General features: G+C 47.9%; 49 protein-coding genes across 49 annotated transcripts in view; 22 read left to right on the top strand and 27 right to left on the bottom strand.

Annotated features, from left to right (window-relative positions):
* The first annotated feature begins 1,902 nt into the window (after window positions 1–1,902).
* Window positions 1,903–3,582, top strand: EDB93DRAFT_1167292 (fatty acid desaturase-domain-containing protein). Its single transcript, XM_041450232.1, has 5 exons — window positions 1,903–2,056; window positions 2,103–2,581; window positions 2,640–2,752; window positions 2,803–3,082; window positions 3,131–3,582. The coding sequence occupies exons 1-5, from the start codon at window positions 2,014–2,016 to the stop codon at window positions 3,365–3,367; spliced, it is 1,152 nt and encodes a 383-aa protein (XP_041304320.1). The 5' UTR covers window positions 1,903–2,013; the 3' UTR covers window positions 3,368–3,582.
* A 1,640-nt stretch (window positions 3,583–5,222) lies between these two features.
* Window positions 5,223–5,662, top strand: EDB93DRAFT_1106599 (uncharacterized protein; the record flags this gene model as incomplete). The annotated part of the gene is made up of 2 exons (XM_041447632.1): window positions 5,223–5,447; window positions 5,507–5,662. 2 exons carry the CDS (start codon window positions 5,223–5,225, stop codon window positions 5,660–5,662), a joined length of 381 nt encoding a protein of 126 aa, XP_041304321.1.
* Window positions 5,663–6,745: 1,083 nt separating this feature from the next.
* Window positions 6,746–7,097, bottom strand: EDB93DRAFT_1253652 (uncharacterized protein; the record flags this gene model as incomplete). Its single annotated transcript, XM_041453488.1, has 2 exons — window positions 6,746–6,995; window positions 7,045–7,097. The coding sequence occupies 2 exons, from the start codon at window positions 7,095–7,097 to the stop codon at window positions 6,746–6,748; spliced, it is 303 nt and encodes a 100-aa protein (XP_041304322.1).
* A 1,700-nt stretch (window positions 7,098–8,797) lies between these two features.
* Window positions 8,798–9,369, top strand: EDB93DRAFT_763478 (uncharacterized protein). Its single transcript, XM_041457376.1, has 2 exons — window positions 8,798–9,118; window positions 9,178–9,369. The coding sequence occupies exons 1-2, from the start codon at window positions 8,894–8,896 to the stop codon at window positions 9,328–9,330; spliced, it is 378 nt and encodes a 125-aa protein (XP_041304323.1). The 5' UTR covers window positions 8,798–8,893; the 3' UTR covers window positions 9,331–9,369.
* A 1,558-nt stretch (window positions 9,370–10,927) lies between these two features.
* Window positions 10,928–11,784, top strand: EDB93DRAFT_1106601 (uncharacterized protein; the record flags this gene model as incomplete). The annotated part of the gene is made up of 6 exons (XM_041447633.1): window positions 10,928–11,036; window positions 11,099–11,233; window positions 11,312–11,415; window positions 11,441–11,488; window positions 11,603–11,658; window positions 11,700–11,784. 6 exons carry the CDS (start codon window positions 10,928–10,930, stop codon window positions 11,782–11,784), a joined length of 537 nt encoding a protein of 178 aa, XP_041304324.1.
* Window positions 11,785–11,994: 210 nt separating this feature from the next.
* Window positions 11,995–15,268, bottom strand: EDB93DRAFT_1167305 (uncharacterized protein). Its single transcript, XM_041450233.1, has 10 exons — window positions 14,794–15,268; window positions 14,456–14,716; window positions 14,364–14,405; window positions 14,035–14,311; window positions 13,351–13,981; window positions 13,215–13,300; window positions 13,016–13,148; window positions 12,593–12,987; window positions 12,435–12,543; window positions 11,995–12,384 (listed from the first exon to the last, which is right to left on the bottom strand). The coding sequence occupies exons 1-10, from the start codon at window positions 15,170–15,172 to the stop codon at window positions 12,253–12,255; spliced, it is 2,445 nt and encodes an 814-aa protein (XP_041304325.1). The 5' UTR covers window positions 15,173–15,268; the 3' UTR covers window positions 11,995–12,252.
* Window positions 15,269–16,228: 960 nt separating this feature from the next.
* On the top strand, window positions 16,229–17,344 carry EDB93DRAFT_763702 (uncharacterized protein). Its single transcript, XM_041457377.1, has 2 exons — window positions 16,229–16,844; window positions 16,894–17,344. Exons 1-2 carry the CDS (start codon window positions 16,359–16,361, stop codon window positions 17,188–17,190), a joined length of 783 nt encoding a protein of 260 aa, XP_041304326.1. The 5' UTR covers window positions 16,229–16,358; the 3' UTR covers window positions 17,191–17,344.
* Window positions 17,345–17,593: 249 nt separating this feature from the next.
* EDB93DRAFT_1253655 (allantoate permease) lies at window positions 17,594–20,281 on the bottom strand (the record flags this gene model as incomplete). Its single annotated transcript, XM_041453489.1, has 19 exons — window positions 17,594–17,665; window positions 17,719–17,849; window positions 17,911–17,972; window positions 18,022–18,089; window positions 18,141–18,159; window positions 18,229–18,257; window positions 18,311–18,506; window positions 18,560–18,628; window positions 18,678–18,763; window positions 18,818–18,971; window positions 19,026–19,043; window positions 19,093–19,228; window positions 19,279–19,310; window positions 19,362–19,376; window positions 19,429–19,498; window positions 19,549–19,591; window positions 19,643–19,727; window positions 19,766–19,905; window positions 19,955–20,281. The coding sequence occupies 19 exons, from the start codon at window positions 20,279–20,281 to the stop codon at window positions 17,594–17,596; spliced, it is 1,752 nt and encodes a 583-aa protein (XP_041304327.1).
* Window positions 20,282–21,381: 1,100 nt separating this feature from the next.
* EDB93DRAFT_1041438 (uncharacterized protein) lies at window positions 21,382–21,692 on the top strand (the record flags this gene model as incomplete). The annotated part of the gene is made up of 3 exons (XM_041444562.1): window positions 21,382–21,440; window positions 21,509–21,594; window positions 21,646–21,692. Coding segments are annotated over 3 exons (192 nt in total), but the record flags the coding sequence as incomplete, so codon positions are not given.
* A 199-nt stretch (window positions 21,693–21,891) lies between these two features.
* Window positions 21,892–25,889, bottom strand: EDB93DRAFT_1302273 (tRNA synthetases class I-domain-containing protein; the record flags this gene model as incomplete). Its single annotated transcript, XM_041454701.1, has 18 exons — window positions 21,892–22,047; window positions 22,109–22,219; window positions 22,272–22,366; window positions 22,419–22,519; window positions 22,575–22,706; window positions 22,756–22,886; window positions 22,935–23,016; window positions 23,070–23,288; window positions 23,343–23,902; window positions 23,955–24,043; window positions 24,097–24,650; window positions 24,703–24,938; window positions 24,997–25,050; window positions 25,107–25,251; window positions 25,305–25,368; window positions 25,417–25,486; window positions 25,538–25,610; window positions 25,662–25,889. 18 exons carry the CDS (start codon window positions 25,887–25,889, stop codon window positions 21,914–21,916), a joined length of 3,078 nt encoding a protein of 1,025 aa, XP_041304329.1. The 3' UTR covers window positions 21,892–21,913.
* Window positions 25,890–27,090: 1,201 nt separating this feature from the next.
* On the bottom strand, window positions 27,091–29,784 carry EDB93DRAFT_1106606 (allantoate permease; the record flags this gene model as incomplete). The annotated part of the gene is made up of 16 exons (XM_041447634.1): window positions 27,091–27,162; window positions 27,226–27,293; window positions 27,419–27,446; window positions 27,471–27,480; window positions 27,729–27,757; window positions 27,811–27,963; window positions 28,062–28,265; window positions 28,320–28,473; window positions 28,595–28,730; window positions 28,781–28,812; window positions 28,864–28,887; window positions 29,054–29,096; window positions 29,146–29,174; window positions 29,195–29,222; window positions 29,273–29,411; window positions 29,458–29,784. 16 exons carry the CDS (start codon window positions 29,782–29,784, stop codon window positions 27,091–27,093), a joined length of 1,476 nt encoding a protein of 491 aa, XP_041304330.1.
* Window positions 29,785–30,392: 608 nt separating this feature from the next.
* On the top strand, window positions 30,393–33,887 carry EDB93DRAFT_1091219 (histone transcription regulator 1; the record flags this gene model as incomplete). Its single annotated transcript, XM_041446334.1, has 13 exons — window positions 30,393–30,429; window positions 30,484–30,769; window positions 30,838–30,923; window positions 30,975–31,067; window positions 31,216–31,408; window positions 31,461–31,602; window positions 31,652–31,830; window positions 31,887–32,728; window positions 32,777–32,927; window positions 32,977–33,075; window positions 33,122–33,616; window positions 33,669–33,757; window positions 33,808–33,887. 13 exons carry the CDS (start codon window positions 30,393–30,395, stop codon window positions 33,885–33,887), a joined length of 2,772 nt encoding a protein of 923 aa, XP_041304331.1.
* A 209-nt stretch (window positions 33,888–34,096) lies between these two features.
* Window positions 34,097–35,619, top strand: EDB93DRAFT_764147 (uncharacterized protein). Its single transcript, XM_041457378.1, has 11 exons — window positions 34,097–34,270; window positions 34,328–34,356; window positions 34,414–34,554; window positions 34,605–34,645; window positions 34,709–34,801; window positions 34,851–34,897; window positions 34,959–34,969; window positions 35,017–35,119; window positions 35,170–35,261; window positions 35,309–35,375; window positions 35,428–35,619. The coding sequence occupies exons 1-11, from the start codon at window positions 34,247–34,249 to the stop codon at window positions 35,488–35,490; spliced, it is 711 nt and encodes a 236-aa protein (XP_041304332.1). The 5' UTR covers window positions 34,097–34,246; the 3' UTR covers window positions 35,491–35,619.
* Window positions 35,620–37,265: 1,646 nt separating this feature from the next.
* EDB93DRAFT_764757 (uncharacterized protein) lies at window positions 37,266–40,520 on the top strand. Its single transcript, XM_041457379.1, has 9 exons — window positions 37,266–37,462; window positions 37,525–38,358; window positions 38,417–38,833; window positions 38,893–39,052; window positions 39,111–39,253; window positions 39,304–40,055; window positions 40,105–40,225; window positions 40,276–40,451; window positions 40,499–40,520. Exons 1-8 carry the CDS (start codon window positions 37,394–37,396, stop codon window positions 40,309–40,311), a joined length of 2,532 nt encoding a protein of 843 aa, XP_041304333.1. The 5' UTR covers window positions 37,266–37,393; the 3' UTR covers window positions 40,312–40,451; window positions 40,499–40,520.
* Window positions 40,521–41,134: 614 nt separating this feature from the next.
* On the top strand, window positions 41,135–43,058 carry EDB93DRAFT_765025 (uncharacterized protein). Its single transcript, XM_041457380.1, has 4 exons — window positions 41,135–41,395; window positions 41,457–42,649; window positions 42,715–42,834; window positions 42,884–43,058. Exons 1-3 carry the CDS (start codon window positions 41,339–41,341, stop codon window positions 42,803–42,805), a joined length of 1,341 nt encoding a protein of 446 aa, XP_041304334.1. The 5' UTR covers window positions 41,135–41,338; the 3' UTR covers window positions 42,806–42,834; window positions 42,884–43,058.
* On the top strand, window positions 42,849–44,218 carry EDB93DRAFT_765057 (uncharacterized protein). Its single transcript, XM_041457381.1, has 3 exons — window positions 42,849–43,599; window positions 43,655–43,871; window positions 43,927–44,218. Exons 1-2 carry the CDS (start codon window positions 42,932–42,934, stop codon window positions 43,743–43,745), a joined length of 759 nt encoding a protein of 252 aa, XP_041304335.1. The 5' UTR covers window positions 42,849–42,931; the 3' UTR covers window positions 43,746–43,871; window positions 43,927–44,218.
* A 1,498-nt stretch (window positions 44,219–45,716) lies between these two features.
* Window positions 45,717–47,682, bottom strand: EDB93DRAFT_1167391 (iron permease FTR1). Its single transcript, XM_041450234.1, has 7 exons — window positions 47,260–47,682; window positions 47,095–47,212; window positions 46,907–47,023; window positions 46,786–46,857; window positions 46,579–46,713; window positions 46,195–46,526; window positions 45,717–46,144 (listed from the first exon to the last, which is right to left on the bottom strand). The coding sequence occupies exons 1-7, from the start codon at window positions 47,515–47,517 to the stop codon at window positions 45,986–45,988; spliced, it is 1,191 nt and encodes a 396-aa protein (XP_041304336.1). The 5' UTR covers window positions 47,518–47,682; the 3' UTR covers window positions 45,717–45,985.
* A 153-nt stretch (window positions 47,683–47,835) lies between these two features.
* EDB93DRAFT_765135 (Fet3 ferroxidase) lies at window positions 47,836–50,805 on the top strand. The gene is made up of 10 exons (XM_041457382.1): window positions 47,836–48,092; window positions 48,240–48,383; window positions 48,456–48,546; window positions 48,631–48,811; window positions 48,892–49,112; window positions 49,166–49,325; window positions 49,394–49,751; window positions 49,807–49,997; window positions 50,055–50,298; window positions 50,348–50,805. The coding sequence occupies exons 1-10, from the start codon at window positions 47,941–47,943 to the stop codon at window positions 50,505–50,507; spliced, it is 1,902 nt and encodes a 633-aa protein (XP_041304337.1). The 5' UTR covers window positions 47,836–47,940; the 3' UTR covers window positions 50,508–50,805.
* A 292-nt stretch (window positions 50,806–51,097) lies between these two features.
* Window positions 51,098–53,344, bottom strand: EDB93DRAFT_1091214 (uncharacterized protein; the record flags this gene model as incomplete). The annotated part of the gene is made up of 6 exons (XM_041446332.1): window positions 51,098–51,906; window positions 51,963–52,045; window positions 52,094–52,521; window positions 52,578–52,799; window positions 52,861–53,154; window positions 53,210–53,344. 6 exons carry the CDS (start codon window positions 53,342–53,344, stop codon window positions 51,098–51,100), a joined length of 1,971 nt encoding a protein of 656 aa, XP_041304338.1.
* A 146-nt stretch (window positions 53,345–53,490) lies between these two features.
* EDB93DRAFT_1231308 (uncharacterized protein) lies at window positions 53,491–55,290 on the bottom strand. The gene is made up of 2 exons (XM_041451288.1): window positions 54,848–55,290; window positions 53,491–54,788 (listed from the first exon to the last, which is right to left on the bottom strand). Exons 1-2 carry the CDS (start codon window positions 55,029–55,031, stop codon window positions 53,680–53,682), a joined length of 1,293 nt encoding a protein of 430 aa, XP_041304339.1. The 5' UTR covers window positions 55,032–55,290; the 3' UTR covers window positions 53,491–53,679.
* A 140-nt stretch (window positions 55,291–55,430) lies between these two features.
* EDB93DRAFT_1167398 (serine hydroxymethyltransferase-domain-containing protein) lies at window positions 55,431–57,677 on the top strand. Its single transcript, XM_041450235.1, has 9 exons — window positions 55,431–55,568; window positions 55,630–55,737; window positions 55,794–55,994; window positions 56,056–56,063; window positions 56,117–56,207; window positions 56,265–56,566; window positions 56,617–56,746; window positions 56,803–57,037; window positions 57,095–57,677. The coding sequence occupies exons 1-9, from the start codon at window positions 55,449–55,451 to the stop codon at window positions 57,427–57,429; spliced, it is 1,530 nt and encodes a 509-aa protein (XP_041304340.1). The 5' UTR covers window positions 55,431–55,448; the 3' UTR covers window positions 57,430–57,677.
* A 476-nt stretch (window positions 57,678–58,153) lies between these two features.
* Window positions 58,154–58,807, bottom strand: EDB93DRAFT_1106614 (uncharacterized protein; the record flags this gene model as incomplete). Its single annotated transcript, XM_041447635.1, has 4 exons — window positions 58,154–58,215; window positions 58,379–58,417; window positions 58,457–58,520; window positions 58,583–58,807. The coding sequence occupies 4 exons, from the start codon at window positions 58,805–58,807 to the stop codon at window positions 58,154–58,156; spliced, it is 390 nt and encodes a 129-aa protein (XP_041304341.1).
* Window positions 58,808–60,102: 1,295 nt separating this feature from the next.
* Window positions 60,103–60,888, bottom strand: EDB93DRAFT_1339266 (uncharacterized protein; the record flags this gene model as incomplete). The annotated part of the gene is made up of 2 exons (XM_041455416.1): window positions 60,321–60,888; window positions 60,103–60,261 (listed from the first exon to the last, which is right to left on the bottom strand). The coding sequence occupies exons 1-2, from the start codon at window positions 60,543–60,545 to the stop codon at window positions 60,103–60,105; spliced, it is 384 nt and encodes a 127-aa protein (XP_041304342.1). The 5' UTR covers window positions 60,546–60,888.
* A 147-nt stretch (window positions 60,889–61,035) lies between these two features.
* EDB93DRAFT_765375 (uncharacterized protein) lies at window positions 61,036–61,807 on the bottom strand. Its single transcript, XM_041457383.1, has 3 exons — window positions 61,577–61,807; window positions 61,294–61,522; window positions 61,036–61,234 (listed from the first exon to the last, which is right to left on the bottom strand). Exons 2-3 carry the CDS (start codon window positions 61,513–61,515, stop codon window positions 61,082–61,084), a joined length of 375 nt encoding a protein of 124 aa, XP_041304343.1. The 5' UTR covers window positions 61,516–61,522; window positions 61,577–61,807; the 3' UTR covers window positions 61,036–61,081.
* Window positions 61,808–65,320: 3,513 nt separating this feature from the next.
* Window positions 65,321–66,024, bottom strand: EDB93DRAFT_1339268 (uncharacterized protein; the record flags this gene model as incomplete). Its single annotated transcript, XM_041455417.1, has 2 exons — window positions 65,321–65,942; window positions 65,969–66,024. 2 exons carry the CDS (start codon window positions 66,022–66,024, stop codon window positions 65,591–65,593), a joined length of 408 nt encoding a protein of 135 aa, XP_041304344.1. The 3' UTR covers window positions 65,321–65,590.
* Window positions 66,025–66,452: 428 nt separating this feature from the next.
* Window positions 66,453–66,791, top strand: EDB93DRAFT_1167423 (uncharacterized protein; the record flags this gene model as incomplete). Its single annotated transcript, XM_041450236.1, has 2 exons — window positions 66,453–66,610; window positions 66,665–66,791. Coding segments are annotated over 2 exons (245 nt in total), but the record flags the coding sequence as incomplete, so codon positions are not given.
* Window positions 66,792–67,464: 673 nt separating this feature from the next.
* On the bottom strand, window positions 67,465–68,508 carry EDB93DRAFT_1167427 (uncharacterized protein; the record flags this gene model as incomplete). Its single annotated transcript, XM_041450237.1, has 1 exon — window positions 67,465–68,508. The coding sequence occupies one exon, from the start codon at window positions 68,506–68,508 to the stop codon at window positions 67,465–67,467; it is 1,044 nt and encodes a 347-aa protein (XP_041304346.1).
* Window positions 68,509–68,726: 218 nt separating this feature from the next.
* Window positions 68,727–70,113, bottom strand: EDB93DRAFT_1167433 (uncharacterized protein; the record flags this gene model as incomplete). Its single annotated transcript, XM_041450238.1, has 4 exons — window positions 69,901–70,113; window positions 69,642–69,707; window positions 68,973–69,586; window positions 68,727–68,942 (listed from the first exon to the last, which is right to left on the bottom strand). Exons 1-4 carry the CDS (start codon window positions 69,941–69,943, stop codon window positions 68,727–68,729), a joined length of 939 nt encoding a protein of 312 aa, XP_041304347.1. The 5' UTR covers window positions 69,944–70,113.
* Window positions 69,956–70,642, bottom strand: EDB93DRAFT_1210851 (uncharacterized protein; the record flags this gene model as incomplete). Its single annotated transcript, XM_041451039.1, is given in 3 exon segments — window positions 69,956–70,314; window positions 70,334–70,466; window positions 70,519–70,642. Coding segments are annotated over 3 exon segments (513 nt in total), but the record flags the coding sequence as incomplete, so codon positions are not given.
* Window positions 70,643–71,506: 864 nt separating this feature from the next.
* On the bottom strand, window positions 71,507–72,248 carry EDB93DRAFT_1253669 (uncharacterized protein; the record flags this gene model as incomplete). Its single annotated transcript, XM_041453490.1, has 5 exons — window positions 71,507–71,658; window positions 71,716–71,795; window positions 71,842–71,966; window positions 72,011–72,043; window positions 72,099–72,248. 5 exons carry the CDS (start codon window positions 72,246–72,248, stop codon window positions 71,507–71,509), a joined length of 540 nt encoding a protein of 179 aa, XP_041304349.1.
* Window positions 72,249–72,872: 624 nt separating this feature from the next.
* EDB93DRAFT_1253670 (uncharacterized protein) lies at window positions 72,873–74,371 on the bottom strand (the record flags this gene model as incomplete). Its single annotated transcript, XM_041453491.1, has 5 exons — window positions 72,873–73,214; window positions 73,272–73,417; window positions 73,481–73,648; window positions 74,257–74,292; window positions 74,332–74,371. 5 exons carry the CDS (start codon window positions 74,369–74,371, stop codon window positions 72,873–72,875), a joined length of 732 nt encoding a protein of 243 aa, XP_041304350.1.
* Window positions 74,372–74,793: 422 nt separating this feature from the next.
* Window positions 74,794–75,948, bottom strand: EDB93DRAFT_1330694 (Pex19-domain-containing protein; the record flags this gene model as incomplete). Its single annotated transcript, XM_041455175.1, has 5 exons — window positions 75,813–75,948; window positions 75,373–75,759; window positions 75,154–75,287; window positions 74,927–75,094; window positions 74,794–74,865 (listed from the first exon to the last, which is right to left on the bottom strand). The coding sequence occupies exons 1-5, from the start codon at window positions 75,868–75,870 to the stop codon at window positions 74,794–74,796; spliced, it is 819 nt and encodes a 272-aa protein (XP_041304351.1). The 5' UTR covers window positions 75,871–75,948.
* Window positions 75,949–77,110: 1,162 nt separating this feature from the next.
* EDB93DRAFT_1167447 (Alpha/Beta hydrolase protein) lies at window positions 77,111–79,513 on the bottom strand. The gene is made up of 4 exons (XM_041450239.1): window positions 79,259–79,513; window positions 79,123–79,208; window positions 78,962–79,075; window positions 77,111–78,909 (listed from the first exon to the last, which is right to left on the bottom strand). Exons 1-4 carry the CDS (start codon window positions 79,504–79,506, stop codon window positions 77,570–77,572), a joined length of 1,788 nt encoding a protein of 595 aa, XP_041304352.1. The 5' UTR covers window positions 79,507–79,513; the 3' UTR covers window positions 77,111–77,569.
* Window positions 79,514–81,623: 2,110 nt separating this feature from the next.
* On the top strand, window positions 81,624–82,783 carry EDB93DRAFT_1091222 (uncharacterized protein; the record flags this gene model as incomplete). Its single annotated transcript, XM_041446336.1, has 4 exons — window positions 81,624–81,802; window positions 81,937–82,203; window positions 82,252–82,459; window positions 82,511–82,783. Coding segments are annotated over 4 exons (927 nt in total), but the record flags the coding sequence as incomplete, so codon positions are not given.
* A 985-nt stretch (window positions 82,784–83,768) lies between these two features.
* On the top strand, window positions 83,769–84,958 carry EDB93DRAFT_1106622 (uncharacterized protein; the record flags this gene model as incomplete). The annotated part of the gene is made up of 2 exons (XM_041447636.1): window positions 83,769–83,837; window positions 83,900–84,958. 2 exons carry the CDS (start codon window positions 83,769–83,771, stop codon window positions 84,956–84,958), a joined length of 1,128 nt encoding a protein of 375 aa, XP_041304354.1.
* A 209-nt stretch (window positions 84,959–85,167) lies between these two features.
* Window positions 85,168–88,799, bottom strand: EDB93DRAFT_1339273 (uncharacterized protein). Its single transcript, XM_041455418.1, has 11 exons — window positions 88,778–88,799; window positions 88,535–88,726; window positions 88,305–88,481; window positions 88,089–88,244; window positions 87,933–88,040; window positions 87,734–87,877; window positions 87,523–87,682; window positions 87,268–87,464; window positions 87,072–87,216; window positions 86,635–87,019; window positions 85,168–86,592 (listed from the first exon to the last, which is right to left on the bottom strand). The coding sequence occupies exons 2-11, from the start codon at window positions 88,595–88,597 to the stop codon at window positions 85,353–85,355; spliced, it is 2,775 nt and encodes a 924-aa protein (XP_041304355.1). The 5' UTR covers window positions 88,598–88,726; window positions 88,778–88,799; the 3' UTR covers window positions 85,168–85,352.
* Window positions 88,800–90,365: 1,566 nt separating this feature from the next.
* On the bottom strand, window positions 90,366–93,671 carry EDB93DRAFT_1210855 (CHAT domain-containing protein). The gene is made up of 2 exons (XM_041451040.1): window positions 90,498–93,671; window positions 90,366–90,445 (listed from the first exon to the last, which is right to left on the bottom strand). Exon 1 carries the CDS (start codon window positions 93,656–93,658, stop codon window positions 90,506–90,508), a length of 3,153 nt encoding a protein of 1,050 aa, XP_041304356.1. The 5' UTR covers window positions 93,659–93,671; the 3' UTR covers window positions 90,366–90,445; window positions 90,498–90,505.
* Window positions 93,672–93,943: 272 nt separating this feature from the next.
* EDB93DRAFT_1322481 (uncharacterized protein) lies at window positions 93,944–95,521 on the bottom strand (the record flags this gene model as incomplete). The annotated part of the gene is made up of 8 exons (XM_041454957.1): window positions 95,442–95,521; window positions 95,160–95,391; window positions 95,093–95,107; window positions 94,958–95,037; window positions 94,761–94,911; window positions 94,570–94,709; window positions 94,398–94,516; window positions 93,944–94,345 (listed from the first exon to the last, which is right to left on the bottom strand). Coding segments are annotated over exons 2-8 (1,113 nt in total), but the record flags the coding sequence as incomplete, so codon positions are not given.
* Window positions 95,522–95,855: 334 nt separating this feature from the next.
* Window positions 95,856–97,990, bottom strand: EDB93DRAFT_1231321 (glycoside hydrolase family 18 protein). Its single transcript, XM_041451289.1, has 7 exons — window positions 97,492–97,990; window positions 97,345–97,438; window positions 97,151–97,296; window positions 96,887–97,095; window positions 96,409–96,836; window positions 96,294–96,354; window positions 95,856–96,244 (listed from the first exon to the last, which is right to left on the bottom strand). Exons 1-7 carry the CDS (start codon window positions 97,761–97,763, stop codon window positions 96,123–96,125), a joined length of 1,332 nt encoding a protein of 443 aa, XP_041304358.1. The 5' UTR covers window positions 97,764–97,990; the 3' UTR covers window positions 95,856–96,122.
* A 1,314-nt stretch (window positions 97,991–99,304) lies between these two features.
* Window positions 99,305–99,960, bottom strand: EDB93DRAFT_765929 (uncharacterized protein). The gene is made up of 3 exons (XM_041457384.1): window positions 99,889–99,960; window positions 99,718–99,835; window positions 99,305–99,665 (listed from the first exon to the last, which is right to left on the bottom strand). The coding sequence occupies exons 1-3, from the start codon at window positions 99,930–99,932 to the stop codon at window positions 99,351–99,353; spliced, it is 477 nt and encodes a 158-aa protein (XP_041304359.1). The 5' UTR covers window positions 99,933–99,960; the 3' UTR covers window positions 99,305–99,350.
* Window positions 99,961–100,071: 111 nt separating this feature from the next.
* Window positions 100,072–101,074, top strand: EDB93DRAFT_1091220 (signal recognition particle, SRP19 subunit; the record flags this gene model as incomplete). The annotated part of the gene is made up of 3 exons (XM_041446335.1): window positions 100,072–100,337; window positions 100,384–100,631; window positions 100,680–101,074. 3 exons carry the CDS (start codon window positions 100,072–100,074, stop codon window positions 101,072–101,074), a joined length of 909 nt encoding a protein of 302 aa, XP_041304360.1.
* A 3,370-nt stretch (window positions 101,075–104,444) lies between these two features.
* EDB93DRAFT_1091189 (uncharacterized protein) lies at window positions 104,445–105,580 on the top strand (the record flags this gene model as incomplete). Its single annotated transcript, XM_041446329.1, has 3 exons — window positions 104,445–104,525; window positions 104,582–104,766; window positions 104,815–105,580. The coding sequence occupies 3 exons, from the start codon at window positions 104,445–104,447 to the stop codon at window positions 105,578–105,580; spliced, it is 1,032 nt and encodes a 343-aa protein (XP_041304361.1).
* A 251-nt stretch (window positions 105,581–105,831) lies between these two features.
* EDB93DRAFT_766234 (bucentaur or craniofacial development-domain-containing protein) lies at window positions 105,832–107,257 on the top strand. Its single transcript, XM_041457385.1, has 5 exons — window positions 105,832–106,212; window positions 106,278–106,371; window positions 106,426–106,557; window positions 106,611–107,062; window positions 107,120–107,257. Exons 1-4 carry the CDS (start codon window positions 106,137–106,139, stop codon window positions 107,047–107,049), a joined length of 741 nt encoding a protein of 246 aa, XP_041304362.1. The 5' UTR covers window positions 105,832–106,136; the 3' UTR covers window positions 107,050–107,062; window positions 107,120–107,257.
* Window positions 107,066–110,000, bottom strand: EDB93DRAFT_766241 (uncharacterized protein). The gene is made up of 6 exons (XM_041457386.1): window positions 109,461–110,000; window positions 109,230–109,406; window positions 108,437–109,177; window positions 107,843–108,378; window positions 107,413–107,789; window positions 107,066–107,357 (listed from the first exon to the last, which is right to left on the bottom strand). The coding sequence occupies exons 1-6, from the start codon at window positions 109,630–109,632 to the stop codon at window positions 107,294–107,296; spliced, it is 2,067 nt and encodes a 688-aa protein (XP_041304363.1). The 5' UTR covers window positions 109,633–110,000; the 3' UTR covers window positions 107,066–107,293.
* Window positions 110,001–112,238: 2,238 nt separating this feature from the next.
* EDB93DRAFT_1253686 (Bicoid-interacting protein 3-domain-containing protein) lies at window positions 112,239–113,284 on the top strand (the record flags this gene model as incomplete). The annotated part of the gene is made up of 5 exons (XM_041453492.1): window positions 112,239–112,288; window positions 112,345–112,466; window positions 112,511–112,874; window positions 112,931–113,196; window positions 113,244–113,284. 5 exons carry the CDS (start codon window positions 112,239–112,241, stop codon window positions 113,282–113,284), a joined length of 843 nt encoding a protein of 280 aa, XP_041304364.1.
* Window positions 113,285–114,237: 953 nt separating this feature from the next.
* Window positions 114,238–115,103, top strand: EDB93DRAFT_766267 (uncharacterized protein). The gene is made up of 3 exons (XM_041457387.1): window positions 114,238–114,562; window positions 114,620–114,757; window positions 114,806–115,103. Exons 1-3 carry the CDS (start codon window positions 114,352–114,354, stop codon window positions 114,991–114,993), a joined length of 537 nt encoding a protein of 178 aa, XP_041304365.1. The 5' UTR covers window positions 114,238–114,351; the 3' UTR covers window positions 114,994–115,103.
* A 3,229-nt stretch (window positions 115,104–118,332) lies between these two features.
* EDB93DRAFT_1167543 (uncharacterized protein) lies at window positions 118,333–118,841 on the top strand (the record flags this gene model as incomplete). Its single annotated transcript, XM_041450240.1, has 2 exons — window positions 118,333–118,487; window positions 118,541–118,841. Coding segments are annotated over 2 exons (352 nt in total), but the record flags the coding sequence as incomplete, so codon positions are not given.
* Window positions 118,842–122,439: 3,598 nt separating this feature from the next.
* Window positions 122,440–124,438, bottom strand: EDB93DRAFT_766693 (uncharacterized protein). Its single transcript, XM_041457388.1, has 8 exons — window positions 124,422–124,438; window positions 124,098–124,335; window positions 123,919–124,041; window positions 123,818–123,859; window positions 123,723–123,765; window positions 123,475–123,671; window positions 123,213–123,415; window positions 122,440–123,160 (listed from the first exon to the last, which is right to left on the bottom strand). The coding sequence occupies exons 2-8, from the start codon at window positions 124,129–124,131 to the stop codon at window positions 122,876–122,878; spliced, it is 927 nt and encodes a 308-aa protein (XP_041304367.1). The 5' UTR covers window positions 124,132–124,335; window positions 124,422–124,438; the 3' UTR covers window positions 122,440–122,875.
* A 623-nt stretch (window positions 124,439–125,061) lies between these two features.
* The window catches only part of EDB93DRAFT_1091233 (peptidase C19, ubiquitin carboxyl-terminal hydrolase 2), a gene marked incomplete at both ends in the record, with an annotated part of 3,401 nt that continues 1,958 nt past the window's right edge, over window positions 125,062–126,504 (bottom strand). The window contains 2 exons of the mRNA XM_041446338.1: window positions 125,062–125,274; window positions 125,337–126,504. The exon at window positions 125,337–126,504 is cut by the window's right edge and continues 242 nt beyond it. Of these exons, the coding sequence (XP_041304368.1) occupies window positions 125,062–125,274; window positions 125,337–126,504 (1,381 nt within the window). The remainder of the gene's footprint in view (window positions 125,275–125,336) is intronic.

Consider the following 126,504-nt stretch of genomic DNA (forward strand, 5'->3'; position numbering starts at 1 on the left):
CGTCTCAGATAACCGCCAACTAAGGAAGGGGCCGAAGCCAAACGACCTGCTTAGGTTAGTGAGATTGACATTTTAGACTGAAATCATACAAAGCTTCTGTCTTACCACGGGATTTCGGATGCCCGGCTAGTAGGAGGTGAAGTCAAACTAATAATAGGGAGAGCTGACTATCCAAGTCAACACAGTCATCCATCGATACATTATGCATCAAATGACTGTGCTCCAATCTTCTGACCTTGTAAATAGGTTCCGAGGGAAGTGCTTTGAGCTCATGTCTTCGGCTCAAAAAGGCCGAATCGGTCACCACGACTTTCGAAGTATAACAGTCCTGCGATCAAGAGGAAAATGAGAATGTTGATGGTAGTAGGCACAACCAGCTACACCGAAATGAAAACAATGTATAAGCTTACTTGTTACATGTCCCCAAGTCCCTCAGTACTCAGCACTCAGTATCTAGTTGTTCCGTTAACACGTTCGCTTGATGGGCATTGGTGAACAAGTTAGCCGCGATGTTGACCCAGGAAAGAAAGTACACTAGCTTACGTAATAAACCGGAACATGCTCTGGCTTGACTGAATCAACCTTCATGGAGTCTATATTTAAAATTATCAGTTTATCATAGTAGCACGCATGCTTCCTGCAATGTGAACTGCGGCAAGCCCTGTTCTGCATTGTCAGTCCGCAAATATTCATGTATGATGAACTTGAAAGTGGGAGTAAAGTAATATGGCAGACTATTAATAGTCTACTTATTCACTGGTATCGCTGTAGTTCTGTGTCAATGTCTAGAATCTAATCCTTAGCGTGTTCTTTGTGCAGTCTTTGTCGAATTGTAAGAAAGAAGACTCGTGACTGTTCTGTATCATGTACATTTTTGAGAGGTGAGGAATTTCGTGGTTATCACTGTGATATAAGCTGGGCTGATCTCTAGCCCAGTAGCAAGAGAGCTAATCTTGATCGAGCCGTCCCCTCAACGCCTGAGAAAAAGTGTTTGTAAGGGGAGTAGTCACGCTGAGTCTAGGAGAGCGCTTACAAGGCAGAATCTCGAAGTAGCGTCAGGTCACTATATACCCTGACATTACCTGCAGATTCTGCCTAATGGAGCTTGGATGGGTACGAACTGCAAGGGAAATCCAAGACCAACTTGAAACCTCTATAGCGGGAGGCTACGGCTCCATCTACGCCAGACTGACGACAACACAGCGCAGGGTTACGGACTACGAATGATGACGCCTAGCACTTCCGAGCATGAAAAGCAGGGTAAAGTTGCAATGCGCATAATGATGGTATATTACGGCGTCGCATAATACATTCGGCCGGCATAAGATAGATGGATCTCACTGAAGACTGAATCGTGCGCCATGGAATTCTGAACCGTCGGCTTCTTTGAGAATGCGCATGTACTAGTTCCCTGATTAGCATGAACAGGATTTCAAGCCAATAGAATTGCTTACAAGAAATGCTCAACGTGCTCCTCGGAAGAGATTCAGGCCTAAAAAACGAATATTAATGAAAGTGTGAGATAAATATCGTCCCGGGGAGCCGCAACGTCCTCGATATTTGACTCATCAGGCCACGACCCATGGGCCAATAATAGTGAGCGCAGCTCTAAGCTTCTGCTCACCGTCTGTGAGATGGTTTCACACAGCACTTCTTGTGTTCGTGGCTGAGATGACCGTGCCGTATTGGTCCTTGATAATGAACCAGGGCCAACATCGATAAAAATCGCTCGTCCGAGATATAAGATAATTCATTGGCCAAGATGGTGAGCCCGGCTCTGCCAAACTACGCGGTGGTCACTGGTCAAGTCGCTGAGGTACCTGTCACCGTGTCGTGTGACTGCACCATTGCTACCGATCAGAACCGGCGGATGATGCCGAGCCAACTTCATGCAAATTCCAAATTTGTGGTCGAGAAGCTTCAGTTGCTCTCACTAGGTTAGGTATTCGCTAGGGCACTGACTGCCTTACGCCACGTTCGTTCGCAGTAGACACCGAAGCCTGGAGAGGCACCATGGCAGCACAATCAGTTTGCAAAGGAACGGGGTCAGAGATCGGTAATTTAAATTTTAAGTTGCCTTGGACCAGCTGATTTTTCACTAGACTTCAGCTACTTCGGTGGTGCTGAATCTTTTACGGAAGGGAAACGTTCTCCACGTCGGACAACTGTTGTTTCCCCTTCTGAACAAGATGATGGTGTATCCTACCCAGGTCCTCCGCAAGACCCCACAGATTTTCTGTGGATAATGACAGAGGAACCTCACCGCTCGCGACGTATGGCAATCATGAAAGCGCACCCTGAAGTTACGAAGCTTATGGGCTACGAACCTCTCACAAAATACGTCGTACTGGCTGTCGTGTCACTGCAGCTCTACCTTGCCATATCTCTCCGACACACCCATCCACTCTCTCTCCGCTTCTTGTTTCTCGCGTATGCTATAGGCGGCACCACGAACCAGAATCTTTTCCTCGCTATTCATGAGATCACGCATAACTTAGCATTCAAGGGCATCAATGCAAACAAGGCCCTGGCTGTTTTCGCGAACTTACCCATCGGTGTACCCTATTTTGCCGCATTTAAGGTGTGTAACGCATGTGTGAGAGCAAACGTTGGTTGACAGGTACTGCGAATGTGCCCAGAAATATCACATAGAGCATCACAAACATCTTGGAGAGGATGGGATAGACACTGATCTGCCAACAAATTTCGAACTGCTTTGTCTCAATAACGTTCTTGGAAAGACATTTTTCGCGTGAGTTCAGTGTCGCATTTAGCATGTAACTTAACTCACCTATATATTAGGACGTTCCAGATATTCTTTTATGCTCTGAGACCTGGCTTTGTCAGGATGCAGAAGCCCACTCGATGGCATTTGTACAATGTGATTGTGCAGCTTCTCTTCAATTACATCCTGGTGCACACCTTCGGCATACGCCCCCTGCTATACATGCTCTTCTCGAGCTTCTTTGCCGGAAGTCTACATCCATGCGCAGGCCACTTCATTGCCGAGCATTATGTATGGGATGGCCTCAACCAGGAGACCTATAGCTATTATGGTCCCCTGAACATCCTGGCTTACAACGTACGTCTTTCTACAAATGATTTCGCCTACATTAATTATGGCGCGTAGGTTGGCTACCACAACGAGCATCATGACTTTCCTTCTATACCGTGGACGCGTCTTCCAGCATTGCGAGCACTGGCACCAGAGTTTTATGACACTCTTCCATCACATCCTAGCTGGCCGATGGTCATCGTGAACTTTATTCGGGATAAGGAAGTTGGCATCTTCGCACGCGCCAAGAGGATGGCCAAGAACAGCAAACAAAGGCATGAGAGTTCAAGCTCAAGCAGTGATCGGGAGTGAAGGGGTCGAAGGACATTTAGGTGTTTTCTTAATGGACGCTGTATATACATCGCCATACGATAATTAATTGACTTTGCAGAAAGGAATGCAATTTGGTATTCGCCTTCGATGGGTATCTCTAGAGTGATATATACCTAGTGCTCTTCTCTCCTTTCTCGTGATAATTCACTTCTCTGGCCTCGTGGAAATACTGAACTTCTTTTTTTTTGTGTAAACCTTGACGTTCCCAGTCAACGTCATTTCATCACTGAGGAAAAGAAACACCAGAAAAGATTCGGCAACCTACGCATTAAAGATCCAGTAAACGCTGTATAAGATTCATAGTACTATCTTACCAGCAAAGGACGTGAGAAAAAGTGGATGATGCACTTGAGTCAAATTGTAAAGTTTCCTGTTTGTCGATTTCCTATATCATCATGTACGATATAGCCTAGCACGCCAGCTTTAACTGCTGAGGCCTGAGCGGTGCAGACTAATGTTTCCTTGCTTCTGACGCTCTTCCTGATGCTATATACTTTCAACTCCAAAGAGATCTCTATACAGCTCTATACCAAGTCCAGATTGTTGCTGAGCCTACTCAGGCTGATGTCGAACCTTCACCGTGCATGACAGATTTTGCAATCAGAGGTCCTAGCACTCAAATGCTACCATTCATCTCCTTTCGCTCTTATTTTATTGTTTGCTCATACCACGAGTCGTGCTCTGACGCGGTCCAGCGTGAGCAAACACGATCACCGTCCACTGCGGCCTGCCATGTTCACCCGCGTCATCGCAACTACCTGCCGTCTACATCAGCTACCACCACGGATCTCGCCATCTATTTTAACCACCGTCAGGTCAATCTCTCCGTTCTAGTCCTTTGAAGGGAGGACATTGCAGCCGTAAATTGGGACTGGAGACAAGATGGTGTTAGCATGCGAGTAGGAAATAGGCAACGGGGGGAATAGTGAACAGAGAGGCAAGCGTGAGAGACTTGCGGGGATCAGAGGGATGGAGCCCCAGGCCTGAGACTCGGTGGAATGCAATATTGACATCGCGCGGCGGCCTTAACAAACTTCCCAGCACCTTCTGAATCCCAGCAACCCACTAGCGGGATAGAAGTCTGCATCCAGTTTGCATAGACCTCACGCAGACCGGCCAAATTTCTGAGATGATCGAAGTCTCGGACTCCAAATTGGGGTTTAAGGGCCGTTCATTTGACGAGGGCGAGCAGGCGACGTTCACTTCCTGGAAAAGAAGACTTAGTCACAGTCTGACCACACTTGTGAGCAAACGACTGTTCCGGTGATTTGACTTGCAACTACTGGTACACGTGAGTATTTCTAAATTACAGGTCATGTTCAAGTTTGCAGCCACCAGTGGGTTGGTCTTGGCGGTTGTGTAGCTGTTGGATATCTGCTATGTGGTCAGTGGAAATGTGTGTGAAAGGGTGCGACAAAACTTGTGGGTGCCATCGTTCAAGCTCAAGTTGGCGGCCACCGGTTGGCTGATCTTGTCAGTTGTGTAGTTGCCAGACTCATCTGCTTTGTGGACATCATAAATGCATGTGAAACGGTGTAATAAAACTTTGTCTGTGAGCAAGTATGGGTAATAAGCATCGTTTTGGAAGTAATCACACTGATGTCATTCGAACAGACCCACACCGCAGATCATATGACACCAGACGCGAGATTTATGGGATCTCACCGCATTCCCAATCGTGCCTGAAGGCCTGAAGCAGCTTGCATATAAGAGCGATTGTCAAGTCAAAGGCGTGCTGGGCAATTGAAACAAGTTTCAAACAACTACATCGTGTACGTTTTCATTGTGCGATCCCTTTGTTGATATATCTGACGGTGAACACTCCAGTGCAACCATGGTTCGTTTTGTATTGGCTGCTGTTTCATTGCTCCTTGCACTCGGCACGGGAGTTAGTGCAGAATGCGAGGCCTGTCCTAATTGCGATTATGAGCGAATCAGTATTGAGCAAGGGGATGCATGTCTTAACCACTGGACATGCTCAGGCGATACTATTACATGCTATTACCCCTCTGTTGCAAATCCGGGAACGTGGAATGCCTGTGCGTATGCTCCAGCGAATGTAAGTAATTTTCTCTCGCATCGTGCCCACACACTCACGGATTTTTTGGGAAATACCAGGATTGGGCACTCGTATCTGGCCCCAGTGGAATCTGTTTCCCGTATGCGGGACTCAACTCGAAATGTCAACCTGGGAATGACCCGTACAACCTTGGCATCCCAGGTTGCACCGCTTCGTATGGGTTTGTGAATGAGACCAACAGTCAGCTGCTATGAAGTAAATGGATCAAGGAGACAAGGAGCCTAGTATAGCACAGGCTACCTTTACCTTATCACAGATGCATAAACTACGATTTTTGATTGTTTATTGTCTGTTGGGGCGGGGCCCTGTAGTAGACAATACCCACAGATGTACCATGTCCATTGTCTACTAGGACTGATCGCGGTGAAATTGACGGTGCGGGAAGGGTTTGTCACATAGAATGGAGCCCGTCTCAGTTGTCAAAAAGTTTGTTTTATTTCCTTAATCATGTACTCATTCAATTATTCTTTCTTGCATGTATTTTCACGAAATGATTTTGTAGTAACTAGTTTCTGAGATTTGAACTCGGATCCGGTTTTGAACGGAGCCTGATCAATTTTCTGGAAGACAGGCTTATGGAGCCGCCGGTTGTTCTTTAAGGTTACCCGCGTGTAGTTCGGCATCTGTCTTGCCTTCATCATTAGGGTAGATCGAAAGACCATCGGGAGGACGAGGACATGCAGGAAATGGCTAGTCTGTATCAAACTTAAGTCTGCACAGACTCCACGCAAAACTCTGGGGGACATGTCTAAAGTTCGGGGCGCTGAGAGGTCTGTCTGTTTGGTCTGTTGTCTCAGTGCTGCATCATCGCAACGACTCTGCCTTCTACATCAGCCACCATCCCCCATCCCGTCATCTATATCAACCACTGTCATGTCAATCTCATCATCCTTGTCAGCTTGCCGTCGCGGTTCTAGTCCCTTGGAAGGAGGACATGGCAGCTGCAGACTAGGAGCTGCAGACGACGACATGGTGACAGTTGTTGGCAGGCGAGTAGGAAATAGGCAAACATGAAGGAAGTAGTGGAAAGACAGGTAAGTGTGAGATACTCACAGGGATTAGAAGGGACGGAGGTAAAGACCTTGATGGCAGGCGGGCGGGATGGGGCTTGAGACGGTGCCAGTTGGGCGGGATGCAATAATGACATCGTGCGGCGGCCTTGACTGACTTTATGAATCCCAGCAACCCACTGACAGGACACAAATCTGCATCCCGTTTGGCATAGACCTCACTAATATTGCTTTGATCGAATCTACCATCTCTTCTGATATTTGATATTAATGTGAAGTTGTCCGTGATCCGCGTCGGCTTTGCTCCCAATCACTCATGACTTGTGATATCCGACAGTCTTTGACAGAGGGCTGCTCGTACATCTCTAGTTGCCTTCTACCACGACGGAGAAGGTGCTCTATAGCTGCAACTTCGCGAGGTGATACAGAAGATGCTTGTGTGTGAAAGTTGTAGCGCACGAAGAGGAGGAATTTTGCCTGGGTCAAAGCTGGTTTGGTACGGACCATACGTAATGCACTAGAGAATTCATCAAAAAGGTTTGCATTCTATCCCGACTGTCACCTACCGTCTATAGAGTGCTAAGACCTCTTTTTGAAGTCCTGACTTTCTCAATGACATCGCGGCCAGTTGTACTACTGCCAGTGTGGAAGCAGATGATAACTCTGTCGAGTCCGGTAACTCATGAAATGTTGAAGTTTAGTTGCCGGATCACTCTACATTTTGTCACCTCGGAGCCGTGACCATATTACCACTGTCACTTCGTTCTCATTGTCTGCAGAGATTAAGTTCTTGCCGCTGGCTTCATACAGGTTCAGCTTTGCATTCTGAGGCTGGTGCTTCCAATCCAACCGAATACTGCAAAGACTTGGTACGAAAACATGACTATGAAGGTCATTTGACCTCCCAGCTATATCCTAAACGATTTCAAGGTGGGTATTCAGCACTGAGAGCATTCTATGTACGTGTGACGCTTTGTCGGTGTTTAATTGTCTTTGACTCTCTTTAGATTGAGCTTGCCACGATGCGGGAAGCGGTATCCCAGACTACCTTGGGTCAGGTACGCCTAATGTTCTGGAGAGATGCTATGAAAGACATTTACAATGTGGGAGGCACTTTTTTGGATACCCTAAACATCTCATGGTCCCCGTTAATGATAGGATAAGCCTCCGCGTCATCCGATTGCCCTTGCGATCCATGAAGCAGCACGGGATAACTATTTGTCTCTGTATCACTTTAATAGGATAATCGAAGCAAGAGTAAGCGAGTCGTTCATGCGTTCACATATGGCCCTTATTGTCGTCTAACTTGAAGGAACAAGAACTTCATAAACAGACACACCTTACTCTAGAGTCCATGACATCATATGCGGAGTCTACTTCATCGACCGTTTCCTCTATCTTCTGTTGGAAATGTTGAAACTCCCCTCCTCCACACTTGCGCACGCAGCTTCGCATCTTGGGGTAGCCCAATCATTGACGACCCTTTTACGAGCTTTGCCTTTTCATGCTAGCAAAGGGCGTCATGATCATACCTGCGGAGATCACTGCCAAGCATAACGTCAATCAGCAAGAAATTTTCACCAAGGGACAATCGTCCCACGGGCTAGAGAATGCAATGTTTGAACGCGGTGTTTGAACTCGCAACTGTTGCGAATGATCATTTGCTCACCGCACGCGACATGTTCAAGGAGTCCGGGGGCAGGGTCCCACCAGACGCCATGCCTTGTTTTCCGCCACTGTACGTCGGATTTTTCGGATTAGTGTGGTTTTTTGCCCAAATTTTTCCAGATACCAGTGGTATATATTCTATCAACAGACCGGGCAAATCCTGCGCTTGAGTCACTTCTGATATCATCGAACTCTCAGGCTCTAAGGGCCGTTCACTTGACAAGGACGAGCAGGACGACGTTTACTTATTACTTCCTGGGAAACATAGTCACAGTTTGATCACACTTGTGAGCAAACGACTATTCCGGTGACTTGACTTGCAACTACTAGTAGTACACGTGAGTATTTTTAAATTATGTTCCGTTTTCAAGTTAGCCGCCACCAGTGGGCCGGTCTTGATAATTGTATAGTTGTTGGATATCTGCTATGTGAAAACTGGAAATGCATGTCAAACGGCCGCACAAAGCTTCGTGGGTGAGCAAGTATGGGTAATAGACATTACTTTGGAAGTAATCACACTAATATCATTCGAACAGACCCACACCACGGATCATATGACACCAAACGCGAGATTTATGGGATCTCACCGCATCCCCAATCGTGTCTGAAGCAACTGTATATAAGAGCGATTGTTTAGCCAAAGACTTGCTGTGCAGTTGAAACAAGTTTCAAACAACTACATCGTGTACATTTTTGTCACGCGATCCCCTTGTTACTAGATCTAACAGTCAACACTCCAGTGCAGCTATGGTTGGTTTTGTACTGTCTGCCGTTTTGTTGCTTCTTGCGCTTGGCAAGGGAGTTAGTGCAGCTTGCGAGGCCTGTCCTAATTGCGATACGGAGCGGATCAGTATTGAGCAAGGAAATGCATGTCTCAATTACTGGACGTGCTCAGGCGATACTATCACCTGCTATTACCCTTCTGTTGCAAATCCGGGAACGTTCAATGGCTGCTCATACAGTGAATCGGCTGTAAGTAACTGTCTCTCCCAACGGTGTATGCACACTCACATATTTTTCGGAAATGCCAGAGTTGGGCACTCGTATCTGGCCCCAGTGATATCTGTCTCTCGGAAGCGGGACTCAACTCGAAATGTGAACCTGGGAATGACCCTTACAACGATAACACAGGCTGCACCGCTTCATATGGGCTTGTCAATGGAACCAACGGTCAACTGCTATAAAGTAAATGGATCGAGTTAAAGAGCCTGGTGCAGCACAGGCTGCCTCTACCTTATTACGGTCGCAGCGGTATGGTGATTCAGAGTAGCAAAGCGTAGACCTTAGACCACGATGCGAGTTTTCGGCGTGTAGTTTGGATGCGGTTAAAACGTAGACATGGAATGGAAGAGTTCATAGTAGACCCTGTAAGGAGCTCGAGCAAACAAAGAACCCAGCTCAGGTCATTCACCACGAAAAGATCAGACTCTGCTCAACACCTTAACGTTAAGCTTCAGCTTAATCAATTTATCCGAATCGTACACTATGTACATTGTACATAGTAACCAGTGTTGTAGGGCTAGTTAAAAGGGTCGTGCAACGATATAGGGCATGTTCGGATGGACTGGACCATGCCTTGGGAGAATTTTTATGATATTGATATTGGCTTCAGTTAATGCATATAAAGTGACCGGGCTTCCAAACTTACCATCTGCCATGCCCGCAGGAGATTTCTTCAGGCAGAACCACTTTGATCAAAATAGTTCTGCCCATAACACTAACTCCGCCGTCGTGTATTGACAATTACTTTTCAAATATGCAGTTTGGTCATCGAATCTAGGCTAAGGAATGAGGCTGAGGATGAACAGGACCTCATCTGTATTGGCTGATGCATGAGGCATGAGGATTAACAGGAATTCCGTGGAATCTATGAGGAAGTTGCCCGCTGTCTGTGTATAAAAGTGAAGTGGTCACTGTTCATAGAGAACATCATCTAACCCTCTCCTTCGAACACGAAGCAACAATCATGAAGTTCATCTCACTCACCATTATGATGATGTCTGCTGCAATGCCAGTACTGTCGGGCACAATGACAGCACAACAAAACCCCAACGGCATGGCATGCGACAAGGCTGGTGAATACCTTCAGCATACGTGTCTTGACCTCACACCGCGTACTAAGTACGGGCGCTTACAGAACAGTTCGAGTGCTCAACTCTCGCGGGTTATAACAGCGGCAATGCGTTTGTGATTTACTGTGATAAAGAAAACACAGCAGGTGTCATTGTGAATTGCAAATGTCTGCATTGCTGTGACTCCAAGAAAGCAAATGAAGACGGCGGGGCCATGGGCTGCACAACCTCATAGCAAGAGAAAAATGTTTAACTTCAGCTTAATCAATTCATCCGAATCGCATACTATGTACAAAGTGTCGTGCAATGATATAGGGCATGTTCGGATGAACTGGACCATACCTTGGAAGAATTTTTATGATAATGGCTGGAGTTCATGCATATAAAGTGACCGGGCTTCCATACTTACCATCTGTCATGCTCGTAGAACATTCCTTCAGGCAGAACCACTTTGATCATAATAGTTCTGCCCATAACACTAACTCCGCCGTCGCGTGTCGACAATTACTTTTGTTATCGAATCTAGGCTAAGGAATGAGGCTGAGGATGAACAGGACCTCATCTGTATTGGCTAATGCATGAGGCATGAGGATTAACAGGAATTCCGTGGAACCTATGAAGAATTTGCCCGCTGTCTGTGTATAAAAGCGAAGTGATCACTGATAGAGAACATCATCTAACACTCTCCTTCGAACACGAAGCAACAATCATGAAGTTCATCTCACTCACCATTATGATGATGTCTGCTGCAATGCCAGTACTGTCGGGCACAATGACAGCACAAGAAGACCCCAACAGAATGTCATGCGGCAGGCCTGGTAAGTACCTTCACCATACGTGTTTTGACCTCAGACCGCGTACTAAGTACGGGTGCTTGCAGGACAGTACGAGTGCGGATATTTCTCGAGTTATAACAACGGCAATTCGTTTGTGTTTTTCTGTTCTGAAGACAAGAAAACAAGTGTCGTTGTGAAATGTGACAAGTGTCCGCAGTGCTGTGACGTCGGTAAAGCAAGTAAAGACGCCATGAACTGCACAGCCTCATAGAGAGAAAATTATTGTTTGCACCTGTGACTCCCACGTTACTAAATAGGTGATGGTAGATGGCACCGCAAGGCAGATCTGACAAAATGTTTGAGTGCGTGCGTCAGCGCTGCACAGCACGACGGGTTGGACATGATTGACGCCGAGCCGACGGTATCTCGTGCTTATGTATATGTAGATGTACCAAGTGCAATTTTTGATCGTTCCTTTTGTGTTCAGCGATGTTGTCCGTTGGGGCGGGGCCCGTGCCGTATATTGATTTCTGCCTTGTACGTGGTGGCGGGTGACTGTTCTGATGGTAGGTATCTATGATTTAAGCAAATGTATGCTGATGCGGTAGGGACAAATGGTTTACGGCTCTTCAGACTTTGAGTTAGCTGTCGTGGAGCGGACTTGGTTAGCAGTAACGAGAATGAAAGGAAATTTGAAGCTGATAGTTTTTCGGCTGGAGGCTCCGATGGCGGCCCCCAACCTGTGCGAGAGAGAGCCGAGGTGGGCTGCGAGGGCGGGTGGCAGGTCTAGGTACCAGCCACCCGGCGGGCCCCAGGAAGAGGTATGTCGTACTAGTATGTGGTTAAAGTTGACTACTTTTAGGTGCCGGTTTCAATGTGGGCTGCGAGGATAAGGGAGTGGTGGGTGGGGAAAAGAAAATCAGAATGCAGCAGGCAGGTTTGAGCCTGCTAGCTAAGCGTGGTGCGGAGACAAGAGAGGTCACGTGCTGCACTGCCGCTGCCACAAAGTCCTAATTCTAACCCCACGCTTGTACCTTGCTTCGGGGTATAATCTGGTATAATATCAATCCAATTTATTACAGAGCCCATCTGCACCAGCCCCTGTCTAGCGTCATTTCTGTGTTACGGTGAACCTTTTACATGACGCGCAGTACTGTTCCTTTCTCGCCTTTTCCTTTGCCGTCCTCCAGCGGTTGAGGCCACATCGATCGATCGGGTTGAAGGAATCAGATTTTTAAAGGTATCGTGTATCCAGATATTATACAGGCGCGACTTCAGTCTGGGTTGCATGGTTATCATCATACCAGTGTCTCTTTCCTGTCAACCTTCGATAATGACGCAAGAGTACCACGACATCCGAAGTCATCAGAAAATTATTGATGCTGAGAACCTATCGACTGCCGTCAGACATGCAACATTTTCAAATTTATTTGCACGTACGAGGAGCCATGTCCTTAAAGCAGCGACCCCAGCAGCTCGGTCTATCATCTTCCAATTGTCGTTGATGAACGTCTCCGTTCCTTTGAAAAAATCCGCGACGAATTTGTTCCTGCCACCCAGTTGACATATGTCAGATCTTCGCGTTAAGTTAAACGTACCGATTGAGAAATATCCAGCGGAACCAAAGCGCCTGCATGACCTTGTCTTCATCTCTCACGTTGTCCATCTCGAAGATCTCTTCTTCTCTATCGAGGATAACCCATGCGAGGACACCAAACTCATCCAGTGGTAGTGTGCTTAGAAGATCGTATAGTCGGGGACCGCCCACGCGACATGAATGGATGCCATCAGACTCAAGTAGGTATGGATACTGCGCTGCAGGCCCTAGGGGGTCAGATCGGGGAGGGGGTGTTGGCCTTCCAGAGGCGTGACTGGAGGGTGCACGAGATAGCGTGCGAGATGATACAGAACTACTGCGCGTACTAGTCGACAATGCCAATGAACTTGTACGAAGTATTGGATTATGCCACTTTGGTTTGACTGTCAAGTTTATCTGTGTCAATAAAAGCTTGAGATGCAACAGAGGTATTTCGTGATGGAGGCTGTGTAGTCGCTGGAGTGGATTCGTCATTGTGAAAATTAGATGAGAAGTCAGTAATCTCTGTCGAAGTAGTTCTTGTCGAAGTTGTTGTCATCGCACGTGGATGGGGCAATCTGTGAAGCAGGAATCGTCGCTGATCTTCAGGCCCTGAGCATGAAATATTTAGAGAAAAAACTTACAGTGGAACATGCCTACTGGCAGGCAACGCAGCTGGTAATGCAACATGTCTTGTCAGTGGAAGTTCAACCCACAAAGTATAGTTATCCTGCATGAATTTGGTCAGCTTTGAATCTTCCGTTGCTGCATATAACCTACCATATCCCAACAGCAATCTACTCCTGAATGGTCCCATTGAAGATGAGCATTGAGAATTGTCTGCGAGGGAAATATTCCGTGAAGTCCGCAAAGTGGACATCGCCAATCTGTCATTGTCGTCCGAGTCTGGTGTCGTTTTGGATATCTATCCTCGGCTATTTGCGCTACGCACTTGTATACAACCGTGACGGGTTTAGAAGGCGGAATACTATGAGACGGATCAATTCCAAGGGACTTGCATCGACTGAGAAATCCTTTGCGGAGGTGTCGTAGCATGAAGGGAAGACGGCGTAATTGTACCAGCCGGATGGTCGTCAGTGAAATGTTTTCTAAAGCCTCAATAAGAGCATCTGAGGGAATTTCCGCAGCTGCTTCATCCTTTTCTGCAACGTCAGATTCTGAGGATGATCCTCTCCGCTTGCGAGCAACGTCCTGAGGGGAGAGGTCCACATATTCCAGTTCCTCGCTATCTTCGCGCGCAGGAGCGGGTATCGGAGATTCGTCATTGTCAGACGATTCGCTGCTTTGGGAATTCACAGGAGTGACAGAACGTCGTATCTCGGGTGCAACCCTCGTCGATTTGAGTCCAAATTGAAATTTTCTAGCTGCTTTCACTTGGGCACTGGCCTTTCTACATAATCGCTGTCAGACAGTACCCGACGGTTGCCGTCAGTCAAAACTCACTTGACAATCTCAACAGATTTGCCTGAAGATTTGCCCCTGCTCGTTTTGGACAACTTCAAACCAACATCGACATAGTTTGCACTCCCGCTGCTATGTTCACTTGAGCTGTCAACAAGATGGCCCTGGTTACCACCCCTGTTTGTGCTGGACATACGAGGCACACGTGAATTTGTCCTTCCGCCTATGCCCTCAAACTTTCGCGCGTATTTTCCAGAGAATGACTCCGTATGTATGTGAAGGCGCATTTGTTGCGATTTAGTGGCACGGTGCTGGTCAACTAAGGGACATTGAGCAGAGTAATGATGATATAGTAATTTGGATACGCTTACATGCATTGATGGTTGATTGTCTACCAAGATCCCTACGTGGGACTAGTCGATGTGAGGCGCAAGGTTGTTGGAGACGTGCTCATTGTACGTACCATCTGTTGACGATTTCCTTGGAGCACCAACTCGGGAGGATCTCTCGGGAAAGAAGGAAACTGATTGAGACGGAAGCTCTTCTCTTCTCTCTGAGGTACCAGATGAACCATGACCTGGAGTGGACCGTCCAAGGTTCTGCCCAACCCTATTACGAGCAACAGGACGCCGCTCCACGGGCAGTGGGAAGTCTTCGATACTGAAAGTAACTTTCTTTGGACCTCTGACAGCAACATCATTTTGCTGCAGAGGGTTGTTGATAACTACATTTCGAGCAACATCGATGAAAGCGATAATGTCATTCATTCACCGTCAGCTAGTTTAAGTTTATTTTACTCACCAGGTCGTGATGAATTTCTACTGACTGGTCTCGCGTTCAACTCTTGGTCTCTAGTATTATGAGCATCGATTCTTGTGTCAGTGGTTGCAGGTCTTAGAGCGGGAACTTTTGCTGCGAGACGATCGCCAGGCCTTGCATTATTGGTGGCAGTTTTTGCAGCAACAAGCCTTGTAGGATTATCGAGTCTTTGATCGGTTGCAAGTCTGTGGGCGGGGGCCTGTGTTGCAATGCGACCGTCTGTCCTTGAGCTGTTGGTGACAGTTTTTGCAGCAATACTGGTACTTGGTCTTCTAGTGTTATCAAGCCTCGGCTCGGTGAGTTTGCGGGCACTCTTGACGATGCGAGGGAGAGGAGGTGCTCGATCCCGTGGATCTGACATACCAGTACCATGAAGATGGATATCGATGAAGCCAATGGTATACTAATCAGTATCATATTGTCGCTTGTCGCTGTTGTGAGCAAGTGTGACGATGAGTGGCTTCGATAACACGTGGGCGTGACAATTCGTATTCTCGCAAGTTTTCTTGCAATTTGTGTCCATCATGGTCGAGGATGATATCCTATGTACATAGGACATTACTTCAAGTTTCTAATCTATTGGACCCCCAGTTTCGCTTCTGCTCTCTGAAGTCGCGACAGATGCCCTGATGCTGAGATGTAACTGTGGCAAATTAGCAGCAGCGAGCAACTAGTAAGTAAGACAGTAGATTGTCTTGGTTTTCTCCTGGCTTAATGATTTAACTACCAAGTGCTAGACCCTCAGCCTCGCGGGGGAGTCTGCGCAAGCAATGTGTCTCCACTGGTTCTAGCCGTCTGCAATCGTCGGTCCCAAATAAAACAAATGCGCCCACTGACGACGCCCCTCCCCATCACTGTTACCTCCTTGCCGACTGGGGCCCAACTGAGGATTCTTATCCAACGTTGTGATGGATCGTTGAACTAAACGAAGGGTTTGTATGAAATATTTGGTATATAATTATTTAATTAATAGTTCTATGAAAATTCGGAGGTTTGACACTGACATGATGTTGAGAAATCTACTATGATACCGCGGCGGGCATGAACCACGATCGGAGGACATTGAATGTCGCCGACGGCGGTACCTGGCTGTGCCATAGCCAACCCGATCACTTCAATTCCGAGTCTTGGACTGCCCCGTACCCTTCCCCTGTCTCTGGCTGTGCATAACTCCTCTGTTCTTTGAAGCTGAGCGCACTGTTTGACGATCTGAGCGCCATCACGCGCACGGACCATGATGATGTAATATATGTCTTAGTAAGTTCTCTTGCCTTTATATTAGATTACATAAGTTTACCGGCCCGCAGCGAGATTTTCAAATCGGATATCCCGATTGGGAGATCTGAGACATCCGGTGAGTCATCCATAGGGGTACCAATTCATTGCAACTTGATCAATTGAATTGAGAGTTCCGCTCAGGCTCTCGGGTACCAATATGACGTCTCCTCTGTTCAGTATAAAAGGACCTTGGATTTTCGCAGTAACCTCAATCAATTCACAATCATCTCACAATCAACCAACTCACAATCAACTCTCACCAAATAATCATGTACTCGAAATTCATCAGTGTCGCATTCGTCCTCGCTGCCACTTTGGCTCCTACCGGTGCAGTGGTCTTCCCAAGGGCCAATATTGCTCGTGATTCTGCTACTCCATCTCCCACTATCACGTCTACTGTTGTCCCTACTACTATCGCCACAGTGCCCACCACTACGTCGTCGTCTTCCACCGGCACGACTTCCACTTCGCCTACGATGTCCACCTCACCTACGACTTCTATTACGCCCCCGCCCTCTACCCATCCAACAATCACCCCGTCCACTACCCTGGTTACGCCTACCACCTCCTTGACGCCCACAACCTCGCTGACGCCTAAACCTCCCACTACCACACCAACGCCCTCAGCGACTGTGACGCCCACCGTGACGCCAACCCAGACCGTCAAACCTTCTGGTCAGCCGAACAAGGGGCCGTCTCCATCCGTGTCATCTTTGTCGTGTGATGGCTTCCAGCCATGGCAGGCTAATCTCGCAGTAAGTTGTATCTTCGCCCTAGTTGTCCTTCCGCTCACATCCGGTTCAGTACAGCGCAGGCGCTCAGGTTATCTTTAACAACCAATTGTGGACCGCTAGTCAATGGAGCTATAACAACAACCCAGAGTCTGCCGCTGGCGCATGGACTTTGAATGGGCCTTGCAACCAACCGATCAGCAACAAAGTCGATTGCACCGGAATTCCTGCTTGGAACAAGGCCACTGCTTACTCCGGGGGTTCCAAAGTAACCTTCAATGGTCATCTCTGGATTTCTACGCAGTGGACTCAGAGCAACAGTCCTGGTGACACTTCTGGAACTTGGAAGGATTTGGGGGCTTGCAACTAATACAATAATTTGGACAATTTAGACATTTATGACATTCATACGAAGGACTTTGCATCATGGACATTGCTTTGTTACTAGGACTATTTTATGGACTTGATTAGATTTCTTGTATTTTCGCTATGAATCAATTGCTTTAACTCCAATTATTTTTTTTCGATTGAATCGGATTTTCCGATTTGTTTGCAGTTTGCACCAGGGGGTATTAAGCAACATACAATAATAGCAAAGATTCCCCAACGTTCTTAGACTTTGAAACGCCGTTGGATCCGTGTCCACATATAGCGGACACTCGACTCAAGTGCTGAGGTCATCGACCTCCTATCTTTGTCCTATCTCATATTCTCAATGCAAGACTCGCGAGTCGAATGAAGGATTGATTAAAACTGCCTAAACGAACGTATCATTAATGCGCAAAACGGAAATCAAGTCTTCTGTTCCCAACATCCTTGGTCGTGCTCAGATAGTGTGCACGTTCCTATCATATAACTACTCTTTAGTGCCAGAACCCTAGCTCTTTGGTGAACTCACCTGTGTTGTCATTGCATCCCAAATCCTGGCTCGTTGTCGGTTGCGCCAGATATAATATGCTTTCGTACCTGGGTACAGAAAACAGATGTTGATGCAGCAGATGATGATGAGGATCTTATTGCCGCGTCGATCTATGTGCGTGGATGAGTGTGACAATTATGTTGCCTGGGAAAGAAATGAGGAGTGACATACATCTGGGAGCATCGCTGGCCACGTAGATCTGTGAGGATATGATTGCACTGGCTTGCACGAACCTAGCGGAACGTGAGTATGTCTACAGTTTTGATATGGAGAATTCTATACATGTTGTATAACGACGCGTTGACTGTTCGACTTGCCACTGCCCCGGCGTTACGAGAGCACCACCCCACCTGAAACAAGAGATGAGTACTATTTGACTGGAAAATCGTTTTAAGCAGTACCTGGATTGGATGGGTATATCTGGTAACACGAGGCGAGGACGTCAAGAATGGTCTTCAAGAACACTAATGCTGACAATTTCGAACTTACGGATATGACAACAAACCAGTCACCACAACCTGAACAGTGGAGTAAACCTCGTATAAGGTGCTGCGCAAAACGCACTACTCACAAAAAATACCCAAGGGTTAGGGCTGCTGGGCAACGCATACAGTGCAACGAGGAAAGGCAACGTCCAGAGGTCCTCCATCATCGACACAATAGAACGCTCGTTAACAAACTCTGAGACAATCGTGATCAGAAACATAGTGACCATTCCGAGAGCCTGAGAGGGTATTGTAAGGAGGTTGGTTTGAAATGTGTTAAATCTGCGTTCCTGGCCTTGAGTGTGTCAAAACGAAGGGATACTCGTGATACCTACCCGATATCCCTAAGTAGTAAAGTGAGATATGTCGATGGGGGAGTGTTTGGGATGCCAAACATGAGGCCGCTGCGTTTCATGAGGTCCAACTCTTACAAAGATCAGGGGAAAGGCGTACATGATGTAAATTGGCCAAAGGTCATAGTCGCACATTGCTGTCCACAGGCGACGCAATGTAAGGCCCTCGCGGTTGTGCATGTCACCCTGAGGGAGAGTGTTAGTTACAGTGCTTAACGAGACTGGGACATAATCACTCACCTTGGTGGGATCATCACGAAGTATTCGGTTGACCATAATGATCTCTTCTCTTTCCGTGAACCAACCGTTTGGCCGGAACCATGTTTTTGTCTGCGTTGGCGATGGAGGCATGCGGAAAAAAGATAAAAATCCTATAAGAAGAGTGAGGAGTCCCCTGTGGGAGGGTCGAGTTCGCGCGTCTTATGTTATTGGAAAGAAACGGACGCACTCAATCATGAACAACCACCTTGTATCGAGTCAGGTTTTTGCGAAATGAGCATCAAACTTTTACTGACCTCCATCCCGCAGCGCCAGCCACACCACCCATGTGAAGCGTGCCATAGGCTATGAAACTAGCAATGATAGCGCAGAAATTCGAAGACATCCAGAACAGGGCGAGGCGGACGGGTAGTTCCGTCTTCGTGTAAAAATCTGTCCGAAAGGTCAGCAATATAAGTCGAGGTAGAAATTAACTGACATACAAGATAGATATAATATCAGGTCAGGGATATAGCTATGAAATGTGAACAAAATGTACTCGAGCGCGCGCAGGAGTCAGACTTACCCGCCTTGTAATGCGCTGAAGTGACTGATCAGTGACAAGCTTTGAGACAGTAATTATATGGTATTACCCAAGAAGCGCTCGGCAGACTAGGAACGAGGTCCTACCGGTCAGCCAGAATTGTGACAGAGACACGACACCTATGGCCTATCGATAAGAACAGTTTTGATGCAGTTGTTCTGCTACATACTCCAGAGGCAGATCTGCGTTGGGATCCAACGATCCGGGCCAACCTTCAATGCGATCATAGGTCACACGAAAAAATCTAGAGTAAATACACGTACTCGCTTCGAGACAAGCTGTGACGGTAGTTCTGCGCATAAAAATGCCAACCTGAACACAGTATTTCCGAGGTTGAAGTCTGGATAGCTAAGTCGGGATATTATTCAAATGGCAATCGAACAAACTTGCCGTTTGTAGTCAATCCAAGATCCTGCAAAAGAGAGTCCGAGTTTGCCTGGCTGATGTTGCTTCTGTCCAGGTTCAAAGCGGAAAATCCTACAGCTGCCATAAGCATGATCTTCCAGTCCAACTTGCGGACCAGGGCCTTCCTCCCATTTAACATGAATTAAATCATGATAAGTATGAAAACTGACCCTTTCCTCCCCGTACGTCCACCGAGTGGCTGGATCAAACCTGTGGAGATTCTCGTAGTCCTTCTTAGGCCAATAGTGCGGTGCAAGGTCAGGATCATCAAAAACAGAGCGTCTAGTCGCGATTGCATCAGGGTCAGGGTGGACAATCTGCTCTCGACGAAAGATGGCTGTTGTCCATGAGAACTGTTCCCCTGCATCATCCACCAGATCATCATTTGGTAAAGAGGAACTTCTTTTGCCAACAGAAGACAGTAAAGATACGGACCGACTGATGCCGTCCGTCGTCGGAGTCTGCTGCCCTGGGGTAGCACTCACAGAGGTTATCATCTCGATGGGAGAAAACCACTGGTATAGAAGAACGGAAGAAGAATCCACCTATAAAAGCACTCAGGACAGGCACAGCTGAGCAACCAACTATCCCAACTCGCATGCAACTCGGAGTTGTGCGAGTGAGTGGTATCACCTTCCTGATGGATTGCGCAAGGTCCTGTTCTAACAATAGGCAGAACTATGCACTTGACCTACAAATTTTGTTATCGGTTTTTTGTTATCGCTTGAACGGAAATGCAGCGTAACTTTAACGAGTGCCACGACTATCCTGGAGCGTTCGCCTAAGTCAGTACTTGCAGAGACAGCATGTTCATCCCATTGTACTCAATGAACTGTAATGATCGGGTTGCCGGTTATGTTCATGAGTACATTTATACGCCTGAAGTCCCAAAGTGGCTGTCAGAAACCAAGAGCACCGACAGGGATGTCACTAAAGATGTTATCATGCATATGGTGCACTTCATAAAATGGCAGAGGTGGGGAAAAACGACTACGTACTCAGGACACCATGCACATGCATCATGGGGCAGCTAGCAGTGAGTGATATCACGTATGAATGGCGATATCTAGCACGACCGTCTACTATGGCGTCTGTGGCCCAGTCAACTGTCACTGCGTTACCATAAATTTCTCGACATAAGGTCAAACGCCAACTTCTGGAGAACCGTTCAAACTTCACGTGGCTTACTAATTTCGGTCGTCTCAGGCATTGGGGTGCTGCTGCTGTACCACTTATCCGCCAGCTTTCCAGTTGGTTCCCGTAGCAATGAAGTTCACAAAACCTGCATAGGTTATGCACAAGGGTAAGTATTGAAGTGTAAGGAATAGTTGTTTGAACTTGTTTCTTAACTATTTTCTATTAAACAGATAGTTCCAACAGATAGTTCCAAAACCAACCACGACACGAAGCGCCTTTCCATATTTTCCGTTCATATTCATCCCGATGGTTCACGCATAGCGACATGAGGGTTAGATGCCAAAATTCGTATCTGGAGCACGAAACCCATTCTTAATCATGCATCCGAAATGAGCAATCGACCACCGAAGTCTTTGTGCACGCTGAGTATGCATACAGGTCCCGTCTTGACGGCATTCCTGGGAGGTGGTTTGCAAGTGGGAGTGATGACGAGATTGTGATGATATGGGACCTTGATCCGTGAGTTCGGTGAATGACTTTGATGTGCTTCTGAAACATTCATCTGTGCTTCTCTCCTTTAGATACAGATTGGTTAGGGGCAAGGTCTTTGGTTCCAATGAAGTCAATGTAGAAGGATGGAAACCAGTGAAGCGACTTCCAGGCCACGAAAGCGGTGAATTGGCTTTGCTCGCTTGTTTTTCTATTTGCACTAAATAACTACTAGACATTACTAACCTAGCATGGGCGCCAGGGAATCGTTACCTTGCCTCAGTTGGCCTTGATTCTGTCGTTTTAGTTTGGTGTGGATATACTCTGGAGTCTGGATGAGTTGGATGAACCCAACACTATCACGGGTGCTGCCAGTGTTTGTACAAAACATACCGAAGTGCCAGTCAAGCTCAAACAAGTGCAGGAGGTATACTAGGGACTGACGGGTATTATGTAGGATCGTAATCTATATATATGCATGTACCATCTTCGCTAGAAACGATTTAATCCACATTTCGAACAACGTCCTCACAGCGGGGACATAAATCATGCTCCTCTTCACGAGTATACGTCCAGCACCGTGGACACTTGCTCGAAGACGCGGGTCTAACGCGAATTGACAGCTCAAAGTCCGAGTCTACGTAGAAGAAATAAGGCGAATGAATACCAGAAACAGCTTTTAAAAACACAGAACATACCGGGTACATCCATTGAAGAAACATAGGACCACGCGAATGAACTTGTACCAAGAGAGTCTTCATCCGTGATAGTGGCATTAGAGACGATGAAAAGCGTCTTCAGGAACGTCTCTACGCGCAAATACCGTTCACTTACGAAAAGCGGGAAGATCAAGCTGCTCACCTTCGCGTTTGATCAACTGTAGTAAGTATGGTTGCACAGATATATTGTTGGGCAAGATGATATCGAGCTCAGCTTCTAGAGAGCTCTTGAGATGCCTACATCGAAACATGCTCGGACTATGAACGCAAAAAAGAATTGGGCACTCACTTGTCTCCTCGAGCCTTTTCCAAAAGAGATAGCACGGCGCTGCGCATCCTCAGCAAATTAGCCATGTCTTGTTCGGCATGCGGATCACTCCACTCAGTGCTCTATTTGGTTCAAGAGAATGTTAGGGAAAGTACAAACTGCGACATCACTACTCACGACAGGAGTCCACTTCTTCGCAAAGACAGATAGCTGGGACACAGCTTCATCACCTTCATGGAGAGCAGTGTGAATTTCCTCTGCCAGGTAAGGGAGCACTGGGGCCATTACAGAGGTCATATAGTCGAGGACCTGGTGAGAACATCAGTTCAACCGTATAATCTCACTGGATAGCGCTCACTTTGGCAAGAATTGTCACAACTGCCCGTCTCTCGACACTTTGAATGTCGTTGGCATAGAGGCAGTCTTTCGTAATATCAAAGTAGAGCGATGACAACGTGAGGTTTGCAAAGTTGGTCAAGGAAGTCATGACTAGCGCGGGGTGAGCATGTAAATTCCATGAACACGATGAGCTCCCACCTTTTGGGAAGTTATAGTTTGCATATCCTTCTGCAGCAATTTGATCGAGCTTGTAAAGCTCGTTCATCACAAAGCGCTCAGCCTGTCGCAAGAATCAAATATGGTATTAGACATCAATTGAATGCGTGAACTGACCAAGCCCAGTTCGCTGCGTTCAACCGGAACAAAGTGCTTTCGTTGAGCAGTTGTACCAATATTTCCAAGAATAAACCGAGCAGAATTACGGATTCTTCTCATAGATTCCGCACACTGAGCAAGAACTGTGGGTCCAATGGACATATCCCGCCAGTACTCGACAGTTGCTACCCATAAGCGGAGGACATCGGTGCCGTACGCAGGTTCTTTCTTCTTATCCTGTCGACCGCAAAAATTCAGCGAACTATATGCGTAAAATAAACAATGACTGACCTTGCCACCGTGGATGATTGTCATCGGGCTGACAATGTTTCCCAGGGATTTACTCATCTTCTTGCCTGCCTCATCAAGTACCATACCATGCGTAATCAGCGTTCCGTATGGGCTCACTGGCCTTGCAGCACTTTGTCCGGAACTAACGCCCACTGAGGTTAACAACTGACTCTGGAACCACCCACGATGCTGGTCTGTGCCTTCAAGACATACGTCCGCCCGATGTTTTCTCCCACCTGTGGGGGCGCTCAGTGTACTCCAATTTGACCCGCTATCAAACCAGACGTCCATCGTGTCCGTGCCTTTGCGCCAAGCTTCAGGCCCACCTGCAAATTTGGCGAGTAGCTCTGGTGTAAGGAAGTCTTCAACTGGACCTTCCCACCAATGAGCCACGCCCCGTTCAGACAAAACACGTAATATGTGGGTGAGGGATTCGGATGAGAGGATGGCGGTATCCGTTGGGGTGTGGTATAAAGCCGGGATGGGGACACCCCACACTCGCTGGCGAGAAATGCACCATTCAGAACGTGAGCGAACGAATGACTCTAGTCTATTGCGGGCTGTGATCAAACAAACTTAGAATATAATACCAAGGACAGAAGGGGAACGTACACGAGGGCGGATAGAACTGTACATCCTGCAGCGCGTGAAGTGCATCATCCTTGATACCGTCCAGATTGGCAAACCATTGGGAGGTAGCCCTATTCGACTACGTAAGCACCGAAGTAGGCCTATCTCGCCGGGCGCAACTTACGTTACAATGATAGGTTCACCAGTCTTCCAATCATACGGATAGCGATGCTTGATCCTCTGCACTTTCACAAGGGACCCGGTGGACTCCAGCAGGTTGACGATAGCCTTGTTTCCACCCTTGAGTACCTCTTGTCCTACTAGTGTTTGCGCAGCTTCTTCGCCTACGACATGAGCAACATCAGGAGAAAATTTGCCAGCATCGTCGACGTGACAAATAATATCCGTGGGGCCCTGCAGAAGACCTAGCGATCGGAATGCCAGGTAATCTTCTGCACCATGTGCGGGAGCGCAGTGCACCAGACCGGATCCAGACTCTGATGTGACATGAGCCGCCGCAATAATCTTTGCGCTCATCGAGCCAGACGGATGGATCGAAGAGAAGACGGAGCGGAATTGTGCGCCCACCAGATCTGCGCCCTTGATTTCAGCAATAACTTCATAGGGTCCAATGATGTGCTCCAGCGAGACGAGACGATCTTTAGCAACAACGAAAGCATCCTCCTTGACAGATGAGCGCACGAAACTGTAAATCAATTCAGGATGAACGGCAATGCCCTAACGAAAGAATATCTATGAGGATGTTAAGATTGATGTAACTCATCCATACCATGTTTGCTGTTAGAGTCCAAGGTGTAGTAGTCCATACTAGCAAACTTGCCGAAGGCTCCTTGGCTAAGACTTCTCGGAGCGCAATGTTCGCGATTGTAGTCTGCGAGTCCAACGGAAAGGTCACATAGGCTGAATGCGAGACATGATCATCGTTATAAACGAGCTCCGCTTCCGCAAGAGCGGAATGCGACGAGGGAGAGTAATGTACTGGTCGGTAGTGCCGGTAAATAAGACCTACGCGATATATGAATGAACAATAGAGTTGTGTGCCAGGAGACGAGAAATCGTATACCTTGCTCAACCATTCGTTGAAATACCTGAAGCTGACGAATCTCATAATCATGGTCTTCAGGAAGAGGTCTGTAAGTCAAAATATAGCCATAGATGCGTCTCAAGTCATACCAAGTGTACGAAAGGTCGTGTTTGGGCTCCAGTCAGCCATTATACAAAATTGCTCGAATTCTTCCTGCTGCGTCGTCATTTCGCGCTCTGCCGTTTCTCTGGCTGCGGCGCGTATGACATTGGGTGGTAATGAAAGAGCATCCTTCTAGATTTCATATTCATTCGACGCGACATCGCTAGAGGGAAAGAACTACGTGCCTTTAACTCCTGTAGTGCCTTATTTTCAATGGGTAAACCATGACAGTCCCAGCCAGGGTGGTAGCTTCGACAGATGAGCGTTACTATTCAATAGTAGGAAGGAAGAACTCACTGTACTTGATGACCTGTCAAGACTTGGTACCTGTTAATGATGTCCTTTATGATTTTATTTAAAGCATGTCCTGGAAATGAAATATTGTTATTGCGGATTTCATATGATGTTCTTTGCATACCCATGTGAAGGTGACCGTTCGCATAAGGAGGGCCGTCGAGCAGGACGAAGAGTGGTCTGTGCACATTTTGCGCCTACTTACTGCTGCAGTTAACAAGAAGCATCGAAGAGTTTGAGCGACGCACCTGCCACCGATATAGCTCTTCGCAAGTCTTCTTTTTATATAACGACTCGGATTTTGCTGAGTCTGCCCAGAGCGGAAACGAAGTCTTTGGCAAGAGAAGAGTCTTTGAATAGGCTTTGAGGTCTGTGCTAGCGTTCTTCAAAGATTGGGAAAAATGGCGACTTTTGGATGACTTGAACACATGCGGGCGAACTGGCCTCGTGGCGATTCGTCCAACCACCAGACACATGAAGCTAGGAACGCAGTCAACCCAATTCATCAAAATTCTTCAAATGTCACAACACGTAACATTACCTAATTAGGAATTGTGGAAAACGCTGCGCGTGCTCTTCGTGCTCTCTCGGATTCCTGGTTCTCCTCTCTGCTTCACTTTCGCACCCACCCACCTGTATCGCTGGGTCTGTTTGGGGTGTCCGAGTCCGTGTTCTACCTGTCGAGCCGTTTAGGGTACCAGTCTTCGTGGCCTCATTGCAGTGCTTCCGCCTCCTGTGACTCCGACAATCGATCAATTGAACATCGGATCGCCAACGGACCTTTTGATTGGTGCTGGCTATTTACTGAGGCTGACATAGGGCTACGAAAGGCTTGATTTGAACTTGGAGGCTTCATTCCAATCACAATGCTAATAGAAACTCGACTGGTCTTTGGAGACAACTCATGAGGAGTCCGACCTTATGTGTGGGTCGTGGAGAACGCTGTACTGCTATTCCCCGAGCTGGTATTGTCATACCAGCCTAGTCGGATCGATCACATGAAGGACTGTCTCGCACCCCCTCTCTGCCTGCATACTTCTAAGTTCACGCAGCATTGTCTCACCGACTCGGAGAGTCCAAACAATGTGAGCGCAACGTCATATTTTTTGGTTGGCATCGGACTCATTAAGCACAAGGCAGTCTTGCAGATCCGAGTTGCGATCTTGACCGATCAGCGACACCCATTGAAAACATTCATTCGGACTTATATATAATATAATATTCTGGCTCTAGGAAGGGCCTAGGATATGCCCCCTCGGTGTGCAGGTGTAGTTCGAGTATGACCACATTTTTGCTCAACTCTTCACCGACCTCATCTCATCCCAGCACATGATGTACTCGAGGTCCATTGCTGTCACGTTCATCTTCGCTTGCGTCCTTTGCTCTTACGGGTGCAGTCAACGTCACCAGAGACAGCGGTAGAGGGCCGTCCATCTGGTCCCATCTTGACGCGTATCTCTCAATTTATTTCTAATTCCTTTGGCTAACTATATTCTGTGCCTTTCGCTCCGGCAAACCACAGCTCTTCAGCTGGGGACACTGGGCTTGTCGAATACAACTGTTTTTCGGTGGACACTTGAGCTCAAGTGCTGAGGGTATCTTCCTATCTCTTACTCTTAATGCAAGACTCGCAAGTCGAATAAATAGTTGTTTAAAGTTGCGTAAGTGAACGTATCGTTAATGCGCAAAACGGAAATCAAGTCTTCTGTTCCCAACATCCTTGGTCGTGCTCAGATAGTGTGCACGTTCCTATCATATAAGAAGTCTTTAGCGTCGGAGCTCTAGCTCTTTAGAAGTCCACGATGAACTCACCTGTGTTGTCATTGCATCCCAAATCCTGGCTCGTTGTCGGTTGCGCCAGATGTAATATGCTTTCGTACCTGGGTACAGAAAACAGATGTTGATGCAGCAGATGATGATGAGAATTTTATTGCCGCGTCGATCTATGTGCGTGGATGAGTGTGACAATTATGTCGCCTGGGAAAGGAAATGAGGAGTGACATACATCTGGGAGCATCGCTGGCCACGTAGATCTGTGAGGATATGATTGCACTTACTTGCACGAACCTAGCGGAACGTGAGTATGTCTACAGTTTGGATATGAAGAATTCTATACATGTTGTATAACGACGCGTTAACTGTTCGACTTGCCACTGCCCCGGCGTTACGAGAGCACCACCCTACCTGAAATAAGAGATGAGTATTTCGCTCGAAGATCGTTTTCAGCAGTACCTGGATTGGATGGGTATATCTGGTAACACGAAGACGTCAAGAGTGGTCTTCAAGAACACTAATGCTCACAAGTTCGAACTTACGGATATGACAACAAACCAGTCACCACGACCTGAACAGTGGAGTAAATTCCATGTAATGTGCTGCGCAAAACGCGTTGCTCACAAAAAATATCCAAGGGTTAGGGCTGCTGGGCAACGCATACAGTGCAACGAGGAAAGGCAACGTCCAGAGGTCCTCCATCATCGACACAATAGAACGCTCGTTAACAAACTCTGAGACAATCGTGATCAGAAACATAGTGACCATTCCGAGAGCCTGAGACGGTATTGTGAGGAGGTTGGTATGCAAATGTGTTGAATCTGTGTTGCCTGGCCTTGAGTGTGTCAAACCGAAGGGATACTCGTGATACCTACCCGATGTCCCTGAGTAGTAAAGTGAGATACGTTGATGGGGGAGTGTTCGGGATACCAAACATGAGGCCGCTGCGTTTCATGAGGTCCAATTCTTACAAAGATCAGGGGAAAGGCGTACATGATGTAAATTGGCCAAAGGTCATAATCACACATTGCTGTCCACAGGCGACGCAATGTAAGGCCCTCGCGGTTGTGCATATCACCCTGAGAAATAGAGTTAGTCACAGCGTCTAACGAGACTGGGACATAATCACTTACCTTAGTAGGATCATCACGAAGTATTCGGTTGACCATAATAATCTCTTCTCTTTCCGTGAACCAACCGTTTGGCCGGAACCATGTTTTTGTCTGCGTTGGCGATGGAGGCATACGGAAAAAAGATAAAAATCCTATAAGAAGAGTGAGGAGTCCCCTGTGGGAGGGTCGAGTTCGCGCGTCTTATGTCATTGGAAATAAATGGACACACTCAATCATGAACAACCACCTTGTATCAAGTCAGGTTTTTGCGAAGTGAGCATCAAACTTTTACTGACCTCCATCCAGCAGCGCCCGCTACACCATCCATGTGAAGCGTGCCATAGGCTATAAAACTAGCAATGATGGCGCAGAAATTCATAGACATCCAGAACAGGGCGAGGCGGACGGGTAGTTCCGTCTTCGTGTAAAAATCTGTCCGAAAGGTCAGCAATATAAATTGAGGTAGAAGTTAACTGACATACAAGATAGATATAATATCAGGTCAGGGATATAGCTATGGATTGTAAACAAAGTGTACTCAAGCGCGTGCAGGAATTAGACTTACCCGCCTTGCAAGGCGCTGAAATGACTGGTCAGCGACAAGAAGCTTTGGGACAGCAATTACATGGTGTTACCCAAGAAGCGCTCGGCAGACTAGGAACGAGGTCCTACCGGTCAGCCAGAATTGTGACAGAGACACGACACCTATGGCCTATCGATAAGAACAGTTTTGATGCAGTTGTTCTGCTACATACTCCAGAGGCAGATCTGCGTTGGGATCCAACGATCCGGGCCAATCTTCAATGCGATCATAAGTCACGAAAAAATCTAGAGTAAATACACGTACTCGCTTCGAGACAAGCTGTGACGGTAGTTCTGCGCATAAAAATGCCAACCTGAACACAGTATTTCCGAGGTTGAAGTCTGGATAGCTAAGTCGGAATATTATTCAAATGGCAATCGAACAAACTTACCGTCTGTAGTCAATCCAAGATCCTGCAAAAAAGAGTCCGAGTTTGCTTGGCTGATGTTGTTCCTGTCCAGGTTCAAAGCGGAAAATCCTCCAGCTGCCATAAGCATGATCTTCCAGTCCAACTTGCGGACCAGGGCCTTCTTCCCATTTAACATGAATTAAATCATGATAAGTATGAAAACTGACCCTTTCCTCCCCGTACGTCCAACGAGCGGCTGGATCGAACCTGTGGAGATTCTCGTAGTCCTTCTTAGGCCAATAGTGCGGTGCAAGGTCAGGATCATCAAAAACAGCGCGTTTAGTCGCGATTGCATCAGGGTCAGGGTGGACAATCTGCTTTCGACGAAAGATGGCTGTTGTCCATGAGAACTGTTCCTCTTCCTCATCCACCAGATCGTCACTTGGTAAAGAAGATCTTATTTTGTCAACCGAAGACAGTAAAGAGACGGGGCGACTAATGTTGTCCGTCGTCGGGGTTGGCTGCTCTGGGGCAGCACTCACAGAGGTTGTCATCTCAATGAGAGAAAACAATGAGTATGGAAGAACCGAAGAAGAATCCGTCTATATAAAAAGCACTGAAGACAGGCACGGCTGAACAACCAACTACCCCCACTAAGTAGTATGCATCACGGAGTTGTGCGAGTGGTATCACCTTCCTGATCAATTGCGCAAGAGCCTGTTCTAAGAATATGCGGGACTATGCACTTGACCTATAAATTTGTTATTGCGAGTCGGTTGAGCGGAAATGCGACTTGAGTACATTTAGACGCCTGGCATCCCAAAGTAGCTGTCAGAAGACCCAGAACCAAGAACACATCGCCAGGGATGTCACTAAAGATGTTATCATGCATATGGTGGGGGAAAACAACTATGTACTCACCGGACATCATGTATCATGGGGCAGTTGAGTGATCTCACGCATGAATTACGATATCTGGCGCGACCGTCTACTTGTACTAGTAGCGGCGACTTGGACTGTAGCCGGTCATAGACGTGGCACTTCATAACTTCTGAGGAACCACGTGGCTTACTAATTTTGGTCTCAGGCATTGGGCCGCTCAGGCAGCGGCGCTGCTGTAGTGCTCATCCGCCAGCGACCTTTCCAGTTGGTCACCGTAGCAATGAAGTTCACAAAACCTGCTTGGGTTATGCACAAGGGTAAGTATTGAAGTGTAAAGAATAGTTGCTTCTGAACTGTCTTCTGCCAAACAGATAGTTCCAAAACCGACCACGACACGAAGCGCCTCTCCATATTTTCTGTTCATGTTCATCCCGATGGTTCGCGCATAGCGACAGGAGGGTTAGATGCCAAAATTCGTATCTGGAGCACGAAACCCATTCTTAATCATGCATCCGAAATGAGCAATCGACCACCGAAGTCTTTGTGTACGCTGAGTATGCATACAGGTCCCGTCTTGACGGTCAGATGGGCACATTCTGGGAGGTGGCTTGCAAGTGGGAGTGATGACGAGATTGTGATGATATGGGACCTTGATCCGTGAGTTTGGTATATGACTTTGATGTGCTTTTGAAACATTCATCTGTGCTTCTCTCCTTTAAATACAGATCCGGTAGGGGCAAGGTCTTTGGTTCCAATGAAATCAATGTAGAAGGATGGAAACCAATGAAGCGACTTCCAGGCCACGAAAGCGGTGAATTGGCTTTGCTCACTTGTGTTTCTATTTGCGCTGAACAACTGCTAGACGTTACTGACCTAGCATGGGCGCCAGGGGATCGTTACCTTGCCTCAGTTGGCCTTGATTCTGTCGTTTTAGTTTGGTGTGGATACACTCTGGGTGAGTTGGATTTTCACTTTTGTTTGCACCGTCCGCAGCTGTCGGTTTATTTCACACTTCGGTAATTGGCACTTCCAAACGTCTTCGAGCATTTCTTTTTAGCTTCAGTAGTTCAGCGCGAGAGGTTCACTACTCACACTGCTTTCAGAACGTCTTAGAAAGCTGGATCAACATCAAGGATTTGTCAAAGGTGTTTGTTGGGATCCTGTAGGCGAATTTATGGCCACTCAGTCCGACGACAAGTCCGTAAAAATATGGAGAACGACTGATTGGCAGCTCGAGGCGGAAATCAGAAAACCCTTCGAAGACTCTCCTGGTAGCACATTTTTCCGCCGTCTTAGGTGAGTGTCACTGGTCGCATCTATTAAATCGTTTTCTTACAGAGTTTTGCAGTTGGTCGCCTGATGGTGCTCACATCACTGCTTCGAATGCAACGAACAATAAAGGCTTTGTTTTTATTGCAGCAGTTATAACTCGTGGGACATGGACTTCTGAGATCAGTCTGGTTGGTCACGAGAACACAGTCGAGGTTGCGGTACGTGCTGACGGTGTATAAAGTGTTACCATTCTCATGCACAGTACAGGCCTACAATCCCCATATCTTTCTGCGAAATCCCGCATCGCCTATAGCTACATCTAACATATGCTCTGTAGTTGCTCTTGGCGCGGACGATAGATCCATATCCATCTGGCAGACTAAATCTGCACGACCTCTCATCGTCGCGCGTGAAGTTTTTGAACGACAGATCATGGATCTCAGCTGGTAAGTGGTAAGCTTTTCTTGACCTCCGTTGAGAATCTGATTCATTCTTTATGAAGGTCCTGGGATGGTCTGACACTCTATGCTGCATCCTCAGACGGAACGATAGCCGTTTTCCATTTTGAGCCCGAAGAATTGGAGGGCATTGCTCCTCATTCTGCTCAAGAGCAATATTTACACAAGTTTGGCTTTGTACCGCCACCAACTCCCAAAGGATTCTCGCACGGCACTTTCAACCACAGTACAAATGCTGCTTCAGCATCGAGGATCACGCCGCCACCCTCCCCAAACCGTGCTCAATCGCAATCTGGTTTTGGTACATCGAATGGGATTAATGGTGCTGAGCACATTAACAAGCTCGTTGCAAAGAAGAGCAATAAGAAGAGAGTACAACCTGTGCTTATGTCGTCTGTGCCTTCTGCGTCGACGTCACGCTCAGCTGTCGTATCAACTTCAGCGTTACCGCTTTCAGCAAGTGGTCTCGGACCACGTGCATTCCAAGTGCCAGAGATCTCCCGATCACGCCAGGCATCACACTCTGCATCACCCGTGCCAAGCCCACGAACTTATGACGCTGATATCGAGATGGGAGGACCAATGGATATGGATGTTCCCATCGATGCTCTCGATACGAGTATGTCAAGTGGAAACAAGGGCAAGCGGAAAGCGTCGGTTTTTGATACGTCTGAGGACCGGCCATCTAAGCCCCGTACCCTTGGTGGTGACCGACCAAGGGAAACAGTTGTAGTGCGAGAAATCACATCGACGAGTTTAGTCTCGACGCGCCCGCATCTATTTGAGGGTGCAAATCTACTACCTGTCCCCCCACTGTTGACATTCTTAAGTGCCAATGTGGAGGGAAGTGACTTTGTTTTCGAGGCCCGAAATTCAGAAGGAGATGGTTCGTTAGACCTTCGACTTGTTTCAATTTGGCTAATGTTTCTCCCAGGGGCCACGGAAGTCACGTTTGCTGATGGAAAGCAAACACTATGGCTGGATTATTTACCATCTCCTGCGCTCGCGTTGACTGCATCTACAACGTTTTGTGCGGCTGCTTCGCAAGACGGTTCTGTCAATGTGTATTCACACACAGGTCGCAGGTTTGTGGTAGAACGGAAGTCTCATCGCTATCTTAATAATGTTTGGCAGATTAATGGCGACTCTAAGCTTTGGGTCACCTTGCGCGATGATGCACGGCTGCAAGTTGGCATTAATGATACTCACAACTTCTGGTCAGCTAACCTCGATGTAAGTTGCATGGATTCCTGTGTTCCCTAGTGCTTACCCTCCTTAGAAATGTGAAGAATGTTGCATCCTTCTTTCCGCCCACATCCGTTGCACCCCTCCTCTCTTCTTCGCCAAATTGCACGATATTGTCTGCCACTGTTCGACATAATGGGGCACCAATGATTCATTGCTCTTCCGGTATTGCATATACTTACGATGTTCAACTTTTTTCTTGGACAAAACTAAGTGAGCGCTGGTGGGCAGAGGGCTCGGATGTATGGCAAGGCCGTCAACGAGCGAACAAAGACAAAGATGTTGTAGCTTCCATTGAGGGTGCAATCGGCAGCACGAGCATTCCGGCGCCTCACAAAGAACGTCCCGCATGGTGGAATACAGCGCTCACACTCGGTCACCTGGAAAGCAAGTTGCACGCGGCCAAAGCCCTTGATAGCGGTCTTGAATATAAGCAAGCACTTTTGATTTATGCAAGGAAACTAGCAGATGAGGGCTTCAGGGCGAAGGCAGAGGAGCTCATCAAGGAGCTTTTTGGCCCCATATTTTGGTAGATTGCACCTCTTGGAAGTTTTGACATGAATTGCTTACTGTCTATCTAGGCGACCTGGTGGAAGGGACGACTCTTGGACCCCTGTCGTGGCATGCATGGCCAAGCGCGATCTTTTGCGCGAAGTTTTGTCGGTCTTTGGTCAGTCATTCTGTCGAGACCATCCCTCAGATTACTGAATTTATGTACAGTTCGGAGCAAGACCCTTACCAAATTAGCATTAGACTGGCAAGATACTCTCAAAAAGGCATCGAGCGATGATCAGCTATGACAATGCTTTGGTTGTGATTCAGCTTCGCCACTGGGCAGACTGTTTGTTTACTTAACATGTGCATTTTAGCTGGCGCTTCACTAGAGAATAGGCAGTATTTATTTTACGGGGATCTTTGGTTCTGCATCTTGCAACATGCGTTTCCCGATGCCCACTTTAGTAGGAGTGTTTTTTATTGCCACGAATATTCTGAAGTTCAAACAACGCTGTACCGAGTCGAAAAAGTGTTTCGTGTACCTTAGGCCGTAGCTCGGAATGGAGCTCTCGATTTCAAATGGAGTGGGAGTGCATGTCATTCCCACGAGGAGTCCTGTCCCCTGAAATCATTATGCATCACGTCACTCTGAACCTGCACTACCATGAGTGATATTGTCGTTCGAGAGGTCAGTTGTCGAAATTTACCTGTGTACAGATAATTCTCTAATTAAGTTTCCCTGTAGGTCACAAAAGATGTCTGGATCTTCTCCAGGTAGGGCTCACTCATGAAATTACTCTGCCAATTCCCGCTACTACGTTAACTCAATAGACCCTTTGCACGACTTGGAATATTCCCTATGGGAGGACGATCTACTGCTATCAAATTGCGACAGGGAGGCGTTTGGGTACTTGCATCGACTCCGCTGACACAAGATACGCGCAATAAGATAGATGAACTCGGTGAAGTCAAGTGAGCATCATTCAGTCATGTTCGTGCTGTCTTACATCTAAATTTTCAAGATACATCATAGGTGCCGACGCTGTTCACCACCTCTTCCTTGGTTCGCTCGTTCTCTGCTGAATTACTTGGCGTCGTCAAGGTTTTGTCTGACCAATTACGACAGGAGAGTTCAAAAGGGCTTACCCCAATGCAAAGTTGATTGGCGTTGAAGGTGCCATAAATAATATGAGCGACAAGACCCTCCAATTTGATGGTTGTATGTCATTGCAGTCCTTTTTTCTTTAGTCATTGAAATTAGATCTTAGTGTGGGGCCGTGACCCTCCCGGCACAAACTATGGCTTCGAGGACGAGGTAGGCAGATTTATCATGGTGTTCATTGGCACAAAGTGATATTGTATCTACCTACATATAGATTCAACATTGGTACGTGCTTTTCTACTCACAAGGATCACCGACTCAATTCTTTGCAGCTATTTTTCAGGTTTTAGAAACAAAGACGTGGCTTTTCTGCATATGCCATCAAAGTCACTTATTGAAGCAGATTTACTTCTAAATCTACCAGCTAATGAACAAGTCGGGCACTTTTCTTGTCGGTCATGCGTATTTGTTAACATCTCAATTAGTATTCAAAGTCATCCTCTTCGGCCTATGGTAACATCAAGCCGGACTCGTGGATACATAGGGCCATTATCAAGGGCACAACTGTTGACGCCGAGTTTGTATATCATTCCTCGTTCCTATTTGACACTAACACATACGCAGAGCTATGCGCCGCGATGCAACGACAGTTGCTAACTGGGACTTCGATCGAATCATCCCTTGTCACGGTGTGAGAACGACTGCCATGAAAATTTGTGTGACGATTGACGATTGATTTGCAGGATGTAATCGACACAGACGGCAATAGGATGTGGAGAGCCTTGTACAACGCATTCATCAACTGAAAATCAAACTATTCTTGACAAAGCTCATCTACTAGTTCTCGTATGCATATCTTACTGGTCCAGAATACAAAACGAGATAGCTCGTTCAGAAAACCCGGTGTTTCGTTCGCAGCCTATCTACAAGCAGCCGCGTGGGCTATTGACGTCACAAGCTTGACCTCCGCGGATCTTATTATGATCAAGGAGTTCATTGTTGCATGCTAATATGATCGTGGTTGGTCATTCAGTTCGCAAATTCACTTGTTCTCGGTACTCATTCCCAGACCAGTGATACGCTAGAGCAAGGCGGCAACTGAGGTGAGATCTTCTCTTTACAACGCATTATTCCTGAGACTATCATCTGCAAAACACCGACTTAAGATGGACGCGAGCATGTCCCAGACATGTTCATCTGAGGCTGGTGCACCGTTACTCAACAGATTCTGTCCAAACGTGCGCTCGGATGTCAGACATGACTTGTGCTCCTCAGTTCCAATAAACTCGCACCAAGGACATCCGCGCTGAATAGAAATACTCTCACAATGCATGCGACCAGGATGCTGGACGCTGGCGCTCACTAATGTCGAACAGGTCTACAACGATTATTATCTGAGATGGAACCCAACATTCAAATCACTGACCTAGTTGTGCCTAAAACAATGCTGATAGTATCTATGAGCGAATAATCGACTATCCAATAAATGTGTGGTTGAAAGTTCAACCTAGTACGTACCCCTGATCACGCCATTCGCGTTGCTGCTACTGATCTGACGATCAGCAGGCTAGTGTGATATACTGTCCAAATCAAGACGGGTCCTGTGCTAGCCGCTCCACTCATGTTTTTTCCGCCATCATGGAAGTGAATGCTGACTGCGAGGCCTGATTGCGATCGGGAGGGAATCAGTAGGGCATGCGTGTCTCAATTACTGGATCAGGCGACACCGTGACTATTACCCCTCTGGTACAAACCCAGGAACATACACGGGGTACTCATATAGTACTTCGGTAAGTATCTCACCCACGATGCACGCAATCTCGGAAATCTCAGAGTTGGAGACTAGGGACTGAACTCAAAGTGTCAAGCTTCAAATTTACAACCTTGTCCTTCCAGGCTACACCGCTTCATACAGGTATGTCGGTGAGGTGAACAATGTATTATTGTGAAGGAAACTCGGTATTGATTAACATATAGGTACAAAGCGTTTTTTTAAGGCTGACATACAACTTGGTGTGGTAGCCAGAGTTCTGTCTCTTACGGTCGAGGGTGCATTGGGAGGTAATCAAAGAGGTGATGCATGTCAACAAGGGGCACACACCGCATGGGGGTCCACTGGTCTTTCAGTGCCACACTCATCAAGTTCATGAAGTAGTTGCAAAGAACATTCTTCCTTACTGCCTGATCGATGATCGATGATGATCTGCTATACTGATCTGCACGCCTAAGTTGTGTTTTCTACTGTATCATTGTCACATTAAGTCTCGACTCGACTCTGGACTTCGTTTTCACCCTTGATCACGGTCAGCTGCTGTCCACTTTCTACTGTGTACGTAGCACGTTGCTTCCGCATGGCTACCTCAGGTGATTTCCATTGATCGTTCTGAAACCATCTCACTTTCGTAGATGGCGATCCATTCCTACTAATTGTGGTGGTGCTGAACTTGATCATGAAGTGTTAGAGCACGCTTGCCCCGTACATTGTCAAACAACTATTATTAGGCAGAAAGAAGGCTCGACTTACGAAGTCACGCCAAACAGGCATTGCTTCCAAGTTTGACCCACGCTTCCAGAAGGAGTCCGCCTTCGCCGCTAACATGTGTCAAAGTCGTGTGCCAGTGCAGGCAGTCGTGTCTATGTATAAGACGTGGTGGGATAGTCGACTCCGCATAATTTCCATTCAACTCTCCAACAAGTTATTCCAGCGATATGCCATTTTGTCCATTATGCCCGCCTGGTCAGGCAATCATCCCAGGCTTACTAACTGCGTTAGAAGCGGTGAGCAGCAATTTGATTCCGATGATTCGATTGATGTACTGATTGTATTCGCTTGCACCAAGCACATCAAAACGAAGCATGTAGTAGCGGGAATAAGTTGTCAACTCTGCCAGCAAGATTTCAAGAATAATGCTGCGCTGATTCAACATCTTGCATCTAAGAGGCACCACAAGTGCAAAGCGGGATGTTCTCAGACATTTATGACAACCACCGAGCTCAGCACGCACATCAAGGCGGATCACAATGCAGGATCTAAGGTCCCTCCTGCAGCTGCCAGTGCCAGTAAAGCCAACACCACAATCCCGGTCACATTCCCCTGTGGTACCTGTGCTATGCAGTTTGTCAGTTCCGAAACGCTCCAGCATCACATGCGCGTAGACCATTCACCTAATAAAAACCCATGTCCATCTTGTTATCAGAGCTTCTCCACACCTAGCGCTCTTGAGGAACACAAGTCGATCAGCCATCCTGTTCCCAAAGTACAAGCCAGCGTTTTGGGATGTCCCATGTGCAAACAAACATTCCTCTCCGCAGAAGAGCTGCCTAGTCATATTCGCGCCGCCCATCCTCTCGAAGGATCGGCCAAGAAAATGTATCCTTGCATTTCATGCGAACGCACATTCTCGAAGAAGTCTAAGCTTACTGCCCATAACGAAACCGCTCATCCCCCCGAGCATGTTTGTGCCATTTGTCGGCTCAAATGCCCGTCTAAACATGCTCTCAATGATCATGTCGCCGCAGTGCATACACGCGCACCCAGCATCTGCCGGGAATGCAATGCGGCGTTTACCTCCGAAGAGGGGCTTCGCCAGCATTACTTGCATTCTTCAAAAGGTGCCCATCCGAAATGTATCGAGTGTAATCTCGGATTCGAAAACGACGCAGTATATGCAACGGCATGTTTTCTTCATTGTGCTTTATCGTTGTCTCTCACTCTCAAACCTGTATTTCCAGCATCGCCAGACATCCCACCCAGAGCCGCCCCGCCCTGTTTCTCCACCAGCTTCTTATCACTGTCCTTTGTGCAGCAATGTCTTCAAGCTTCAGTCAGCACTGGACGACCACACGGTTGCGAAACACTCTTTCACCTGCGGAATGTGTGAATTCGTTTGTCTGGAGGAGGAAGTTCTCAAGGAGCACATCGCCTCGGCGCATTCGTGCCCCGTTTGTCACGAGGGCATCTTCGCAAATACAGACCTTTTAGACGAGCACCTCGCAGACCACGCTGCCCCCTATCGTTGTGAAGTCTGCCAAACAAGGTACGCCGAGGAAGAAGGCCTACGCCAGCACTACAGAGATTCCCCAGATGACATACATCCGTCTTGCACGAGATGTAACCTGGGTTTTCAGGATGCAGGCGAATACCATAATGTATTGTCCCCTCTTTTCGTGTTATATTTGTGAAGATCTCCCATTCATGTCGCATTCAGCACACAGAAACGATGCACCCTCAGGTATCCTGTCAACTGTGTGATGGAGCATTATTCGATCCTGAGGAGCTTCCTATGCACTACTTGACATCGCGCAACCATCCCGCGTGCGACAAATGTCAAGTTGGATTCAGTGATCAAGCCGAATTTGCGATGGTGGGTGAGTACCATTATCGTTGATGCCTTGACTCAGCCCGCCGGGTAGCATGGCGCAACAGAACATCCAGAGGCATACTGTCACCTATGCCAGTGGCAGTTTGAGTGCCCTGAGTCGTTGCAGAATCATATCCGACACTTCGTAGCACACCCCAAGTGCATGGACTGTGAGCTGAGATTTGCAGATGTGGACGCCTATCAACACGTTGGTTTTCTTTTCCGGTTCGTCGAGTAATGCTCAAATATGTTCCACAGCATTTGTTTGTCGTGCATAGGCCACACAGTAGTGATTCCGTGACACAACAAGATTTCGACCCCGATGTTTTGGATAATGGTGACATAGTAGTTCATTCCGAAAAGCTTTTTTTCGATTCCTTTTCTCCCAATCGAGTTGACTCGAAATGGGATTTCACTGTTGATGTTAATTATGACCTCCCCTGTGCCCCATCCATCCCATTGCCTCCGAGTACCAGTGGATACTCCAGCCCTCTGTCTCAGAGGGTTCTGACACGATCAAGCATAGGATCGCGGTCGTCGTCCAGGACGCTTTCGCCGCCTCCTATCAGCGGCATCAAAGTCTCACAGCTGGAGACTGGGCATGTCGTGGATCATTCCGAGTCACCAGAGCTTGAGCACTCGCCGCTTTCCAATATACCCACAGTTGGTACACCGTTGATATCAAGTACAGACTTCCGTAGCCCCTTCAGTCCGCGCCCAGACCCTCCGGCACTTTTTGTTCCTTCTCAAGAGCTGAACGGCGCCAGTCACAGCGATCAAGAATCTGTTGCCTCTGCGAGGTCACCTGAGACAAGCTCTCCCGTGATTAAACTTCCCGAGAATGGCGCATCGCCGGTGTCGAGCTCTGGCTGGTCCACATTAAGTGGCGAGGATGTGTCGAGGATGTCAGTCAAATCGGATGATTCACCAAATCATCGACCGGTGGGCGTTGCTGTGCCGATGCTTCGGCTGCAAGTACCTGTGCCTAATGGGACTTCTCAGACAGCCAGGTATGATGACCAAGTGAAGCGTTACGTTCGAATCTCAATCTTGTCACAGTACTTTGGAGACGCCAAGTTCCATTTCACCCGAGTCTGCAGGCATTGATATTTCTGCGAATGTGACCCCCGATTACTTGCGAGAAGCTCGTGCGTATCTTGCCGTGACTCATCCAGGACAGGTACCTTCCACTGTGAATCACATTCATAGTCCGGCCATGACGTCCCCTAGTTTGACGTCAATCGGCCTCACCGCTGCCTCTCGTGAGCGACGCCGTGAAGTTCGATTTGAGGACAGTATCATGTCGGAGCCGTTATGGGAGAACCCATCATCTGACTCGACCGATTCTTCTTTCGATCTTCCTGTGCTTCAAGGCAGGCGAAAATATGGCGTACAAAAGAAATCAGGTCGGTGACACTGTTTCTTCACAGAGCTAGAGTTGACAATAGCACAGGTGCCAGTAAACTTCCTCGTTTTGCACCACTCAAACCGGCACGAGTCGCAGGAAGGAACGGGATCAACCATTTAACGAATGGCGCAACTTCTCTTTCTCCCTATCATTGTAGGATTTGTCGACGAGAGACATGCGAGGATCTGACGACGACGACCTGTGGACACCTGTTCTGCAACGCGTGAGTACGATCGATGCTGGTCTTGAACTTGGATTGACAGGAATTTGTAGATGCATCACAGATGCGGTGATACGAGACTCGCGATGTCCCGTGTGTAGGAATGCGGTTTTGCTTTACTGCTTATTCCGCATCGACACCGCCGCGGGCTGCCATAACTGAGGATGAGTGGTCGATCTATGTAGTATCCTGTCTGTCGTGAAGTGCCGATTTCGACGCTGGTAGTCATTTTGAATGAGACCTGGTAAAAATTCAATCGTAATTCCGTGTGACATTGTGACCATCGATGTAAGTCATCGTCAACCTTAAATCAACTGGCACTGTGCAAGTGGGCACTCGAAGAGTAAGTTCAGGACGGAAAAGACTACTAAGGTCTGCAGACTTGAAAAGTCCGTCCCACCAGCGTTTAGGCGACTATTGAATACGTCACGGTTAAACGTGGCACACTCGGCCAGAGCCGAATTTAATGTAATTGTGATACGTACTGACAGCAAATCGGAAAGCTGTGGCACTTCCTCTCCCTCTCGTTGTTCGAGAGAACTGCCTCATATACCCCCCACTTTTCTATCTTTCCCTTCTTCGGGGGACTGCAAGTGGTAGTCAGGCTTGGTGGTGGTGTGACAGAAACTTCAACAGTGACGATAGTCTAATCTACTGCTACCACCATGCCTGAATGCAATCATTGTGATCGTTCTTTCGTCGACAAGCAGGCTGTGCTTATGGTGCGAAATGCTTTCAAGTTGCGTCTATCTCAAGCATCTGATTCCCAACCCGTCCATCTAGCACACTGAGTCAAAGCACGGGTTTGAATGCACTCATTGCAACCGAAAATTCAAGACTCCAGACGGGAGAGACGAGCATGAGAGAACGAAGCATGCCTTCCGTTGCGATGCTTGCAACCAATATTTTGGCTCCCAGAAAGCCCTGGATTCACATGATAAGGCTAAACATCCTCCTGCATACGAATGCAGGTACTGCGATAGAGAATTTCGCTCACAGGGAGCCCTGGGTTCACATGAGAGAACGAAGCATAACTTCCATTGCGATGCTTGCAACCGAGAATTTAGCTCACAGGGAGCCCTGGATTCACATGATGAGGCTAAACATCCTCCTGCATACGAATGCAGGCACTGCGATGAAGAATTTGCGTCCGATGGAGCTCGTATCCAGCACCAGAACAAGAAGCATCCGCCCCGCCCGCGCGCTGTTCGTTCATCTTCGGCGGTGCTATCGCCAAAGCCAACATACTCCCCAGCTGCGCCGCCTACCCGCGTGGAGAAGCCTAGTGTAAATGTATTTGGTACGTTATCCACGCCAAAGTCCATCCCAGAACGTTCTGGTGGTGAGGATGTCAAGCCACCAAAGGTAGAGGTCGCTGAACCCGTAGTGGTGGCTAATTTCGCATGTGGAACTTGTGGAGAATTCACCGCGACGATATTAGCTTTGGAGGCCCACGAGTCGCAGCATAGACTCGATTCGTGCGCTTGCACGATATGCGAGAGAGCTGAGAGGCCTTGCAATTGCAATATTTGCAAGCGCACTTGCACCTCGGTGAATGAGACGCTCCTTGATCGTGTTGTGATTGGCGAGCCCGAAGAAACTACGTCGTCCGTGGATTCACCTGGGGATGTCGAACTCAAGGCAGTCGAGGACTCCGTGGTTGGGTCTTGTGATTTCGTCATGAGCCTGGAATCTCAAGAAGCCATCGATCCATCAGTTGATCGCAGCGGTGCGGCGCACGGCGTGTACTCGCATCATGACCAACCCTTGACAGATTTGGAACACGAGGTGGACGGAGAGCAGGCTCATGACTTGATTCCGCCCTTATCCCCACGTCAGCACCAGAGTCTTGATGACCCGACATGTCTTTCTGACGTTGATATGAACTTGACGGAGGAATCTAACACTACCGACCTCCAATTGGGTTTTGCACCCGTGGAATACGACGCCATTTCTTGTGAATTGGATATACTGGAGCAAGTAAGATTTGTGATCTTGATTCTTTCGGGACTAATGCTAATGCGTTCTCCGTGTCGCATAGCATTCTGCACTCGATGTTCACGCCATCGTACAGGACCCAACAGTCTATGAACGCGTGCATGCAAGCCAACGTGAAGTTTCCCTCGAATTGATTTATCCCCATTGTGAAGACCACAACATGGTTCGTTTATTTTTGGATCCTAGTATACGATTTCTGAAAAGTCTGTCAGTCCCTTGCAGAGGCATCCAACGACCAACCGACAGTACTCGACATAGACATGAGTCACGAGCATGTCGATAACCGTCCAGAGTGTGACCTCTCCACTCCTGAATTGGAACCTGATATCACGCCCTCATCACACTCTGCAAATGGCACACCTGTACCCGTGCAAGTCCGCACTCTTCAGTTTATAGGGTCTCCCCCAGTTCATACCCCTGAGTTGTTGCAGCCAGGGGAGCCTTTCACACGCGACCTTGTTCCTTCACCGACTCCATCTGAGCACGGTAGCTTCGGGCGCCCTAGCATGACTCAGGAGGATCCCCCGCATTCTGGAAGCCGTCCTCTACACTCTCCACTGAGTTCGGAAGGTTCTGCTGGTTACTTCTCCGATGCCAATCGTTCATCGACACCATCAAGCCCTCTGTCTGACCATTCCATCGTCTTCGTATCTGCGGATTCGATACCAGAGTACGTTAGAGAGAACCGTGCATATCTCGTTGCAACAAGTGCACCGTCCCAATCTTCTTCAGCATCCTCTAGTTGTGTCCGTTTACCCTCTGTGATCACTTCGTCGGAGTCTCTACCATTTCAACAAGATGAGAATGATGGTGCTGATGTGCCCCCTGCGCAACCCAACGGCCAATCTGCGCTTTACTGCAGGATTTGCCTTCGAGATCCTTGCGATGATACGACTGCGACGATGTGCGGGCATGTGTTTTGCAACAGGTTTGTGATTCTGTTGGTTGATTGATGTTCCGTGCTGAAACGTGTTTACTTGAAGGTGCATTATTGATGCTGTGATGGCCAGGTCTGCGTGTCCGGTCTGCACTGCTCCCACATTACTCTACTGTCTTTTCCGCCTTGATGTCTAAGCAACACCTGTCTTGCTTTTCGACGATGGACATGCATGCCAATGACACAACAAATCATATTGTATTTTAGAATTCTTGAATCATCACAAGTTTACCTATATCCGTTGCGGACTTGTAAGCAGTATCGTAGGTGAGCATGATACTCGTCAAAGCTGCATGACATTAATCCATCACTCGATAGTATCGCATGGGGAATTTGTTGTGAATTCAATTGCCTCAAAGTTCTTGCGGGATAGTAAGGCCGATGATAGAATGTAAGTCCGAACGCTCTGGTCGTACTACTACCTCGTAATATCAACCGTGGTGATATCTCAGATAGATCTCAGTCTGCATTTCGCATTCGATCAAACGCCGCGCGAACGCGTGCCCTTGGGTCCATAGCATGCATATGCGAATTTTTTCTCAGCATCTCCAAGTCTATTTATAATAATACAGGTGGCCCCTAAACAACCGAATTGTATGGTGCTTCCTCGCGTGAGGATCACATTATGGTAAAAGTTGCAAGCCGGCCCGCTTGAGACTCAGACGGGTATCGAAGCGTAAAGAGAAACTGCCGTTTCGTATGTAGGTCCCCGTCTCAGGGACTACCCACACGCATGCCAGTGGACGTTCTCCTGGTCGTCTCACAGCAATAAACTACGACACCTGGATGCCGCTGCGATGTCACGATACGAGGGTTTGCGATGAGGGTTTTTTATTCGAATTTTTTCCCAAGGGTTTATTTTGTCGTTGTTGAACTTTAATCGTTGGTTTGCTATTAGTTTTTGATAACTTTATTTTTTTCGCTACTGAGCCGTTTTATGCCCGCTTGTTAGCTCACCAGGTGCGATGCATGCAGCGAACTTCAGGCCCACGATGATATGTTCCGCTTGTACTAATAGCGACTTGCTCTCATGTCCGAGTGGTTGAATGAGCTGTTGTTGTCGACAAGGGTATATGCATCCTGACGGAACAATCAATCATGTTCCTGTTGGAAGATTGCCCTTAAAGTGTAGCAGCAAGTATCCACTCCGACGTAGCCAAGAATATCTTGAGTGACATCTTATCAGATAATCGGCCGATGTCATAATCTGATAAGGTGAGATCATGAATCAATATTATCTGATGGCGATGCTTGTTCAAACGTTCTCCTACACCGTACCTTGTCGTCAGTTTCTGACCGTTCCTTCGGTCAACTTTAAACTCTGACCCAACCATAATCTACGACCGTTCGGACATGCAAAAGGGTTCGATGAACCCGCTCGGTTTCTACATCCGAAACTAAAATAAGATCCTACTTTACTTCTCGACCCGACTCGCATCACCTTCGCCTGGGTCAGCCAGCAATCGATCTAGAATTTCTCCGTTCAGACAGCGTGTACTATGATGCTGATGGGACGCCATGCGTAGCCGTCGAGCCGGCGACTTGAAATTATTTACAGTAACACTATACATAGACTCATCATGATGGGAGCTGACCTCGCCATCCATATCCAAGACTTTCGTAACAGCTTTAAAATACGAGTTTCGGGCTTCGCGGTCATGGGCCTGAATAAAACTATCCATCCATATCCATCTACTACAGACGGCGTCCGAAGAATTCATGAAGGCCACGTCAACCATAACGCCACGGTGGCGTACAGGTCATCATGGTTATGTAAGCTGCTCGTCTTTGAATCGAAGGTTGTTCGAAGGAACCGAAAAAAGGTCCGACTTGATATGGTAGGAAACCACTTGCTGCCGTCCCCTGGGAGTTATCATGTTATCACTCCGGACCTTGACGTTCGGTGGCTCAGGGTTCGATAGTTGGCGGAGTATCAGAAATTCAGAAACTCTCTCCCTGACTTATGGTATGTTGTTACTGTCAGTGGCTCAGGGGTTTGAAAGTCGCAACCAGGCTGATAACAGGGTACCGTGAACTCTTTACCGTTCCCTGGGTATTGATCCTGTTATCACTCGGACCTTACTCAGTCGCCGCAATGCCTAGGCAGATTCGAATTCAATTATAATTCACTATTGTCTGCATCATTTTAAAATTGGCAATTGAATGATTGTAATTCGCTGGATACATAGGAGTAACATAACATCAACTTCCATGTCAGAAGTAATGAAAACAGTAACGAAGAAGAAACAACGACGAAGAGAGATGAACGGTGTGGGGATGCCGTCTAGGGAACAGTCTCGGTCTTTTCGGCATGAATAACGTCAAGGTATCTTCTTTACCCAGGCATCGAAAGAACCGAGCAAGCCGAGCGCCCGCATCACTGCACCTCCGTCGGTAAAATGACGCTAGCAAACGGACTTTCAGAGGTGCTTATGGGTGTGGCTTTTTCACTGTCGGATTTCTCTGCCTGATTTTCGCTTGCAAGTCGCCTGCGCTTGCCCACCGCAGACTCCCACCCGAAAATCTTGGTACGACCCTAGCAGTACAGTTTAACGAGGCAAACACGACAGTAAGAAACGAACATACCTCTTTGAACTTCATACGCACGAGGACTACGATTACCATGATCCAATAGAACACATAGCTCAGCACGCTGCCAAGCGTGGCGCTATTTTGCCATCCCAATACAGCATTGAATATGCCCCATGACATATCGGTCTCAGGATTACAGCAATCGAGATGCCACACATTTCCGCGGACATTGTATGATCCAGGCCCGTTACCTCCCGTGTCGTCCACATCTTTGCCAAGTAAATTGTTGAAGGCGTTCACCTGGAAAGACCAGATAGCTTTACTAAATAAACCTGCACCAATGAGGAGGATCAGATTCGTCATAACAATAAGGAAGATCGTAAGAGCTAGTGTATAATAGGTTAGTATTCATGTAAGACCAAGATTCCGAAGACTCACTCGACCGGCTAGCGAACTGATAAATGAAATAGCCACAAATAAGTCCACAAACAAGGCCCACGATTGCTGCAATCGGAATTGACTTTGCAGGCTGTCCAAGTGCGACACCGCCCACGAAGACGACAGCTTCAATTCCTGCGAAACGTTCACGCATTAATGAAAGCATGGTTACAGCGTTAGGTAAAGACGTCCAGGGACAATACTCACCCTCGCGCAAGACTGTGATCATCGGAAGGATGAAGAGTACCCACTTCCCAGTCCTTGTGCTGCGATCGACGTCTGACAATGAGAGTTAAGCGCAAGAATAGAGGAAAGAGAGGACACCTACGTTCATCACTAAACGCGCGTTGGAGCTTGACGCGCCATTTAGCTTTGGCCCTGTCCAACTTGAGCATGGTAACGCCCATGACAAAGATCATCCAGCATGCAATGAGTTCAAAGATGCCTGTTTGAATCATGGGTCAGCTTGATTGCGCGACACGGAGGGAAAGGACGAGTGAGGAAGTAAATGCAGACCTTCCCAGAGAAGTTCGGCCTTGGTCCAGAGATTGGACGCCTTGGTAAACCAAACTGCAATGAATGCAGCGCCTAATGCGAACGAGAGGAACAAGCCTATGCCTGCACCAGCAAAGACCTTATTGCTCATGAGTCGACGATGCTTTCTTCAACACAGTAGCATACCTGGAATCTGAGTTTACGGAGCAAACGTCTCTTGACGGTGGCATCGGATTCTCCTTCTTCTGGCGTAGTCGTTTCGCTGTCGTTGTTGTGAGCTATAGTGGGCCGAATATGCTGAGCAATCGTCGCGAATTGGTCTGTGTCGCCATGGACGATCTGCTCGACGAGACCAAGGAGTACGGATACGATGACGACGGCTTCAAGAGTCTCTCTGAAGACGATGAAGAAAATGCTGACGCTGAACAAATTCTGGGCAGTCATTTCCGCGTTCTGATCCTTGGTATGTGAGGGGATGCAGATGCATAACTAGAAAGACTTTATCTGATAATAAGCTTTCCACTCGAACCCTGACTTGAACTCGAATTTCTTGTTCCGAACGCCGAAAAAAAAAATCAATCGCATCAAGATAGTATCCAGGGGGTCTCGTGCAGGGTCTCGCCAAGGAATCCTCCCCCCCAGCCACCATCAAATTTCAAATCTGTTTGCTTATCAGATACACGGCATTTTTCATTTTGAATTTCAAATTTTAGACCTCGTTTGGGATTATCAGATAAAATTAACGATCAAGGGTCTCCCGGTAGCGGATACTACTTAGACGGTGCAGTAAATACCTCACCCTGTGGTTCTTTGCCCCTTCTTCTCCAGAGCACTGACTTTGAATTGTATAGACTCATCGTCGCGTCCATGTGGTGCCGCCAATTAGTCCCCTTCCTCGCCCTCCTGTCCCCTGCACTGGCGGGCGTACAGGAGCTTTGGTGGAACGTCACCTACGTTCAAAACGCAAACCCAGACGGTCTCTTCGAACGCCGTGTCATTGGCGTCAACGGAACATGGCCGTAAGTCTCTCAGCATCCTATATATTATTAGTTTATCGAACTCATAACTTTGTTCGGCTCGACGTATCTGACTTCTTGAAACTAACTCGCTATAAAACCCAACACTTAAATCTCATGCTCGTCGACTTTTTTTTGGTGCCCGTGAAGGCCTCCACCGATTGAGGTGTCTACGACAGATTCATTGCTCGTGCATGTAACGAATAGCGTCGATACACCTGCGACGCTACACCACCATGGCATGACCTTTAACTCAACATCCTGGATGGATGGAGCAATGGGGGTTTCGCAATGGTATGTATATCACCGTCTTCTGTTTGATGTCTTCGTGCACGCAACTAATGAAGCAACTGTTTTCTCACGCAGTGGTATACCCATGGGCCAGACGTTTGACTATGTAGTACCCATCAATACCTCCGGCCAAGTTGGAACATACTGGGCCCATGGTCACGCAAAAGTAAGTAAACACCATCTCCCCGCTTTTCTACTTTGCGTACCTCTCGAAATAATGTTGTACTAAATCATGTATTTATTCACGCAGGGAATATATGTGGATGGTCTGCGCACGCCTCTCTTGCTGCATTCTTCAAATGAAACTTATGGCGCGGATTATGATGCCGAGTACACTATTTTGCTGAGTGACTGGTATCATCAAGAACAACCTGTTCTCTTGGAATCCTTCATCAGCATAGCAAATCCAGGCGGGGCAGAACCTATTCCTGGTGAGTTGCCTCGCCCTATAGTTTATGCTGGCATACCGATGGATGGATGTTTATTTTTTCAATGTTCCATTTCCCTGCAGATTCTGCTCTCGTATATTTCTCCACAAATGGTTCCTACCTCCCACCGATCACAGGGAGTCACCCATCCCCAGTAACAAGCGCGGTGGGTTTCAACGAGAACGCGACTCTTCCGTTCGAGCCTGGTAAAACGTACAGATTGCGCATAATAAACATGGGCGCATTTGCAGGGTTCTACTTCTGGATCGACGGGCATGAAATGCGAATTATCGAAGCTGACGGTGTGCGTTTAGTTTTACTTGCTTCTTACGACTCGGTGGACTCATTTTACCGCAGACGGATACACAAGAGCAGCCCGCTGATGTGCTGAATTTGGCAGTGGCGCAACGTTATTCTGTGCTTGTCACCGCGAGGAACGATACGTCGTCGAACTGGGCCATCCATGCGAACATGGATACGAGCATGTTTGACAGGGTTCCAAGTACTCTAAATCCTAGTAGGTTATTTCCTTTCCCGAGCATTCGATCCCGCCACTTATTGTACCACCTTTCAAAATTCTCGCAGATATTACCTCCACCATCACGTACTCCGCCTCCTCTAGCGTCACCAATCTAACCACCGTGTCCTCCTATAACTTGGTAAACGATACCTCTCTGGTTCCCGTCGTTGTTATACCTGCACCCAACCCAACGAGTACCCTTGATCTTGTGTTCAACTTCGAGACGATGAACGATGGGACAAATCATGCGTTCATAAACAATTTGGTTTATAATCCGCCATTGGTACCCGCGATCATAAGCGCACTGACCCTGGGCGATAATGCCACCAGCCAAGTGGCATACGGGCCGTACAGTTTTGTGTACAACTACGGAGACGTGATCGACATGGTGGTGATGAACGCCGATACAGGAAAACATCCCTTGTGCGTTTTCTCTACCCCACATTCGGTATTTAACAGAGCTGATATCACGTTCTAGCCATTTGCACGGATACAAGATGCAGATTGTCAATACAGCAACAGATTATTCCTCCGACGATCCGTCCTTGAACCCACCGCTTGTCGAAGGACAAGCAAACCCGATGCGTCGTGACACCGTAATGATCCCTGGCGGAGGCTCCGTCACGCTCCGCGTCGTCGCTGATAACCCCGGCGCATGGTTTTTCCACTGAAAGTCTACCAATCCCCTTCCGTCGAGACATCTTGCTTACATTTATCATCATCCAGGTCACATCGAATGGCACCTCGAATCGGGCCTTGCGGTCCAGTTCATAATAGCTCCGCTTCAGATACAGGAACAGGCACAAGGCCGCGTGCCGTCGTTCCTGTACGAACAGTGTGCTACGCTTGGGTCTCCCTCGGCCGGTAATGCTGCAGGACACGCGAGCCCGACTGACTTATCGGGTCTCCCGCTTGGTCCGTGGTTCCAGAAGCTCGGTTGGCTTGCTAAAGGCATCTGGGCGATGACTGGGTGAGTTTCGGGGCTGAGTTAGTCGTTGCGATGTACTGACGATGGGCAGATGCGTGTTGACCGCCTTCCTTGGCATGCTCACTGTTACGTGGTATGCGACTATGGGGGGTGTTATTACTGAAGAGGAGATAGAGGAGGCGGTGCGTAAGCGTATCGAGGAAAAGGAACGTAAAGGAAAGTTCTTTGGTTTGTTTAAGAAAAAGAATTAGTTATCTGTACCCATTTGTTTCGTGCTGATCTAGTCGGTCGCTCTGGCTATATCCTTTTGTGGAGTTAGTTTCTGTCGATGATCGTGACCGCTTTGATAGATAAGATTTTGTCGGATGTAGATGAGTGAACTACCGAGTCGCCCCTACTGCTGTTATTTCTCTTGGTGAAAACTTGGCTGTTCTTAGGTCCTATGATAGGACCCCAGTAAACCAAGCCCTCGTGCGTCCCATCGTGCCTTTAAATCCACGCCTGTCGTCCCTGTTAGGATTTTTGACATATCATCATCACTTCACAGCTAGGGTCTTGACGCAGGTCAATGTAATAATTATATTGAATGAATGAACGCTGGGTCCACCAAATCATAATGCTCGAGATAGGTCGTTCAGGGTTCAGGGAACCCAGGCATCAAGACGCTTGACGACATTAATAAGACAAAACGTACAAATATCATTATATCATACACCACAAGTGCGGAAGATCATCAGTACAGAGGGGGGGGGGTCACTGGACAAAACAAAAAAAACTCGATGAATCACACGCAAAACAAGCCCCCCAAAAACACCACTCACATGCTAATGCTACATGGCTTCTATTTTGCAGAAAGCGCAATCCTCGCTTGCTCGACGCGCCGCTTATTTTTCGCAATGATATTGGCTTCCAAACTCTCGCCGGCTGGAATGTTCTCAGCAACATTCACAGCACCCGATCCGAAATACAGCGCCTGCTGCCAGTGCTTCTCTCGAATAGCCATCTCAGCTGCATTTCCCAACGCCAACGAAAGCTCCTTTCTCGCCCCCAACACTTCCTTCGAATACTGACCCTGCGTATGGGTGTCAAACGCAACCAAGGCAGCAGAAAGTTCTGCAGCGCTCGTGAACGCAGCCCTGGCGTAATCATTATCGCCTTTGCGAGAGCGTTCACGCCCCTTGTCCATGCTCGCCCTCACGCGCTGCAGTGCGATCTTTAGGAATCGCCGGATGACATCAGGGTTCGTGATTTGTTGTACGTGGTTCAGACAGGTCGAGGATGAGAGACCGTTTGGTGCTTTTTTGAGTCCTTGGATGGTATCGAAAGCTTTTCGTTGGGCGAGCACGACGAGCAGGCGTGCGAGGGCCGTTGGACCCATGATACTTTCATCTGCGATTTGGAGGGGTGCATCCACTTTCATGTTCAGGGATGCAGTGTACATAGGTCTGCGAAAGATCTCTTCCGTACGCTCGGTACACATATATCGATCCTCCGGTTTAGTAGGGTCGAGTTCACTTGGACTCTTGATTTTACGGGAAGCAACGTATGTCATCCGGAGCAGTGACTCGATCTCGGCGTTGGTGACACCGCAAGACTCAGCTGCATGACTGAGGGTACTGACTAGTCTCAACATAGCGATACGGGATGTGCCTGTAAGCCATTTATACCATTGAGTATAGTCATCGAGAGACATGTTGGCGACAGACCTCTATATTCAAATACCAGGCCGAAAGCATCTTCATCGGGTGGCTCAAACGCGTGGTAATCAACCTCGACCCGATCAAACCAGCTTTATGGGGGTCAGGCGTGTAACGAAAAGACGAAGAGGGTTACCCACCCCCGGACCTCCCGCCAGTCCTCCTCTTCAATTTTCATCCATACTTCAATGATTTTCTCACACCAGTCTTCTCGGGACGTCAGGATGGCTACGGTTTGAGTCATGGCCTTCCATTCCTGTGCTCTAAAGGCATGGTCTTGAGGCGTCGAAACACCTGGTACTATGTGCGACGGCCATTGGAAGAAGAGGGCTATGACCTCACACGCGATAGAATCGACTTGTGTTTCAGGATACCAAGGCGGGCGAGCGATGATGGCGCAGTCAAAAAGTAGGTCTAGAATCTCTGGTTTCTTCTTCAAAATGTCAAGACAGTATTTTCGCGATGGGGGTGGCGTGGTACACAAAAGCCCGTGGGCAGTCCATAGAGCGCTTTCTTGGGTCATGGCGTAAAATCGAGGTACATGCTCCGTGGCGCGTGTTGCAGGTACCTTATGGGGTAAATTAATCGAGCACAGGATGCATAAGTCGGAATAACGATACACACATCAATTTCATCCATAAACATTTGACTTTGCCATGTTGTGTTTGGAGATCGCATGCTCTCGATGAAGAAATCGGGTCCTTCTAAAGTAAATCTGCAGACAGCTGCGATTATATCTCCTACTTCTGTTGCAGATAAATTCTCTCCTAATAGGGATTCGCTGGCGAGTACGCGTAAGGTGTTGATAGCTAACTGACGGAAAATGCAAAGAGGATGATTCAGATGCTAAGAGGCGCATGAGAACTCGGGAAATCACAAAGCCAGAAAAAGTTCTATATATTCTTACCGATAAACAGATGTTAACGACATGATTCTTCTTCATGTCTTCCAAAAGGGTGCGTCGTTCGGTAAGATTACCAGTCTCCATAAATTCTGCTAGAGCTCCGAGCGCATTGTACTGGCCGATATACCGTTCCTTTGGCTGCGATTGCGACTGAGTGTATAGATGGGATGTCACGACGGCAAGAAACGTTTTCACGATCCCTGCCGCATAGCATGCTTTGCCGAAAGCACTGAAGCTGAGAGAATCGTGACCCTTCCGCGTCTGAGACTCATCGCGGAACCGAAATTTGATAGCACCCTGGTTTGTACTTGTCTAGATGGTAATATGGAGCACAGAATACGATGGGACCCACCGTATAGTTCTGCACAAATGTGGGATCTTGGTTTCGCTCTATAAGCTTCGCGAAGAGCTTCGTTAGGTTTTGTGATAATTCGGGTTCGCGTGCGCCAAGGACTTGTTCGATATTATTGAGTGTTATGTTGCTCATGACCGTTGAGACGCTGTGCATGCACCTGCAGAAAACTGATGGGAGAACACACGAGCTGATCAGTAGATCAGTGAAACTGTGGAGGTGACGAATTAAAATGTCTCTCACAGTGAAACCCTAACCCTAATCTTAGGTTTGTTCGGTTGGACAAGGAAAACAACAATAAGACGTCCTGCATCTTGAATTATAAGCTACTTATCACTAGGTTAATTACAATAGCTAATTGATACAGCGTGTGGGTATATGCTCGAGGGTCCCATAATCGAATATAATCATCGAATATAATCCACTCCTCCGACAGCTAGCATAATCTATCATTAATGCAATCCACTTCTTCAATAAGCCATTGTCGGCGAAGCCGAGACGAAGCTAAACGGAGATGAAGCAGTCGAAGAAGCTACCACGGACGAAGATCGAGCACCAAACGAGATGTTCGGTGATGCAGAAACAAGGTGAAATGGCACTGCAGTAGATGTGGCGCTTGGAATTGGAGTGGCTGAAGGACTGTTCAAGTTGACGGTAGTAGCCGAAGCGTAACTGGGAGACGGGGAAGCAGTGGATGTAGCAAGTGGAGTTTGTATTACAGTAGGGACAGTAGACGATGCAGTTCCGTTCAATCCCACATTCGTTGTCGTCATGCTGGGTGCAGCTGTACCATTAGCTGTCACGGTGACGACCACGGTGGTCACAACGACCACAGTGGAAACATTGTTCGTGCCGGTGGTGGCAGCTGGCACAGGCGTCACAAGAGGGATTGAGGAAGTGAGAAGTGCAGTTCCAGTCCCAGTGGATACGATGGGAGAGGTTGAGGGACTTGAAGCAACGCTACCGACACCAGTAGAAACGACAGAGGAGCTTGCAAAAGCACTCGTAGAAGTGCCAAAACCAAAAGCGGTCGTAGGAGAGGAAGCGACAGAGGAACTCGTCAAAGCACTCGTAGAAACAATTGATGCGGGACTACTGGCAGAAGAACTTGTTACACTGGTGTGTAAAGCAGTGCCGGCTTGAGTAGATGAAGTAGAGACAGTAGTGGTCGGACTGCCAAAGCCAAAGGTGGGTGCGTATGAAGAGCCAAACTGACGCTTTTTCATCGAGGGGCTGGCGAGGGTAGACGAAGTTACAGGAGTTGGGTAATCACATGGATCATCAGTGCTCGAGGTAGGAGCGTTTGTGGGAGATGGTGAAGCACTTGTCGTGGTCTCAAAACAGTCGCCACTGTCAGTGGTTGTGTTACTCGTGGTACTATTTCCAGTTACCCCTCCCTGGACGCCAGCAGCGACAAAACGCGCTTCGGCATCACTTTGTGTGTCACAAGCGAGACTGGTGCCAGCTTTGGTGACGAGAGGAAGTGCAAAGCAAGATAGACCGGACGAGCAAGGCGTAAGATCCCAGGAGGTTCCAATGCACTGTGCGAAGGCACTGCCAATGCATGCCTGAGCACCACCTGTGGCAGTCACAAAATCAATAAATGAACGAGAGCAACAGATAATATTGAAACCTCACTTGTGCAGGAATCATTGGCGGTCATTGTGGCAAACTGGGCATTCAGTTTTTGCGCATCGAGACCGTTTTGTTGTTGGGAGAAACCTGAAGAATTGGATACGAGCACGTAGTAAGATGCAAGAGGTGCTGCGCTGGTCAGGGAAGCTAGTATGGCGACTACAAAGAGATTCTGAGAGAGACCCATAACTGTAGAAGATGATATTTTTGAGTGAGTGCAAGCGACTGTGGGATGCAACTAGCGTTAGAATGAACGTAAGACGAGCTCCTGGCTCGGATGTAGAAAGTCGTTAAAAAGACGAAAGAAGAGGCTACAGTTACGACTAGTGCGTGCAAGATGGGGATTCAGGGCCATCTGCCTTGCCTTTATATATGAAAACGGCGGTTGTGGATGCATGGACACTTGCGCAGCAGCCTATTGTTTGACGGCGAAGTATAGACTTTCATTGTTTTCGCATAAGTTAGACTCCAATTTAAAGCTCAGCGATTATACTTAACCGTTATTTGTTTTAATTTGGTTTATCTTTTGGGACAAATATATTTTGTGACTCAGATCGGGATTATCCGTTTATCTTATTATCCTCATTGAAATTTTGAGATAGAGATGCTGCGCCTGCTAACTCGTCCTCTTTATCTCTCTGCCACTCCTTCATCATTCCTGCGTTTCAAACAGGCCCCCTCACTCGCCTCAAGGAAAATGGCAACCTTTAACACTCCAGACTTCGTGCGTACTATTTTCAATCAGTCACATGTCTTTACCAAGAGAGACTGCGCTATTATTGCAGAACAAAGTCCTGTATGCACCTCTAGCAGAGATCGATCCTGAAGTGCAGAACATCATCGACAAGGAAACTTGGAGGCAGTTTTCCGGACTCGAGCTTATCGCGTCTGAGGTGGATTTCACAGTTCACTGTCATCTTATCTCCATGTTTTCTGAGACATTTCCTAGAACTTGACGAGTCGCGCAACTCTCGAGGCAAATGGCTCAATATTGACCAACAAGTACTCAGAGGGTCTTCCAAATGCCCGGTACTATGGTGGCAATGAACACATTGACGAGCTTGAGATTCTTTGCCGCAAGCGAGCCCTCGAAGCATTCAACCTCGACCCTGCAAAATGGGGTGTGAACGTCCAGCCCTACTCTGGTTCTGTGAGTATTCTACTACAATCAGGCACCCTTCAATCTTGACAATCAATGAATCTCATGCTAGACTGCAAAGTACGTCTAACACCGCTTATGTGTGATCGTGTCTCACATTACGCGACCAATAGTTTTGCAGCTTTAACTGCTCTCCTTCAGCCCCAGGACCGCTTGATGGGTCTTGGTCTTCCAGATGGTGGACATCTCACGCACGGTTACTATGTGAGTTGCCTTTGCCACGTCAATGGCTAGCTTGAGTTCTGAGATCCGGTCAATTAGACTGCTAAAAAGAAGATGACCGCTTCCTCAATATACTTCCAGTCTTTCCCTTATGCAATTGATCCCACAACACAGCTTATCGACTATGAAGGTCTTAAGCGGCAAGCAAAGATTTTCAAACCCAGATTAATCATCTGCGGTGCCTCTGCTTATCCCCGTGACTGGGACTATGCTGCTTTGAAGAATACTGCGGACGCGGAGGGTGCATACCTCATGGCTGATATTGCACACACCAGTGGTCTTGTCGCAGCACAAACACTGAATAACCCTTTTGAGTACTGTGATATCGTTACTACAACGACGTGAGCTTTCTGTTCACAACTGAGACTCTTTTCACGCTGACATATCTCAGCCACAAGACCCTCCGTGGCCCTCGCGCTGGCCTAATCTTTTTCAAGAGAGACGGACCCAATAGCCAGGATCTTGAGAAGCGCGTTAACGACGCTGTTTTCCCTGCCTGTCAAGGTGGTCCCCACAATAATGTTGGTACTCTAATCTCTCGGCTATGAAACACAAGCTGATAACAAAATTATACCAGACTATTGCCGCTGTCGCTACTGCCCTTCTGCAGGTATCCCAGCCGGCATTCAAGACCTACGCAAGGCAGGTTATTGCCAATGCGCAGACACTTGCAGCTGCCCTTCATCAGCACGGCTACAAACTCCAGACTGGCGGTACTGATAACCACCTTGTTTTGTGGGACCTCCGCCCCCTTGGTTTGACTGGCAGTAAAGTTGAGAAGGTGTGCGACCTGTTGGGGATCACAATCAACAGTTAGATCTGTCTCCTGTATCAAATTGCAAGATACTAATTTTGGTATCCTGCAACAGAAAACGCAGTTTCTGGCGATGCATCTGCCCAGACTCCTGGTGGTATCCGTCTCGGCACATCGGCGCTCACGTCCCGTAACATGACCGAGGAAGACATTAAAATTGTCGCTGACTTCTTGCACCGGGCTGTGCAGCTCTCGCTCTTCCTTCAAAAAGAGGCTGGCTCCAAACTTCTCAAGGACTTCATTCGCGCTGCAACGACGAAGGGCTCGGCAGGTGCGGCACAGGTGAATGATCTCCGCAGAGATGTCGCCACATTTGCACGGAAATGGCCGCTCCCTGGCGCAGATGTCAGCACGCTCAAGCGTCCGGCAGGTATTGAGGAGGACTTTTAGGTATTGACGCGTGGAGTGTGCTCGAGTTTATTAGATGTTAAAAAGATTCAACGGTCCCTTATTGCATAGGGTGGGCATTCAACATCGTTCACATCAGGGTGGGCATTCAACATAGTCTACAACTGACATTGTATCAATAGCTGCTGCATATTATGATTAATGTATTCGCAGTTAAACAGTCGCCGATGGCTTGCCTCTAATTCACGTGGCTCCTGTCGAGCGAGAGACATGACTTCATGCGGACACCCAAAAGAGACACCGGCAAGGGCCGGTGGAGTCGGGAACTGGGCCCTGGCGCGTCAGCGGCGCTACGATTACATAATGATAAAACCGCCAACTTGCCGCCAACACTCGGGAGCTCCATGGATATTCGAATTGATGCTCATGTCTCCACAATTATTTCCTTGCCCTTCAAAGGTGTGCTACCGTTATATTCTGCGCGGACACTCGATTGCGATAACGAGGGACATCTCGAGCCAAACGGTGGTGAACACCCAGTTTCCTTGTTGTGTGGTCCATCCATATCCTCAAACCGCAAGCATTCGACACGTCATTTTGGACACGACATGATGATTTAATCGACTATCAAAGACAGGCGATGCAGTGAATCAACCGCTGGACGGCTGGTACTCTATATCTAAATGGACCCTTCAAAGAATCGAACTGAAGAACGCAATAAACAATTAGATCTGTTGGCCCTACCGCTCCATCAGCACACGTCTGCTCAGACTGCATAACCGTTATAACCCATACCCGGGTTGTGCGAGAGAGCAACATCTTGCATGACTGTGATATCAGTGCGACGACCATCGGATCAATAGCACCATGCCATAGAGTAGGAGAATCACACAAAATTGAACTCCAAAGTGAAGTACATGGATTCGTCCAAAGGTAGCCCACGTTCCACCAGGCTCTTCAATTCCTCAATTCATTCACTTCAACAACCCACTGTTGTATTCATCGACAAGCCCATATGAAGCGGTGCAGGCTGGGATGCCAAGGTTGTAAGGGTTATTCGATGGCTCACATTTCGAGTTGAGTCCCGCTTCCGCGAAACAGATATCACTGGGACCAGCTGTAAGTGTCCAACTCTAATATTTCCAAAAAAAAATCGGTGAGTGTGCATGCACCGCTGGGAGAGACAGTTACTTACGGCCGATGCACTATATGAGCAGCCATTGAACGTTCCCGGATTTGCAACAGAAGGGTAATAGCACGTGATAGTATCGCCTGAGCACGTCCAGTAGTTAAGACACGCATCTCCTTGCTGAATACTGATGTTTTCATAATCGCAATTAGGACAGGCCTCGCATTCTGCGCTAACTCCCGTGCCGAGCGCAAGGAGCAAGGAAACAGCGGCCAGTACAAAACGAACCATGGTCGCACTGGAGTGTTAAATGTTAGATCTAGCAGCAATGGGATCGCACAACGAAAACGTACGGGGTGTAGTTGTTTGAAACTTGTACAAACTGCTCAGCAACTGCTGGAAGGCCGCTCTTATATGCAAGTTGCTTCAGGCACGATTGGGAATGTAGTGGGATTCCATAAATTTCCGGGTCGTGTTTGGTGTCATATGATCCGTGGTGTGGGTCTGTGCGAATGACATTAGTGTGATTACTTCCAGAGCGATACCCATACTTGCTCTTACTTGCTCACCTTATGGTAGTACCCACACAAGTTTTATCACACCGTTTTACAGGCATTTCCAATGTCCACACAGCAAATCTATAGAAATTACACAAACGGACAAGACCAGCCCACCGGTGGCCGCCAACTTGAACACGGACGATAATTTAGAAACACTCACATGTACCAGTAAACGGAGTCGGAAACTGGGCCCTGGCCCCTGGCGCGTCAGCGGCGCTACGATTACATAATAATATAGCCGCCAACTTGCCGCCAACACTCGGGGAGCTCAATGGATATTCGAATTGATGCTCATGTCTCCACGATTATTTCCTTGCCCTTCAAAGGCCTTGTGTGCTACCGTTATATTCTGCGCGGACAACTCATGACACTCGATTGCGATAACGAGGTACATCTCGAGCAATTTAACGGTGGCACGGTGGTGAACACCCAGTTTCCTTGTTGTGTGGTCCATCCATATCCTCAAACTGCAAGCATTCGACATGTCATTTTGGACACGACATGATGATGTAATCGACTACCAAAGACCGCGATGGAAAAGGCGATGCAGTGAATCAGCCGCTGGACGACTAATACTGTTCAACATCAGATACGATCATGACTGTGCTGGAAGACCATACTGTTAATGTGTGTTATCTAGAAGGCTCTCCGTAACACAGAAATGACAGTTATGGACCGTGATGGCAACCAGTCGAATGCCGACTCAAGGCGGGACAGTAACAGGGGGGCTGGTACTCTATATCCAGATGGATCCTTAAATAAATCGAACCGAAGAACGGAACAAACAATTAGACCTTTTGGCCCTACTGCTCCATCAGTACACGTCTTGTCGGACCGCTTAACCGCTATAAACACATACCCAGGTTGTGCGAGAGAGCAACATTTTGGATGGCTGATACTAGTCCGACGATCATCGGATCAATATCTAGGAGAATTACACAAAATTGAACTCCAAAGTGAAGTAAGTACATGGATTCGTTCAAAGGTAACCCACGCTCCACCAGGCTCTTTAATTCCTCAAATCATTCACTTTAACAACCCACTGTTGTTTTCATCGACAAGTCCATATGAAGCAGTGCAGCCTGGGATGCCAAGGTTGTAAGGGTCATTCCCAGGTTCACATTTCGAGTTGATTCCCGCATACGGGAAACAGATCTCGCTGGGACCAGATATGAGTGCCCAATCCTGGCATTCCCGGAAAATCAGTGAGTGTGCATGTACTGCTGCGAAAGACAGTTGCTTACATTGGCTGGACCATATGCGCAGGCATTATACGTTCCTGGATTTGCGACTGAGGGGTAATAGCAAGTGATAGTATCGCCTGAGCACGTCCAGTAGTTAAGACATGCATCTCCTTGCTGGATACTGATGTTTTCGTAATCGCAATTAGGACAGGCCTCGCATTCTGCGCTAACTCCCGTGCCGAGCGCAAGGAGCAAGGAAACAGCAGCCAGTACAAAACGAACCATGGTTGCACTGAATTGTTAACTGTCAGATCTAGCAGCAAGGGGATCGCGCAACGATAACGTACACGGTGTAGTTGTTTGAAATTTGTTTGAACTGCCCAACAACTCTTTGGCTGGACAGTCGCTCTTATACGCAAGTTGCTCTAGGCACGATTGGGAATGTAGTGGGATTCCATAAATTTCCGGGTCGCGTTTGGTGTCATATGATCCGTGGTGTGGGTCTGTGCGAATGATATCAGTGTGATTACTTCCAGAGCGATGCCCATACTTGCTCTTACTTGCTCACCCCATGGTTGTACCCACAAAGTTTTATCACACTGTTTTACAGGCATTTCTAATGTACACGAAGCAGATATCTAGCAATTACACAATCAGCCCACCGGTGGCCGCCAACTTGAACACGGAAGATAATCTGGAAACACTCGCATGTACCAGCAACGAACAATGAACAACAGTTATAATAAAATCAATCAAAAATCGCAGTTCGTGCATTTGTCGTAAGGTAGATGTAGCCCGTGCTGCACTAGGCTCTAACTACTTTATAATAGCTGACTGTTGGTTTCATTAACAAACCCATATGAAGCGGTGCACCCGTAGCCAATGTTGTAAGGGTTATTGGCAGGTTCACAATGCGCGTTGTCTCCCCCTCCCTCTTCACAGATACCGCTGGGGCCAGCTATAAGTCCCCCATTCTAGCATGTTCGAAAAATCGGTGAGTATGCATGCACTGCTGCGAAAGCTAGTTACTTACGTCCGATGCATTGTACGTGCAGACATTGTACGTTCCCGGATTTGCAACAGAGGGGTAATAGCAGTCGTAAGTAGTGCCTGAGCACGTCCAGTAGCTAAGGCATGCATCCCCTTGCTCAATACTGATCTGCTCATAATCGCAATTAGGACAGGCCTGGCATCTTGCACTGACCCCCGTGCCGAGTGCAAGAAGCAAGGAAAGGACCAGCGCGAAATGGATCATGGTTGCACTGGAGTGTTAATTGTTAGATATAGCTGCAAGGGGATCGCGCAAGAAAACGTACACGATGTAGTTGTTTTGTTTGCGTAGCAAATCTTTGGCTGGATAGTCGCTCTTATATGCAAGTTGCTTGAAGCATAATTGGGGATGCGGCGAAATCCCATAAATTTCGCATATGGTGTCATATGATCCGTGGTGTGTGGGTCTGTTCGAATGACACTAGTGTGATTAGCTCACCCACAAAACACCATTTCATATGCATTTCAGATATCAGCAACTACACAACCCACACGAGTACTAGCGGCGGCTGCCAACTTGGATGATGGCATCCACAAATTTGTCACGGTTTCACATGCATTTCTAGTGTCCACATAGCATATATCTAGCAACAAGACCAACCCGCTTGTGGTGACTAACTTAAACACGGAATATAATTTAGAAACACTCACATGTACTAGTATTTGCGAATCAAGTCACCAGAACAGTCGTTTGCTCACAAACTGTGACTAATTCTTCTTTTCCAGGAAGCGGGAAGTAAATGACATTCTGCTCGCCCTCGTCAAGTGAACGGTCCTTGAACTCCAAGTTGGAGTCTCGATGATCTCAGAAAGTGCGAGATTTAGCCGGTCTGCGCGAGGTCTATGCAAACTGGATGCAGATTTGTGTCCTGTCAGTGGGTTGTTCGGATTCAGAAAGTGCCGGGAAGTCTGTTGAGGCCGCCGCACCATGCCACTATTGCACCCCACCTGCTTGCCTGTCTGTTTACTACTTCCTCCGTGTTTGCCTATTTCCTACTCATACATTTCTAATCGAGTCCCGCTTCCGAGGAACAGATCTTGCTGAGACCAGGTGTGAGCCCAATCCTGTCATTTCCGAAAAACCGGTGAGTGTGCATGCACTGATGGGAGAGACGGTTACTCACGACCGATGCACTGTATGAGTCGCCGTTCCACGTTCCTGGATTTGCAACAAAAGACTAATTGTACGCGGTAGTATCGCCTGAGTAGGTCCAGCAGCTAAAACATGCATTTCCTTGCTCAAAAGGGAAGGGAACTTGAAGGTACAGAAGGTACCCACCCATTGTTTACTTGCCGGAGGGAGCAGTGGATTTGGGCATCCAGTGGGCTTAGCGACTGGCTCGAACAAGTGAAGTCCAAGTCAAAGCATCCAGCAGAGCATCACGAGGCAGACTACGTTCTTAACACCAGAAACAGTCACCCGTCTCCTAGGATAAGAGTCTGTTAGCTAGGACAAGAGGAACGCTAGGATGGCGGGGATGACCTACTAATTGTATATACCTAGTAGGAGTACAGGATCTGTCGCACGACTGCAACCGCGGAACAACGACCGGCCAGCTGCGTCCAGTGACCATGACCCACCGGCAGGGTATTCAAATAATAGTTGGTCTCGCACAACGAGACCATGGAATCCTTTTCTGTCGGTTCCGAACCGAAAAGGGAATTTGGCAGAAATACTAGTACATAGCGCTAATTATAGGCGTGGTATGTAGCCAATAACTCTTCACGGTTTCCCAAACGATAGACCCGTCGCATCTGGCCACATACTCAGCAGAAATGATCGATAATTGCTCACGCCGTCATATCTCGTTCTTATTCCAGTTGCGAACAGGCCAACGCTGTCCCTCTGAAGAGACGCCTCCACTGGATTTCAAAATCTCCAATACAACTCCCGACAAAACTTGAACAGTTTCACCAAAGCCCTGTTAAAGTATATAGCGCACACCAATAGACCGGACTAGTCATTTGGAGATCATGTAACGTCGCACGAACCGAGAGAGGAATAAGTTACCTAACTCATCTGTCATTCTTTACCATTCGCCTTCAGTTGGTGTCTCCGTTCTCGCACTCTTGCTAGAACCATTAGAGCAGTCGCCCACCACCGCATACAAAGCAGAAATATTAATAGACACGGTGCATACTATAGGGTCCCGCCCCAACGGGCAGCAAACAATCAAATCGTATTTCGTGCACTTGTGATGTGATGAGGTGGAGGTAGCGCGTGCTGCACCAGGCTCTTTGACTCCTCAGTTCATTTACTTTATAATAGCTGACCGTTGGTTCCGTTGATAAGCCCATATGAAGCGGTGCAGCCTGGGATGGCAAGATTGTAAGGGTTATTTGGTGCCTCACATTTCGCGTTGGCTCCCACTCCCGTGAAACAGATCTCACTGGGGCCAGCTGCGAGTGCCCAGCCCTGGCATTTCCGAAAAATTGGTGAGTGTGTATGCACTGCTGCGAGAGACGTTACTTACGGTCGACGCACTATACGAGCAGTTATTCCAGGTTCCCGGATTTGCAACAGAAGGGTAAGTGCACGTGATGGTGTCGCCTGAGCACGTCCAGAAGTTGATACATGCATCTCCTTGCTCAATACTAACCCGCTCATAATCGCAATTAGGACAGGCCACGCATTCTGCACTAATTCCTGCGCTGAGCGCAAGGAGCGAGGAAATGGCCAATATAAAACGAACGATGGTTGCACTGGCGTATTAACCGTTAGATCTATCAGCAAGGGGATTGGGCAACGAAAACGTACATTGCGTATTCAGTTCAATCGCGTAGCAACTATTTGGCAGGACAATCGCTCTTATGCGAGTTGCTTCAGGTACGATTGGGGATGCAGTGAGATCCCATAAATCTCGCATTTGATGTCATATGACTCATGGTGTGTGTTCGAATGTCATTATTGTGATTACTTCTAGGGCAATGCCTATTACCCATGCTTGCTCACTCACATAGATCACACCGTTTCACATGCATTTTCGATGTCCATATATCAGGTATCCAGTAACTAAACAACCGACAAGATCAGCCAACCGGTGGCCGCCAATTTGAAAAATGGCACCCACAAAGTTTTGCCACATCGTTTCACATGCATTTCCAGTGTCCACACAGCAGATATCCAGCAGCCACACAACCGCCAGGACCCGCTCATGGGTGGTGGTTAATCTGAACGTGGAATATAATTTAGAAACACTCACATGTACTAGTAGTTGCGAGTCAAGTTACCGGAACAGTCGTTTGTTTACAAGTGTCATCACATTGTGAATACGTCTTCTTTTCCAGGAAGAGAGAAGTAAACGTCGTCCTGCTCGCCTTCGTCAAATGAGCAGTTCCTGGACTACAAGTTAAAGTCTAGAATTTCGATGATATCAGGAGGTGCCAGATTTGGCCGGTCCGCGTGAGGTCTATGGAGTCTGGGTTGCTCGGATTCAGAAAGTGCCGGGAAGTCAAGGCCGCCGTACGAGGTCGATTTTGCATCTCGCCAGCCTGACATCAAGGTCATTACCTCCATCTCTGCGAGGCTACCACTTCCTCCGTGTTCGCCTATTTCCTACTCACCTCCCAACATCATGTCGTTGTCTGCAGCTGTCAGTTTGTGACTGCCATGTCCTCCCTCTAAGGGATCATAACCGTGGCGGCCAGCTAACCAAGATGGTGAGATTGGCATGACGATGGTCGATATAGATGACAAAATGGGCGATGGTGGGTGGTGTAGAAGGCAGGGTGGTTGCGATGATACCAAACAGAGAGACCTTTGACCGCCCGTAACTTTAGACATGTTTCCTCAGACATTGCACAGACGTGTATCAAGACTTTGGCGTGGAGTCTGCGCAGACCTGTGAAAGCTTCATACCGTAAGACTGGCCATTTCCTGCACGCCCTCGTGAGGAGTGTTTCGATCTACCCATAGTTCCTGTACCGGTACAGGTCTCTTGGAAAATTTCTGTCGGATCTTCACGGCTCCACTCGGTCCGATAGCCGTGTCCTTTTTTGGTATTACATATATTTGTCAGCATGACGGCGGAAGACTTCTTGCCCTCCTCAGGCTGTCTCTGTCGTTGTCTTCGTCCTCATGGCTTCCGGTTCGTCTCTAGTCAGTAATGAAACTCTGCTTCTTCCCCCACCCGTGTCTCTCGTGATCATGTGTCTTGATGTAATTAATATCCTGCTGGTTCACTACTCGCTGTGGTCGCGCAAAATTTGCGTGTGATGGTCGAGAATTTTGCGACATTTACTCGAGATCAATATGCTGAGATTGCATGCGCTCATTCCATTTACGTGTCGTCAGCAGATCGTAAAGACCATGTTCGTGATTTGCTCCGCGTGCATTGTTCCAGCAGCAGCTTTCTTGACGGACACTGCATGATGTCTGCATCACCCAAGTCAGGCTTGACTTTGGGCCTCCTGGCAGCCTTCTTGACCTTGGCAACAAGCAGTTTCGCAGCCAGAAGTTTGCTGGGCGAAGGCGGCGGATAATCGGCATCCTTCCCGCGCCCCGATTGAGTGGAACTCATACTCCGACAGAGCGTGCTGAAGTTGCGATTTCTGAACCGTTGGCCACCGAAGTGACCAACAGAGGTGAACAACAAAGCGACAAATTCGGCGAAAAACGCCTCGCCAACGCAACTGTGAATTCCTTTAATATTGCAAACCCTGATGTAGGAGGTTTGGCGGAGTTTAGGTCGGGTTCAGCCAAGGAGAGAGTCATAGAGCCATCGGACGCAGTAGCATAGGCAAGCCTTCGTTGTCATAGTCTTCGGGCATAGCCCACTTCACTGAGTTGAGCAAATTTTGTGATGCATTACTAGGGTTTGCCAATTTTCACCGTCGCTGCGCAGGGCCACTCGGGTTCAAATGATTGAGCGACAAGTGAGAGTTCGGGGGTCTGAACGAACGTTCTGTGGTGACGAATTCGAAAAAGATGCCTAGGTCTGCCGGCAGGATATAATACGATAGTCCTAATCAATTAAACGCACTCCTGCAGGTTCTACCGGAATTCTACCATCTGACAGCAATAACGATTCTGCCAAATTGATCAGAATCGCGTTCATACATATATCCAGGCAGGATATAAAAGCTGGTCGTCCTCCTATAGTGTTCCCCACTCTCAGAAGACCTCATACTAGCTCTCACAGAAAATGCGTTTCTCCTTCCTTGCCCTTGTTTGTGCTTTGACAGCATCTATGGCTGTCAGTACCCAGGCCGATACAAATGCCAAGTGTAGTGAAAAGAATGAATATTGCGACCTAACACAGCATTGCTGCCAGGGCTATTCTTGCATAATTGCATTTGATGTGAGTCACTGAGCAACCAGGATTCAACCACATGGCTCACCTGTGCTCTTAGAGCAAAGGAGCCCAACTCCAATATTGCAATGTGACTTGGCACCATCCACCACCAAGGGGGTGGTGGCTGTAATTAAGCCGGAAGCCTGAGCAGCACATCACGATAGTGAGCTATGTTTCTGCTCTCGGTTTGATATCATGGTTGATGGTACAATGCCTAGTGTCGAGTCAATCAGTATGGTTGATTTTAGACAAATTTTGATACTGCTCGAGCAATGTGAATGTTTTAACATATCTGCAAAGGATTGATCGGGCTTAGTCTTGTTCATGGTCCACTAAGCTTGAGTTCGAGGGCTTGCTGACTCGGTATGATGGCTGCACATTGAAATCCGATTCAGTCCAAAGTCTTGCAATTGTGGCCGCTCAGCACTACTTGAATTTTGCTCACCAGCCCAGTGATTGTAACGTGCTCCACTTTGGAAGCCGCCGAGTCTTTGAAGTTCTAACCCCGGTGTCTCTGGCACTGGCAAACAACGACGGCTTCGCAAAGTCTTCTCGATAGTTTGTACTGTGAAACATCGTTGTCTCTTGCGTCCCTGTAACTTGATAAAGATGTAATGATGTAGATAACCGTTGTCGGAGACTTTGAAATGGTGCAAAGATCTCAGATGTTGACTCAGCTGTGACCTAGTACTGTGTTATCTGTGATATTTGTGCATACTGTGCGGTCTGTGGTTGTCTGTGGAAGTTGTCTGTTCAGAAAAGTTAGAACACGAATTTTAGACGTCTGTGGGAAAAATTGTAGTTTACTGATGTATTCCGAGTCTCTGATTCCAGGACTCTTGATACGCTATGCGTCATAATTAACTAGCCACTGGTAATTGTTGACCAAAGCTCTCTAGCATGTTGCTTGCCACAGTTCTCAACTCCTTCACCTGCTCTGACCTCTGCATCTCTTCCACATATTCGAGGACAAAATCCAATCTTCCAACAAGCTGCTCGAGATCAGATTTCGAAGCATTCTGCATATACTTCTTTGTGCCATCCACAAGAACAAGGATCTCGAAATAGCGTGTGTTGCCAAAATCATAGGGAGAATTCTTCCACGCGTATCTCATCACGTCCCACCACTGCTGCTCTGTAACAGAATCAAGCGATGTATCCGATGCCTGTTCAGGTGTGATTTGGAGGAGGATACCAGCTATGTAAAAGGCATGCTGGTTGGGGTATTCGGATTGGCAGTACTCTGGAATCATGCTAATGCACCGATCTATATGGTGATCCCCAGACAAATGGGGGTGCCATTTGGAATTCTTCGCGAGGGCACAGACCAGTTCGAGATAGCACGAGTCGCGGTTATAATCGAAAAAGCGGTCGGAATTTTCATCGACCGGCGTTGTATCTGGGTGCGGACAAACTACGGACAGAATAGCGGGGGAGAGCTGGGTCAAAACCATGTCCTGTAGCCTTGCATCATCAACGGCATCAATCGAGACAATTTCTTCTCGGGCACTGCGAGCGGCGCGAAGAGCGGCATGACGTAAATGTCGAGGCATGTTATTGTCCATGTAGGCAATGAGCCTCTCGATGAACATATGTTGTTTAGCGGGGCTCCAACGCACCCTCATGCCGCCCAGTAGCAAGAGTATGTCATATGCCGCTTCCTGATCATCGGAATGGATGGAGTTGAAGTAGTCCGCCGCCCAGTCAAAGTTTTCTGCTGAGTGGGATTCGCCTTGCAAAAAAAAGTTGGCATACCACAAGCTGTCATGGTCACGGGATATGGCGGCAGCAGCGAACGTAAAGTGAAGTGCGTTTTGCAGCGCTGCTAACAAAACTGAGGCATCGTTTTGTTCGGATGACCTTGCTCGTGAATATATCTTCCTGCACACATCCAGGTTCCGCATGACATGGATTGAAGGAATGAAGTAACCTCGAGCAAGCTCAAGGATGCGACAGATAATGTCGAGGAGGTTCCATGCCCGGCGTGCGACTCCTGTATCATCTTTGTCGAGCCCGCCTCCGTCGCATGCCCAGAGAGCCTTTTGAAACTGCGCCAAAAGGGACTCTTTGAGTCGAGGCAGAGCAGAACTACACGATCTCTTTGTTAATCATGACAGAAAAACTACCAAATGAGTCGATGACACCTTTTATCAATCCGAACTATGTCTTTCTTGTCGACCTGAGCCCCGACCATGACGCAAGCAAGAAGAGTGCAATTGGCTACAATTTGATTTGACGGAGAGGATAGCAATTTTGATATCACCGTTGTCGCAAAGTTTTCCGTGTCTTTATTCACTCGCCCAGCAACAAAGTGGTAAGGAAGAGAATGCGACAACCACTGCAAGACAGAGTCGGAATAAGCATCTACTGAGAAAAAAGGATGGGGATCTTCTGAACAAAGATCAATGGTCGTGTCAAGCATCGTCAGGTCGGCTGGACGAATCCTGTCCAAAATTAGCCACATATCAAGAAACGTGCCATAGTCTCTTCTCTCGCGACCAAGAAATTCTCCACGGCCAGGATATACCTGAAGAACACGTCCATAGTATAGATGGCTTAGAGCCATTGCACATGCCCAGGCTTTCTCCTCCAACGACGGTACAATGTGTTCCTGGATGTCGACGCAACTTGTAAAAATATCATACAGCTGAGGCAGCATGTCCGAGGTGTCAATATCCAGGGGCCATTCGACCTGCGGAACAAACTTGGCAGTGGCAAGAAACACTTCAGGGTCCGTAGATGTCTCCAGTAGCCACTTGATGCTAGGCGCTTCGAGATCGCTGGTGGATATGTCCGGGAGGCCGAGAGTAAGGGTGCCATCATTTTCCTCCAAATCATCTAGATCCTGGTCGAGCGATGGTGCTTCTGAGTCCACAACCTTTACCGAAGAGTGCGGAAGCAAAGAACGCAGCCCTTTGTGAAGGATAGCAAATAACATCCAAAAAGAGCGTCGTGCGAATGCGCCAGTACCACGCATAGGGCCTGTGAAGTGAAATGAGCACTGGATATCCTGTGTAAGAGTATATAAAAACGTCACCTGCAAGTACTTCAGATAATCGGGTCCATCTCGATCTGACGACACCAAGCAATTGTTGCAGCACACCTGACAAGAACGGTCAAAATATGAGCATATCTAAGAAAATATGGCTCACTATGTAGCTGCTGGAAATAACTGGAGGCTCGTTTGAACACTGGGCGTAGAACCCCTGCAATGTTGATTCAGACGGGGAATAACAGACAGAATTCAGCAAAATGATCTTACTGTTGATGCGCAACATATACAGCACCGTTGATACCTGGCGTCTGGAATGGACAAGCCGGAGATATCAAAGATGCCATCACTGTCAGCGAATAGAACAGAAATCCGAAAATCGTTGTGGCAATTATCACCCAGGCGACGCTGGGCTGCTCGCTCCATATGTGGGCTCCGAGGGCGATCCCAAAGAGAAGGAGGGAGATTTGAAGCAAGACGGGAAATGATTGCACGACAGCATCGAAATGCCATGTCATGAGGCCGTCGAACTTCTCTTGCCTGCGCTTGCTTCGTTCTTCCTCCGAGCCGCGACCATATCTGTGCGACTTGTAGTACCCGAGCCACTGCTTGCCCAGTACGGCCCCAAATGCAGCGAGCAAGCTCATGGACAAGCTTGCGTATGCGACAGTTTGAACCCACAGGGTCTGGGCGGTCGGCGACCACGTAGATGCTGGGTCTGCGGGAGTAGAGCCCACTTGAGCGAGGTTGCCGAGTCCGATCTGCACGAGTTTGCTTCAAAAGGGCATTCGTGGTGTCGCTGGGGTCGGGACTGAGATTGGACTCCATCGCGACGATAAAAGATGTGCTGACAGCAGAGAAAAGACCAGACTAATCAAACATCAGTCTCAAAATGGATCAAAGATAAGGATCCTAAACTTACGAAGATCAAGACGATGTCCATGTCAGTAGTATATCGCTCGAGGAACTCGTTGTCGTGTTCCTCTGCGACTCTTTTATACACCCCCCAGAAACGAGAACGGCTGTCCTTGCCACTCTTCGATGCAATCGTCGAGTCTTGGAGAACAACTAATACTTGCTTCATAATATTTGCTCTACGCATAGAATGTGGTCAGCTACGATTGCTCGCCATATCTTTTCGCTTACAATTCGTTCAGAGTCGGTTGACCCTTCTCCACCACACCCTTGTCCGCCTCGCTGAGACAATCTAGGAGCTTTTTTAAAATCTTCATTGATAGGAACTTACGGAACTAAATGATGGTCCGGTGCAACATTGGAAGTAATTTGCTGTACGTCAGGTTCTGATAGTTGAGGAAGCCCTGTGTTCCAGCTGCAGTCCTAGTAAGGAATGACGCAGATGTATCAGGGCAGGAACACTTGCTTCCCTGATAGCAGCTCCGCCGAAGGTTCGGCATTCATATTCTCCCTATCTTGTTGTTAGACTGGTGACAGATCAGAGGAAGCTGCAACTTACTCCTCGATGGGTCCTACGGTATCATTTTGGGGGGGAGGCTGTTCATCGTTGTGGGTGCGCTGATCCTCGACATCGTCGGTGCCCGATACTTGTGACATAAGGAAGTTATACCACTATATTAAATCCCAAGAAAAGCTAGTGAGAATGGGAAGAGTCTCGGATGAGCAGACAGAGCAGAGTGGTGGTACACAGCAAGTTGGTTAGGCGGCCACCAGCATGACGAACACCTGCTTGCGAGCGTTGACGCCGAGAATTTTCATGAGAGTGGACTGGGGCCAACTATAGTTTCCCATAATGTTTAGTACAGTCAGACCGAACCAAAGAAGAAAGGTGAATTGCATAAGACTATTACAACTGGCCATGCCGTGAGAAACCAACTAATGCCAGTCTGAATGATCCTGTTCCCAGGAGTGAAGAGTAATCCTGTTGCACACTCTTACAGCGCCGTCAGTGTGAATGGTTCGTCAATGCGCTGTAAGATGCTCTTCAAGTATTCTTCTCCTGATAACCCTTCTGCTTGTTTCTCGATTTTTCCATGTGCGACTGGACGCAGAGCTTCGAACTTGGTGGATACCGCGACCGCTGGAACTGAAGATTGACCATTTAGTCCGAGCACAATAAGTGACAATGAGGTTTCAAGCTTACTGTTCCTAGTGTCGCACTCAGAGAAGAACTTCTCCGACCGTTGGAATGTTCGACTCTGGTCGTCCATTGGAATACAGTACCTGATGACAATTAGCAAGCACAGAACATCAGAAGAGAGTTACTGACCAGATAGTGTGGAGTTGCTTCTCCATTTTCAGGGCCCACTTCGAAGCCGCGCGAATCGTGAAAGGCGAAAACAGGATTGCTTTTGAAAACCATCTCGTTTGTAATGTCATGATTTCCACGCTGAGCTTCCGTCAGTGCATCTTGCTCACAGTGAAAATGGTGTACATACCTTGATCGACGATTCCACGACGGCAGTGTCAATCTACCCACAATTGATCAGCGATAAACGCCTGCATGGTATAGATCATATTTCGTACCTTCTTTCCTTTGATATGGTAAATTTCTGGTTTATTAGTGTTGCAGATCTTGTGAAGGATAGCTGTTTTGCCTGCGTTTGCTCTCCCTATGATCAGAACTCGAAGGCGCCCAATTCTTTCTCTGAGGTCCTGGGCATCAATGGTTGCCATTAATGTGCGTCCTGATTTGGTTTATCGTGAAAACTGTACTGTGGTACAGAACGAGACTGGCGAGATATCACATCAAACGAACACGAAGGGCTCCTACGGCCTACGACACAACAGCTACACACAGCGTCTATATCTTATCTATCTTCGTGCACCAGGCAACTGATTGTACCTTCGCACAGACACGAAGTTGCAGCGGTTCAATGGTTCGTACGATAAAGCACAAGGATTACACAACGAACGATGTCGAACAATGGAAACGTCGATAGAGATAAAAACGAGCTTGATCTTCCGAAGTTCTCCAGATGTCTGAGAGTGAACAAGAGCATGTCAGGATGTGAGACACCCTCAGGAATGGGCGACATCCCGTGGTACTGGACAGGGTCTGCATGTTTGGAATTACCCCCCGGAAGATGGCGCTTTTCGGTATGAACCAAGGAACGACGGAGCAGTAGGTGCCGTGCATGTTGACTGAACTCGAACGTCGACCATTTTCATTAGTACCGAAAGAAAGGTCGATGTAGCGGGCTGCGGGAGTTTGTGTACACATAGATAGCTTGGGGTAGGTTCGAAAAACGTTGACAGAAATAGCGTTGTACGCTGGCGCACATCCATGAAACTCGGTGATTATGTTGCACATTTCTCGCATTCCTTGTCTGAAGCTAAACGTGGAAGGTAGAGCTGGACAACGGCAGTGGTAATGTGATTCCTCCCAAGCGCAGGTGTAAATTGAAGTGGGATTTTGAGCCCTGTGACTGCTTCTGTGCTAAGCACAGTGTCTTTGCCATCTAGACTGACTGTTTGCATCAGCGAGACAAATGCGAGGGAGTGACGAAGATCAATACGCTTCACGTGGGTGTAAATATCTTCCATAAGGACACACCCCTCCACTGGCGCAGGAGCAGAAGTTCTGCCTCGTAGTTGGTAGTCCTGCGACGTATCGTAGTCGGTCCACGATAGATAGAGCCGCTACTTCCCGTTATAGAGCCTGGCCTTGTATTCCCCTTGCAGTCCTTCCCGTTACACCGCATCGAGGGGTGCGGGAACACCGGTCTCATCAGAGTGTGGTAGTAGTGGATCTGGGTACGGAGATCGTTGTGGAATCACATATTCATGAGGCAGACATCTATCGCTGTGTCTCCGGAGGCGTCGTAATCTACGAAATGGTTTTCCTGTAGGGATAAATTAAAATCATAAGTCATTGTAGTACAAAGCACAGGTACAGCAAGACGAACCTCTGCCAGGATCGCGATCCTGTTCATCCTGCTGAACAGGTTGTGAGTCCCCATACAGAGTCAGGGCCACTGCATCTTTGTAAGGTATCGAGTTAGTTTGCCGAACTACGTTCCATTCAGAACGGGTGAGTCTTCGGAGCACCGTCGTCGCAGAATCATCCAACGGGCCTGCAGCAAGCCTTTTAGTAAGAAGCTCAGACGGAGACCTACAAATATATGATGCGCTACTAGTCAGATAGCCCCAGGAAGCACGTTGCACGACAGAGCCAGCCACGCCAGCATATGTTCTTTTCTCCTTCAGAGAACAAGTTCCCTCCGTATCGGGACCTCGAAACTCTGCATGCAGTCTCCGCGTTCCATGGTGGTTAGTGCAGCTAGTTCTTGCATGATCTCTCGCAGTCGACTGTCGCAGTGATATTAATTGGTGTCATCCGTAAAGGGGTGTGGAATCTTGAGCACGGTGTGTTAACGGAAGTATGTTTTGCAGACACGAGATGCAGACATACTAATGCAGGTCACAAATCAGATTTTTGCAACATGCAATATGCTTGCATTTCGTGTGTTTGTTGATCAAACAGAAGAAATTGTGATAAACACGAAAACGACTTTGACGAAACGGAACATCGAGTCACATGACAGGGAGGTAAAATCATGTGTGCGTAGCAAATCGTTATTTATTTGGGGAAATTCGAAATACGACGACGTGGTCCGAGCCCCTTCATCAATGCTACTCCTTCCCCCCAGTTGCACATTCGTCACTCGATATTTATTCGTACCTTTGGCGTTATAGTTTGCGAGCTTTGCTTTGATTCCTAACATGCAATTAAGATCATCAGCGGTTCCAGATATACCTTCGGATGATCGTTCATCAGCCCACCAACCATGATGCATGATGGATGAGTTTCCAGTCATCCTGGAGAACTCTGGAGCATGATTCAAACTCCAAGTCGCTAAGCCATGAACGTAGTCTCAGAAGGCAAATCCTTCACCGGAGATCGAACTAAAATGGACGGGATCAGAATCTTGTTTTCATAAGTATACAACTCTTGAGAACTCCTCCCCTGCTCCGGCAAGTAACCAAGTAGTCTGTATTACATCGTTGATGTAGCAGATACAGTAATCTGAACCGCAGGGGGCCACACAAAGCTGGTGCCCGATTTCGTATCATGGGTACGTGATGATTTCTACGAAAGAAACTAGATCAGCACTGTTGATGTGGCCTACAAGCTCAGGTATTCGCTCAAAGTTATTCATTCCCTCCGTCGATACGTATTCAACCGATGACACAGTTATCCGGCATATCTGGCATACCGTCAGCGCCCATGCTCAATCCGGGGGGGTAATGGGCCCATGACTTCCTCTGGAGGTGACCCGTGTTTTTGAAGCTGTGATTATGCCGGCGATGTCAATGCCATGTCGAGCGTAGTAGACTCAGACCTAACGCACCTCGCCCATGAGGTCGACGATTTTGATTCTCGTCTTGTCGTCATCGTCAGTGTAATCTTTCGATTCAAAAATTTGGAGGAGTTGCTTTATGCAGATGATCTGCGCATCGTAGCGCGACTTATCATCGGATGTTAATGTAATTGCATTGGCCTTGAGGTAGTCCGGGAACTGCAAATATGACAAAAGAAGAACATCAGAGACTTCACTATGCTGAGAAACAGGCTTACCTTGTCCGAGAGTTCTTTTAATGGCTCGTACAAGACATCCTTGCCCATAAGCTGGCCCATCATAGTTTCCAGAACACCCTGCATATCTTCTTCATCCTCAAGTCCAAATTGAGATAAAAGCGTCTCGAGAGGATCTGTGCTAGGAGCAGAACTGCTCGGATCCGAATACTTCAAACCCGACTCAGCTCTCCTTGAGTTTGTTCATGGTGTTCCGGATACGCGATTGGAAGTCGTCCTTTTCCCCAGTTTTGGGGGCAATAGGTGCTCCTTGTGCGAGCGATGGGTCGGTCGAGCCATTCATCCCTTCCGTCATCATAGCTTCCAAAGCCGCTGCGAGGGTGCGCTCCCGCTCTTCTCGTTGTTCCGAAGTCTCATCTTCATCGTTCAAACCTTCATTCACTTCCTGGTGTGCGATACCGCGCCAAAGAGCTTCCATGTCTTCAGCAAGCGATTTTGCAAAATCAGCTTCAAAGTCGGCATCTGACGAAGACGGCTTTTGTTTCGATGCCTGAGACGAGGTTGGTTCATTCACAGCAGGCGATGACGTTGATAGTCGGGATGAGCTGGACGCAGGGGCCTTGGATGGAGTAAACTGATCCAGGACATCTGCTAGCCTTTATAAGCGCATCTTGATAATGAAAGCATGGACGACTTCTGACCGTCGAGATCATCAACGTCGTCCTCATCATCAACACGTGGTTTGGTGCTGTTGGACATGACCGTGTTGCGCTTGTTTAAAGCTTCAGCGCTCAGCGGTTAGTACTAGTAGTAGTAGTAAGTACATGGTTACTGAATAAAAATTCATGTAGCTGAGCCATATCGAGATATTTATTTAGGTACCGCTGGCTTATGTGAGCGTAGATGGCAAAATCAACAAAGTATCAAGTCATAGAGCTTAACCGCGACCATCAACCATGCTGAACCCAAAATCCCTATAATTACTAGTATAAATCAGTGCTCATTCAAATCAAGAATTCTCCTCTAGTTCTGTGCACCGTCAATATGATCTTGTCCATTTCCCAACCTTTAGGGAATAGCACGGGTTACCCGCGGGTATATCAACAGGTTTTGAGTATTCTGAGGTGTAGTCCTTCAATCTGGCTCGAAAACAAAGAATAAATCATGCGAAACGGACCTTTCGAGTCACTTTCTACACTCACCAATAAAAGTCATCATCACGATATTGTTCTATCTGCTTCTATTAGGGTCCTGAACTGTCGTCGTCGATTGCACACTCATATCAAATCATCTCCCAGATCTCCGACCAACCCACTCACCTAGACCTACGTACATCATTGGCGCTATCCGCTTTACCCGCTCGAAAAAGACGACAGTGAACGTTATCGCCACCTATTTTCGTACGTCTCAATACCCTTCGCCGTGGCTGGCCAACAATAGGTCACGGTAGTACGAGGACCTTATCATATGTATTGTTCAGCTTCTTGTGTGCTCCAACTACTGATCGTCTTCTTCCTCTCCGCATATATCGCGACTTCTCTCTAGAGATCCGATGTTCAGCTTCTTGTGTGCCCCACACTGCTGATCTTTACTCTTCTTATATATCGCGACTTCTATCTGGAGTATCCGATGTTTGAATTACATTGTGGCTTGACATGCCGTCCACTACGATACTCAAGGCCAGGTTCTGGTACATTGGCAATTCAACCGGGGTTCGTGAATAACCCGAGACAGCGATATCGAACATCCTCCAGTGATAAGCAGCACTTGATGAATGAGAAGTACCTGCCGTCTTCTCGTCCAGAACAATAATGGTGAATTTTGTATGCTCGCTATGGAGACTGGAAAAGTTTGACTCCTCCATCCGTCGACTGGCACATCAGACGTATGTAATGAATAATGACTCTTGTAAACTCATGAGCTCCGAGCTGAACTCTGGACCGGCCTGGCAGAATATGTAAAAGCTATGGAAGAGGCGTTCTCCGTCGTCTGTCATGATAGCACGCCGAACTTCTTTCAACTGCAAATGTTCTCAGACGTGAAAATGAGTCGATCAGTACGTCCTTGTGTATCTTTGATCATTTACAATTCGTTTATGCGCGTAATTCTTGATCAAGCTCAAAAGCCATCATGTATGATGTGTCTGTCCATGTACAGTGGATATCGCCTTCGCGTTATGCTGCTGCGTTGTATTTGAGATTGATGCAATGATTAAATACATGTGTATTCCGAAGTAACTTAGATGAGTGTGACTATGACCGTAGACATATAATGCGATACATTAAATGGGGAGCTCGACCATGTACGAGAGACCCTTGGTAGTAGGAAAGAAAGATACAACACAGACCAGCCTCGCAACCCAACAGATGATCCCTTTATCACTGCAGATATGAACAATCCAAATCATGTGCGACATGCGCTTTTGAGACATCATGGTACGCGGCTGAACTCACGGCAACTACCGCGCCAGCCCAGGCCCATTGCTGAGCTCTTGTGCAACCTTTTGCACAAGCGTCATGCCTAAAGGCTTCAGCACATCCTCCCAAAGCTTTTGACGCCGCCTGCCTCCAAAGATGCTTGCACTTCGCTCGCCTGTTTCGCCCTCAGGGCCAAAAACGTACACCTTGCCATGAGAATTGTCCCATGGCCGCTCTCCGTGCGCGAATGTGATCCACCGTTCCTGTATCGCGTCTCGTACACGGGCATACATCAACTCGTCAACGACGGGTTGGGTCCACCCGCTGAAACTCGACTCTGAGCCGAAAGAGATGTTGTCGATATCCATGAGGTCAAGCTTGTCGAGGGTGCACGTCTTGTCAAGGATTTCGCTCATGTCAGCAGTGCTCGATCTTGACGATGGGAGTGATGGAAGCGGCTCGTCATCATCAAAAGCAGTAGGTGAGGACGAAGGTGATAATGGGAGTGGGATGTTGTCGAACAAGTATACCAAATCTGCTGCATGGTGGGGCATCCCCTGCGTAGGACCCTCCTGATCAAATATATACCGCCAGATCGGTCGACCACTCTTCTGCGCAGCTTGAACAACACACTCCGTGGGCCACGCTATGCGTGCATCCTCCACCATCTCAAGTAATCGCTCGGTAAGGTCTTCCGTAAAAATGTGCGAGCTTATTTCATAAGCATTAAGAAGAACAGAGGACTTGGTGATAGACTGGCAGATCGCACGAATTCGTCGCACGACAGCAGGAGCAGCCCAGTTGCGCGCAGGCTGAGACCAAAGAGAAGAGTCACATGCGCAGTCACCGATAAGGAGAGGCTGGAGACCAGGGGTGGATGCAGGGGGAGCGATAGGCACATGGTTGCTCATTGGGTGCGGGCTTTTTGCCTTGCGAATGGCAGACCGCAGCGTATTCAAACCTTTGTCAAGATGACCCCTGGAATGTTCTTCTGATTCTGAGTGTGGAAAGAGGAAATCTTTGAATCCCTTTCTGAAGAAGACGCCGTCATCGACAGCGCGAAAGGGAAGATTGATGTTGACAAGTGTCTCAGGATTTATAGCACGAAGTTGTGTGACGGAAGAGGCATGCAGTGGAGCCAATGCTTTAGACAGTTGCCATCCAGCTGAATGTGGTTCTGGAGGATTGTGCTCGATGATAGCGCTTTGAACAATTGCCCGAGAAAATAGAGGGCAAGTCAAGTTGGCATTGGAGTACAGGTGAGCGATGATGTCTGCTGCTCCCGAAGAATGTCCGAATAAGGTGACATTGGATGGGTCTCCGCCAAAATCTGCGATGAAACGGTTCACCCATTCCAGAGCACGACGTTGGTCGCGCAGGCCTGTAGGATACTGCATCAGTTAAAGTAATGCGAGGGTTCAAAATAGACTAACCATAGTTGCCCACACCTTCGTCGCCTGCTGCTCTGTTATCTTCTGCCAATTGCATGTTTGCGGCAACACCGAATACTCCTATGCGAAAGCTAACCATGAATGAATACCACTGCACTGATACACGCAAGGTGGAAGGGAACATACTTAATCGTGACCATTACGATTGGTAAAGCCAATACAAATGCTCTTTCTGACAAGAGCGCCACCATCATAGATCCAACTTGAGCCACAACCACGGTTGCTTCCGCTACTCGTATGAGCGTCTATTACAACCGAGAAGCACGAGACTAATCTCACCCATGGATCCAGACCATAACCGGAACTTGTGATGTACGGTGATGGCCAGCAGGACAGGTGATGTTCAAATTGAGACACTCGAACTCATCCTGTTTGAAGACTTGTCTTGGGATATCACAGTCGTCAAGACCAATGAGCTCTTCTTCAAAACTTTTCCGGTCAGGTTGTGGGCATATTGGGCTGAACGAGCACTTTAGCAGTTGAACAGGAACAACATGAAAAGGAGACATACCCGTGACGGGTTGCATCAACTAAGGGGGGGTACGAAGTGACGAGTTTCGATTGACGGAAGCGGGCTGGTACATTGGCATATTTGATTCCGCGGAATTGGTGTATGGGTACATCCGGGGTGGATATTGGATGATCGATGCCTTTGAAAGTAGTTCCTAGCACACTGTGATGTATGCTAACATGCGAACGATCGAGTATCATGGCAAATTAAAATCGGGAAGGGAAGGGAAACAAGGAGTTTTTGTGGTGTAGGGTAAGTGGAGAGAGGAGAGGTACGCTGCGGTCGGTCCAGGCATGTTGGCCTCCTTGTATACTGTCATCTGCTCCTAAATTGGGTCAATGCAGGTAAGAAATGTAGGCGTAGTGCTCAGATAGGCAAGTCTATCGATTGAAGCACGTGATGAGCGGCGTAAACCGGAATCAAATCAAATATAAATCCGACAAGTCCGGTCAAACCCTGAACGATTCAATTGTGCCGTTCTGATACGAAGAACTTACGCGGCAAGGTCACGGGGGTTACAGTATGACGTATAACTTTGGCGGTGCATTGTACAGAAGGGCCTGATCGGTTCGAACTGACCGGCACTACTGGCATTTATGATTATCCGAAGAAAGAAAGACGAGACCAGTAAGTCCAAGGCATTCTCAAAGAGTGTACCATCTGCAGCATCGGGTTCAGTAGCACTGTCAAACGTACCGAAACATAGTCGTCGTCAAAATCAGTGCATCTCACACTGACGCGATCATCATCATCAACAATGTAACCATGTAACGACGGCAAACAAACAAGTCTGACAAATTGTTAAGACTGTTCAATGACTGCCACAGGTGACCTGGTCAAATGAACTATAAGTACGTACAATCAAGGTAAAAAAGACACGACACTTACCTCAAAGTGCGTGCACGCGGTGCGGTAATTTCGACATCTGGCTTCAGTGCGCAGATAACTGGAGGATAAAGACAGTTCATATCATATCACGGTATCAGGAAGAGTTTATATCGTCTCGAGTTCATCGATGGAGACCATTGTTTTCTTTTGGTATCCAACTTCGGATCGATACGAACACGGATTCCCACGTTTGAATCAACCTGGGAGTTTGAAGATGTGCGGCCTCCCCAACGTGTGTTTGATTCATATCTTAGAATGTTCTCGAGTCTCGACAACTTTGGAACGGAAACACGCTTTCAACGATAAAGTACTCATAATTTTGTTTCGAAAGGCATCAGACATCCGAAGTTATTTCAATTCAAGGCTCTTATATCTTTACTTTCAGGAAGACATGTGATCAGGCTCCGAAAAGACACCCAGGGCATGATTTTGCCACTGCCTCTCTTCCCTGGCTATCACAGTTTACTACACCTCTAAGGTCGACGAGACCATGTATGCTGAATATATTAACATCGCTCTAGATCTCGTCGCATGAAATTTATGTCTTTGGATTACATACAGGTCAAGGAATTCAAGGAAATAAGGTATTAGTTTCCAAATTACGTGCTTCGCCCGACCAGCTGGCTGCCCCACTCGACTTCTCCGTGGTTATATAAGCCAAGAAGTTCGGGGGCAGAATCCAGGCCTAGTTCTGTCCAAATCAATGGCCGATCAGCGTAGGTTCCTGAAATGCTACCCATACAGGGTGGCTTGGGCGCAGAGGATCCCTGGGTGGCAAAAGGATTGTTGAGCCAGTGTTCAATGATACCTTCACATCGTGGATTTCATCAATGGATTCTATCTTCTGACCAATACAGCGCTGAATTCTAGCAAGGTAAAGCTCTCTGCACATGGATGGATTTCTGATCAAGCTTTTAAGTTTCGAGGCCCGCCGAATAGTGTTTTGGTTTTGCAGTCGGCGCACGACGTGCGTGGGAGCAAACACTTCGTAATCCCGTCTTTCTGTGACAGACACTACATTTTGTGAGACTTTACCAGTCGGGGCTGTCTGCGATGTGTACAGCCCTGCAGGTCATCATAGATCAGAAATTCCGCCAAAAGGCATAAGAACATGGACACAGTCATCCTGCGTCGGTCCTGACAATTTGCATCTGAAAACCCTTGTCTACGCAAGATATCTGATGGTGGCATTAGACTACTCCCCTCAGCTTAGTAGTGAGTTGAAATTTACTAGTATTGGGCACTGTTGTGTTTATCATCGTCCGGAAAGTCGTGGGGTCAGTATCGCATAGTATGGCCATCACCTGCACCATCTTCAGGCTCGTTTACAGAGGCTGGATGAGTCAATTATGGTGGGACGATGCATGGGCGGCACTTGCACTGATCGCAGATGGTAGAATTTTTCTTGTGGGCTGCCTTGGACAGTAAACTAATCCCATCCCTCAGTTCTTTCCCTGGCATGTATCTGGGTCGACAGAGTGATAAGTTGTGAGTGATACTTTAATTCGCATTTCATGAACAACATGTTAATACCAATTCCAAGCATGGACCCTCGCAGTCTCTCTTACTACTGTCCTGTGGTGCGCATCACAGCTCACTCTGTTACATTTCTCGCTGACTGTTTCAGGGCTGCGCGCATGAGCATCATTTTCTCGATCATCCCCGTCGCCAACCACTCAGAACACAAGATCCACGCGCAGATTACCTATCTCATCGCAGCATCCTTTGCGTGTATGTGGGCCGCAGCTGATCGTCCAGAAGATCATTGTCTGTGTATCCCACTCCTGCCACATGGGCGAGTCGGTGGCACTCTCGCTTTTGATCAGTCAGTACATATGCGCTCTCTTGGGGTGTTATGATTCTCAACCATGAGCATCACAGCGGACGTCATTGCGGACATTTCCCTCGTTGCTATTCCACTTTATCTCTTGAAAAATGTAGGACTTTCCCATAGCAAAAAATTGCTAGTCCAATCTGCATTTGGCTCATCGCTTCTAATTACCGCCATCACGATCACTCACTCTGTGCTCCTCATCTCCAACTTCTATAGCACAATTACGCTCATGTTCGCGCATCTCAAGGTAAGCATTCCCTTGTCCTTGCACTGCATTGCACGATGCGACCGACGTTAGGTCGCCCTCAGTCTCATCATCTGCAATGTCCTGGTGATCGTGACTTTTTTATATCGCGTATGCTCAAAGGACACATCCGACTTCAATCGGTCCAACGGAGTGTTTACGACTGTCATCATAACGCCAATGAGCAGTAGCATTAATGCCCTGGCGTCGCTTTCTTTACAGGAGGGGTCAAGCTCGGTACAAATGAAAGTGCAGATTGAAGCGATGAAATTGGAGGATGAAGACGCAAGTGTACGTTGCGCCGAAGAGGGCGTTGGTGTTGAGTAGCCAGAAACATTCAAAGATGGAAGCCCCGCGTGTATTATTTGTACTAAGGTATCGTATCTATGCCCCGTCGATGCTTTGTGATCTCATTACATGTAACTGACTGTAACTTCGGACTGTGTCCTCTTTATGTTCGCATTGTACTGGAGGTTGAGGATTGAATAATTGGGGATGGACCGTTACGTTTAATTAATACAACGATAGTGGTAGACGCCTTTTGGCTCATCCCATACCATGTCTTCAACTTCGATCTCGTCGCAATAAGCCCCCATGATAATATAGTGAGGGAAAGGTTAACGTCGTGGCTGGATCTTAGTGACTTGGGATTGGGATCCGAGTCAGCTCAGTTGCAGGCGCGATGATCAAAAAAGGAAACGACAATGACATCATGAGAATGACTAACTTGAACGGTCTGAACCAGTTCAACCATCTACTCATTGACCTACTTTCTAAATATAATGAACAATGACCAGTATACTCGTTCTTTTGAAGGAACACATTCAATTCGCAGCCCAGATATGCTCGAAGTTCAAGTCGCTTTGTTTTAGTTGCACTTGCCATCACGAGCCCACGCCGATGCTACTGTCATACTGAGGACGACATATCATTTGCGACTTGAACAAGAATATGACTGCTAAATTCGAGGTGCGTTATTATCAAGATACAAGAATGTAGTGGTTGACGAAAAGACAATCGACCCTTCAATGCATACGGTCACTAGGAATGTGGGGACTCGGTACTGAGATGCGAAGGACACTCAAAGTCTTGACAGCTTTGTAACAATGAGATTCTCTCTATGCGGATGGTTGATGCTTTGCCCAAGATAAACTATGAGACATCACAATAGCAAGGTGCGTTTGTTGTGGACCTGTGGTCTCTAAAGCTCTGTAGTTTAAATAGGGACGCGACAGTCGGACGAACGCTAGAATTCTTTCCTACTTCCAACTTCCATCTTCAACATCTCAACCTCCTTGAAGCTTGCGTTAAAATGCAACAGTTTAACTCAAACGCCGATTTATCAGCAGTGTCAGACATCATCGGTGCCATGGATTACATTGTAAGTACTCTGGTTCTAGAGGTGTTGTGTCTGAATACAATAATAAACACCCACTTTAGCAGTTAGATGATGTCTCAAGCCAAACAGGTGTTGGCTATCGCCACCGACAACTTGTCGAAGATGCCAGGGTTGTGCAGTCTAGCAATCCACATGGTGTATTTTCATCGGCTATTTGGCGCTTGCCCACGGAAATCCTCACTGAAATTTTCCTGTACTGCATGCCAGAATACGAAAGCCGTACGCCCTCGCAACATCTGGCCCCCGTGCTATTGACAAGAGTATGTAAACGATGGCGGGACATTGCTCTGGACATGCCGAATCTATGGTGCAGACTGCGATTGGAAGTCGGACCCAGTAACTGGCAACAGAGCGCTTTCTGCTATAACTTCTACCTCAAGCGATCGCGAGGACTTAAGCTGTCGTTGGCACTCGACTGTCATAACAATGGCTGGATGGAGCTACAAAGCCTGCTCCAGTGTGTTATGTCTTTCTCCGGTGCCGACTCCTTGGCGATAGCAGACTTTCACGGACTTTCGGAGCTGGTTATATACACGGGCGGTACTGTTCCTCTAAAACCTTTTATGCGCTCTATCGTGCAATTGCCGCCCAGCATGCGTAGTCTCAAGCTGGTGGACATGTGGTGTCACCTTGAGGTATTACCTGGCGTCGAATCTCTCGGATGGGCCAGTCTCACAAATCTTGAGATCGTGGTAAATGGCCTAGATTGCTTCGTCCACTTGCTCCAACTGTGTCCCAACCTATCGTCTTTGACGATGAATGCAATATTCACGACGATTGAGACCACGAAAGCATTCGTGCACCCCAGACTTCAATACTTGGGCATATCCGGGCATTCGTTTTTGAACTCGACCCTAGTAGATCTTGGGCTATTCAATGCCGTCACGCTCCCCAATTTACGCGGAATCGAAGTTCGGCATATGTGCCAATGGCCTCACGAAGAATTCAAGGCGTTTCTGACACGGTCACAGTGTCCTCTGGAGATCTTGATCTTTGGCGATGGAGTGATGGTCACGAATCAACAGTTGGCAGAATATGTTGAGCTTTTTCCTTCCCTTCACTTAGTGACAGATACTACGCGTTCTGGATATCTCTACACTTAACTTTGCTACTTATGTATATAGGTGATAACAGGATTACGCCAATATGTAGTATAGCCTATACAAGCATTCACGAAATAGATCCCATCTTCAGGAGCACTCCCTCCACCGAAAGTCACAACAGAGACGGGAAGATCTGAAGCGGCGTCTTGCGCTTATGCGAATCGTCCGAGATGTAACTAAATACTTGCACGATGTCACCAGCCTTGAATCCAAACAACCGGATGTATTATTCAACACGATTCAGGTGCACAACTTTGGGATTTTGTAGTTACACGATGTCACGTACGGGTATGTATGATGTATAATACTATGAAAGATAAGTACTGTGAAAATGCGATCGTCAAGGTACACATGAACACTACTCGGAGATTGTGGTGTTAAAAAAATCATTTACCTACAATATGTCTAGGGTCTTGATGTTTATGATGTCAATCGAAGCCGTGTCTTTGACCTGCGCGATGATATTACGATCCGAGGCAACCCTCTTGTATTCTCCAACGCGTTGCTGCGCGAGCAAAAGTGCGCTAAATGCCTGCCCAAGGTGAACCATCAAACGCAATGATCGCGAGTGAGCTTCCGAGTCGACCGACAATTCCTCTTCTCCAGGTAAACCGCTGGACGACTCCTCAGTGTCGTTAAATGCAGACTCGGACGCAGACCAATCCTCTACGTTTTGCACTTCGACTGCAAAGGTAAGCTGTTCTGCAAAGTCAGGCATCTCAAGGAGACGGCGATCCCATGGACGGACAAGAAAGAATGTCTGCTGAGTGGGCCTCGTACGCGAGAACTGGATTAGCGTCTCGTCTGTGGTGATCAGCAAGTCCCGAAGTCCATCTGCTTTGAGTCTATATGTGGAACGAGCAGCACGACCACGCCTCCATTTGATTTCCGTGACACGGAATGCGATGCAAGGCAGACGGAGTCTGCAGTTTGCGAAGAGGGGAGCATTCATGTTCACGAGCACGTCATACAGTTTTGAAGCTGAATCTACAGCCACAATATTTCGTAACGAAGAGACTGTTGTATGAATATCATCTTCAGACAACGATGGTAGGGCACATGGCGGAACCGCATATGAGATGATGTCGGCTGGAAGGCAACTATTGAACTCGGACGATTGCCCGACCCAGTCCAGGGCGGTTATGTCGCCTGATCTAGCCACGATCTCCTGCAGGAGCCGCCCGAGCGCATTTTGCTTCTTCTCACCATAGATGACAGGTAGGTGGACGCCAAAGATACCAAACAACGAGTATGCGATGTCTTCCTGGATGGTAGTGACACGTCTAGATGCCCATTGGAGTTTCTCTCGAGCGCCTCTCATCCCTGGACGGAAGGAGATCAGGGTCCGTGCATCTATGCCCGTCGCACCCTCCAACTCGTTCATGATTGCAGGGGACTCTTTGTGGTTGGGAGAGCGATCGTCAAGATATAATGACCAATCCTTCTGATAAAATATAACACGTTTCGAAGCGACGAATTCTTGAAAGGTCCATCCTCGCTCGTTCCAAACGCTCCTCGCCAATGCGCCGGACTGGGATGAAGGGGGCACATCGCACAGGTAGACGATAGTGAGCGCTGAATGGCGGTACCAGACGAACATGGAGTTGACCGATTCTTGAAGCTCGACGTTATTGCTCTTATCAATGCAGCATGTATCCATCCACGTCTAGCAATACCCCGCATCACGAGCGATTTTGCAGAATGACTGCAGTTTCGCAATGCCACCATCAAGTCCGTTCAACTCGTACACGACTTTTTCCTTGATGTCTTGCAACAGCACCTCCGTTTCTTCCCACCTGTGTGATAGCAGGACGCAACGGAAGTGTATCGCTACCACTTTAGCGATGCGTTCCGTTTCGAGATCTGAACGCTTCGTTATGAATGACAGAAGCTCCTTGTACTCTGGACTTATTCTGAAGAAGTTAAGCTGTGCTGCTCTGTCGCACAAAAGACCTGTAGAGGTGTTGAGAAGACGAAGAGGGGCATTGTTGAGTTCAATCCAAATTGCTTTTCGAATAGCATCTTCTACTTCGGATGGGGACACATACTGCTGACGCAGATCTGAGAACGAGATATGCATTTCGAGATTACGCAGGAGTGTTCAATGGCTTACCTCGTATCTGCGCTTCGGGAGCCTCATCCAACTTGGACAACATGGTTGTGAAAGCCTCGATGGCTTCGTCGTAACGTTGCATGCCACGCAACGCCACATGTGTCAACTGGTACCCAACGTGAGATGAAGGATTGAGTTCGGTGGCCTATGCATCGCCAAAGTCAACATGGACTACGAAATCATAGTACCATCGCACCTTCTGCGCATCGAGAAGTGCCTCCATCCACAGCCTCTTTCCCAGTTTTGCCTTACTACGATTTGCAAAGATGACATCGGATGAAGATGTCTGGTTAATCGCCACCGAGTATAAATCGATAGCCGTGTCATAATCGCTTGCAGCAAGGGCGGTATCTCCGCAGACAGTACAGAGTGTGCTGCATTCTTGCTTGAAATCTAAAAGGATTGCAGGTGAAGATTGTAGCCTGCGCGGCATTGCGGACTCTAGACTTACCACTGGACCAGTCAAGGTGATCGGCCTTTGATAAATCATCATTCGAAACTATGTATTGGTATGATTTCAGGGCATCTTGGAGTTTGCCTGCCCGAAGAAGTGCATCACACCGTTTCTGGTGTGCCTTTTGCCAAACGGACTTCAGGTCCCAGCCAAAGAGCTGGACAAGGGAGTTAGTTATGAAGAGTGTTTCGGATATGTATTAACGTACCACCACCAAATCCTCATAACTTTTGTGGATGTCCGATTTCGATGATAAACCGCCGGAGTTGATAGCGGCTGTGAAATGGCTGGCAGCTTCGTCGTGACGTGCGCCATCCAAGGCTTTGACTCCGAGTTGAACACGTAGATATGCCTAATGTCCGAGTTGAAAAGATGAGTGTTGACGATCAAGCGTAGATGATACTTACTTGCACGACAAGACACGCGCACGTGTCGGCATTTGGACAACCGGCAGTAATTTTTATGAGGAGCAGGTTTGCTTCATCATGTTGATCTGCATTGAAGAGCGCGATGGCCTAAAATATGCGATGAAGCGGAGAGCATGCAAGGTAAATGCAACATGCCTTTATCAAGAGCAGAACATGAACGATTTCTGGATCTTGATCCGTATGTATGGATGCATCATGAAATGCTGCCCTCGCATCCCGAATGTGGCCTTTTCCGCAGAGGGCAATACCCTTAGAGATGTAGCCTATTAGTGAGGGATAAATGCTGGTGGACTATGCAACCATCGAGTTAGCCATTCATTAAGGGGGTGATTATCGGTCGGTGAATCTCACCTTGATTGCGTCCTGAAGGGCGCAGTCCCAGTCGTGTTTTCGCGCCATGACTAATGAACGATGTGCGTAGGAAGTATGGTTGTTTGCATGAGTGTTGATATCTTGGGTGAGTAGTTCTTCGGCGGTAGACAAGTTTCCATTTACCCACGCATTTCGGGCTGTCGTGATGGCTAGGATCTGCAAGAAGCATGCTCAATTTGTAGTGTATGAGTGGGAAACGGAAAACATGCCCTTGGATGAATACGCTGAGGTTCTGCACAAAGGGCGCGGTCCCAGTCATGTTTTCGCGCCATAACGAACGAACGACGGACATAAGAAGTATGGCTGTTCAGATCGGTGTTGACATCCTGGGTAAGTAGATCTTCGGCTGTAGACAAGTCTCGGTCTATGCATGAATCACGGGCTATTTTAATGGCTAGGATCTACAGAATCATGCTCGATTTGTGGTATATGAGTCAAGGACGGAGCCATGCCTTTGAATTGGGTACTGCCCACTCCGAGATCATGTCATCGTAACCTCCGCTGAGAATGTGATTGCTGTCCGAGAAAGTGACGCATGTCATACTGGATGAGTGTTTGAAGGTTGCAAGGGTTTGTCGGTCTGAGAGCCGCCAGAGACAGACATGCTTACTATCAGATGCGGTTGCAACGAGTGTGTCAGCAGGATGAATGGCAATGGCATTGATTCGATTAGAGTGGCCCGTCCAGGGATCGCCGACCTGCTTCCATGTTGTTGTATCCCATTCGCGTACAGTAGGATCAGCAGTACCACCACCTGTGAGAAGGCGTGTGCCATCGGACGTCCATGCGAGTGACGAGTTGTATGACTTGTGAGCCTGGAAGGACGCGACACGTTCCCTCGTGGATGAATTAAAGATTTCGATATCGACGGCTGTGGCGACGGCAAGAAGTTCTCCAGAGGGCGAATACCGTACGCAGAAGACATGACTGCTCCATAGCCAGATTGGATTTTTTTGTAGCCGCCCGGTTTTGGTATCCCACAGTTTCATCATTTTGTCAATTAAACCTCCAGTAACCAGCACTGTTCCATTGGGAGAAAAATCTAGCGAGGTGATCGAACTGGAGTGGGCTTCAATTTTGGTGAGTAATTGGGCGGTTTCTGCGTGCCAGACGATGAGCACTCTGCGATCACTGCTTGCTATCAATTGTCCATCTCGCGATACCGCTAATCCTGACACTCCATAGTGATGCCTTTCCATCTCCTTCAACATAGCACCTGTCTTCAAGTCCCACACACGAAGCGTTTTGTCGTCTGAACCCGTAACCATCCGTCGTTTATCGGGAAAAATTGCAACTGCATTTATGCGTTTTACATGCCCTTTGAATTCTCGCAGGGGCATGGTGATTGGAATGAGGTCCGACATTTTACTGGAGGGTTAATGGTGGGATTGTGTCTTTCTCTAAGCTCACTGCGACTCGCGTTTGTGTGAAAATGTTGTGCAGCAGGCTGAAACTTTTCATGTTCGCACGATTCGTAACGACTCTCGACACTCCCCTAGCTGTTGCTGAGACTCGGAGGTCCTACTTCCGTATGTCATAAATAAAGGTCACTTCAAGTTCTTAAAGTCTTAAAATAACCTCAATTCCAGGCTATATGGTCCTATATGTAATTATTAACTTGAGCTTTCAAAGATCCACTGCAGGCAGCCAATACGAATATTTCCTTGCACTCGCCACCTGGTAACCACTAGAACAAAATGGCATGCAATCATTTGTATGCATCAATAATGAGTTCGCTGCTCGATTGTCGACGTCAATGCGACACTAGTATACAAGAGTAATTGTTCACTGGCCGATGTTGATGAAACATGCATAGTAGGCTGAGCAGAATCTCGAATGCTCGAATCAGGATCGTACATTGAATGATGCAAGCTCAACTTCAGCAGGAGATCATCATTGCCGCACAACTTGAAGGTGTTATGCCAGATCACCGTTGTGCGACTTCAATCTTACCCACAAATCATCAGCCTGAGTGCACAACCACATCTGGCTCCGAGGTGATAAACTACAAAATTTAAATTCAGGTCGAAATTGGATGTGCATATCGTGTAGGTATACAGTCACAAAGTCTTAAATATCAAAGTCCTTGGCAACAAGTTTTGCGCGACCATGACTGGATGCTACATGCAAAGTCGTCAAAAATACTTTGATCAGCAAGGTGGGAAAACGCACGGTATCGATCATATGCCAATATGCACGAACAATATGCGCTGGTCCAAAGGTATGTCTTGGTCAGAAATTAGCGAATAGACCGCTCGGTGCAACGCCCAGGCAGCCCGTTTACAGTTCATCGTGCCATCTCCGCAAAAGTTTTTGTAGAATGCCTTGACTAAGCGCTCCACGGTACTATCATTGACCTTCCATAATGTTCCAATGACGCTTTTGACCCCGGCAAACTGCAGGCCAGCTGCTAGGTGTATCACTTCATCAGGAGTATCGCGGTCACCCACTGCGGTTTCGCAGGCAGAAAGAAACGCAAATTGATGCCGAGACAGATCTGTTTGTGTGATGTCGAGGAGCGAAAGCGGCTCGTCGCGCATAAGAAAGGCCGATTTGAAGGGCTCGGCAATGTTCTGTGTCCCATGACACGCAAGATGAAGCCAAGTATTGTCTCGCAATGCACACAGTGCTCTCGATTTTGTGGCATCAACACTGGTGATCTTAGAGAATGAAACAGCTGGGGGAGGGGGCAAAAGGCTCCGCACCGATTCCAGTTCAGGCTCCACGGCATCCAAGGTGAATGAGGCACCGGCTGGGTGATCCTGACCAATCGCAACGAAGGATACTGACGGGGACCTATCATGACTTCTGCGAGCCTTGATCAGCGCGGTAAGCGATGGCGTGTATGAAGAGATGTAGAGATGTGAAAGGAACCGTCCTTGTTTCCTGTACTCGCCAGCGGCATGCAACGGCAAGAAATTGAAGACAGATGTCGGGCACCACCATATTCGAGAACCTCGTGGTGCAATTCCTTCCAGATTCTCGACCACCGGGCGGACGACGTCATCCCACAACTCGGTCAAGGCTTTTTTAAGCGCTGGACTATCTGTGCGATGGAGTTTATCCACCAATATTTGGAGCTTCTTAACGCTGGTAGAGAGTTGGATGCTGATCGGAGTTTGCTTGTGTAGGATGATAATAGCATGGCAAGACGACTCGCTTCCAATGAGGACGATGACAGGCCCTTCACGAGCTGCTTCTTGAAGATCGGAGAATAAGAGGGGGAGGAGGAAGCGAGAGAAGCCCTCGATGTTCCGGATCTCTTCTACAGTACTGTTCCACTCTTTCACTAGACGTCTGTACCGGGTTTCTTCTGCGTCTACGTTTACTCTTGAGGTTGCTTTTGGATGACTCGCAGGAGGTTTATCGAGGAGGGAGCTAAGGTCTCTGAATCTCTTCAGGAGGGCCACTGCATGATCACCGCGTGTCTGGAGACCGTCAAGAGGCATGCGGAGTCGTGTCATCTGGGTCCAGATGACAGTCCTGCCTTGCTCCAACAACTCGACAGCACGACACACGTCACCGCTACGAAGAGCACACGATGCAGCATCCACGGCAAGTGCCAGTGGGAAGTCCTTCATGGCCATATGACGAGAGGATACTGAAGCTGTCGTGGACATGTAAGCGTCCATAAGTGTCATCGAAGTCTCATAAGCCTCCAATTGAGTATCATGTCTGTGTCGCTTAGCATAGCGAACCCAGCGGAAGCTCTCTTGTAGGCGGGATAACGGGCCTCCAGAGACAATATTTGCTGCTGTCTTGAGGTGATGCATAGCAACATCGAGGCTGTCCGTATCTTCGCCCGCACCAATGTCGTCAAGCCTTGAACGATGATATGATAGATAGACACTAGCGAGCGATCCATGGACTGATAGTCGAGAAGGATCATGTTGGCTCAGTAATTTCAATGCACAGCGGAGGTTCTCGCGTGCCTTGTAGAGGTCTTCTCTGTCACGTCGATGCTCAAAGCGGGAGGAGAGACCAATCGCGAGGTTAGTTAATGACATGGACCGATCTGTGTGACCGACGGGGCGCAACGCCAGCGCTTCCGTATCAAGTGCGATAGCCTGATCCAGGTCTTCTTCGTTGCCTCGGTGCTCAAAGCGGGAGGAGAGAAGAACCGCGAGGTTATTTAATGACATGGACCGATCTGGGTGACCGATGGGGCGCAACGCCAGCGCTTCCGTATGAAGTGCGATAGCCTGATCCAGGTCTTCTTCGTTGCCTCGGTGCTTAAAGCGGGAGGAGAGAAGAACCGCGAGGTTATTTGATGACATGGACCGATCTGTGTGACCGACGGGGCGCAACGCCAGCGCTTCCGTATCAAGTGCGATAGCCTGATCCAAGTCTTCTTCGTTGCCTCGGTGCTTAAAGCGGGAGGAGAGATCAACCGCGAGGTTATTTAATGACGTGGACCGATATGTGTGACCGATGGGGCGCAACGCCAGCGCTTCCGTATGAAGTGCGATAGCCTGATCCAAGTCTTCTTCGTTGCCTCGGTGCTCAAAGCGGGAGGAGAGAAGAACCGCGAGGTTATTTAATGACATGGACCGATCTGGGTGACCGATGGGGCGCAACGCCAGCGCTTCCGTATGAAGTGCGATAGCCTGATCCAAGTCTTCTTCGTTGCCTCGGTGCTCAAAGCGGGAGGAGAGCCGATTCGCGAGGTTATTTAATGACATGTACCGATCTGTGTGACCGACGGGGCACAAGGCCAGCGCTTCCGTATCAAGTGCGATAGCCTGATCCAAGTCTTCTTCGTTGCCTCGGTGCTCAAAGCGGGAGGAGAGAAGAACCGCGAGGTTATTTAATGAACCAAACCGACCGGTGTGACCGACGAGGCGCAACGCCAGCGCTTCCGTATGAAGTGCGATAGCCTGATCCAAGTCTTCTTCGTTGCCTCGGTGCTTAAAGCGGGAGGAGAGTTCTTTCGCAAGGTTATTTAATGACATGGACCGATCTGTGTGACCGACGGGGCGCAACGCCAGCGCTTCCGTATCAAGTGCGATAGCCTGATCCAAGTCTTCTTCGTTGCCTCGGTGCTCAAAGCGGGAGGAGAGAAGAACCGCGAGGTTATTTGATGACATGGACCGATCTGTGTGACCGATGGGGCGCAACGCCAGCGCTTCCGTATCAAGTGCGATAGCTTGATCCAAGTCTTCTTCGTTGCCTCGGTGCTTAAAGCGGGAGGAGAGTTTTTCCGCGAGGTTATTTAATGACATGGACCGATCTGGGTGACCGATGGGGCGCAACGCCAGCGCTTCCGTATGAAGTGCGATAGCCTGATCCAAGTTTTTGCTTTTGCCTCCGCGCTTGAAGCGAGTTCCCAGCATATCAGCCAAATTACTTAGCAACTGCGCTCGACAAGCATGCTTGTTGTTGTAGTATCCCAGTGCGTCAAAATGAAGGGATATCACTTCATCTAATTCCTGGGGTTCATCTCCCTGCAGACACCGCTTTGCTCGATCAACAAGTTGATCGGGCGATAAAGGAAGCACAGATGCTGCCTGCCGCTCCCGCTCAAAATCATTTGCATGAATGTTTCCGGCAAAACGCAGAGCAGATGTTTGAATTGTAACCGAAGCTGCTCTGTGAATGTGGCTGTTGAAGTGGCAGACATCGAGGACTTCGCTCAGTAACTTTTTAGCTGTGTCGGCATCTGTTTGAAAGCCGTGTTTCGCGAAGCGAGAGAGCAGAGAAATGGCAAGATGGAGTTGAGTGGTAGGTCGGTCTGGATGACCCATGGGACGCGAATCAAGGGCACGTTGAAAAAGAGAGATAGGAATGTTGACGTCGAGGTATATCCCATTAGCTTGGCAACTAATAAACTTTGCGCTGGCTAGGTTGAAGAGTGCTGCAGGGCGGTAGGGATGGTCCATGGGACAGAGATCCAACGCGCGTTCAAAGTGGTTTATGGATTGGTCGAGATCCCTACTGCTCTGCGTCCTGCGGTATTGTACGAGATGACGATGTCCGGCATCAGTCTCTAGTGCTAACGAATCCATATCGCCTGATATGACCTACATGTTACGCGTCTCAGCGTCATAGTGCCCGACTCCATCAATCACTCACGGTAGTAAGGGGGCATAGACCTGCAATATCATTTTGATCAGGCAGTCGCTGCTCCACTGTCATGAACAGTGAAGTACAAGCGGATACGACTTCCTCCTCCTTTGGCTCAAAGATTATGGCTACGATACTCGTTAGCATCCATCAGGCGTCACTTGCAATAGACAGTACTGACGATGCGATTTCTCGCTGCGATCCAGTAGTTCTCCGACGGAGATCTCGAATGTGCGGAGGAGTTCTCCGTGACAGAGCATGGGACTCGATTCAAATGAGGCATACACGCTGACCCGAACTTTAGAGGGTGACTCGCGTGGCCTTGAGTCTTTCTCAATACCTGCAGGACAGACGGGTTTAAGGACAACTTACAGAAGAATGCGCTCGTGCCATTCGACGACAGCCTGGTCTACGTTTACAGGCTTGTTGCTTGTCTGGTATTCAGCACCATCAACCTTGACCACTGCATAGAACCCAGCAGGAATCCATCGGAGACCAAGGGTGAGATCAGTTGCGCAAATGGCTTGGAAATCGTCAATATGCGCTAAACAGAGATTGATATTACATACTAGTAATGAGGACTTGTTGCACTCCACTGAGGTGTACCTCTCCCGGGTCCTGGGTGTGTTCTGTGTGGCTTGTCTCCTGACTAAAGAATACGCATATCGTTATGTATTTAGATGATCAGTGCTTCATATGCTTACTCGTCCTTTTTTTTCCTAAAAACGCGAGATTAACTCCACACATATGCTGTACAACACAACAACTTACGACCGAGGAGGCTTTAAACTCTTCGTCTTGTTGATTGACGACTTGCGCATACGCTTTTTCCCTTCCAAGGGCTCGGCACTGGGAGCAGATTTCTCTCCTGGAGGAGCAGGGGAGGGTTTGCGCGATGAGGCTGAAGAAAAGTCAGAATCAGAGTCTGATTCTGACGAGCTTGAAGACTCGAAGGTGACACGTCGATGACGGGCCATAACGATGGCTGATGGATATATCTAAACTAACACTTGAGAATAAGACGTTTGCTGGGGCCACGAAACACTGCAGCACCTGACTTCCTGAAGGATTATAAAGGGAGCCAGCCTCAGCACAGGACGCACACAGCACCCACAATGAGTTCACAGGACAGAGGCAACTCGCAAAATACCGAGCCACGGAGCCGAGGCTGAGTGATGAAGACTAAGCGCAGAGCATGATCCAGACTTTCACAGGAATTCGTGCGGGAGGTGTGCACGTTGAACTTGTTCCGATACAAGGAGTGCGGCAATCAGTACCAGTACTTGGCAAGGATCGATCGAATATATGTAGAGGATTCAGCTTGATGCCATGTGGTGGTTGGCACTCTGGAACCAGCACCTTTCACATCGTGGTCGACCATCAGTTCTATTACGTAGTCGGACTTGAAGTCACCGTACAAGCTTGAGGTAAACTAGTAGTAGTAGCTCAAGCGCCCAGACCAATCTTAAAAGCTTAACATGTCATTTGATTACAACATTTCATAGCAGATGAGTCGTTAGTAAGATACACCAAGTACAACAAAGTATGCATATGTTGAGCAAGTAATACAGATGCGAAAGCCCGTAACCTGGTATTCCAAATAAGCCCGATCCCAGCAGGCAATATCTAAATTCTGGACGATTTGAGCGGATCGACCGCAATGCTATACGATATTCGGTGTGGTGAATGGCGTGAGTGTGAGACGCAGGTGAATCAATCATCGCAGAGTGATAATCATGACGAGCCAGAGATAGCGCCATTAATGGCGTTCAAAAGAATGTTGTTGTAGTCGCCGCCCACCTCCCACAAGGCGAAACCAGCCAGGCCAGCCTGTTTAATAAAGTTGCCCTTTGCGGCTGCAGGAAAGTTAGTTAGATTTCAGTTGATTAGAGCGGGAAAACGTACTGAAGGATTGGGCATCATCGTAGGCTACCATGATCTGTGTGTTGGGGTTGTAGACATATGGCTAACATAGACAAGGGTTAGGCCAGTAAGAAAATCGCAGGCAAAGAATACATACCGTCTGGCTGCAGTTGTCGAAGCGGCTCATCATACCAGAAGCAACACTACCGTCCTCATTCAGGAAACCAGCATCAACGAGTCCCCAGAAGTTGAAGTCCCCGGAAGCAGGTTGGTTAATACCGCAAGCGTCTGGACCGGCAGCATCCCAGCTGTCACCGGTGATGGGGTTGTTGGTGTTAAAGCCGGGGTATGAGGCCAACGTGTTACCCTGCACAGCTGCAGATTTGCTGATGGAGTAACCGTGTCCGTAGCTAGGAACACCGAGAACGATCTGTGAAGCAGAGAACCCTGCAGCAATCCAGAACTTCACGGCGGAAGTTGCAGAGCCAGTTTGGTCACCAGCTGGAGCACAGGAGTCGTCTAAAGGAGAGTTGGGGCCCACAACCTTGCTGAAAGTGTCGCCGTAAACGTCGTAGTTCATGATTTCTGCAGAAATATTAACGGTTATAATGACAAGCACTGACTAGTTTACTAACCAACGTAATCCAAAGCCTGGGCAAATGTGCTCAGGTCAGTCGATGGGCTCCCTGTAGCGTCGTTCCATGGCTTGACAGGGGCAGCAGCAGAGAAAGTGATATTTGGCAACGCCGTCTTTAGCTCTTGGAGCGTAGACAGAAGATTGGCAGTATCCTGAGGCGACTGCGTGTTGCAAGAAAGACCGTTGGGACTACCAGGGTACTCCCAGCTGTAAAATTCAATGTCAACGCCGAGAATAATCGTGTGAAATGAAATATACGTACTCAAACTCAACACCTTGGAAGCCATACTTATTCACCATGCTGACGACCGACTGGACAAAAGTCGTACGGTTGTTTGAGGTGGAGATAGACGATGAGAAATATACGGAACCATCCCAACCACCAATAGTCAACACAGGGAAAACGTTCTGTTGTCAAGTAAGCTAACCATCTGCCACAAAAAGGCACAATCATACATTTTGCTTGGCGGCAGCGACGAAGGTAACAGGGCCGCTAGGGGCGCTGTCACTGACAGTCATCATAACGGTTCCAGCAGCGGAGGTGATAGCTCTAGATACCAAAGTGAGAAAAGTTTGCACGATAATTCCGAAGGGTAAACTCACCCGAAGTAAGCCATTCTGTTAAAGCCCTCCCATTTAATGTCGGCAACCGTGTAGTCGGTGTGCCAGTTTGCAAACCAAGCCATTGCGATAGATCCATTACCAGGGTTCACAGGCGTGGAAGTGGACACTGGGGAGGTCGTAGTCGAGGTAGATGTAGTAGTCGAGGTAGGTGTAGTGGCACTAGCAGCAGATGACGATCTGAGAGAGCAAGTTGGGGCGGCAGCTGCAAACGGCAGGACCAGCAAAGAAGCTATCGCCAGAGAAAATTTCATGATGTGATCAAAAGTTTTAGAAAGATGGACGTCGACAGTGAGTGAATGAAAGCGAGAGTTATGAGTAGGTGCTAGCTAGAGCACGAATCGAAATCAGGACCAGTCCTTGAAGTAGTTAAAAATCAGACGGGGAAAGTAAAGAACGACCAGACAGGCAGACGCCCCCTTTTGTAGCTGTGAAACAACGTGTGGGCCTTGCAATCATGCATGATCAATGCGGTTCTACTATTAGCAGATACCTAAATTACACGCACTTTTGTTCTTCTTTTGTTCATTATTAGGTACATCATTCAATGGGCGCTTAGAGACAAAACCTTTTCTCACACCTCAAGTCAACATGCATTGTTCTTTGGTCCCAATATTCATCTATGCCAATACGCCAAAGGACCACTGAAGCTTCGTCTTCACGGGTTGTGCATTGATGAGCTCCACATAGCTCGGACAAGGAGATTCTTTCTATTTCCAGGAATCGAGATACAAACCGGCTTGGTTCGATCAGATCTCTAAAATCATCCTGGATCCACAAGCATGCAGATGCGGTAGCAGCTTGCAGTGATTAGCGGTCACTGGGCCAGAACGATCACCGGATGTCAAGCTTTCAAGTCTCTGCCGCGGACCTCATTGTTATGCTACGACCAGTTGCTGTCGAATGCGCCACGTCTCTGAGGCGCAACAACGGTGTAAACTTCTTGATGTGCGTCCTTCCGAAATCAGTCCGTTCAACTATTATTTATAATGTTGATAGACTGAAAGCTTCAGGAGCAAGAGTTTTCTATAGTAAAAAGTCTATCCATTAGTAGGCGAAACTTTTTGCTATGCAATGATGGTCTCTAGTAGCTGACCCAACATCGGATATGTCAGTCAATGTCTTCGATTATGCCATACGCAGTCCAGCATGACTGTACATGATCATCATGGCGACAGATTTCAACACATAGCCTTCGCTGACGGAAATCAGTTTGCTAAGAAGGGTTCATAACATTTGCATAGTTGGCGCTCGTACACTAGATTGTCGTCATTCTCTAATGGTCGATTGCAGGGTAGGTTGAGGCTTGAGAATCCATCACACAACAATCACTTGAGTGATCAATGTATGTATCCTCTAGCGATGCCCATCAATCAGATCCAGTGCGAATACTACGTGCCGACATACGGATTTTTCGATTTGTGAGAGTCGGCAACATAACATACATTTACAATGGTTCTCACTGTCTACATATTTCACGTGAGCTATCATTCGGTGTTCAGGAAAGTTACCCGAGACAAGTCCTGAACGACAGGCTTCGGTATGAAGGCCGAGTGAGAAGACCGCCACTGCCCACCAATCGCCAGCATCATCATCAAATCACCAATACAACAGATGAAGAACCTGGGATACGCCGCGAACATATTGCCAAAAGCACGGGTAAAAAAAGAAGCGCAGATGCGGAGACTCCGCACATCTGACTGTACTGTACCTTGTCTTCTCAGCTGCCTGCAGCAATTAGCATGTTTGTCATCCAAGTTCATAACGAACTACGAACCTCCCCCTCGGCCATGAATATGAAACCGAACAGGCTACCTTGAGGCCAAGTTTCGACCAAGATCCTATCCACCACCTCTAACAAGTCCGATTCGTACAGCAAGACGTCTAGCTTGGTTTGCTTCGATCCTTCGAGAGCGAAGTAGGGATACACCTATGGCGACAGTAGCAAAAAACAGGTTGCACGCTACGAATTCGTAGAAATCAGCGCGCTCTTGTGCGGGAACACGGCCGCAAGGCTGCCATGCAGGAGTCTCCCCGAGAGCTCCTGGGGGTGGAGATATAGGGTATGGTTCATTGGGTCTTGGTGTAGGTATGGTCGTGTTCGAACAATGCATGAGTTGACGGTTGCCGAATGGATGACAGAAGGGTTCATGAAGCTACAGTTTCGTTTATTCGCCGTCCAGCACATTCATATGTGAGAAAACGTACAGCATCTAGTGGGCATGGTTCACATGCGCCAAATGGGCGACAAGTGATAGACCGGTTTTGACTCGGATCAACGTGTTGTTGAGCATGAATAGTATTCACAACACATAAAAGCATAAAGCTGCAATTCACAAGTCAGATAAGTTATGATAATTGATGTGTGGAGATTCCTACAAAATGACCTTCATGACTGTGCTCGCCGCCGCGATATGCAACATGGTGAAAGCATGAATGTGAGCAGGCGTGGGAAATCGTCGCTTGCTTGCCTCATACTTGGTCGACGCCGTAGTAAGTGCAATCTTCCAAGCCATTACAGTGTCGAACCTCACTACTAAGGAAAGGTTCTGCAGCTTAAATATGTCTCGTCGTACAGCAGTAATCGAAGAATTCGATGATGACACTGACCTCCCGCTCCCATCGCGTCCACTCAATACTGGCCCGCGTGGACCACTACTCGAAGAGATAGGCCATTCCGACGAAGAGGACAGTGAGTCTGATTCAGACGATGCGTCTGCACTAGGCCAAGCGTCACAATCACAATCTTCATTTCACGCCCCAACATCGTCTGGTCAATCGCATGGTCAACCATCGAATACCGTCACTGACATCACGCCTTACAAGAAGTACGTTATTCATACAACTGTTCTTCGCTTGCTAAGAGTTTCTCAGATGGACGTGCATCTATCCCATCTATATCGACGCCAAACGTCCATATGGGACGGGTGAGCGCCGGATAGCGCGCGAAAAGAGCGTTTGGTGGCCTTTGAGCAAGGATATCGCAGATGCGACTAGCCGGCTTGGATTGGGAACTTTGCACGAAGTGCAGAAATCTCATCCTAGAGACTGGGAAAACCCTGGTCGTGTGCGCGTGCAGTGGAAGAAAGATGGACGACTGGCGAACCCCGCGATCAAAACGAGTACGCGAATTCATCTCACCTCTTCTCTAATAACTTAAATATGTTCAGAAAAACAACTGTTGGAGATGATATCCTTCCAGATCCAACGGATAAAACAAGATAATATTCCGCGCCCACCATACGTGATGATCCCGCCCCCAGCTTCTACCGCTCAGCCAGCGATTAAACCCCCTACGTCCGCGAAGGGCAAGCAGAAGTCCAAAGCGGGTTCTGGTGTTGCCGTGCAGCTTTCCAAGTCGAGCCAACAGCGCTTGCCTACACCTCCACAACCTCTACCGGCTTTGGCAAGCCGAGTATCTCCTTACTCACCAGCTTTACCCACGGGAATGCTCATCGAGACCGTTAAAGCTGGTATGAGTGCACAGGAGCCGGGTGCAGGAGCTGCTCCTGGCCAACCGGGTGTCCATAAAGGTAAACGGAAGGTTCTCAGAGTTAGGGGGTGATTTAGGACTCGGATGTGGTGCAAATTCTCATGTACAAGATACTTGGAAACACTTGCGAATTTTTGGACTCTAGTGGTGAATTTCCAATGCACTGGATCATTTGAAATGGTTGAAACGTTTGGATTTGACCACAGCCCAGTCCGACGACCTCAGCTACTATGCTCAGAACATGACTGACTTAGCGGAAGTTTGTTACAATGATAGCGAGCAAATTTATATGACGGGCCTTTACAACAACCGACTCTTTGGCTTCAAGAGCATTACCACTGGTCTAGGTAGGCTCATTGATGCTAGCCCTCTTCTTTGCCTGATCTGCAGAATCCGCTGTGATGTTATATTGAGCGAGTGGTGCAGGTGCAACAATGGTGAAGTACCTATTGAAGCTATAGGACCATCTGAGACACTTCGCAGGTTGTAAACGACTTAAGGGCGGATCGTCCAGGTGATTCAAGGCGTGATTCGAACGTCTTGGATGAGCCTGCTACAGAGCAGTCAATATGATCATTTAAAGGGAACAATTCACTTACTGCAGTCACGGTTGTGGACATCCACCTCCGGATCTCCAGCAGTAGGATTGGGATCTTCCATGCCTGAACCTGTGAGTGCTGGTTTGATAAATGCTGGTATGCAGCTTCGCATGGCATGACCGCTACTGTTGCATCTGCGTTTCATCTGGCACCGGCGCACTATTTTCTTCGCCCTTGCCAGACTTACCACCGGCGGCTGTCGCGCCTGCCACCGCTCTAGTGGATCTGCCTTTACCCTCCTCAACAGCAAGATCTTCAGTTCCTATAATGTAGGGTCGTCAGCCGCAGAATGAGGGGTAAGTATGGTGGACACTTCCCAGCCTGAGGCGTGCAAGTCTTGCCTCAATTCGCGGCGTTCTGATCACACTCAGCGTGTGAGAGAGAATGAGCCGGAGATGACTCAAGTGACGCGGAGTCATCAACATCCAGATTGGGTCGTACATTATTGTAGCATGGTGCGCAATGGCCCGTGGTATTAAACCGAGAGAATTATTGACGAACGTGTGGAGCTGACCTTTAGTACTTCAGTTCCCAACGTGCATTCATTGCCAGCAGTGTGTAAATGTATTAGACCCAGCGCTCATCACAGTTCCATCAGCGAAAGTGATGATCAACATATGTGTCGAAGTTTGCAGACCTCGAACAACGTTTGCTGCCACCAGGGTCGAGGAGGCAATTGCCTTTTCAATTGCCAAATGCTGGATATCGGAGATCAACTTGACGATCACAGCACGATCATGTCCCTCCAACTCATGGCGACGCCGGATGCATCGATGAGTGCTTGCATGACAGCCATGAGCGACTCAGAGATGGTGGAATTTCGACACCATCGTACCGCGACCGGAAAGTATGATCAGTATGGCAGTATCCAAGCAGTATCTTCTCGTACAGTTGGAATTCTTCCTTTCTCGAAGGATTCGATCAGTTTGTTCGTCTCCCTCTCCACATGCGAGCGATCACTGTATTTTCGAAACGGCAGTGGATTCTGGCTCTTAGCAAATTCAATATATGTATATGCTACACCCAGCCTGCAAGTTGCAAGCTGCTTATCCATCCTCCTAGTTTCCTGAGCTTGGTGGTTTGTTGGTGCACTGGCCCATCGTCGTGCCAAGTCGTTCACCTAGTAAATCCGTTGTTCATCAGCTGTCTTTCTTATTGTCTGACATGTGTCTGATCGGTTGAACATGTAGACCTACGGTTGGTCTCTTACCCACAGACGAGTTACATTTGCGGTGGCTCATGTCAATTACAATGGCAGGTGGGTATGCATAAACGTACAACTGTAAGCGTAAATTTTCCAATTCAAAATGTTCTAGTTCCTATCGCCACGTTGTTTCTCGATCTGCCCATCGAGCCGAGCACTCCCTGGAGGTTGGCGAAAGCTACGCAAAGCTTCAGAGTGCGAACGTTGTGAACATAGATGAAAGTTGATTACAATGTTGGCCCTGAGTCAGAGATCTTGAGAGTCAAGAAGCGTGTATGATGTATGAGCGAGTGGCTTCCACAAGGTTTGATGAAGAGGAATGTTGGGATCGAAGTAATGTGGCACTCGGCAAGGCATCGTATCGTTTAGAGGCGCTCGGAAATGCGAAATCGATCTGATCCGTGCACTTCCTCCAAATTTATCCGCCTAGGGGCCTAGGGTCGGCGATGATCTATACTGGCAGCGTCAAGGCAGCGTTATTGCTAAATTTAATAAGCTATAGAACCAACTAAAATAGCAAAACTAACCTCGTCACTCCTACATAGTTACATCTTAACAAGTACGTCAACTGCGTTGGCGCTGTACAGGGTTCTGGAACTGATGTGCCTAACTGGTACAAACCTTTGATTTTGGCAGATTAACCGCTCGCTGTAGGAGGTCACAGCGTCGATGAGCAAAAACCCACATGTGATGAGCATTGAAATATGGAGAGCGACGCGAATGCGATGTGTAAATGGTTCTGGAACTGGATGCGTGCGCATCACACGCTTGTGAATATGTAATTCGAGAAAAAATAGTATAGTAGCGTACCTTGACCATCAGAACACGAGACTCTGGAATACCTCAGGCTGGAGATCTTCCTCACAAATTTCACCGAGCCCATCCACAGTTAACAAGAGCCCCGACAGCGAGTACCGAGACTTTCTTCAGCTATGTTGACCCGAAGTGCTTCTAACTCCACCTCTTTGTTAGCACAACAGCCTCAGATACGCGTAGCTCCTCTTGAGCTTACAGAAGCTTGGTGTCGGGAGAGCCATGTGACGTAAAATTGGCAAAAGTCAAAGGGAGAGAGGTAGCCTACCCTGTTTAGTCTCGGAGGCTTTGGGCACTTTCATTAGCCGAGTTCAACCCGTGCGCTGATTTACATAATAGGTTGACCTCGCAGGTGACCTCAGACACGCAGTAGTACTGCGCACCTAATGCTAGTGATCCCCTAACTGCCTCGAGGCAAGTGGATCATCCGCATCCTCTTTGTGAACTGAACGTGATTGTAATATGGGCAGTCTAGAAGCCTTGCGGCGACTAGATGGCGGAATGTTGGTCCAAAATAGTCAATATTTGCCCGCTCCGTCGTGGACACGATTCCCATGCCATCATCATCAACCAAAAAAATTTGCATCGTCGCAGACTTGCAGTAAAGCAGATACTTACTGGGCAACCATCGATAACAGCCACGAATGCTACACCATGCCTCATGCAAAACATGCTGGTGATGGAATAGAAGGGCGTAAGATGTGACAACGCACATCATGAAAGACGCATGTTATGATAGGTCATGATCTGGAATTGAATTGAAGGCATATATACGTAGTGCCATCTCAACTTCTATCAACCACTCTCCCATCTCCCATCTTCCATCATGAGCTCCCCGCAGGATCGTGTGGGCCGTGTGATCCACCACAAGGATTATTACTTGCGTGGTGGGGATATGAATGTGTTGGTAAGTCCCAGAACATTTCTTGATCCATCCATTCTCATCTGGGGCGAACGTCGTAGATCGGGAACTATCACTACCGCATACACAGCCACTTCTTCTACCGTGAATCGTTGATATGGCGCCAGATGCTAGATGCCTCCCCCGATGGTGGGGAGCACGGCACGACTGATGCTCCGAGTCCATTCACCCTCGACGACGTCAAAAGTGAAGACTTTGACCGCTTCCTCTGGGTGATATATAATCCGTATGTGCGATCTCTGAGTTTACTGCCCCTGCTCAAACGTGATTCCAGCCAATATTCACTCTACGATGCCCCCGCTGAGACATGGCTAAGCATCCTAGACCTAGCTCATCGATGGAACTTCTGTAACATTAAAGACTTCGCTATTCGCGAGCTCGAGAAACTCAACATCGAGCCGATCGACAAGATCGTGGCATACCACGATTATAAGATCAACAAAACTCTCCTTCTCCCTGCATACATCGCGATGTGCAAACGTGAAAAGCCTCTGTCCCTTGCAGAGGGTACAAAGCTCGGAATGGAAACCGTCCTCCGCCTTGCCGACGCACGCGAGCGTGCTCGGCAGCAAGCCGCGGAGAACGGCATTCGCTCGCCAACGTTCGACGATTTCCAGGATATACAGATGGAGGATATGGTAAGGGAGGTGTTTGGCATTCCGCCGAGACCGATGTCGCCCGGGTGGCACTCCAGAAACTCGTCCGGTGTGATCAACGGTTTCGGCGGGACGCTCCATCAGAATGGCTTTGGCTTCACTCAGAAAGCCAATGGAGAGACAACATCTGGCTTGAATGGTCAGAATGGTCATGATTCAACGACCCACAAGCCATTTGAATCCTTGCACGTACTTACTGGCGCGACGGAGCCACCTGCAACTAATGGTTCAACGACCAAGACTGAGGGCAAGAAGCCACAAGCTCCATCAAAAGACGATAAACCCTCGTCTGAAGCGAACGGGGCTTCTTCCCAACAAGCTCCGTCTGGTGCCGCTGACAACAAAGGAGGCGCGGCGGGTAAGGCTAATGGCGCAGGTGAGTGACTGGCCAACCCGTCTCGATTGACTTGTTCTGATTCGCAGGTCCCTTCGTCATCGTAGGGAAAGGCAAATGAGGATGGCTGGACGGGTCTCATGTGTAGCTGGCATCATAGTTTGTGTCGTTGTTTTCGAGGTTTAATTATGTTATCGAGGCACCTTGCTACGTCAGTGGTTCAACCATCGTTTCAGTACATTACTTTGTGGGAATATTCCTCAAGGAAAATTATACACTGTATATGCATGGTTGAGTGAGAGTTATCTAGTTAGACAAGCAGGTTGTTCGAAGAGGACGATGACGAATTTCCACCAAGAATTAGTCAACTCAGTCAAAGTAATCTTTAAGAAAAACACGGTACCGGTACATGTGCGCGGTTAAGTGAGAGCATTCTCTGCTGATGGGGATATGACCTTCACTTAACCGTCACATAGTATCCCACCATGTTGATGAAGATCTTACAGTACCATGGAATCTGGATGGAGGTGATCAATCGATTGACGTTTGTTGACGACAAATTCTCCAACGCCCTCAAATTCAACAACATCAAACAACACCACACAAATGTCTCCTCCACTACGCGACCCAACATCCGACTCCGAAGACGACGACCCAGACTACGCGCCTCCTTCTCACCAAGGTATGAACCACAGGCCATCCTATCGATCATCCCCTTCCCTGACCAAACAAACACGCATATATCAGACTCGGATTCAGATAGTTCCGGAGACGAAGATGGAAATGCAGATGCTAACGTGCCGAATGAAGTAAAAGAAGAAGATCTAGTCGAGAAGAAAAAGTGAGGTGGTGTCGTGTGACTCTGTGCGTCAGATATACTTATCCTGTTGTATAGAGCGCGTGATGCTTTATGGGTCAGTTTTCAGGCGTCAGTCGCCACGCCACCGCTTGCAAAGGTCGTCGAGGAGCCGCCAAAGAAGCTCGTGAAGATCGAGAAACGTTACCTTTTCGCAGGGAAGAATATCGTGTATGTCTGTCCGCTCGTTTGTTCTTTGTCATAGCGTGCTTAGTGATGTGAAGAGAAGTGGTTGAAGTCGCTGAGGACTCGGAAGAAGCGAAGAAGTGGCCACGGTGGGATCCGTCAGAGCCTTCGTCTGCTGCTGCACCCGCTCTTGATTCTTCGTCTTCGACTACCGATGCGAACGCGACGGCATTGAGTTCAGAAGCTCCGGTACAATTTACAGCACAGAAATCTACTACGAGAAAACCTCCAGGCCCTCGCAAACCTCGCACGTCGTTGGCTGACATACCCACTCAAAAGGCCAAGAAGATCACTACTCTAGATAAATCTGCAATGGACTGGCGCACGCATGTGACGTCTAGTGATGCCAAGGACGAGCTTGATGCTAACCGACGCGGAGGTGGTTACTTGGAAAAGATGGACTTTTTGAAAAGAGTCCAGGACAGAAGAGAGGATGCGTATGAAGCGAGCAAGTCGAACAAAAGGCGGAGAACATGAGGTATGAGGAAATGTTGGTATTGTAGTGGAATTGTTGTAGGATAATACATGTTTTACTGTACCAATACAGGTATATCAAGAATGGTCATACCTACGTTCACATCGCAGATGCTGAGGAAGGTAATCAAAGAGGGGCAAGATGGGTCAAGAACTTGAAGCAATGGACGCGAGGAACTGTTCAAAGAGGGGCGAATCGCGAAACCGGTATAACAAGTATGAAGATTGACGAGATACTTCAGGCCATTCATGTTCGGCATGTAGCCTTATGCTCGGACCAATGCGACTTTTGGCATCCGCCATCGCAATACCTAGAGAATCACTGATCAATCATCCACCTATGACAAGAATCGATAAACCAGTCACCTCGCTTTCTCGCAACCACTACACTTCCTCAATGCGGCACTAGGATTACTGCACCACGAACATCTGTACAACGCCACCGTGTTCGGGCTAACTCGAGGGTGAGAGCACCTCTGTGGATAATGCTCGTCTTCCTTTCCATGATCAAGATGAAGGTCATCAAGCCACGCGGCAAGATCGTCTTCAGCTTTCTCCAACGAGATGGGCCGCTCATCCGTCATCACCTCGTCAAAGCGTGCCACCAGATCCTTCCATTCCTGCACAGCAATCGGGTAGCGCTTGACGATGTTTTGCTGCGTCAGGCGCAACTGCGTTCTCGGAGGAATAGTGCCCAGCAGTATGCTAAACTCGTCGGCGTACCCTAGCTTCTTGAATGCGACCTGTGCTCGGTTGTTGTAGAGAGATCGTCGAATGCCAAAGCCGGTGGACATACCTGGAGCTCTTGGAGGTCCGCTGGCGTCTCTGGTCCTTTGATGGTAAGAGTGAGGCAGATGTACCAGTATAACACGTTCTTCATGTGTCTTGCATCTGGGGGAGCCTCCGTAACGTAAGACTTTGCGTCCTCCATCGCGCTCATGAGGAACGCAACGCCCTCGTCATATTTCCTATCTCCTGGACTGGATTCCTGAATACGACATACCCCTAGATTGCCCGCAAGCTCGACAGCACGGTGCAAGAGCCCAAAGCGTACGAACGGCGTCATCTTCGGGCACTTCAAGCCTTTCTTCGCAGAACGCAAGCCCTCGTAGTGGTCTTTACCCAACGTGATCACGTAGTAGAAGTATGCGAACTTGGGGTTGCGTTGAATACCACGTTTTGCAGCTTCGATGGCATCGGGAATGCGTGTTCTGATGATGAAAAACTTTGCGGTAATCATGTCTGCAAGATCTTCCTCTCCTGGACGACCCTTTTCACGGATGGCTCTAGCACAATGAGGCAGCGCATCGGACCACATGATGAATGGTAAACCTATGTCCCTGTTGAGTTCTATACGTCCAGTGTTGGGATCTTGCATCTGGAAACCAGCCTTCTGCGATAGAGAACTCGGTTCTGGTGATGAGTTCTGCGAGCTTGAGACCAAGACTATAAAGATCTTTGTCCTGTGCACATTTCATCATAGCCTTTTGGTTGTCGGCGGTCGAGGTCATTGTAAGAAATGTTTCACAGCGCATCGTGCCGTAATCTGTCAAGATATCGACGAGATGGTCAGGGAAACGGCGTTCGATTGCTGCCATGAGCTTGTGAGGGTCGAAATGTCTCTGGTCTTCCTCCGAAGACAAGGCTTCGAGACGAAGCAGGCCACCCAGCGCGCTGACACGCACGGTAAGGTCTGCACTCCGCAGGCAGGCTACAAGCAGGTTTTGAAGTGCTGAGTTATCCTTGCACTCGCTCCAACAATGGAGAACAGGGTGCGTGAGCAACTCTAGGCCATGATGCAAGAGCTGAATGGTAACGCCAGGCTTGCGCATGAAATCTATTATGACTGGAATCAAGACTTTGATGTTGGCCGCTTTGATATATTTCGGGGCTGGCACATCTTCCTGGTTGATCGCAGCGCCGATAGCATGGGCCATGGTAGAAATCGCCATCTCGGCAGCCCAGAGGTCGTCTGGGTTTTCTTGTATGACCTTGAGTAGGGAAGGGGATTCGAGTGAGATTTCTTTGCGAATATCGACACCCCCATGATGCGTCACGGTTGTAAGTGCGCGGAGAGCAAGATAACGCGTGGAAGGAATGTTGATCAAAGGGGTGATCTTGGACACCAAACCTGTGATATGGTCAGTGCAGGTTACTGAGAGAACCGTGTCGTCGACTCATACCTTTCTTAAAGAGCTTGTCCCGGAGGATAGCATCGGCACACATCTTGGTGTAGATGCCGACGATTGCCCCGGTAATCTTCTCGTTTCTTATATTTGCGACGTATACATCGTCGATGTTATGATACACTTCGTTGAAGCTGACGTGGACTTTCTTCAGGCCGCTTCGTTTGGAGAGATCTTTGTGAAATAGAGTTAGGACTCGGAACGGAATAACAAAGGCGCTGTACTCGCCTGGTAACTGGAGGAACTCGCATAGTATCTTGATTCTAGCATTCCATCCTTCGGTTCTCTCTATATCGTCTACCAACCCGACAAACTCCTCTGATGGAGCACGCGCCACAGAGTGAACGTTGACGATTGGCTTTGGCTTTTTTGCCTTCGTCTTTCCACGAGAACCTGGCATGTGGACTGGAATAACCACAGATAGCGATCAAGTGAAAGAGGATGAAGTGCCAAGCTGGGAGTTTCGCAGCTGGTGGTGATTCGCAACTTGAACCAAGCAAGTAGTATAACGCCCAATATAATGATTATGTAGTGGATAGACGCCGGTACTAGTAGTGTTAAAGCCTTGCTCATCGATTACCGGCACCGACCGTCTCCAATGGATTTGCTGCGTCGTGTCATCCTGCTCAGTACTCTGAATGAGATTTTGACTCGACTAGAGTTGGATTAAAATTGGTGGTCCAAAAAAAGAATTCTAACTGCCAAGCTCCGATACTACTAGTTGTCGGGAGTCGATTACCTGCGCTTGATTAATGCAAGGGGTTCCAGTTGTGTTCCCTGTCCAACGGATCTTCAATGGGGTGACTTTCACACTGAACGCCCGGCTGGCGTTTCCTTGTGAGCTCTAGTCAGGGAATCGGCTCATCGCAAAGCGTCCGTACCACAGCCGGCGGCAGTACCAGTGCCAGTAATGAATTCTTTGACATGGATGTATGATCACACATATTTTTGAACCAAGGTACATTGTAAAACATGAACACTTGCCATCCATTATAATTATATGTAACGTTCAAATTTCAAATATCACGATCATGATCGAGCCTCGAGCCATGGTACCGTTAGCATTTGCATGTAATAGGATACATTGCATATGGCGGCGGCAACCTGCGAACTGTGAGTAGTACTTTCAGGCTACTTTATCCGACTCGGGGCCCCTTCGAGTCCGACACCAATATTGGCAGTCTTCCTCACCGAGATATCCCGAGTCCGATGATATCATATACCGTGTGTTTTTAATACAGCCTTGGCAAGAACGACCGCTGGCCAAGTCCTGGCCGTACAGTAGATCGAGATATCTAGGATATCGATGACCCGGTGAACATATGATCATGAGGATGTAACATATGGTTGAACATCGCCTGGCATTGCTGAGGCCTAGGTGTGGCTATATGGGGTGACCCGAGGCCTATTTCATTCAAGAAACGGAACAAGCACAGATTCATGCACTGGCAATCCACGACGATTCTTTGAGGGAATAAGGCAGAAGTTCGAACCCGCTGACGAAGTCGAAATCCGTCATCTCATGGCTAGATGCCATCACAGCCTGAGGAAGCATTGAAGGAGGACAATGGGAAGCACGAGTTGAACTTGAAGCTAAGAGCCTATGACAAACTATCTCGTGGGAAACAAACTGTAGCTTAGTACTCCAAACCCATGTACGTACAATCAAACAATAGGGTTTCTCGCTAACGGTCACTGCCTAGGCTAGTCGACAATCGCCGAGTAGCTCACATTGTAGATCAGTGGTTGTAGTCTACTGCAGCTGGCTGGCATCCTAGCTGCAATTGAAATAAAGTTTGATTCAAAAGTCTACTACTCTAGTACCACCCGTGTCCATAAATTCTCACAGTATAATTTGTGGCTAAGCATTCGTTCGTCTGTTCGAAATTCTGAATTTTCCTGACTACTGAGAGCACTGCCAGACTCCAGACGGTTGAACCTGCTTATTTTCTTTGGTTCGAACTTTATAGTTACTTTACTTTAGTGGTCTTTATTTATAGTAATTTGATACCTTATAGCACAAATAATAGTAATTTTTAGAGTGATTGCCAGGCTTCAAACGGCAGACAGCGCGTGCCATCCAGTTGAGTAACTTCGACGACTTGAAGGTGAAAGCAAAAAAACCGCCCGTTTGGCGCCGGAGGCTATTGTTGGTCAACGAAGGTTTCTGGGTGGGGTTTGAAAGGATTTGTTTCCCACGGGGGTTTTCTCAGCGGATATGAGATAACTCGCATTAATATTGGCGGTGCGAGCCTGTTTTGTGGGAGTCGGATTATCTTTGTAGACGTTTGATATGTACCTGGAGTGCCTCTAATAATTTTTCAATGGGGCCCGCAAGGGTAGCACCGAGATTCAAAGTTCATCGAAAGGATTTTTCAAAGGTAACAAAATGACACCCGGCCGTAACGGATCCTGGAACTGTCAAACTTACATAAGCTTTTAAACCTTAATATACAGCCACTTGAGCTTACACCCACTCCTCTTGGCGCATCGCAGCCAACAGTATGCCATCCGTAAACCATGTGCACATCTAAAACGGCAGGCGAGGCAGGACCAGAGGATTAAGGTGGTATGCCTCACATCATGATTTCAGAGGCACGGGCACAGGGGCGGTCACCGTACATAAACATCAGCGGCTGGGTTGTCTTACAAAATGGCGCTCTATAGCTCTCTGTAGTGAATTACCTTTCACCGATGAAAAAAGCGTAAAAATTTATTTCCATCTTATCATTTTACCTGTCATGCATTATCCAGTTTGTAAATGGATATCGTATGGTAAGTTTTTCTCTGGCATTCATGCTTGAGTCCTCGATATGATGTATAACGTTCATGCATGCTACGGCGATCAAGAATCGTGCACTTAAAATCAGTGGTGAACGTTTAGTATGTAGTATATTGATTCCGGCTGACCGAAGCATCATGTGATTATGTAATATCGCGGCGTAGTTCCACTATTGATGATTACGGAAGGTGAACCACGCTGCACACTGCGCATCATTAACGATCATGCCAGGATTTGCGGACCAAGCCATCCCACTTTATGGAAACTATCATGGGTACGTGTCGTAACAAATCCATCACATGTGTCTTTCGGCGGAGAATAATTGTATAGGTATTACTCTAAGCGTCCGTTCGTCCGAGATCCACGACTGGCTTTGCTCCCTGCTGAATTCTTCGTGGGCAAGCGAGTTCTGGATATTGGATGCAATGAAGGCTGGGTGACGTGTGAGATAGGTATGCTACCTTTAATGACGTGTTTCAGTATCCTATTTGTTCAGTTCAGAAACCAGGACAGTTCAAAGGAGCACGTCAGGTCGTTGGAGTCGATATTGACGATACTCTTATCAGAGCTGCCTGGAAAAGAAGGCGCACCGTATGGAGTCTTCAGTCTCCTGAGTATGGAAATAGCTTTGAGGAAAGTTGCCCTCCGCACAAGCGACAACGACTCCTCGGTGATGCGTCCACTACGGACGATCATAGTACTCACAATTATTTCCCTGCATCGTGCGAACATAGTTATGGCCCATTGCCCATACCAGATAGAGGATGCGGTGCTTTCCCTCACAACGTCACCTTTCGGACAGTTGATTGGGTGAAGGATAAGATTTCGGAAGACGACAATCAATACGACATTATTCTAGGGTATGTGTCATGGCTGTTGCTGATGCAGATGCAGAAAAACTCATCCGATGTGATAGGTTCTCGGTCTCTAAATGGATTCATCTAAATCACAAAGATGAAGGATTGAGAGAATTTTTTTGCCGAGTTCACCAATGTCTAAAATTAGGGGGTGTTTTCGTCCTTGAGCCACAACCTTGGGACACTTACTCAAAGGCTCGACGGATGAGCGAGACTCTCAAAGAGAACGCAAAATATCTACAACTCCGTCCAGATGGCTTTGGGAAACTATTGGAGGAGCTCGGATTTAGCCACGGTCAGCGTGTTGGAGTAACTGGCCGAGGCGGTGAGTTGCGTTCATTACCGAATGACTCGATCTTATCATATTGACAGGTTTCCGTCGCCCTGTTGATCTGTACTTGAAGCAACGATAGAACAAGATCTTGTTTGTCCCAAATCGAAAACTGCCCTTGCAGTGCTGCCACAACAATGGTGTGCATCATTCTTTACATTCACGAGTCACGTAAATCCACGGTGTCAATGGTTCGTTTGAAACTCGGGTCCCGACATGCTGTATTGTGTTTGTTTGTCTGATGACACGAAAATTTTATGCTAGTGCGCCTTTGAATATTATTTTTTTACACCGCTTTCCTACGAATGGTACCACGCTGATTTCATGCATAGATTGCGTACAAGTTCATTGTATCACCGAAGAAGCCCCGAGCGAATTGTGTGGATAGTTACTTGAGTCACTAGTTTCGCGGAGAACTGTGGGTGGCTGTGCATCCCGGGCAAGAAACGCACTCCCGAGCTAGGTAGCGGGATCGCACTTATCGCACAGGAAGAGCAAAGAAGATCCACTAAGCGTAAGGTCAGTACTGGTGTGTAGTACAAGCTTCATTTCCGGTACCTTCAAGCTAGTACAGTTGATGGCTGTGCATGGGTCCGGATGGGACATTCGTACCCCCGACCGAGAGTGCGGAGTCTGTGCTCGTAAGAGCACCGCATCGCTCGGTTTGCCAAGGTTTTGTATTCCGTTCAATCCGTAGGTTAGAACTCTGCTGCGGAAAAGTCGTGAACATGTAAATTTTTATCACCTCACTGGTGTAGTCGGTCAGGAGCTCTCTGAGAGGTATGCGCCGTATTTTCCCCTTACCTCTCAAAATACTGATGAGTCATCAGTTGTCCTAACCTTGTGTATGATCCAATTCTCACGCCAGAGAAGGATCCATGATCGAGAAATCGTCTTGAACTCTGCTTTGGCGCTTTTCATCGGCGGTAGAAGGATTCGGGCGCCTCCTCAAGCGCTCAGTGCCGTCTGCCGAAGTTTCTAACAATTGAACCCGACGATTTCTTGCGGTTATAATGATCCGGCCCATCCGTGAAATATTTTTGATTAAAGATTAGATCGTGCAAAAGACTCAAAAATAACCCAGTCGATTTCAATTATTGTTGCCTGATTCGGACGGGGTCAAGAAGGCTATATGTATAAGTAGTGAGGATGTGTGCCGAGCAGTCATCCGTAGTCATCCGTCTCCCCACTCCAAGCATGACTAGATCCAGCAGACACGCACCCACTGGCAGGAGTCGCAAGATGCTCTTGCAGCGTCACTACCGCTGGAATGAAGCGGAAGACTTTTTGCAATTGCGACAGCTCATCAGAGCTATAACGCGGGAGGATCCTCACAAACGCCACGATATTCTGATAAAAGGTTGGTAGCTTAATATAAACTCCAGAGATTGAAGGGTTTTTGCTGACTCGAGAGAAGCTGCCAATACTATAAGGCAGCTTTTTGCAGATTACCATTCACTTCTTGCCGAACAGGCAGCTTCAACTTCGGCTTCGACTAGCACTGCTGGTAGTAACACTGGTTCTCCCATGCAATACCCTGCCTCGGTCCATCCAGGTGAGTTAGCTATTGGGCGTCGTTAGAATCTTGCTGATGATGAGCTAGTGCCATATGGTCCTACTGAGGGTTGGCTAGTGAACTATGACCTCCCGATGCCTACGCATCCAGATGTACCAGTGTTTTCTTCGCCAGATATAACACACGGCGACACGCACTTATATCCGAATTATGCTGCCACGAATTTGTCGAATATGGATGACTGGGATATCCCATCTAACTACCAGTCTGGATAATTCATCAGAATATATTGTATACTTCATAGTAGTGATAGCCTAACTTATTAGATATCCTGGCTTTGCATACTACCTGTACTAAAAGATGACTAGATCTATGATCATATCGGCTCGTTCTTATTGGTTAATTCGAGATCGATCGTAGTGAACTACGACGAGCTGCAGCGCTGAGGCGCAGGCGATCGCGGACTTCCAAACCAAATGCCACAGGCTTGGCATACGCACACAAGCCTAATCACTCCGATCATCCCCTTTGTCACAAAGATACTACGGTCACAGCTTGGTGATAAAGCAACGTGTAGTGGTGGAGCACAAAATGCAAGCGTCCCGTCTTCATCTTGAGTTATACCAAATGCGGCTTGTTCATATCGACTCGGACTTGATCGTGACTTTTTTAGATTTCAACCATTTCTACTAGCTGTAAATGCAGGTACAAATAACACAGAATAAACTTGGCCACGCTGATCGGGCTCACAAGCGGAAAATAATAGTAAGGCCGATGAGAACATTATTGCATGAGCGCCTCCGGAAATGTGCGTGCGCGTCAGATAATAGACGGTGAGTCTGTTGTGCTGTGGCCCAGAATCCGATCATCATTTGTCTGGGTGCCTCTTAGGACGTATTTGCAACCACTGACATGACACTGACGTCACTGTTTGTGTGGTAACAGATCCGGCGGACCTGCATGAGTTCAGGACGCCAATGTGATAATTTTGGGATGCTCGAATTCAAAATTTCCATATGGGTCCACCGCTCGATGGCTTGCATCAATACTTATCTCTCTCATACGCCCCCTTGCAACAGACTCATCAGCTTGTTGCTTGAGACCAGAAAGTTACCAGGGCATACTACAAGGCTAGCCCTCACATTTCCACTGGGGCGATGCTAATGTGGTGGCGTACGTCAGGTTTCTCCCGACTTCAACTCGAAGAAATAACAACAACAAGAACGGGGGTTGTTGTCATATATACGATCATTCTAATCATGCGATTCAAGATCGTACCAACGACGACTCGTTACCACCGCGTGTGAGACCATCATCAATCTGGGTTTTTGGAATCGACTTTCTCCAGCCCGAGGCCCATTGAAAATTGCACCTTACCGGATATAGGCTCGTGATGGAGATGTTGTGATATGAATTACTGTGTCAGGTTGTGCTCCATAACCTCCGCAAAGTTCGCATTGCATCACATTTTCGTGTCGAACCATGCACCAATCATGTATCACAAAGTACAAATTCCGTATCGTAAGGTGTAAACTATGCATCGCAAATCGACAAGCTTTGCATCACCGAGCACACCTTTTCGTCTCGCAAAGTTCGCGATATATTATTTCCTTGACGTCGACAATAATGCAAGCTACGAAGCTTGTGTAGCACCAAACTTGAAAAGCTACATACATTGTTGGGGCCAAATTTATCTCGCCTCGCCTTTCTTACTACACAGTGCCAATTCAGACCTCTGAGTTGACGGCCCCGCTAGTCTCCTCCGCCTATTTTTTTAACAAGGTATGATTACGCTGGGTCACCGTATGAGTTTGACAGTGAGATGCTGGGAGGCCTGAGGTATCATTAAAATTTATACGACCGCAAACATAAGCCGACACCTGTTACATTGTAACATTCGAACACCCCAATATCATTTTCTGGAAAATTCAAATCCAGCCTAGCACAGGTACACCCGTGGATCGACTCGAACACGTACCTGTATCTGCACTAACCCGCGGTGTGGCATTTACCCGCGGGTACACATACAAAAGATAGTAACACTACGTAGGTCTTGAAACCATGACAGGAAGGCATCATTTCCTGAAAAATTCGAATCTGATTGGCCTATCTAGCTCGGAACTAGCCGTCATGAATGCAGCTAGTGTGAGGACGAGTGCGGTGCTACTAACAATTTGAATAGAGAGCCAAGTACTCTCGAGTTGAACCGCATTCGACGAGCGAAGCGCACACTGTGACTGGACTCTGGAGTCAAGGCCTTGAAATGAATGTAATCACGAGACTCACTAGTCACGTGCAAGGCAACACCGTTCGAACTGCTTTTCCTTTTGCTTTTTGGGGCTCCAGTCCAATGTGTACACCCGTACCATGGCGAGTGCGGTGTGGCTTCAGCGACCCGCGGGTTCGCTTGTGCTTAACCCAGTGTCCGCAACTTGCCATGTCCATATCAATGGGCGCTGGGTCACAGTAATAATCCAGTTGAAATCCCTACCGATTATTCAAACCAGGCCACACGTCGCCAGCGCTGGCCGTTCTCATCAAATATAACCTTTCTTACAGGTAAGCAGCCCTAGACCTAGAACCGCCAAGGGTGGCAACCTCGGACTTGTTCTGCTGCTGCCTTCCAGCGTCTCATCATAAAGCTATGGACGCCTTGCAGTATGCTATCATCAAAGAGCATCGATCATTATGCATGGTGATGCATCTGGAGTCATGGGTGGGTGAAATGGACAGTTATTTGTCTCATCTTGTGCTTCATATTGCGTAGTACTGATTGATTTGAAGCCTGGCAGTTGTGTGGCTACCATGACATTTCGCCTGTCAACGCCCACAAACCTTCGATCTTTCTTTCTCTGTTAATACTATGTTCTTCATTCTGTAAGTTACCCTCCGCTTACTTATCAACTCAGCGTGCGTTATATGGCGGGCTTGTACAGGATCTATAAAAAAAAGTGGAGTCAGCCGACACAAGCCGAAACCTGTTCTGAACATGTGACTGCATTTAGTGTATCAGAAACGCTTATCTTGGTTTACATTTTACTTCTGTTCCACTAATCACGTTGTCAATCACCAGCACCGTAAGCTCACCATACATAGACAGGCGGTGTTGATCCCCAGTGAAAACCCACTATGGCGTGGCACGATGGGATCTGATTATTTTCTGATTGTAACATCGTTGATAGGGTGAAATAGGGTAGATTATGAAAAGCAAATTGTAGCCACATTGTTTAGCGTCGTTCCTTGCGTCACTTTGCATCGTCCTTACATTACAGTTTGTCGTTTTGCATCGTTTCTTCCGATCCTTCAGAGCTTCGCATCATATCGCGCGCACATTGCATTGTATTTGCAGAACTCTCACACAATGTGTGATGGTGTGGCATGACATCATCATTAACATTGTATTTGAGTCGTACGACTTAGTCATTTTCATCTTATCTTCTTACTACTACAATGTCGTCTCCCTCTGTACTATCATCATTTTTTATGGAGTCTCCCCACGCCAATTTTTTTGTCTCCCAAGGCCATACGTGTAAGTGGTATTGTTATCATTCATAAACAGGCTTGATTTTTTTAACAGGAATCGAAAGGGTGGGTATATGCGTTCGAAGAGCACACATGGGCACCCGCCAGTTCCACCCGAGTCATTGGAGGGTCTCTGGCATCTTTTCTTCGCCAAAGGCTGTCAGTGTGAGTCTTCTTGCTCTCATCTTTTGGCCTGCTTACTGGACGCTGATGGTGCTCTGCTCTGGTCATGGCATGCTCTCAGACGGTGCGTGATCTCGTCTTCCGAGCCTTCTTAGCGAACACTGACTCTCTACTTAGCGTTCCCCCATATTTCACTCTATCTTCGATGGATTCACGCACACATTGTTTCCTATATTCTTTACAGTGACCCGTTAATATCCGCAGGGAAACGGGTACAGGTGCGAGTACGACTGCCCACACCCATAGGTTTACCCATCTGGACGTTCCAGCTGCTATGCGCCCTGCACCTGCCTGTATGCTGCCGCAATACCTAGTACTACTCATGTCATACACTGTCGTAGCATGTCGTTTCTCGTCATATCAATCCATGTATTCTACTGTACTAAATTATATGGTGTTATATGATTTTATCTGAAAATTGAACGAAAAACTTATGTCGTCGTCGGAGATCGTGCCCCATCATGCAATATATGTGATTCCTACCGACGTCATATGTCTGTCTCTGATTTTTTACGTAGGTGAGAAAAAAAAAAACATATCACGCCCGTTCTCATCGTGCCACACCATAGTGGGGTTGATCCCCGACACCACTATTTGGGTAACGTTTAGAATATTCTAGATATGCGTTCCAAACCCGTACCGCTCGCACAAAGTCTACCAACTTGGCCGAACCTCCAAAGTTAAGGTTTAGAACAAAATATATGTAGAATTTGCGGGAAGTTAGCCATTTAGTGGTTTTTAGGTTCTATAGAAAATAAATGTCATGTTTGTCAAATCATGCGTGAAAAACCGATTCCGGTTGCCGACTCATGATATCGATGTGTCAGAACTTTACTGTCAGCCATGATCCGACCGTTGTCCGACCGCTTGAACACTACGATAATACGAGCAGGCTGCTGGCTCGACTTCTTATTCAAAAGTTGTTATCAACTCACATGATATTGCTTGACCGTCGTTGTGCGCTATCTTCTGCAGAGGCCGTCCCACACCTGAAACGTAGGGCGCATATGGCACCCTCCTAGCCTCCACCACGAAATACTCAGCCATTTCGAAAGTATCTGCATATGCTCCCGTGACTGTTGTGTCGCAAGCCAGGTGACGCATTGAGCTTGGAAGGAAGCTGTGCTGCGTGCGTGCTTCGACGTTCGCACAAGTGGTGGACCCACGTGGAGAAGGAAATCAAAATCATCGAGGCTGTTCTGTGGGGCGGCTTAGGCGAGGACGGGATCATGCGTGAGTGTTTTTGCTGAGACATGAATCATAATACTAATCGTAGGTAGCAATCTTGGCCGCCTTTGCCAATGTCACGGGCTACAACAGGTACTACTCAGCAGACGAAGATGTTGACTGCATTGTTCGCCGTGTATGTGGTGATTGAGCCTGGAACGTGTCAGGCGGTGCGAAAGGTCTACTGTTGTGTCTTTAAACATAACCTGGAATACAGGACTGTGAGCAGCGCTGGGGTCCAACATGAAGAAGACATGGGGGAGCCCGAAGTAGCCATAGTAGTTCTGAATCTCGTTGCGCAACGACGGTTTGAATACCTGAGAGCCAGATATACGAGCAGACGACGTGGTCACTTGCCGCAGAAGCTTCATCACATTCTGCTCTTCAGGAGGTTGGACAACTTCAAGTTGCTCTCCCGTTCAAGGCAAGACGTTGCAGCACCTCCGAAGAGACACTTATTAATCGACGAGCAATTGTGTTGAAGCTGGCCTTCCTGACCGTGGAAACAATAAGCACTAGGTAGAAACTGGGCCAAATACAATCGCCGTCGAATTTCACATGCCAGATAATCGAAGGTACCGGGGGCTGGCGTGGCTGAGTGCCGTTGCATCTAGTAGTTGGGGTCGCATCCTCGCTTTGTGCCAGGATTCCCAGGAAGATTTTCATTGGCATTAATGATACGTTGACGGATCTGTGACCCTTTGTCATAAGCTAAGACCTGCCAGGATATTATGTACTCGAGCTCAGCCCAGTCTAGTGCTGCCACTCGTGGAACCTCTGGAACGATGACATCAGCCTCGTTGACATCTCTTTCGCTAGCGAGTAGAACAGTACTCAATTGACAACATCGCTCACGCAACAAGTCCCGAACTTTGGACACCGAATTTCTTTGGGATCAGCAGTTGTAGAACACACACTTGTTTCATAACTCTCGAAACACGCAGCTGTTTCGCGGAGACGATGATTGAGAGTTTTATCCAGACATGAGTCCACACTTGGACCGCCATTTAATTTCGCCTATGGACAGTTCCCAATTTATATTCATTTTAAATGAGATCACCACGCACATTATAAACATTTGAGCGAGAATATTGCCGCGACGGTCATTTACGATTCCGCTGACGGGGTGTCACTGTTAGTTTCCTCGCAGTCCGTTAAGTCATTCTTCTTCACTCGCATGTGTTTCCCCACCGATACATTTCCCGCTACGTCGTTCGCATTCGCATTGCATGCGAGCATCCGAATCAACACGTTGAGTGTCGCATAAACTTCGGGATGTTCCCGAAAGAACGTATACACAGGTTGTGCCCCCCACCCTACGGAATATCCACGACCAGATTGTACGTTTTATGCAACCGACCTGTCGCGGCGATGAGGTCTTGCCCGCCCTGATTTAGGCTGTGGTGGGCCTAGTGGCAAAAATGAAGGCAGGGTAACTTGATCATCGTTATCTAACAATGATAGAAAAACCAGGATGACAGGGTCTTGGTCTTGGCCGAACGATTGCAAACGGGACGCACAAGGTTCATGGAGGTGATAAGAAGATCGACGGAAACATCATGAATGACACCTTTCCGCGGAATTAACCGAGAGCTATATAGCACGTTTTAAGGTTGGGAGAGTCAGTAGTGAGAAATTAAATGACAAAACTCTGGCCTCACTCTCAGGGAAGTGGTCAACTTTCGACTCATCCCCGAGTTCACAGGACTGACTGGTACTTGCAAGTTTCTTTCCAAATGAGGCGTCATTCCATTCCTCTAACAGCATCGTACATCATTCATTAATTGCACCTGCTATCTTTCCCTGCGATATTGGCACGTTCTCATGTCCGAGTTGTGGACTCAGTGCTGTGTGTTAAACGAAGGATTGGCTGTTCCTTCTTTACGGTCTAACAAGGGCAAAGATTTCTCAGTGTCAGGTACTGAGGTACGAGTCCTAGTACTGCCAGCCATCGATCACTTATATGACGTCGGTCTTGTATTTTCTGACAAAACAAGTCTTGGCCCGACTCTTGGGTCCATCAATTAAGCTCCGTTACTAGGCTCTGGCGCTCCAACGCGCAATGCTCAACAAAGGGACTGTACTGTGGTGCGCATTTTCTGTACGAACACCTATCAATCATCTTGCAAGCCTATCGTTGGCTCATACTCTACCGTGGCAAGCCATGGACACTGGAGCCAGGTATATAAAGGCCAGCTTTGCTACTAGTTTACACAACACAGGAACGCGATGCGGAGATCTGTTTACGCGAGTTCTCACTGCCATACGTGCGTTTGGACGAATGTCGAAGTCCGCTCGCTTGGATGTGAATACCATCAAGCACATGTCCCCGAAATGTGGCAGCTATTCTTGACGATCATCAAGAGACATCTCCAGCAGGGTCGACGTGATACCCGCAACCACGTAGTATGTCAAGCACGCATGTGTTCACCTGCCATCATACCGCATGCAGCCCTGTGTAGGTGCGTAACTTAACGATTCTGTTGGACAACAAGTGGCTGTCTGCTCTGTTTGTTCTTTATAGCTGATTCGAGTATCATTTTTTTTGCTTTACTTCTCTGTCCTCCATGGCTCTGCTCTGACAGCCCTTTGTACGCTTTTAGCGTGTGCTATCTAATCCATCTTGGTCTTTAATATCTGTCAAGTGCTGTAAACTGTCTATCATGTCAGCCACCGAGCCACCTAGCGCTGAATTTCATTTGACCAAGTCATCTGTCGGCAGCACTGTTCAACCTCTTTGGTCCGCGCCATCCCTAAGGCACGTCTCGCTTAATTGAATGTGTGTGTGTGGGAAGCGCATGATGTATTTCGATACACTAACGTTATGGTATAGGTCACGAGGTCTTGTTTGGAACAAGGCAAAGTCTTGGTGGGGCAAAGTGACGGTTCTCGCTAATAGTAGCTTCGGCTAAGAGCATTTTCCCCCTTGTGGACGACGAGTACCACGAGGTGGCGGATTTTGATCACGTAGCCAAAAAAAATTCACTACCGAGATCATGTCGAGGGTACAAAAAATTGCTTTGGAGTGTTCCATGACCTGTGAAACATGAAGAGCGCAAAAAGTGGTGTGCTGGAGGAGCTACACACAGAAAAACACCCTTGACGATAACAAGTTGCTATTAGTGATTCATGTGTATAATCATGTACGTTAGATAATAATTGACACACACTATGTACATGTAATGAGATGAAAAAACGCGCTGCCATGATTGGCAACTCCCTCCGCTATCGATCACTGCTTGCCTTCACATTTCCGCTTCCCTCAGCATTAGCGCCCTCTTCAGCGCTCACCATACTTGTATCATCTGGTTGCGGTTTCGTCCGCGCCGTCGTCGTCTGCGAGGTTGAAGTCATAGTGTACGTGCTTATGGGGAACTGCGTCCAGATGACAGTCGAGAATATTCCGGGCGATGTCAAAGATCGGTCAAGATCACAATTCTCTTTCAACAATACGCGGTATGCACAGGTGACAATCACCAGGACGTTGCAGACAATAAGACTGACCGCAGCCTAAACAACTATCAGACATTTCTGAGGGATGCGATGAATGGAGGTTGCCTACCCTGACATGCGCGAAGATGAGCGCAGTGCCGAATAACATTGTGGGATAAAAGAGCACTACAGAGAGAGGGATGGTCAAGGCAGTGATTAGAATCGAAGTGCCGAATGAGGATAGGACCAATATTTTTCTGCTACGCGAGAGCCCTACATTTTTCCAGAGTTGTAGTGGCACAGCGACGAGAGCACAATCCGCAATAACGTCCGCTATGGAAGTCAATGTCTTGAGGACGATACAACCATTAAATGAAAAAAGAGACACTGACTGATCAGTTGCGAGAGGGCCACAGAATCAGACATTTGGCACGCGTCGAATATGCATATGTTGATCTTCTGAACCAGCAGTGCGATCCACATGCATAGAAATGATAATGCAATGAGATAAGAGATCCATTTGTGGACTTTACAGCCTGAATGGTTGGAAATTCTGATGATGGAAAAAATCATACTCATGCGTGCCGCCCTGGACAAGTCAGTCAGCACTGGTACGTGATGAATAAGTTGTCGTGTGCACCACAAAACGGAGGTGAAAGCCACTGCGAGGATCCAGGATGGTACTGATATATATGTGAGGCAAATCTTGGAGGGAAAAGTCAAGTAGTGACTAACATTTTGGCGAGGGATAGACCCAGATGCATGCCAGGCAGAGAACTGGGGTCAACAACAGTGGTTAGTTTACCGAATAAAGCAGCATGCAAGAAGAGTTTTACCGTCTGAGATCAGCGAAAGTGCTGCCCATGCATCTTCCCACCAGATGTGATGCGTCCAACCTCTGTAAACAAGCCTGAAGATGGTACACGCTATAGCAATACCGTGGGATACACCTCCCGTGACTTCCAAGGGATACTAATAAACAGAAGAACACAGCGTGATAACTTTTTCAACTCACCGACCAGTCTAGTGGAGGTATATGATGATTCCATATTTATCTGATAGAACAGGGATAAGTGTGAGTTTTATATGCAAGCGTTAGAGGTCAACCATATATGCGACACGGAAGCATTCCTTGTGGACGTTTATCTGATTATCAGGATTCAAGATCGCCCACGGCATTTCTAGTCAGTGATGACAACTTGCAGGGCCACCAAGACCGACCAATTCGCATGGTCTCACAAGATGTAAGGTGCCTGTTACGATGCCATGTCAATCAGTCCTCGTCTCATATGCTTATCCCCCGCATGAACATATGCTGACCATGCGAAGAGAGGCATACTTCTCTTCAGCTTGTTGATCAAAGGGTCACAAGATGAAGCCATCGTCGTAATTGCATACGGATATGATAAGACGTAGTGGACAAAAAGGTCGTGCCATCAAGGGGTAGGCTATCGTCACGCATAAGCTACCCTGGCCTTGGGAGGCTCGGGTGTATATGGCCGTTTTTTCGAGCCTGCGTTGATCGTCCTCTTATCCCAATTCACTCGACGGTCGAGTGACAAGAAGTTTGCGAGTCCAGGTGAATGTTCGTATCCCTGAACCAGCATGTCAGCTGTCATTGACTCACTGGCAAGTGGAAACTTAGTACTCAGTCCATTGTTGGGATCATTACTGATAAAACCGGGAAAGCCTCGTTGGCGGAACCTTGTTGAACAGAGGTCAAAAATCAGTCTCGTCTACAAACAAAGTTCTTCGCTTACAAGTCCAAGCTATATAGCTATAATATTGAATTCTGTATATGTAGATTAAATAGAGATTGTCCCTGTACATGTGCTTCCGACAAGCAAAAAGGATAAAAATACCCGAAAAAACTGGCTGCAGTGACTGTGCTTGGGGTGTTACAACACAATTGCATCACCAGGTAGCGAGATGCTGACAGCCGGGGAACACACTAGTGAAAGAAAGATGCCAAGTCCAATTCATATTCTCTCGTACATGCAGATGTATGCCTTGCTCTTTAAGACTTCGTCCAAAGAGGATAGCCGCACAGTGGTATCACTGATATATGCCCAGTCTCGATGCGGTCGATCTGTGTGAGTTAAGCCCTCAGATTCAGTTCCCGATAACGTCGACTGTTTATCATCCTTCGTGGCTGAAGGGAGGGCAGTGTACGAAATGTAATGACCGCCGAGCTATGGATTCAGTAATGAGATATAGACTCCCTGGTCGATGACAGTCGAGATATGATTCTCACCATATTCCCCATATGTACGACTACGGCATATAACCTATACATACACCGCTCAGAACGTTTGCTCCGACCGCGAACATGCCCTGGCTTGGCATCTGCGTACTCTTCCCGTTTGGGTGCCAAGTAGGGCGCAATGTCGAGATATTCTGGAAATGACACATAATCCTCGAGCTTCTTGAAACTGGAGGAAAAAGACATAATAGGAACTTTTGACATTTGCTGGAAGCGTTTCAGATGAATGACGAGAACTGGCGGAGGCGTGGCAATGAGGTAGCGTTTGTATGCTGCTCGCATGATCACTTTCTTGGACGGAGGCACACCCGTGGAATCAGGAACTTTGGAAAGTGGCTGTAGTGGTACGCGAGGTGTTGGAGAGACTGTGAGGTTCTCTTGAGAGACGTTTGGTGATACTGCCGGTGATACAGCAGTGGAGGAAAAGTCCGAGTAAGCAGATAAATTAGCAGACACCCCACTTTCCTCATCAGAACAGTCTTCGCTCTCCGTTGCGTTAGCAGGGTGTTTCTCCTTGTCATGCTTTGATGTGTGAGCGTGCAAAGAAGAAGCCTGGGATGTATCAGTTGGTGACCTCGTAGTACTGGGTCTGGCCGTCTTGATAGACATCGGTGACTCCGGAGCGGTAGTAGATATCGATGGGATAGGAAGGCCGCCGTAGGTTGCAGGACGAGGCGTTGATGTAGAGGGTAAATGATCATCGTTCGACAGCTCCAAGGAGAGTGGTAAAGATTTAAGAGAATGGGAACCATTAGAGGTATCAAGAGTTGCGTCACCCGAGGATGATCTTAGGGTATCATGGCTATTGGGGGTATCATACAAGGAGGTGGCAGAACTTGAGGGAGATGTTGACAACCTGGGAAGATCAGAAGTATTAAGCATCGGTGTGTGATTCCCATTGGGGTGTCGCGTATGGATGGGCTGATTTTCATCGTCTGAGCTCTCGTTTTCAGCATCGCTGTCAGTGCAGGAATCGGACTCTTGATTCTGGCCGCGCGACCTAGGTTCGTAAACGCCATTGGCGATCTTCCAACAACGATGACATTTGACCATGTTCTCCCCGTCGAGAACCTCGACCGAGGTAAATAATCTCAAGCAATCTTCTAGACCGCCTAGCTGAGGGATCTTCAAAAACATATTCTGAACGGTGGAAGGACCC

This window comes from Suillus bovinus (assembly GCF_016758785.1).
Source record: "Suillus bovinus strain UH-Sbo-P2 chromosome Unknown EDB93scaffold_62, whole genome shotgun sequence".
Classification (NCBI taxonomy): domain Eukaryota; kingdom Fungi; phylum Basidiomycota; class Agaricomycetes; order Boletales; family Suillaceae; genus Suillus; species Suillus bovinus.

Bases quoted from the DNA above. Each gene is read 5' to 3' on its own strand.
- EDB93DRAFT_765057 (XM_041457381.1), top strand. From the start codon at position 42,932: ATGAGTCACGAGCATGTCGATAACCGTCCAGAGTGTGACCTCTCCACT. The intron at 43,600-43,654 runs GTTTGTGATTCT...GTTTACTTGAAG, and splicing joins GGGCATGTGTTTTGCAACAG to GTGCATTATTGATGCTGTGA.
- EDB93DRAFT_1167447 (XM_041450239.1), bottom strand. From the start codon at position 79,506: ATGCAACCCGTCACGGGTATGTCTCCTTTTCATGTTGTTCCTGTTCAA. The intron at 79,209-79,258 runs GTGAGATTAGTC...TCATACGAGTAG, and splicing joins GTTATGGTCTGGATCCATGG to CGGAAGCAACCGTGGTTGTG. The intron at 79,076-79,122 runs GTAATGGTCACG...TGCGTGTATCAG, and splicing joins TTGTATTGGCTTTACCAATC to TGCAGTGGTATTCATTCATG.
- EDB93DRAFT_766234 (XM_041457385.1), top strand. From the start codon at position 106,137: ATGTCTCCTCCACTACGCGACCCAACATCCGACTCCGAAGACGACGAC. The intron at 106,213-106,277 runs GTATGAACCACA...CGCATATATCAG, and splicing joins CGCGCCTCCTTCTCACCAAG to ACTCGGATTCAGATAGTTCC. The intron at 106,558-106,610 runs GTATGTCTGTCC...AGTGATGTGAAG, and splicing joins TTCGCAGGGAAGAATATCGT to AGAAGTGGTTGAAGTCGCTG.
- EDB93DRAFT_1167391 (XM_041450234.1), bottom strand. From the start codon at position 47,517: ATGACTGCCCAGAATTTGTTCAGCGTCAGCATTTTCTTCATCGTCTTC. The intron at 46,858-46,906 runs GTAGGTGTCCTC...TCTCATTGTCAG, and splicing joins ACGCGCGTTTAGTGATGAAC to ACGTCGATCGCAGCACAAGG. The intron at 46,527-46,578 runs GTGAGTCTTCGG...ATTATACACTAG, and splicing joins TCAGTTCGCTAGCCGGTCGA to CTCTTACGATCTTCCTTATT.
- EDB93DRAFT_766267 (XM_041457387.1), top strand. From the start codon at position 114,352: ATGTGTGCCGAGCAGTCATCCGTAGTCATCCGTCTCCCCACTCCAAGC. The intron at 114,563-114,619 runs GTTGGTAGCTTA...ACTCGAGAGAAG, and splicing joins CCACGATATTCTGATAAAAG to CTGCCAATACTATAAGGCAG. The intron at 114,758-114,805 runs GTGAGTTAGCTA...ATGATGAGCTAG, and splicing joins CCCTGCCTCGGTCCATCCAG to TGCCATATGGTCCTACTGAG.
- EDB93DRAFT_1339273 (XM_041455418.1), bottom strand. From the start codon at position 88,597: ATGGCGCGAAAACATGACTGGGACCGCGCCCTTTGTGCAGAACCTCAG. The intron at 87,878-87,932 runs GTAAGTATCATC...CTCGGACATTAG, and splicing joins GCGCGTGTCTTGTCGTGCAA to GCATATCTACGTGTTCAACT. The intron at 87,217-87,267 runs GTGCGATGGTAC...GGCGATGCATAG, and splicing joins CACTTCTCGATGCGCAGAAG to GCCACCGAACTCAATCCTTC.
- EDB93DRAFT_1231308 (XM_041451288.1), bottom strand. From the start codon at position 55,031: ATGGGTCTCTCTCAGAATCTCTTTGTAGTCGCCATACTAGCTTCCCTG. The intron at 54,789-54,847 runs GTGAGGTTTCAA...TGACTGCCACAG, and splicing joins CGCCAATGATTCCTGCACAA to GTGGTGCTCAGGCATGCATT.
- EDB93DRAFT_765025 (XM_041457380.1), top strand. From the start codon at position 41,339: ATGCCTGAATGCAATCATTGTGATCGTTCTTTCGTCGACAAGCAGGCT. The intron at 41,396-41,456 runs GTGCGAAATGCT...CCGTCCATCTAG, and splicing joins ACAAGCAGGCTGTGCTTATG to CACACTGAGTCAAAGCACGG. The intron at 42,650-42,714 runs GCAAGTAAGATT...CGTGTCGCATAG, and splicing joins TGTGAATTGGATATACTGGA to CATTCTGCACTCGATGTTCA.
- EDB93DRAFT_1167305 (XM_041450233.1), bottom strand. From the start codon at position 15,172: ATGTCAGATCCACGGGATCGAGCACCTCCTCTCCCTCGCATCGTCAAG. The intron at 14,717-14,793 runs GTGAGTAAAATA...CTCGAAATGTAG, and splicing joins TAGAAATTCATCACGACCTG to TTATCAACAACCCTCTGCAG. The intron at 14,406-14,455 runs GTACGTACAATG...CACATCGACTAG, and splicing joins AAGGAAATCGTCAACAGATG to TCCCACGTAGGGATCTTGGT.
- EDB93DRAFT_763478 (XM_041457376.1), top strand. From the start codon at position 8,894: ATGGTTGGTTTTGTACTGTCTGCCGTTTTGTTGCTTCTTGCGCTTGGC. The intron at 9,119-9,177 runs GTAAGTAACTGT...CGGAAATGCCAG, and splicing joins GCTCATACAGTGAATCGGCT to AGTTGGGCACTCGTATCTGG.
- EDB93DRAFT_1231321 (XM_041451289.1), bottom strand. From the start codon at position 97,763: ATGAAATTTTCTCTGGCGATAGCTTCTTTGCTGGTCCTGCCGTTTGCA. The intron at 97,297-97,344 runs GTATGATTGTGC...ACTTGACAACAG, and splicing joins TCGCTGCCGCCAAGCAAAAT to AACGTTTTCCCTGTGTTGAC. The intron at 96,355-96,408 runs GTATGTATTCTT...TGTCTATGTTAG, and splicing joins TCGACAACTGCAGCCAGACG to CCATATGTCTACAACCCCAA.
- EDB93DRAFT_1167292 (XM_041450232.1), top strand. From the start codon at position 2,014: ATGGCAGCACAATCAGTTTGCAAAGGAACGGGGTCAGAGATCG. The intron at 2,582-2,639 runs GTGTGTAACGCA...GAATGTGCCCAG, and splicing joins CCTATTTTGCCGCATTTAAG to AAATATCACATAGAGCATCA. The intron at 2,753-2,802 runs GTGAGTTCAGTG...CCTATATATTAG, and splicing joins CTTGGAAAGACATTTTTCGC to GACGTTCCAGATATTCTTTT.
- EDB93DRAFT_766241 (XM_041457386.1), bottom strand. From the start codon at position 109,632: ATGCCAGGTTCTCGTGGAAAGACGAAGGCAAAAAAGCCAAAGCCAATC. The intron at 109,407-109,460 runs GCGAGTACAGCG...TATTTCACAAAG, and splicing joins CGAGTTCCTCCAGTTACCAG to ATCTCTCCAAACGAAGCGGC. The intron at 107,790-107,842 runs GTATGTCCACCG...AACCGAGCACAG, and splicing joins CGGACCTCCAAGAGCTCCAG to GTCGCATTCAAGAAGCTAGG.
- EDB93DRAFT_766693 (XM_041457388.1), bottom strand. From the start codon at position 124,131: ATGGAATCATCATATACCTCCACTAGACTGGTCG. The intron at 124,042-124,097 runs GTGAGTTGAAAA...ATCCCTTGGAAG, and splicing joins TACCTCCACTAGACTGGTCG to TCACGGGAGGTGTATCCCAC. The intron at 123,161-123,212 runs GTAGGCAACCTC...ATAGTTGTTTAG, and splicing joins TCATCTTCGCGCATGTCAGG to GCTGCGGTCAGTCTTATTGT.
- EDB93DRAFT_764147 (XM_041457378.1), top strand. From the start codon at position 34,247: ATGAGTGATATTGTCGTTCGAGAG. The intron at 34,271-34,327 runs GTCAGTTGTCGA...GTTTCCCTGTAG, and splicing joins GTGATATTGTCGTTCGAGAG to GTCACAAAAGATGTCTGGAT. The intron at 34,802-34,850 runs GTATGTCATTGC...ATTAGATCTTAG, and splicing joins GACCCTCCAATTTGATGGTT to TGTGGGGCCGTGACCCTCCC.
- EDB93DRAFT_1210855 (XM_041451040.1), bottom strand. From the start codon at position 93,658: ATGCTGGGAACTCGCTTCAAGCGCGGAGGCAAAAGCAAAAACTTGGAT.
- EDB93DRAFT_765929 (XM_041457384.1), bottom strand. From the start codon at position 99,932: ATGTTGCATATCGCGGCGGCGAGCACAGTCATGAAGGTCATTTT. The intron at 99,836-99,888 runs GTAGGAATCTCC...TGTGAATTGCAG, and splicing joins ACAGTCATGAAGGTCATTTT to CTTTATGCTTTTATGTGTTG. The intron at 99,666-99,717 runs GTACGTTTTCTC...ACGAAACTGTAG, and splicing joins AACCATGCCCACTAGATGCT to CTTCATGAACCCTTCTGTCA.
- EDB93DRAFT_765375 (XM_041457383.1), bottom strand. From the start codon at position 61,515: ATGATCCATTTCGCGCTGGTCCTTTCCTTGCTTCTTGCACTCGGCACG. The intron at 61,235-61,293 runs GTAAGTAACTAG...CGAACATGCTAG, and splicing joins GCACGTACAATGCATCGGAC to AATGGGGGACTTATAGCTGG.
- EDB93DRAFT_1167398 (XM_041450235.1), top strand. From the start codon at position 55,449: ATGCTGCGCCTGCTAACTCGTCCTCTTTATCTCTCTGCCACTCCTTCA. The intron at 56,208-56,264 runs GTGAGTTGCCTT...CCGGTCAATTAG, and splicing joins ATCTCACGCACGGTTACTAT to ACTGCTAAAAAGAAGATGAC. The intron at 57,038-57,094 runs GTTAGATCTGTC...ATCCTGCAACAG, and splicing joins GTTGGGGATCACAATCAACA to AAAACGCAGTTTCTGGCGAT.
- EDB93DRAFT_764757 (XM_041457379.1), top strand. From the start codon at position 37,394: ATGCCATTTTGTCCATTATGCCCGCCTGGTCAGGCAATCATCCCAGGC. The intron at 40,056-40,104 runs GTATGATGACCA...ATCTTGTCACAG, and splicing joins GGGACTTCTCAGACAGCCAG to TACTTTGGAGACGCCAAGTT. The intron at 40,226-40,275 runs GTACCTTCCACT...GACGTCCCCTAG, and splicing joins CCGTGACTCATCCAGGACAG to TTTGACGTCAATCGGCCTCA.
- EDB93DRAFT_765135 (XM_041457382.1), top strand. From the start codon at position 47,941: ATGTGGTGCCGCCAATTAGTCCCCTTCCTCGCCCTCCTGTCCCCTGCA. The intron at 48,093-48,239 runs GTAAGTCTCTCA...GTGCCCGTGAAG, and splicing joins GGCGTCAACGGAACATGGCC to GCCTCCACCGATTGAGGTGT. The intron at 48,384-48,455 runs GTATGTATATCA...TTTCTCACGCAG, and splicing joins GCAATGGGGGTTTCGCAATG to TGGTATACCCATGGGCCAGA.
- EDB93DRAFT_763702 (XM_041457377.1), top strand. From the start codon at position 16,359: ATGTACTCGAAATTCATCAGTGTCGCATTCGTCCTCGCTGCCACTTTG. The intron at 16,845-16,893 runs GTAAGTTGTATC...CATCCGGTTCAG, and splicing joins CATGGCAGGCTAATCTCGCA to TACAGCGCAGGCGCTCAGGT.